The sequence below is a fragment of the Spermophilus citellus genome (assembly GCF_964194105.1).
Source record: "Spermophilus citellus genome assembly, chromosome: 1".
Taxonomy (NCBI): domain Eukaryota; kingdom Metazoa; phylum Chordata; class Mammalia; order Rodentia; family Sciuridae; genus Spermophilus; species Spermophilus citellus.
Window position 1 is genome coordinate 162831103 of NC_138182.1, and position 142444 is coordinate 162973546.

The window sequence follows — 142444 nt, forward strand, 5'->3', positions numbered from 1 at the left end:
TATGAGGCTTAACACAGCATATGGTTTTATAGTAAATTTTTTTATAGGTAGAAGGAATATACTCTAAAATAACAATAAAAAGTATAGTATAAAACCAGAAACCAAAACAGTCATTTATTATCATTACCATTTATTTTACATAATTGTGTGTCTTGTATTTTTGTATTACTGGCAGAGCTACTTGTTTGTTTATACCAGCAGCACCACAAACATCTAAGTACTATGACATCATATGACTATGACACTAAATGATTATGACACCACTATGTGATAGGAATTTTTTGAATTTATTATAGTTAATGGGACCACTGTTGTATATGCAGTCTGTGTTTGATAGAAACATTATTATGCTGCACATGATTATATTTATAGCAAGAATACTTCTGCATGCTAATATTCTCACAGTGAGATTGACACTTGGTTCAGGAGTGATCTAAGAATACAAATGCTAAGATAGAATTTTTCTTTGTTGAGGTCTAATTGACAAACAAAAATGACATGCATATGTCTTTAATTATACATACACACACACATATGACAACAGGATGCTTTGATATATGCTTACATTGTGAACATGGTTGCCACATTCAAGTTAATTAGCCTAATACTCAAGCTAATAATCAAGCTAATTTCCAACCATGTGCCCTGGCAAGAAAGTGCCTGGTACCTCTTGCCTCCAGAATCTTCAATACCAAATGTAGTTCATAAAGTCCAGAAGACATTTGCTTCACCAAATGTGCAGACATCACCATGAGACAGTGAGTCATGAAAGACCAAAGAGACACCATTACCAAGAGAAACAATAATTTCCTAGTAGCTGACCTCCCCAAAATGAAGATGTACAAACTGCCTGGCAAAGAATTCAAAGTACAGTTATGCATTGCTTAGTGTCATTTGTTAAGTGACTCCATCATAGTGTGAACTTCATAGTGTGAACTCAACACAATCACAGATGGCATGCCCTGCTACCCACCTGGGCCATGAGGTACACATATACTTGCCCACTCTCACAATAGCTAACCCATTTCTGTGATAAGAACATTAGTCTTTTTATGAGAGCAAATCCCTCATGATGTAATCATTTTTTATTAGGCCTCACCTCCAATACTGCTATGATAGGGATGAAGTTTCCAACACATGAACATTGGGGGACATATTGGAACCATAGCAATCAGCTTAGAATGCAGCTGAAAAAGAATGCAGGAATTCCCAGTGGCTAATACTGTGCATATCCAGAGTGGCGGTCTCTTTTTTCCCCAGCTTTGGCTGAGGAGATCCTTCTTGGCAGTGGGTCCTGTCTGCAGGCCTCCTTGCGGTGGCAGTGACACCAGTGCCTGAGGGGTGGAACTGGGAGTGGCTATGGTGCTGTGTGACTTGAAGCACAGGCAAAACCAAAGTAGTATGGCTTGGATATCTTGGGCAGTAACAGTCCTGGTGCCTGGCGCACAGACACCCCTTTTGTCATATTGGTAGTAGTACTTGAGGTGCTGGTGGTTGTGAGCCACCTGAAGAACTGAGAACAGAAGTACAGACAAGTAGCTATGGTGACTCTGGGGTGGGGTGATGCCTAGTTCTTATGGAAGCCAAACTTCTATGTCCAGGGCATGCACCTGCTCAGAGTCTCCCTCTCTGACTGTTGTTTATCTTCGTGGGAAAAGAAGCCAGTGTCCTCTGTAGAGCAGGCTCGTAGAGATAACAGTGGTTCCCTCTTGGTTGGCCTTTCTTCTTACTTGCTAGCCATCTTATAGCATCCCACATATTGATCTCATTAGTGATCTTGTCTACCTGTGGATTGTCTGTGTTTTTGCTCTACTGTGATGCCCCAGAGAGATCCTTTAATGCATTCTAGAGCCCTCTTAGGACTTTTTGGTTTGTAAATAGCTGCCTATAATTCTCTCTCTCTCTCTCTCTCTCTCTCTCTCTCTCTCTCTCTCTCTCTGTGTGTGTGTGTGTGTGTGTGTGTGTGGTGTTTTACTGAATGATCTTCCAAATTGTTTTTTTCCCCTTTCATGTAGGCATTTATGTCTATGAATTTCCCTCTTAGAACTTTTGCTACAGTCTTGATATACTGAATCTCTCTTTCTGTTTAAGGTATTCTTTAATTTCTAATATGATTTGTTCTTTGACCTCATTTGTTCAGGAGTGTGGTAATTGCCACATATTTATCAATTTTCCAGGTTTCTTCCTGTTACTGGTTTCTGGTTCCTTAGAAGATACTTGATATGATTTCAATCTTCTTAAATTTGTTGAGACATGCTTTGTTGTCTAACATATGGTCTAAACTGGGAGAATATTCCAGGTGTGCTTGAGAATGAGTTTTCAGCAGCTGTTGGATGGAAAGTTCTATAGATGTCTATTACATACACTTTTCTGTACTTAAATCCAATGTTTTCTTTTAGATTTTCCATCTGGATGATGTATCCATTGTTGAAATTGAGGTGTTAAAGTCCCTATTACTATTGAACTGCTGTCTAATTTTCTTTTCAGATTTGTTAATATTTGCTTTATATATTGAAGGTTCTTGAGGAGTTCACATTTGCAATTGTTACTTCTTCTTGGTGAATTAACTCCTTCATCACTAAATAATGACCTTTTATTTGTCTTTTTAGAGTTTCTGACTTCAAGTATATTTTTTCTAATATAGGTACAGCTACCCTGTTCATTTTTGGTTTTCATTTGGGGAACTATCTTTTCCATTCTTTTGCTTTCATTCTAATGTGAGTCCTCAAAGGTGAAGTGAGTCTCTTGTAGGAAGCATATAGTTAAGTCTTATGTTTTAATTAATTCAACCACTCTGTTTTTGATTAGATAATTGAATCAATTGACATTCAAGGTAATTATTGATAGGTAAAGTTTTCTTATTTCTGTTTTGTTCATTTTTTTCTTCTATTTTATAGCTCCTTTGCTTTTTTCCCTCTCTTGCTACATTCCTTTGCGATTCGATGATTTCATCTAGTAGCATACCTTAATTCTTTTCTCTTTAATTTTTTGTGACTCTTTTATGGTTTTGTTTTGTAGTTACCAGGAGGTTTCAATAAAACATAGTTATAATAGTCTATTTTAAGTTGATAATGACTTAACTTTAATCATAAAATAATACCTCTCTATTTTCATCCTCCCATCCCAAGTTTTGTTTTTGATACCATAATTTACATAGTATATCCATTAAATTATAATAGCTATATTTATTATTAATATTTTTGTTTTTTATACCAGAAATACAAATAACTTACACACCACAGTGTTACAGTGTTTCTCTGATTAACTCTACTTACTTCAACTAGTGAGTCTTATTCTTTCAAATATTTTCCTATTAGTATTTCCTATCGTTTAGTGATGATAAACTCCCTTAGCTTTTGTTTGTATGGGAGAGTCTTTATTTTGCCTTCATTTCTGAAGAACGACTTTTCTATGTAAAGTATTCTTGGTTAGATGTTTGTTTTTCTTTTGGTGCTCTCACTCTCCTCTTGTCTGCACAGTTCCTGCTGAGAAATCTGCTAATAGCCTTATGGTGACTCCCTTGTTTGTTTGTTTTTTGGTACTGAAGATTGAACCCAGGGACACTTAACCACTGAGCCACGTCACCAGCCCTTTTTATATTTTATTAGAGACAGGGTTTTGCTGAGTTGCTCAGGGCCTCACTACATTGCTGATTCTGGGTTTAAACTTATATTCCTCCTGCCTCAGCCTCCCGAGCTGCTAGGATTATAGGCATGTGCCATGGTGCCCAGCATGGCTCCCGTGTTTTTAAAGAGCCCCCTTTATCTTGCTACTTTCGCGATTCTCTGTTTATTTTTTATTTCTGACAGTTTGATTACAGTATGCCTTGATGAAGGTGTCTTTGGGTTGAACTTAATTAGACTTTTAAATTTTTAAATGACAGTGGTCATCCTTTAGCTATGGCTTCACTTTTCATAGTTTTAGTTACCTGCTGTCCTTTGTGGTCCATAGGCTTGTAGACAATCTTTATATAGAAAATTGCAGAAATAAGTAATTCATAAATTTTAAATTTTTGTACACTATTATGAGAACACCATTCACTTCATCTTCATTATGTAGGCATTATGTCAACTCACATCATCACAAGAAGGGCAAGTACAGAAAAAAAAAATGTTATGAGGGAGAGATCACATTTATAAAACTTCTATTATAGTATATTATTATAACTATATTTTGCTATTACTTTTTGTTAATCACTTATCATGCTCAATTTGTAAATTAAACTTTACATAGGTATTCTCATATAGGAAAAAACATAGTATATATAGGGTTCAGTATATATGGGAAAACATAGAGATAAATAGGTATTCCATAGTTTCGGGTGTCCACTGGGGATATTTGAACTTGTGCCCTGTGGATATGGGAGGACCTACTTATCTGGATGTCTATATCTCTCCCCAGATTCTGGAAGTGTTATGAGTTGATTCTGAAATTTCCTCCAAAAGATCATGTGTTTAAAGGATGGTTCCCAATGCAGCAAGGTTCAGAGGTGGGGTTTTCAGGTAGTGATTCATGGGGGCTCTGACCTCCTCAGGGAATTAATCAATTTGAAGGACTAATCGACTGGTAGCTGAATGGACCACTGGGAGGTAGGACCTACTTGGAGAAAGTAGGCCACTGGGGAGCATGCTATAAAAGGATTTATCTTCTCCCCAGCCCCTTCATCTCTATTTCCCAGTTGCCATGAACTGATAGCTTTCCTCTGCCAAGCCCTTCTGCCATGATGTCAGCTGACCATGGACTGGATTCTCTGAAACCATACGCCAAAATAAATCTTTCCTTCTCTAAGTTGTTCTTATCAAGGTATTTTAATCACAACAATGATAAGCTAACCAGTAGGGAGTTTTCAGCATATATATTTGTGGTACTGGGAATTAAAAGCATTTGAAATGGACTGAAAAATGGATTAAATTGAAAGGGAGAAGTGAAGGTAAAGGGACTTTATTTATTTATTTATTTTGGTACAGGGATTGAGCTCAGAAGTACTTAACCATTGAGCCTCATCTCAGCCCTTTTAAAATATTTTATTTAGAGATAGGGTCTCACTGAGTTGCATAGGGCCTCTCTAAGTTTCTGAGGCTGGCTTTGGACTTGTGATCATCCTGCCTCAGCCTCCCCAGCTGCTGGGATTGGAGGTGTGCACCATCACACCCAGCAGGGAAAGAACTTTTATAAGATGTATAGAAAAGTATGTAGTACATTGTGATGAGAGTTACGAAGTATTTTGTTGACCCAGGGCAAGCTATCTTGGAGTTGGCAAATATTGTGGCCCAGGTTCAGTTAGTATCCAGCCATGGAATTCATGCTCTGAATAGATAACACTGCTACTCTTTAAGCTATTCTTTACTGGGTGATGTTGAAACCACTTATTTGTGGTTCCTACTCATTGTTTGAACTCATTAGCTCACCTACTCACCACACTAGCTAGCTGATACTTACCTATACTATGTGAAGTTTAAATGGTTACCCACTTTGTTTTCTCTGTGTAGTATCCTAGGGTAATGTGGAGAAGACCAAGATTCTTATTAAGACAGAGGATAATAAAAAAGTGAGTAATATGGTTTCTTAAGCCTATGTCAAAGGATCATATTTTGAACAAAGCTTGGATAACTGCTCTTAACAATGAATGTCAGAAGAGATTTTAGATGTTTATACTTTAGTATCTTATTTTTGACATTAAATTGTATACTATATATAATATAATAGTATCCCACCTATGAAAACATCCAATATTTAATTGATATTTTGTTAAATACTTAATATTTAACAAATATTAGTCAAAATTTAAATATTCAAATTAGAGACATTTCTGGAAAGATGATAGAATGATAGTAATTTTGTCTTATTCCTTTTTTCAAAACCTGTAGAAATGAACAAAAAGAATGAAATATAGACGAAAATAATATAAATCTACAATGAAACTAGTGAACAACTAAATTCCATATCACAGATAAAGAAAATCTGCTAGAAGCAATATCATTTGAACCAAATTACTCAAAGAAGGATATTCACTTAGCATTATCTTCTCCAACACCATCAATTTACCTGCAAATTTTATGATTTTATTCTCTTTTAATGCTAAGTAATATTCCATTGTGTATATATGCCACACTTTTTTTTTTACCCATTCATCCACTGAAGGGCATGTAGGTTGGCTACACAGTTTAGTTATTGTGAACTGTGCTGCTACAAACATTGATGTAGCCGTGTCCCTGTGGTATGCTGTTTGTAAGTCCTTTGGGTATAGTTCAAGGAGAGGGATTGCTGGGTCAAATGGTGGTTCCATTCCCAGATTTCCAAGGAATCTCCATATTGCTTTCCATATTGGCTGTACCAATTTGCAGTTTCACCAGCAGTGTATGAGTGTACCATTTTCCCCACATCCTTGCCAACACTTATTGTTGTTTGTCTACATAATAGTTGTCATTTTGACTGGAGTGAGAGTGTTTTCTCTGATATAAGGAGGCTGACTCATAGTGGGGTAAGGAGAAGGAGCATAGGAGGATTAGATGTATTCTAGATAGGGAAGAGGGGTGGGAGGGAAAGAGTGGGGCCAGGTGATTAGCAAGGACAGTGGAATGTGATGGACATCATTATCCAAAGTACTTGTATGAAGGCTCAAATTGGTTGTCAACATACTTTATATAAAAACAGATATGAAAAATTGTGGTATATATGTGTAATAAGAATTGTGGGGGCTGGGGATGTGGCTCAAGCGATAGTGCGCTCGCCTGGCATGTGCGCATTGCTGGGTTTGATCCTCAGCACCACATACAAATAAAGATGTTATGTCCACCAAAAACTAAAAAATAAATATTAAAAAATTTCTCTCTCTCCTCTCTCTCTTTCTCTCTCTCTCTCAAAAAAGAATTGTAATGCAAAAAAGTACATACTCTGTATACAAAGATATAAAAAATTTTACTCTTTATGTGTAATAAGAATTGTAATGCATTCCACTGTTGTGTATTTAAAAAAATAAAATCAATAAAACTAAAAAAAAGAAGGATATTCAGAGTTGACTCTTTTTATGGGAAAGGGAGAGAACAAAATGTTAAGTTAGTAGATTAAAAAGTAACCTTTAACTTAATGCAGGAAAGAGCAAGCGTATGGATGGATCAAGAAGAATTAGGGAAAAACCTCGATCGGGGCACCTTCTATTTCAAGGAATGGCAAGGAACATCATGTTGAAAGGAGACCAGATGCCTCTATAGTCTTTAAAATTTATGACCTGATCCCAGACAAGAATAACTTTCAAAATGTCCAGGGTCCTAAGGATACCCTCACAGAAACCGATCTTTTCACAACAGAGAATCAGCTTTGTAGGAAAATAATTTGTATTAACCTGTTAAGTCCTATATATTCAATTCTGTGGATAGTTCAACAAAATTGATACAGGTGCATGAAATGAGTTTGGAAATCATAATCTAAAGCATATATAGTCAGAATATATATTTATATTTTCAAATGGTATAATAATTCACCTATTACTTTTCTCAAAATTATAGAACTCTAAGAACATAATATTTATTTCAAAAGTTACCATAAGTGATATATATGTTTCTAAATTTAAGTTTTTATAGGTGTCTCACATTTAGAATAATGGGACTTAGTGAGTCTTAACTCATTGACTGTATCCTGGAATACTGTACATCTCTATGCCCGAAAGATCAACTAGAGACTTAGGGATAAATATTGATATACAAGCTCTAAATAAGATATTATAAAACAAAATCCCTGAAGGACATTAAAAATGATACCACATGTACAAATGGAATCTATCCAGAAATGTAAGTATGATTCAATATTAGGAAATAAAGGAGTAACAGAATAAGTTAAAAGATACTATGATAACTCAGTGGACATCAACTGGTCGTGCTTCTTCAAGACTCAGCGGCATAGGGAGAAAAGTGGGAGACTGCTCTCGATAAGAGATTTAAGACACTAACACCAAAGGAAACATCTGACACAATTAGGTTCTGGTTTGAGAAAAACAAGTGTGAAAAGATTTTGTTTTAGATGAATGCAAAAAAGATGAACAAAATATTATGGGAAACACCTGATTTAGAGCCAGGGGCAGAGAAGGCACTCCAATAATAATGCTATTGTTTTTTATTCAAGGATAGTAATTATATAGAGTCTTATTAAAAATAACATTATGCTAAGATAAGTTGATGGTAAGGTGTTCATGTAAGTGAATATCCTCACTCTTAGAAGCTGTATTCTGAAGTTCTTAGGAGTGAAGTGTTATCTGCTTTTAATTTTCAAATGGCTCATATAGAAAGATAGGTAAAGCAATTATTACAAATGTTAATAATTTTTGAAACTAGGTAGTAGGTATGGATGTTCATTCTACTATTCTTTTAAATTGTTTAAATATTTGAGCTATAGCCACAATAAAACAGAAACTATGGGAAAAGAGTGAATTTAAAGATACAAAACACCTAAAGAAGAAGATGTAAGAAATTGAAAGAGAGATGCTCAGACAATAGAAAGAAATGAAAAGGGAGCAGAAATAATGCAAGAAAATGAAGAATAATTGAATAAAGACTGTATTAGCAGCAACACTGTGGTGAGCTATTTTGCTGTGCTGCCTTGTGTGGGCGTGAGCCTAATTCTTGGGCTGAGACCCAGTTCTTTGTTTTCAGCCACTCCCTAGAATGGAATGTATCAATTGTCCAGCTCCTGGAACAAACTGTTTTCAAGAAGTGCTTGTTGTTTTGCACAAGCTGGAACTGGGTGTCTCTTGCCTTGTGTGCAAGTGCTGGGTCTATCATTCTATTGGCTGCTGCTGTGTTGCTATGCGCTCTTTGTCCAATGGTGTACGAGCAGGGCTGCAGTTGAAGTATATAAGGGATGGTTTTCTCGGGCTCGGGGTCTTTCCTCTCATCTATACCTAATGGATGCTCCCAATAAAGCGTGTTAAAGAAGAATCCTGTTGTTGTCGTCATTCCTGCTGGCGGGTAGACGCGACACAACACAAAAAATTAAAAGTAACACATCTGAAAACAGAGACCATAACATCAGATACACTTGGGGGAAAAAAAAGAGGATGAAGTAAAAAGAGAGACCAATAGAAATATGCTAGGGTTGGCTACCAAGAAGACCAACTACAAAGATCCAATAAAGACGTAATTGGTATTCCCGAAGAGGGTCAAATATATCCTGGAGCTTTTTACCTAATTGAATTTTTTAGGGCTCACCACCTTTAAATCTACACTTAATCTCTTAAGTTATTCAAATTTATACAATAGGCAGGGAGCCTAGGTTTCTCTGGAAAAGACCCCCAAAACTTTAAAAGCCAAAAACTCGAAGAAAAAAATGAAGGTTGTAGTGGAGAAAAAGTAATTAGTTTTGACAATAAAATGTGCAAACAGAAAGCAGTTATAAAAATGTGGTTCTATTTAGTGCTATTTTGCCCTGAAGAAATATCTGATTCTTTATTGAACATAAAGAGAAATAAGGGAAAAATTCTAGGCCATTTGCCTATATGTATAGTTTACACCAATGCTGCTTATTATTATCCTATAGTTACTGTTAGATTTTGTGGAATTAGTTCTCTGCCACCTAAATGCTTTTTCACACCAAATAAGAAAACAAACTGGTGAAATAATGTGGAGCCTCTCCCAAGATTTCATGATGTAAGTAATTTCTGTTTTCTGTATCCTGTGAGGATCAAGAATTGACTGGAAGTGCAAATCCTGATGGGAAATCTTTGTCAATGTGTGATTTCTTTTTCTAGGATTCATAATGTACATAGGTTACTAACTGTTCCTTATTATTATTTCTGTAGTCCAAATACAAGGAACTAGTTTATGCCTTTATTACTTATTTATCTATGTGACTTGGGGAATGTTTTTGAAATATGTTCAGCTCTTGCTTTTGTAAAAGGCAGATAAGATGCACCTCATAAGTTTGCTGTATTAAACAAGATATTGTGGAAAATACCTGATTTAGAATTTGGGGCAGAGAAGGCACTCCAATAATATACCATTGTTTCTTACTTAGTGATAATAGTTCATAAATAATGAAATATGACAGTGCCAAAAGAAATACCTCCTTCAATGAAGGACTTGTGCCTCCTAGTTAGAAGACCAGCAGTGACATCTGTTATGTTACTCTATGTTTTTAAAATTAGCATAGCATAGCATTCTGTTGGACATGTTACGGGTGGAAATAATGAGAAATTTTACTTTTTACTCAAGTAATAGCCTATGAGCATATGTAAGACTCCTAAATCATTGGCAATTAGCTCATAAACGCTGTTGGATGTACAGCTGTGAACCCACAGAACACATCCTCTGGGCATTTTTAGCAGATTTTAACTTGGTGATAATTAATAAATTAATAACAGGTGCTCAGAGAAAGGAGAAACAGAAACTCTAAGAAATCTATGCTTCTATAAGGGACATGTTATTAGATAACAAAGGAAAAGTTTGAAGGGTGACTTGGTCTTGGTCAGCACACTCACACATTAGGGGCCTTACCTTCTACCCTGTTGTCAGTGCCCTTCCTTTAAACACCCATCACTAATGCTATGGAGGTTATAGCTTGCTTTATGAGTATAATGATATCATGGGAACTCTTAAATTAATAATTAGCATTTAACCATTAAATTCACACAGAATTACACGTGTAGCCTTTTAAGGAAAAGGGATGCACATATTGTCTTTGTAAAATTGTAGAAAGTCATTCTTCCACTAATTATTTTTTGGTAAGAAAGATCTCTGTGCATAGTGTCTTCATTATTCTCAATAAGGTCCTAGTATTCAATATAATTTTTAGGCATCCAATAAGAAGAGTTAAGTAAGATAGGGCCATGGTTTGAAAATGAGGCTATCCTAGTAAGCATAGTGTCTATTGCATCATTAATTTCCTTGAGAAATGGAAAAAGGAGCAAGGAGTAAGAAAGGTGTATATGAAGAGAATATTGTTTTTTGTGTCTTCTCGCCTTTTTTTTTTTATAGTGAGCTACAATGATTAGAAACTGTATGAAAGGTTTGAGGTCCACCCTGATTACTCAACATCTTGATTGGATATCTCAAAGAAACTAAAATCATTGTGTCTAAAACAGAATCAGGTGCATCATTGATCCTCCGGACACCATGTGTCCTCTTGGGTTTCCCTACTCAGTAAATGACACCACCCTTCACACAGATGAGTAAGTCAGGAACTGAGGGGTTATTCTTTATCTGTATGAATTCTACTTCAACTCCCACAACCACAAATGACTATTCCACTCTTTAGTAGTTTTCAAATAGATCTCTCTCTTCACTGACACTGCCTTAGGCAGGCCATCCTTTAAATCCAAATCAGATCACATCAACTGATCTCAAAGTCATTTCTGTTGGGATAAAGTCTGTTGGCTCCTGCTCACCGATCCACGCTTTGCTGGCACCTCTTACTGTGCTGCATATTGTCTTAGAATTCTTTTGTATTCTGAACAATAAAAATTCAAAAAAAAAAAAAAAAGAATTCTTTAGTGGTGGTGTGCTATCCCAGGTTCATTGCGGGTAACTCCTATTCATTTTAGAGCTGAGAGCAAAATGTACGCCTGGGAAACTTTCTCTGACACTCTGGGATTGACCAGATCCCTTTCCTCTGTTTCAATGTCTTTGCAGGAATTCTATTAGGTGCACCATTGCAGCCGGGTGCCTAGCATATTGAAGCCTTTTCTTCCCTTTCCTTTCACATTAAGGCCCTAGCTCCACTTATGTCTCTTTTCTGTGTGCCATCTTCAGGGTTGGGTTGCAGGGAGAAGTCATAACTTATGATAATCAGCCATCTTGTCAGCAACGAAGAATTACAATTTTCATAATTAGAATTTTAATGGTTTTAGTGTAGTATTTTTATTAGGGTGTCACAATGTAAGACATTCCTGAAGGCAGGGAAAATAAAACTAAGTTTTAGGATCATCCCTTGGTATTAAAATTATAAGAAAAATAATGAGGTAATTACCATAAAAGGACAGATCTTCTTTCAGGGAGGGAAGAAATTGTAATTGGTAAGAGACATGTTGGGGGCTTTTGAAGTGTGACGAATTTCCTGTTTCTTGGCATAGATAGTAGCTACATGATTAGTTAGGCTATCTAATTTGTGGAGTTAGTGCCAAATGAATATGTGAGGCATCTGGCTTAAAAGTTATTGAAAATTCCCTATACAGAGACAGCAGAGTATTAAACCAAGCATGGCTGTCTAAATGCAGGTTCCTCTGTAAGTGCGCAGATTGCATGCCTGGATGAAGTAGTATATGAAGGGAAGCCAGCCCTAATGTGTATTGCAGGAGGATTCACCTTTTAATAATTTGTTTGAATATATATATATATATATATATATATATATATATATATATATATAGAAATATATATATATATATGTAATATATATATATGTATTATGTATTCTTCTTTGTTCTGTTTCACAATAAAAATATTAGAAATTAATTAATAAAAAGAGAACTTAAAAAAATGATCGAGAATCTGGGTGGAGGGGTGTGCACCTGTAATCCTAGCTACTTGAAGCTGAGACAGGAGGACTGTGAGTTCAAGAGTAGCCTGGGCCACACAGTAAAATCTTGTTTTAAAGAAAAAATGACAAAGAATGAAATAGAACTTTATATGATTACCTTGAAAAATGCCTATTAATCAGGAAGACATAAGTATTGAGGGGTCGACAGCCAGTGTCTCACTGGGGGCTCTTCTTTCCCAGGGGAATCCAAGCCACCTAAAACTTAAAATCTCAAATAATTAGTGAATAACAAAACTCAAATACTCAGAAATATATTTACAAAAGGTGAAACCCTGATAGATCTAGTCCACATGGATTCTGAAACTAGACAAAGACAAAATGGCTCCAGTGGTTTATTTAAGGGGGTACATCAAAGGCAGGTATAAGGTTTCAGGGGTGAGGTCTTGCTTCCTGATGTCTTGTAGTCAGCAGGTTGATTTACATCTTGGCAGGTCACAGCCATCTCAGGTGCTGTGTGGGCCATGGCAGAGCGGGATAGAGATTCACATTATCCCTAGGCAATTGACCAGAGGAAATGTCCACTGGTCATTCCCAGACACCAGATGTCTATCCATGAGGCTTCCATGCACGGTGATCCCCATGCAACCCATGGACAGCGCCTGAGACATAAATGCATGGAAAATATTAAAAAGTCAAAAAATGTGTAGAGTAGAAGGAATAGTATTAACATCTCTATGATAAACAGGAGGCTTGAAACACAAGGGAAAAAATCAGTAGATAAGAATAAATATTTTAAGAAATAGTGATGGAAAATTTCCCCAAAAGTGAGGAAGTAAGAAATAATTCATAGATTATAAAAAAAGATAGAAGAAATATATAGACATACTATAATAAAATTAAAGAACTACAGAGAAGCAGAAGAAATCTTAAAGGATTCTGGAGACAAAGAACAAATCAGCTGTGAAGGAACAAGAACAAACTTAATGTGTTAAATAAAAAAATCTTTTGAATTCAAAATTTATGTTTGGCTAAGTCACTAGTACTCAAACTTTCACTCTCAAAACTCCTTTATACTCTTAAAAATCTTTGAGGGTCCTAAAGAGATTTTATTTATGTGTATTATATCTATCAATATTTAATATTAGGTATTAAAACTGAGAAAACTTAATTTTATTCCTTTTGAATTACTGATTACATTTTAATACACATAAATATTTTAATGAATACTAACTATATTTTTACAAAACAAAATTCAATTAGTGAAAGCGATGGTATTGCTCTTATTTGACTGAATTCAGAGTTTGATCATTGGGAAAGCTTTAACCCAAAAGGCATTTGTCAAGAACAATCAGGGGAAATTGTTCTAACGTCTCACTACCTGGAGCTTCAATACCACTTAGGGCAAACAAGCCTGACTCAAAATGTATAAGGGAATCTGGGAAATGAGATGTATAATGTGGGGAATTTGAAAAACGCTGACATATTCTTTGGAATCCAGAAAGTCATATGCATATTCAGGGTTTTGTGAAGACTCAAGAAAGACTTGAGAGAGCCTTGATACTTCATTGCTTCTTTCTCTGAGTTCTTATGCAAACAGGAAGTGAAGGCTGAGGAAGGCTTGTAACTTCCTGAGTATTGAAGGCATGCCTCAGAGCCTTGGCCAAATCTTCTAATCTTTTCTTACAGTGGTTCTGAAAAAGATTCACTTCATAATAATTTGTTTAGCTAGATATTTATGTTTTATAACTGAAGGATAACTAAAGAAGACTTATACCTAGAAAATGAGAGTTGTTTTGGTGAGTAAGAGAGAGGTCTGAACATGTCCTGATGTTTGTCTTTGCTCTAAAACCCACACAGCTGATGACTTCATTTTGGTTATTCTCTTTACTTGCACAATATCTAAGGTAATTATCAAGGCTTCTAAAATTAAATGAAAATGGTTACCAGGTTATCTCATAAGGCATATACCCTAACATGAGGTTTTATTTTTACTAACCATATAATCAAGAAACAAAAGCAAACAAATAAAATAAATCACCTAACCAGTTTTAAAGTATAAATATGTGCTCCAAGGTGAAGTAAAATTTAGTGAAAAATGGTTTAGGAAATAAGAACAAGCGAAATAAATAATGCTGAAAGCATATGGTAAATGAAGTCTTGTTAAAGTCAAAATGGCTAAATAAATTTAAAAAAAAAAGCTTTCAGGCAGTTCAGAGAACACAAGAAGTATGCCATTAAATGGAGTGAGTTGTAAATAAAGAGGAATAGGACATCTGCTTGGGAAGTTTTTCTATTTAAGACTAATAAAACAGTCCTGACATTTAAGGGTTAATCCTTTGAAACAAAGGTTGCTAATACAGATGTCTTGCTCTGCCCATTCTCTTTCACAGGGTGGCACTGAGAGCACAAGGATATGAAAAGAGGTCACAGATCTCTCCCTAAAGTAGTAATGTAGGTTGATCCTGTTTCCACTGGGCCTAGGATGCTTGTTAGCACCCTTAATCTTATGATGGATAGGTTTGAGGAACAGGGAGAGTAGATACCTATTATTATTTTTATCTGTTGGCCAATCTTAGACTTGACTTGTCTCTAGGCAAACTCTGGAGTTTAAGAGAGAGTGCAGCAGAATCTCCTAAGTTTGCTTGCTGCTTGTTGGGTGTGGGAGTCCTGGTGTGTGCTATCTTTTCCCAAACAAGGAGTTAGGTCTATTTGGGATGAATCTACTCTTCTGGGCTGGTTGCCTATACACAGATGAAGCATCACACAAACTAACACTCCAAGTAATACTGCTATTGAGTATAGAAAAACACTTTAAAGCTTGCTTAATAAAAGAATTGTCATTATTTTTCAAACTCAAAAAAGCACTAAAATTAGTACAGGCACTGAGTTAGGTGCTAGTACAGAGTTATCTCACTTCTTTCTTAGGATTGTTATCTCCCTAAAATTCCCATGGGAAGTTGACATGGTAAACTTTTTGTGGGTGAAATTGCTGCCAAATGCTTAGAGAAAATGCAGTACTCTAATGAATGATTTTATTTCAAGATTGAGCCAAACCAATCCCAAGAGCTTTCTTATTCCAGTTCAAATTTTGTTGTTTTGTTCCCCACAAAAGGCCTTAGGTCTGGGAACTGTCACTTTGTGCACTGGACTAATGCAGACACATTTGAAATATAAAAACTCTGCAAAGACACCAGGGCCAATTTACCACTGTAAAAAGTCCATTTATTACATTGATCCAGATAAAAAGTTTGTATTTGATAACTCATTTTTAGAAAAGTATTTAATGTTTTTCTTAAATAACTTTATTTTGTTTACTCTTTTTTTGTGTGTGTGTGTGGTGCAGAGGATTGAACCCAATGCCTCACATGTGCTAGGTAAGTGCTCTACCACTGAGCCACAACCCCAGGCTCTGATGATTCCTTTTTAAAATTTAAAATCTGTTTTCAAATCACCAAGAAGAACAGACAAGCATGTGTACATATGGGTTGGGGGGAGAAATGCATCCCCAAAACTTAACTGAGTCTGCCATCCAAATGAGACGTTAATGGGCTAACATGAAGATCAGATGCGTGGGACTGCCTAGGGGACTGTGTTTCTAATCTCGTTCCCATTCCTGATAGAAAGCATTCTAAGGGCACAGATAAGACTGCTTACTGCCTTAGTTTTAAACTCTCATGGAAAGACATTTGCACTGTAAGAGAGCATATGATACGTGAAGGACTGAAAGAAGCAGTCAGGGTCAAAGTCAGAGGGCATTCGGGTAGTCTAGTACAAGGACAGAGGAACCCAGAGGACAAGAGGATCCTTCACTTCCTCTTCAGCCTCCAGTGAGGGGGAGGAATGGGAAGTCCTGACTCACTTCTCTCCTTGTTTCACATGGTGAAGTTTCACCTAGCTCTGTCTTTGACGAATGCTGAAGTGATATTCTCTGACTATCAGGATGCTTTCTAAGAAGGGAACAAGGAACCCTGAAAATTCAGCTGACACAAATAGTGGGGGTAAATAGGGAGCATTCCCTGTAGGGATAGATAGGTGACAGCGCAGGTGCAGAGAAGTGCTTTAGCAGAACCCGACGAGGGCCTCAGGTTCATTGCTGTCACTTCTCCAGGACCAGGCTGCTGCTGCGCAGAAGGTGCATCCAGGAAGCACTAACCACTGGTGGAGGCAGGGAGATTAGAACTTGTCACAATATTTCTCATATTGCTGGTACCTTAAGACAAAATCAAATCCTCAGTATTACATTTGCAAGTTCAAAACTGAGAAACTTTTCATATTCAGACCAAGGACGCAGCTCTCTCTCTCCCTCTGTGTGTGTGTGTGTGTGTGTGTGTGTGTGATGTTATATCTATATGTAACATAAATGTTTCTTTTAAATAATTTTAAGTGTATGGTTTTGTGGAATTGAGTATATCCCCATTCTTGTGTAATCATCACTACTATCCTTCTCTAAAATGTTCACCCAATCCCAAACTGAAACTCCATGCCAACTAAACAAGAACTCCATATTCTTCCTCCCCCAGTCTCTGGTAACACTATTTTTTCTGTTCCTATGAATTTTTGTATTACAGATACCTCATATGAATGAAGTCATAGGACATTTGTCATTTTGAGAGAGAAAGGGAAAAAGAGGAGGATGCTATCAAAACAGAAGAGAGATCAGTGGAGTACATGAAGGGGATTGACGAGGAGAGAGGAGGATCAGGGAAGAATGTGGAATGAATCTGACCTAAATTTCTTGTGTATATATATGAATATACCATACTGAATTGCACCATCATGTCCATCCATAAGATGCTAATTTTTTTGAAAGTAAATAACTGAAAGATTATTAAGAGTAGAGGGAAGGGAATCAGCTTGGAAGGAGAGGAAGGAAGGGGAAGTACTAGGGACTGAATAGACCAAATTATATTCCATGCTTTTATAATTATGTCAAATGAATCCTAATGTTATGTGTAACTAAAAAGAACAAATACAAAGAAAAATAAATACATAAAAGTGACAAAAAATTTGTCTTTTTGGAACCTATTTATTTTACTTAATATACCATCTTCAGTAATATCCGTATTGTTGCATATATCAGAATTTCACTTCATTTTTTTAAAGAAAAGGGTGGAATTTAATCTTTATTTACAGGACACTGTAAGATATGAAATTCCACATAGCAATAAGAAAACCATTTAGAGGACAAATTTCATACAGTGCGTACAGTTTGGAAGTGTTCAAGTATTGTTTTGTTGTAAAAAAAAAATGGTACAATTATAAGCCACAATTAAAAAGAATACAACAAACTTTATGCCTCAGTTGTACAGCCTAGAAGTTAAAGGTCTCAGGAGTCCCATCGTGAACTTGAAGGTATAGCGTTCAGAGGTAGTTTCTGGCCCAACATTTTGATCTTCCTTTTCCTCTACTGAAAAATACTCCTTAATCAAACTTAATGAGACCTTTTACATAGACTCATTTTCCTGGTTCTGTAGAGCTTCAATTTTGTCCAAGCCTCCAAGTTCTTCAGTCATTATACTCAGTTTCTCGGTTTCACCTAGTTTCTCAGCAGCCTGAAAGATACTTGAAATGATATCCAGAATAACCAGAATAATTTTGGCATCTTTGGCATCATTGCATACACAATGAATGAGGTATATGATCTGTTCAACTGTCCCATCACTTGTATAATTGGTCACAGCCCATACAGCTTCCTTTTGTGTCTACAAGTCTGCCTTAGAACACTGACAAGGAATGGGACTAATCCATGACTGACAACTTGCTATATCTGGTCCTATAGGCCAGCAGTGATGTTTCACATTGTCTGTGAAGCTTCCTTCTGAATATTAGTTTTGGGGTTAGTTAGCAGGCTGGGAGAGATAGCAAGTGCACCTGCATCTATTACAACCTGCGTGTTCATCTGTTCCAGTCACAATATTCCCTATAGCTGGTAGAGTGGGAGTGACAATTGGCAATTCAGAAGCTCCTAGAAGCTTCACAAGTTGCTTTCACAACCATTTCAATGCATCCATCTGTACCATCAGTAAGGTAAGAAATAGCCCAGAAGGTATCCACTAATACTTCTGGTTCATCATGATACAAGAGACTAAATCTCCCACGAAAGTGGGAAGAATTTGCTCAACAGCATTTAATGGGAGTACAGGATTCTTGTTGTGACAAAGTTTTGAAAGTGTTCAGGTAAGATTACATAAGTAATTCCATGCTAAAGTTGACATATTAGGAACTCCAAGGAGAGCCAACAGTGGGCCCACTGCACCATATTTGATAACCAAGTCTCAGAAAACTGAACCATCACCTGCAACATTTCCTAGAGCCCATAATGTCTTGTTCACTGATGGAAACATGGGAAGATGCCGAGAGAGAAATGAATACTGGGATAGCACCTCCATCCACCACAGCCTTTGTCTGTTGTGATGTCCCAGAAGCAACATTATGTCATATATAATATGATATCATATATCATTCTGTGCTTTGCAGATCATTTTAATTATATACGTTCTGAACTCCTTCTCTGACATTTCATCTACTGTACTGTCAATGGATTCTACTATTGTAGTATCTTGGTTTGTTTGGGGACACTTTCTTCCTTCGTTTTTTTCATGTAGTTCATGTGTCTTTCTCTCTAGCTGTGTGGATCTGAGGTTTTATAGTTTCTATTCTATAATCTTGTAGTGTCCCTGCAGGTTACCAATACCTCACCTTTAAGGGGGAGATCAATATTTATAGCCACCAATGTGAACAATATGCAGCCTTAAACCAAATAACTCCTATTTTGACAATTACAGTTTTGTTGCAATAAACAGAAATGATGTGTTTAATTAGTATCTACAATATAAATAGTAGGTTTGAATAAGGGTCTACAGTTTCTAATGGTGGACAAAGGGAGTGGGGTAGAGTGTAGGATGTGGGGTTTATGAGGTGGGAGGTGAGAATATAGAGGTATTGTATCATAGGAAGAGTAAAAGAGGAATCAAGAGAAGTAGGCTAGCAGGGATACTTCTGGTGTAACCAGGCCTGCAGGGACCTTGGTGATGGTCTTCCAGGTTCTGGATGTTGTCTCTGGATGAAAGCGAGCCGGGAGAGCCACACGTTGGTACATGGAAGGACCTCAGCACTGTCGCTCTCCTCCATGTGTGCCTGGTTGCTCTCCTCCTCTGAGCACTAGGCTGGGGTCACTATGCTCCTCCTCGTCCACCCAGAGCAATGTTAGTGAGAGCCCAAGCAGACTCAAACTGGATGAGACTACTATTAGTTCTGCCCAAGAAGAACATAAATTTTGTAACCAAACCAATCTGGATGATGATGTCTATGGGGGCTGTTTTTCCTGAGAAAGCAATTTCCTAGCAGCTTGGAGTTGGTTTTCCAAATTGTTGCTGTTTATGCCTTTGATAATGTCATCACCAGACCAATTCACAGTGCCCTGGTTGTTGAGGTTTTCCTGGAGTGGAAAAGTAGCAGTATAAGGAAAGGAGCTTACATTTCACCTTTTCAGCATCTGATCAATCTTCTTAGCTTTCCTCAGCTCCACATTAAACTCTGTTCGGTGCTGCCTCATTTCTGTACTGTCTTTTCCCTTGTTCTTGAATCTGTTAGGCTGGGCAGCTAGTGAATTAGCATTCTCATGGTGGACATGGTTATGATACAAAGGGAGAAAGCTGCACAGTGGGTTCAGGCTTCCCTAGTACAGCTGCCCCTGAAACATCCACTTCGGCCCATCCCAAAAGCAGTGTGTCAATTTTATTTCTTTTTAAAGCTGAATGATATTCTGTTTTTGTATATACCACATTTTGTTTATTCGTCGAACCAATGCATATTTGTGTTGTTTCTACCTGATGTCTCTTGTAAATACTGCTCCTCTGAACAGGGGCATACAAATGTCTGAGAGCTTTCTGTTTTTATTTTGAATAATCACACAATAACTACAAATTGTTTATGTTTGGAGCATTGTTTATTCCTGGTTGTGTTCATGTTTTCATCTTTGAACAGTGTCGCAGCAGGAAAAGCAGGAACTTCTCCAATATTTCATTAAGAAAACTGGACACAGCCTGATAGCCTGAAGCTAGCACCAGCAAATTAATGTGAGTGTAAAAAAATCTTCTGTTGAAAAAACATTCTTTCTTAGATTAGTCTTCTGTCAATCAAGTTGTGGCTGGTTTGACATTCCAAATCCTGACTGATCTCCTTGGCCTTGGTTTCCAGTGTCAGGAGGCAGCCAGGTGGGGTTTCTATGCCTAGGTTTAAGTGTTGGGCAGCTCCTGACTTGGGCTGTTTCCAGCTTTGTGAGCAGGTGAGATCTTCAGTTGTTTTACTCACCTACACTGTGCTGAGAGAACTGAGGCCAAAGTGATGAGAGGAAATAATTAAGGTGACTTTTGAATGTGGTTAGAAGAGAAAGCCAATGCTCAGGAAAGTGTCGATTCTGAGTGAAAGTTCTGCAGAGAAGAGCAGGCCACATAATCAGTCTATCTCCCTCCAGAATATTTTCTTTGGACTTATAAAGCTAATGTATGATAGGGACCACCTTTGAATTAAGGTATTTCTGTACATTTTATAACTATAGTTAGAGCAACCAAGTCTTCTTATCTTTAATGTGCACCTCACTATCTTCAGAGGAGTTAAGGTTTCAGGCATTTGCTTCTGATTTGCTATTGTTGATCCTGGGGGAAAATGAATATAGTTTCTTCCCACCCCCAGGTAAATCTACATGAACTGGGAGCACTGTAAAATAGGCCATCAGAATCACAGTAGCCACGGTACAAATGTCTTAGAAATAAAGAACTATCTAAAGCCAACTGTTTCTAAATGATAAAATTAAGGTGGAGTATGCTACTTTCTGGTATTAATATAATTATTATTTGTAATTTTATCTAAATAGAAAAGACCTAATATTAATCAAAAGAAAGTTTAGTTTAATAGGTCATAAGTGGCTTAAGTGATCAAAGAATGTCTCCAGGGTTGAACAGAGGAAAATTCAAGAGAAAAAAAAAAGTAGAAACAATAATTGAATACAATATTGAGGAAACAAAACAATAGAGTGAGGAGACAACACACAGAAGAGAGAAAATATTTACAAACAATATACCTGACATGGGGTTAATATCCAGAATATATAAGGAACTCAAAACACTACATAACAGCTGGGTGTGGTGGCATATGCCTGCAATTCCAGCAGCTTGGGAGGCTGAGGCAGGAAGATTGTGAATTCAAAGGCAGCCTCAGCAACTTAGTGAGGCCCTAAGCAACTTAAGAAGACCCTATCTCAAAACTAAAAACAGGGCCTGGGCTATGGCTCAGTGATTAAGTGCCCCTAGGTTCAATCCCTGATACCAAAACAAAACATAAAAACACTCAATATCAAAAAATAAATAGCCTAATTAAAAGGTGGGCAATAGACGTACATAGACATTTCTCAGAAGACACACAAATGGTCAACAAGTATTTGAAAAAATGCCCGACATTACTAATCACCAGGGAAATGCAAACTGAAACCTTAATGAAACATCACCTCATTCCAGTAAGAATGGCTATTATCAAAAAGACTAAAGATGACAAACAAGAGTGTGCAGAAAAAGGAACCCTTGTACACTGTTGATGGGAATGTGACATAGTACAATCATATGGAAAAAAAATTAAAACTAGGGGCTGGGGATATAGCTCAGTTGGTAGAGTGCTTGCCTCACATGCACAAGGCCCTGGATTCAACTCCCAGCACCACAAAAATGAAATAAAATAAATTAAAACTAGAATTACCATATGATCAAGCAATCCCATACTGTGTGTATATCAGTATGTCAAAGGGATCTTGGCAAGCCCTTGCTCATTGCAGCACCATTCACAAGAGCCAAAAAATAGAAACAAACTAAGTGTCCAGCAGCTAATGAGTGGATAAAACAAGTGTGGTAATACACACAAGGGAGTACTATTCAGCCATAAATTGATGAAATCCTGTCATTCCAGACAACATAAGTTGACTTGGAGGTCATTATGCTAGTGAAATAGGCTAAGCCCAGAAAGGCAAGCACTATCTCACTTGTCATGGTTTGGATATGAGGTGTCCCCTGAAAACGTTGCACGTTACCAGTGTAGCAATGTTCAGGGGTGAAATGCTTAGATTATGAGAGCTGTCACCTAATCAGTGAATTAATCCATTTGATGGGTTAATAATTTGAATGGATTGGATGGAAGATGGAGGAGTAGAGAAGAGCTGCATCTCAAGCTGTGAGGGACCAAATAGGCAGGTGTACAGCTTCTCAGTGAGGTGGGTGGAAGAGGATTGTATTAAAATTTAATATTGGGCACTCAAAGTGACTTAGGGATTAAAAAATTGGGGTACAATAAACAAAAAATTAAACATACATTGAAACCAACCTGTTGTCCCTACTACTTATGCAGATTCACCCCAGATAGAGGAAGGGGAAACACAGTCTTGGTACAGAGAAACTTAAGATAAAAAAATGCTTAAGACTATTAGTGGATCCAGAGGATGCACTGTGTGCTGATGTTGAAAAATGTGCTCTGTAACTCATCTGGCTGTGGAGGGCTGAGGCAGGAGATGTCCTGGGATGAGCATGCTGCTGAGGTGTCTGTGGGACCTGGGAGATCAGAACACACGCGCGCGTGCACACACACACACACACACACACACACACAGTCACAATGTCCTGGCAGGCACCTGTCAAGAGACTCAGGCTGAGCTTGACAGAAAGTGAGGAAATGTGAGTGAAACAGGTGTGTAGTAGACTGTACCCAGGGGGATTTTAGTTTTAAGGGTGGAGGGGAGCCCAATTCCCCCCCCCCCCCGTCTGATAGCTCACATGGCCAGCTGAAGCTGAGCTTGTGTGTGTGTGTGTGGGGGGGGGGTGGGTGGTGAGAGTGAATACACTCAAGAACTAAGCTGGGAAGGCTGTGCTCCTAGGCAGCAGTGAGTGTCGGATTGGCCTCCCTGCCTCGTGATTGGATTTCTTGGGAGAATTCTGAGAACCAGAGCCACATCAAAGATCAGCTACTGTGTACCCCTAGGGGCAGGTCTATCTCATCTCTCTAAAGCAGACACCACCCAACAAAGCCCATGAGCCTGATTTGACCTCAGCTCCACCTGCTGGAACTCCTCTCATCAGAATAATGCAGTAGAAGTACCCTGGGAGTGTACCAAACTGACCCAAATGGGTAACACACCAACTGACAGTAAGTCCTAACCCATCCCACCTCACACTGTTGAGAAGGGAAGCTGAGTCTTATATCAAATGGCTTCAGTCTTAGGCCAGTCCAACTGGCAGCTCAAAGAGCAACACAAAAACAGGAAGGGCTTAACAAGTCTCATTCCTTGCTCTCTCTATCAGTACATAACTCAAGAAGAATTGGAAAAAACAACTGTTGAACATAGACAGTGACCACCCATTTGGTCAACTATTTTGACCACCTAAATGGAGAAGGTTCACTATGATTTTGGATTTTTTAAAAAATGTTTAAATTTTTTATTTATTTTATTTTTAAAAAATTCTTTGTGTGTGTGTGTGTGTGTGTGTGTGTGTGTGTATTTGCATGTAAATTCTGACTATGCTGATTGGTTCAGGGACATATATGCATACACTTATTTATTTCTTTTTCTCTCATTTTTAGCATTTTTAAAATGTAATTATTTTTTCCTAGCATTGCCATTTGAGGGTTCTGTTTTTTTGGATTGTATTATTTTCAGTTATTTATTTCTCTTTCTCTCTTAGCTTTTCCTGCTACCACTCAAATTGTATTGTTCTGGCTCCCTCTCTCCAATATCTTGCTTCCATTTTTTCTCTTCCATCCATATAAACATCACTTACTGCATCTCTTCTGCTTTCTTTCTGCCCACTTTTTGAAATTATAAAGTCTTTTCTAGGTTTCTAACACATTTTTCTTTCCCCCTACTTAACTATATCTTATAATCTTTCAGAACTAATTGGTTTTTATAATTCCTGCTGCCACCATTAATACGAATATAATCATTACTGCTGTGGATGATATAATTGACACTTGATGTTTGCTTTAAAGCCACATCTAATTCATGGTTATTGTTTTTACTGTTGACAAATGCTGATTCCACCATTCCTCTTTATTGGTGGCAATTAATGTTGAAGACATCATAGTAGGAAGGGAGTCTTTAACACTGTGTATTGTTTGTTGTTTGCAATGGTTGTTACTATTGTTTATTTTTCTCCATTCTGTGAAATGCTTGAAACCTACAGGGACACTGAAAGTTCATAAGCTAGAGACTCTGATGCTAGACAAAACATTCCTCTCGAACATGACTCCAACCCAAAGAACTGGGGAAACAAAAGCCTCACACCAACAACAAGGACCCAAGGAGGAACAATGAGAAAGGGACCTCGGGTCCCACTCCTTGGCACCTACTCATATATCAAAAACAAGAGAGAAGACCCAGAACAAATAAGATGATCACACACAAAAGGACATGTGGAAAAAAAAAGAAAAGAAAAAAGAAAGAAAAAAATAGGTATGGGAATCAACCTCAATTGATGCACAAGTCCAAGACATAATGAAAACATGAGGAAACAGGGAAACAAATCTCCCTGCAAAATTTACAGTCTCCCAGCAAAGGATCCCACTGATAGTAAGGTGGATAAAAGCCTAGAGAAAGATTATAAAAAAGCTGATTATTAAAGTGTTCAATGAATAAAGGATCTAAGAAAGAAATTAAGAAAGCAATTACAGGAGATGAAAGACTATTTTAATACAGAAATAGAAGTAGTGAAAAGAAATCAAGCAGAACTCCTAAAATTGAAAGACACAATCAGTCAAATTAAAAACTTGATTGAAGGCATCACTAATAGATTAGATTGTGTAAAAAATAGAACCTAAGCCCTTGAAGATAGAACTTCAGGCCTTGAAGACTGACTATATGATCTTCAGTATGCAGAAGGCAATAAAGGAAAAAAAATGCAGAACATGACCAGAATATATAAGAACTCTAGGACAACTTTAAAAGATCAAACCTGAGAATCATCAGGCTGGGAGAGAAAATGGAGACACAAACTACATTGTATAAAGAATATTTGCAATGAGATAGTTACAGAAAACTTTTCCCATATCAGAAATGAGATAGACATCCACATACAGGAAGCTTACAGGACACCAAATAGACTTAGTCAAATAAGAAGCTTGCCAAGATGTATCATAATAAAATGCCTAACATAGAAAATAAGGAAAAATATAATCATATGATTCTTATCTTTGAGTCTACTGATGTGGTGAATTACATTTATTGACCCCTATATGTTGAAACAACCTTGCATCCTGGGATGAACCCAAATTGATCATAGTGCACTATCGGTTAAATATGTTTTTGTAGTAATTTGCCAAAGTTTTATTGAGAATCTTTGCATCTGTGTTCTTCAGGGATATTGGTCTGAAGTTTATTTTCCTTGATGAGTCTTTGTCTGGCTTTGGTATTAGGGTGAGACGAGCTTCATAGAAAGAGTTTAAAAGGGTTCCCTCCTTCTCTATTTCATGGAATAATTGAGGAGTATTGGTATTAATTCTTCTTTGAAGATCTTGTAAAACTCAGCTGAGAATTCGTCTGGTCCAGGGTTTTTCTTTTGATGGCATCTTCTGTTTCCTAGCTTGAAATTGATCTGTTTAAATTGTGTATGTCCTTCTGATTCAGTTTGGGCAGATCATATGCCTCTAGAAGTTTGTTGATGTCTTTGGGATTTTCTATTTTACTGGAGTATAAATTTGCAAAATAGGTGCTAATTATCTTCTATAATTCAGTAGTGTGTGTCATGGTGTTTCCTTTTTCATCACAAATTTTAGTAATTTGAGGTTGGTTTTTTTTCTCTCCTTCTTTTCATTAGGGTGGCTAAGGATTTATCAATTTTATTTACTTTTTCAAAGAACCAGCTTTTTGTTTTGTCAATTTTTTCAATTGTTCCTTTTGTTTCAATTTCATTGATTTTAACCCTGAATTAATTACTTCCTGTCTTCTACTGCTTTGGGTATTGATTTATTCTTCTTTTTCTAGGGCTTTGAGATGCAATGTCAGGTCATTTATTTGTTGACTTTTTCTTCTTTTAATGAAAGAGCTCTTATAATTATATCAATAAATGCAAAGAAAGCATTTGACAAAATTTAGCACTCTTTCATGTTTAAAACACTAGAAAAACTAGGGGTAGTAGGAACATACCTCAACATTGTAAAAGCTATCTATGCTAAACCCAAGGCCAATATCATTCTAAATGGAGAAAAATTAGAAGGATTCCCTCTAAAACCTGAAACAAGACAGGGATACCCTCTTTCACCACTTCTATTTAACATAGTCCTAGAAACTTTAACCAGAGCAATTAGAGAAATGAATGAAATTAAAGGGATATGAATAGGAAAAGAAAAACTCAAACTATCACTATTTGCTAATGACATAATTCTATACTTAGAGAATCCAAAAAATTCCACCAGAAAACATCTAACTTTATTAAATGAATTCAGCAAAGTAGCAAGATATAAAATCAGTACCCATAAATCAAATGCATTTCTATACATCATGATGAATCCTCTGTAAGAGAAATTAGGAAAACTACCCCACTCACAATAGCTACAAACAAACAAACAAACAAACAAAACCCAAATACAAACAAGCAAACAAAAACCTTTGGGAATCAATTTAACAAAAGAGGTGAAAGACCTCTACAAGGAAAACAATAGAACACTGAATAAAGAAATTGAGGAAGACCTTAGAAGATGGAAAGATCTCTGTGCTCTTGGATAGGCAGAATTAATGCTTTCAAAATGGCCATACTATCAAAAGCACTATACAGATTCAATGCAATATTAATTGAAATCCCAATGTCATGCCTCATAGACATAGAAAAATCAATTGTGAAATTCATTTGGAAAAATAAGAGACCCAGAATAGCCAAAACAATCCTTAGCAAGAGAAGTGAAGCAGGAGGCATCATAATACAATAACTTAAACTCTACTACAGAGTCATAGTAACAAAAATGGCATGGTATTGGCACCAAAATAGATATGTAGACCAATGGTACAGAACAGAAGACACAGAGACAAACCCACAAAAATACAGTTATCTCATACTAGGCAAAGGCACCCGAAACACACATTGGAGAAAAGATAGCCTCTTCAACTAGCAAAACTGGAAATCCATATGTAACAATGTAAACTCTCATCTCTCACCATGCACAAAACTCAAAGTGGATCAAGGACCTAGGAATTAGACTACAGAAGAAAAAGTAGGTCCAAATTTTCATCATGTCAGATTAGGACCTGACTTCTTTAACAAGACTTCTAAAGTGCTAGAAATAAAATTAAGAATCAATAAATGGGAGGGATTCAAACTAAAAAGCTTCTTCTCAGCAAAACAAAACAAAACAAACAAAAAACAAGATTTAAAAAAAATCAATGAGGTGAAGAGAGCAAATTTTTACCACACATACATCAGATAGAGCATTAATCTCCAGGATATATTAAAAAAAACTCAAAAAATTTAGCACCAAACAAAAACAAAAACAAACAAAAAACCCCCAAAACAACCCAATCAATAAATGGGCTTAGGAACTGAACAGACACTTCTCAGAAGAAGATATACAATCAATCAACAAATATATGAAAATTTGTTCAACATCTCTAGTAATTAGAGAAATACAAATAAAAACTACTCCAAAATTTCATCTCATGCCAGTCAGAATTATAGTTATCAAGAATACAAACAACAATAAGTGTTGGCAGGGATGTGGGGAAAAAGGCACACTTTTACATTGCTGGTGGAACTGCAAATTGGTGCAACCAATCTGTAAAGTAGTATGGAGATTCCTTAAAATACTTTGAATAGAAACACCTTTTGACCCAGCTATCCCAGTCCTTGATCTATACACAAAGGACTTAAAAACAGCATACTACACTGATGCAGCCACATCAACATTTATAGCAGCACAATTCACAATAGCCAAACTATGGAACCAACATAGATGCCATTCAATAGATGAACTGATAAGGAAACTGTGGCATATATACACAATGAAATATTACTCAGCAATAAAAGAGAATAAAATCATGGCATTTGCAGATAAATGAATGGAGTTGTAGAATATCTTGCAAAGTGAAATAAGTCAATTCCAAAAAACCAAAGGCCAAATGTTTTCTGTGATAAGTAGGTTCTAATCTATAATAGGAGGGGGGCATGGGATGTGTGGAGGAACTTTGGATTGGGCAAAGAGCAGGTAGGAGAGGGGGCATGGGGGTAGGAAAGATGGTGGAATGAGATGGACATCATCACCCTAGGTACGTGTTTGATTGCACGAAAGGTGGGACCTCACTTTGTGCACAACCAGAGAAGTGAAAAAATGTGCTCCATTTGTGTACAATTAATCGAAGAGCATTCTGTTGTCATGTATAACTGATTAGAACAAATAAATAGAAAAAATTAAAAAGAAGAAAGGAAAGAACATTAAAAGCTGCAGGAGAGAAACTTCAGATCACATTTGTAGGCAAACCAAAAAAGCTCACTTCTGATCTCTCAGTTCAGATCCTATAAGCAAGGAGGACCTGGAATGAGATATTCCAAGGCCTAAAACAAAACAACTGCCAGCCAAGGTTATTATACCCAGAAAAGCTCAGTTTCAAATTTAAGGGGGAAATAAAAACTTTCCATGACAAGAATAAACTAAAAGAATTCATGAGTATCAACACAGCACTAAAAAGAATACTCCAAGATAAATTGCACACAGAAGAACTAAAAAACAATTCCTAAAGCTCCCAAACAGAGCAAATTCAATAGAAGAATAATCTGTTAAGTCATATTCAAGACAGGATAAAATACAGCAAAAACCCAAAATGGGGGCTGTGGCTGTGGATCAGGGGTAGAGCACTTGCCTAGCACAAGTGAGGCACTGGGTTCAATCCTCAGCACCACATAAAAACAAACAAACAAACAAATAAATATATTTTTAAAAAATGGCAGGAAACCACAAACATATCCATATTAATGCTGAATATTAATGATTTCAACTCCCCAATTACAAGATACAGATGAGCAGAATGGATCCAAAAATATGCTGTTACAAGAGATGCATCTTATAGACGAAGACATGCAGGTAAAGCATGACAAAAAAATTCCGTATATATAAACTACAAAAAAAAAATAGGAATAGCTATTCTCATATCTGACAAAACAGATTTCAAACAAAAATTAATCAGAAGAGACAAAGAAGGCTTTTACATCTTAGTAAAAGGAAAACTCCAACAAAAAGATATAACATTAGTACATTTATGCCCCATATGACTACATACCCAATTATATGGAAAAAAGTACTCCACAACATTAAATTGTAGACCCCAACACAATAATATTGGGTGATTGCAATACACCCTTATCACCAATAGACAGGTCATCAAAACATAAAATCAATAAAGATATCTCTAACCTAAACAACACAATAAATCTAATGGACCTAACAGATATCTACAGAATATTCTATCCCCAACAGGTGAATTTACCTTCCTCTCAGCTGCACATAGAACATTTGACAAAATAGATAATGTTTTGGGCCACAAAGCAAATCTTAGCAAATACAAAAAAAATGGACATAATACCATGTATTCTATTAGATCACAATGGAATAAAACTAGAAATTAACAACAAGAAACATAATGGAAACCACATTAACACATGGAGATTAAACATTTCTCTCCTAAATGAAGAATGGATCAAAGAATAAATGAGAATAGAAATCAAGAAATTCTTAGAAACAAATGAGAACACAGTTACCATATATCAAAATCTCTGGGACAATATGAAAGCAGTTCTAAGAGGCAAATTTATAGCACTGAGAGCCTACATTAAAAAATTAGAGCAATCCCAAATAAATAAGTTTATGCTCCAACTCAAGGCCTCAGAAAAGGAAGAACAAACTAACCCCCAAACCAGAAGAGAGGAAATAATTAAGATCACGGATGAAATCTATGAAATTAAGAATAAGAAAACAATATACAGGATCAATGCAACAGAGTTGGTTCTTTGAAAAGATAAGTAAAATTGACAAACCCTTAGCAAAATAACCAAAAGAGTGAGAAGACCCAAATCAACAAGATCAGAGATGAAAAAGGAGGTATCACCACAGACCTTCTGATATACAGAAGTTTATCAAAGCCTATTTTGAAAATTTATACTCCAATAAACTGGAAAATCTGGAAGACACTGAAAAATTTCTAGACACATATGACCTACTGCCCAAATTGAATCAGGAAGCTAGAGTAAACTTAAACAGACCAATATTAAGGAATGAAATTGAACCAACAATTAAAAGCCTTGCAACAAACACAACCAAAAACGAAAAATTGCCAAGGATCTAATGGATTCTCAGTTGAGTTCTACCAGACTTTTAAAGAAAAACTAACACCAGTGTTTCTCTAACAATTCCATGACATTGAAAGGGAGGGAATACTTCCAAATACATTTTATAAAGCCAGTGTAACTCTGATGCTAAAACCAGACAAACACAAGAAAAAAGAGAAAACTACAGACCAATATTCCACATAGATGTGAAAATCTTTAATAAAATATTAATAAACCACATTCCAAAGCACATCAAGATAATGTGGGTAATACACCACAATCAAGTGGGTTTTATTCCAGGGATGCAAGTTTGGTTCAACACATACAAATCAATAAATGTAATTCACCACTTAAACAGAATTAAGGACAAAAATCACATGATCATCTTGATAGATGCAAAAAGGCCTTTGATAAAACCCATTCATCTTTAAAATGCTGGAGAAGAAAGAAACTGGAGTTATGGCTCAGCAGTAGCTCACTTGCCTGCCTTGTGTGAGGCACTGGGTTTGATTCTCAGCACCAAATATAAATAAATAAAATAAAGGTCTACCAACAACTTAAAAAAATTAAAAAGAAATGCTGGAGAAGCTAGGTTAAAATGAACTTACCTTAACGTGATAAAGGCTGTTTATGGGACAAACCCAAAGCCATCATACTAAATGGAGGAAAACCTAAAAGCATTTTCTCTAGGAATAAGACAAGGCTGTTGACTCTCACCACTCTTATTCAATATAGCCCTCAAAACATGGGCCAGAGTGATCAGGCAAAAAAAGAAAGTCAAAAGTTTTCAAATAGGAAAAGTAGAAGTCAAACTATCTCTGTTTGCTGATGATATGATCCTATATCTATAAGACCCCCCTACCCCAAAATCTACCAGAAAACTTCTGGAGCTTATAAATGAGTTTAGTGAAGTAGTAGATTACAAGATCAATACTCATTAATCAATATTCCAACAGTGATGCAGCCAAGGAAGAAATCATGAAAACCATCCCATGAACAAAAACTTCAAAAGAAAAAATAGTTGGGAATTAATCCAACCAAGGAGGCAAAAGAGCTCTACAACAGAAATTATAGAACACTGAAGAAAGAAATTGAAGATGACATTAGAAGATGGAAAGACAGCCCATGTTCTTGGACAGGCAGAATCAATATTTTCAAAATGGCCATACTACCAAAAGCAATATACAGATTCAATGATATCCCTATCAAAATACCAATACACTCTTCACAGAAGTATAAAAAAGCTATCCTTACATTCATTTGGAAGAATAAGAGACCCAGAATAACCAAAGCAATACTAAGCAAGAAAAGTGAAGCAGGAGGCATCACAATACCTGACCTGAAATTACACTGCAGAGCTGTAGTAACAAAAACAGCATGGTATTGACACTAAAATAGACATGAAGACCAATGGAAAAGAATAGAAGACACAGAGACAAATTTGCATATTTATAGCCATCTGATATTTGACAAAGTTGTCAAAAATAGACCTTAGAGAAAAGACAGCCTTTTAACAAATGGTGCTGGGAAAACTGGATAGTTGTAATAGAAAAACGAAATTAGACTCCTCTCTCTCACCATGCACAAAACTCAAGTCAAAATGGATTAAAGACTTAGGAATTAGACCAGAAATTTAATAACTGATAGAAGAAAACTGGATCAACACCCCATCATATAGATCCTGGCACCAACTTCCTTAACAAGATCTTCAAAGTGCAAGAAATGGAACCAATAATCAATAAGTGGGATGCCATCTAACTAAATGTCTTTTTTCAGGACAAAAGAAACAATTAAGAGCTAGGAGAGAGAAAGCCTACAGAATGGGAGAAAATCTTGGCTAGCTACTCCTTCAATAAGGGGTTAATATACAGAATATACAAAGAACTAAAACAAACATACAAAACCCCCACAAATAACCCAATCATTAAATGGGCAAAAGAACTAAACAGAAACTTCTCAAAAGAAGAAATACAAATGTCCCCAAAATTTATTAAAACAAAAAATTCAACATCTCTAGACTTCAGGGAAATGCAAATCAAAACTACACTAAGATTTCATCTCACTTCAGTCAGAATGGCAATGATCAAGAATACAAACAACAATAAGTGCTGGCAAGGTTTTGGGGAGAAAGGCACACTTTTACATTGTTGGTGAGACCGAAGACTAGTACAATCACGCTGGAAAGGAATATGGAGATTCCACACACACATACAAGTATGTTCTACTCAGCCATTCAAAAGGATGAAATTATGGCATTTGCCAGTAAATGGATAGAAATGGAGAATAAGTGAAATTAGCTAAGTTCAGAAACTCAAAAGTTGAATGTTTTCTCTCATATGCAGAAGCTAGAGTAAAATAAAGGAAAGGGGGGGGGGGAGAAATGATAAGATTACATAGAGAACCAATCAAATACAAATTAATAGATGAATGAAAGGAAGTCTAGTAGAGGAAAGAGAATGGGAGAAGGGAGAGAGGATGGGAGGGAAAATGAGGAGGGCCAAGGGCAGACTCATGAACTGAAATGGACTTCCATCCCTGTATAAGTTTGTTGGGAGGAACTCAACTGCTATGTATAATCCTAAAGCTCTAATAAAAAAAATTTTTTTGAATGGATCACTGGGTGGTAACTCTAGGTATGTGGGGCAGGTTTCAGACAAGCCAGGGATCAAACTACAAATTATATGTAAATGAAAATGTAAATTCCAGGAGAGGGAGAAGGGGCCAGTCCGACTAGGGAGGTTGATTAGAGGTCAGAGAAGCAGGAGGACACTAGCCAGGTCCCAGATTTCAGATCCCTTTCTCCACTGCACACCCCCCTCCCACACCGACATGCCATCTGAGGGAAGGGGTGGTGGGTGGACAGAGCTTGGAAACCCTGGGCAGTGGTCCCAACCTGGAAGTCCTGGTAGAAATATGGCTATACCTCTCTCCTACATGATCCTTGCCAGGGACTCTACCTTCTCAGTCTCCAAAAGAGACATGTCCCCTTAAGAGACAATATGATCTCAGTTTACTTGATGGAATTAAAATGTCAATGTTTTCTCTTGTAACTAGCTAGCTGCTAGGTACTTGCTCACATAATCACAAGAGTTGTTGGTAAGATTTAAGAAAATTACATATTTTCTGGCTGTCTGAATGAAGAAAAATTTACAGCGATGTGAGGACACAACAAAAAGGCAGCCAGTTACAAGCCAGAAAGAGAGTGCTTACTGGAACCTGACCATGGGGCATCCTGATCTCAGATTTCCAGCCCCCAGAAATGGGAGAGATAAATTTTCGTTGGTGAAGGCTTCCAGCCTATGCTATAGTGTTATAGCAGCCCAAGCTGATTCACATACATTTGCCATTCATAAATTTGTCCACATCTTTTAAAAAAATTCACTGGAATAATTTATCTCCTAAAGGTAATGGGTTCTCTCAGTTTGTTGCCCACATGGTTAAGTAGAAATTTCTTTCATTTGTAATAAATTTACCTCTGTCAAATACAAGTGTTTCTCTGCTATTTCATCAAAGAAAAGAAATGAGGAAAAATATGTTTTTATTTTCATGATGCACACTCATCTTTCAAATGAGATAATTTGAAAGTGATCTGGCAAATGAAAAAAATGATTTACAAGAAGGTAAAAAGAGCTGTTTTTCTGTCCCAGTAAAGGACAGATTATTTCTGAAAATGGCTACAAATTCACCCTGACTGTGAAATCCAAAGTTCTTTCTCAAGAGTTGAAGTTTGGGACTATTATCTAGGACAGAATTTTCTCAGCAAAAAGTTTCCATGCTTTCCCGAGTCCTCCTTAAGTACAGCACCTAATGAAGATATTCTGTTCCTTCCTTTGTAGGATCTTTGTCATTCAATTATGCTAGATTACTAATAGCTTTAACCATGTGGTTACATGTTCAGTGTGTTGTACTTCCAGGGCAGCCGTACTTCCTGTTGGTTGTAAAATCTTGGGTTCCTATAACACAATGCACTGTCCGTGAGAGTATCACTTGGCTCTCTTGGCACTGCTCTTTGTGAACTGAGACTCAGAACTGGCACAAGAAAATACGAATCCTCTGGCATCTGCTATTGTTGTGAGTAACCAGGTGCTTTGACTCTGACCCAGGAGTTGAATGTCTTTTTCTTTTTTTCAGGATCTGTAAGCTGTGGTAAGCTGAGAGTAAAAGAGTAATAAGGAAAAGGAAAGAATGGCTGCACAGCTAAGCACTGCCAGAATCTGCTACCATGACATACTTTCATATCTGCTCTCCTTTCTTCCAGCAATCTGTCTAGTCCATGAATGGCAATGAACCTCTTGCTAGAAATATACATTGCATAAAAGGGGCACTCAACAAATATTTGTTTTTGATGATTTGCTCTGTATGAGGGCTCCTGTGTCCTGTGTCTATAAGCTCTTAGGGAGACATCAGCTGGCCGGAGTAACAACACGAACTGGGTTCAAAGGAGCTGGCTATATCAATAACTAAGAAAATGGTAAAGAAACCATCCAGCACACAAACATAAGTTTTTAAGGCAGTACGGCTTGTTGACCCCAAGGGTTAGCTCCGGTTCTGGAAGGTACAAGAGAGCCAGTACACCCGAAACTTTCTATTTATTGGGGAAAAGACACTAGAGAAAGTTCCATCCAACTAAGGCAAGGGATTGAGTTTCAAAGGGTGGAGTCTTGCTTGGTGATGTGTTGTGGTCAGGAGCTTGACTGACATCTTGGAAAGCCTCACCCATCTCAGGTGCTGTGTGGGATCACAGGCAGAGTGAGAGGAAAGGCACACATATGTCACACAGCCCAATCAGGCAATAATGTCAGGCCAGTCCCCTCATACACTCAAATGTGCACAGCTCACACACACAGCCCATGGCTGACTCACGACAAAGTACAATACATGGAGTTTATCAAGTGTTAGCAAATATTAAAGTATGATGTAAAAAATCATGTTAGCTTAGTATAATAGATTTAAAAATTTCTTTTTAATTGTCAATGGACCTTTATTTAATTAATTTACTTTTATGTGGTGTTGAGAATCAAACTCAGGCATCACACATGCCAGGCAAGCATTCTACCACTGAGCCACAACTCCAGCCCAAGTAAAATATATTAATATGAACTATGTTTATAAATAGCTCATTACTTGTGGAAAAATTAATCTCAGTAATATAAAATATGTATAAAATTCTTCTTTAGGCAAATATGTGCTATGTTCCAATATATCTGAACTCTTGGATGATGTAATAATTTTTGGCTGTGGCTGAGAACTTAGAGAGTCAGTGTGATCAACAAGGGGAATGCAGAGAATAGAAGTTCAGTGGATTAGACAACAGGGAATAAAGGGAAGGGAAGGGAATGGCATCAGGAAAGACAATGCAATCAATCTGACTTAGCTTTCCCATGTTCATATATGAATACACAAGAGTGAATCTCAACATCATGTACCTCCACAACACAGGGATCCTAATTAGAATAAGATATATACCAGGTTTGTATAAATATGCCAAAAAGACTCTACATTCATGTGTAACTAAAAAGAACAAATAAAAACAAAAAAGAAAAAAAAAACGTCAGTGTGATGAGAGATGCACATTGGAAAATCTTTATAACTAAAATATTTGACTGGAATAATGGAGATTTTGATAAAAAAATTAATACAGAGAATGGTAAGTCAGTCATGTTTCAGTATGCAGAACTAGTTTATCTGTATGTATAGTGGAACCTGAACTTCTATTTGCATGAAGGGAAACCAGCATCTTTCTGAATGTACATGTCACAGGACCAAAGCCTAAGATTCTCCTAAGGTCATGCACCTCATAGGAAAACATCTTGAACCATCTCTATTGAAATACAGGAAATATAAGCATCTCCTTTTCCTGTCTTTATTGACATTTTTCAAAACTCCATCTCTTCCCTTTTTCCCTGGGGTTAATTTTTATAGACCTTAAATCTTTAAATGTTTAATCATTTCTTTTAGAGTAGTTCTTTGAAAGTGACATGAAATCCAATATACCCAAAGGTTTACTCAAAGGAATTAAATCTAGGGCATCTGGCCTTTGCATTTGACCAAGATGTGTATACTGGGAAGGAATGGCAAGTTTGTGTGTCTCTGGGGTGAGAATAGTTTCCGAATGCTCGTAAGCAGGATCAAAAGGAAAACATCAGCAAACATTCAGGAAGATATTATTTTTTTATAAAGGGATTTCATTTTAATAAAGAAGCCATATGGGAAAGGTTTAAGAGCTTTAATAAACAGAAAAGGTAAACCAAAGAGTTTTGAACTCAAAGGTAAGTGAAAAGGTACAGAAATAAATGGATTGAAACCGGTGATCCCAAGCTTTGTTGGAATTATCCGGGAAACTACGGCTGGCTGATTCTCATGCCCAAACATTGTAATTTAGTTGGCATGGGGTGCTACCTGGGTATTAGGAGTTTTCCAATTAATTCTAGCATGTTGGGAAAAAAAAAAAGAGTTTGGACACCACCATGTCAAACAGAATTTCCTCAAGAAGATGCTTCACTCTCAGATGGGTTTTTAAGGACACGAATTACCTGTTGTGGATTGAATAGGTACCCCACCCACAAAAGATAGATTCATAATCTGTGTACCTTATTTGCAAAAAAGCCTTTGCAGATGAAATTAAGTTAAGGATCTTGAGATGAGATCATCCTGGATTAACGGTGGGTCTTAAATACAATGCAAGTGTCTTTATAACGGAGAGACAGAGAAGAGGGGAGGGATGTTTTAATTAGCTTTTTTTTTTTTTTTTGGCTGCTGTGACCAGAAGACCTGAGAAGAACAAGAGATAGAGAGAGAGAAAGAGAGACAGAGAGAGAGAGAGAGAGAGAGAGAGAGAGAGAGAGAGAGAGAGAGAGAGAGAGAGAGCGCTGTGCTCAACAAGGACAAAATATATACCCCAAAGGCATGCCCCCATGGACCATCTACTCCAGCCATATCTTACCTACCCACACTTACTACCCAGTTAATCCCTATCAGTAAATTAATTCACTAATTGGGTTAATGCTCTCATAACCTAATCATTTCACCTCTAAACCTTCCTGCATTCTCTCTCAGATGAGTTTTTGGGGGACACTACCTATCTAAACCATAACAAGGGCCATATGACTTTGGAGGCAGAGATTGGAATAATGCCCAGAAATGCCAGTAGCCACAAGAAAATGGAAGAGGTAAGGAGGGAGCCTTCTGACACTGATTTTGCACTTGTGGCCTCCACAACTATAAGAGAATGAATTTCTGTTGTTTTAAGCCATCTAGTTTGTGATGATCTGTTATGGCAATCCTAGAAAATGAATATGTGACCAAATGCTGCTGTAATAGCAGATGCTAATATGAAGGATAAAATTGATAAATGCTAGTCTGTTGCTAGAAATGCATCATGGCCACAAGATAGGTACACACATCTCCACTGTGGGCAGCTGGGCTGGGGTAACAGCTTGGCAGGCCATTGTCTGTTAAAGCAAAACCTCTTCAGTCATATACCCTTTACCTTTATATTATTTAGGGAGATTTTTCCAGTTGTGCCCCTCGAAGTGGGACTGGCTTTCCTCAAACTGGTAAACAAACAGTTGTCAGGGAGGTCATAACGGAATGCTCATTATCTTAATTAGGGCAATAAACAATGTAAATGGGATAGAGTTTCTTTGCAGTTGTGAGATCTGCTCCTCTTCACTTGGGCTCCATTCTGAAGCAAGCTCTGGTCTTTGGGGATGAGTTAGCAATAGTTCCAGATCTTAGGTCCTCACAACTGCAATTGCTTCTGTCTCAGAAGTATCATCCAATCTCTTTCCACTGGCAGTAACAGAGTCAGATTCTAATTCCTGAGCTGAGTTCCACGTATTGATTGGCATAGGTTGGTGGAAAGGGCGTATGTATCTGGATATGTGCAGATGCCCCTGAATGTTTGATTCTGTCTAAAAGTCAAATTTTAATGATTAGGGATTCTGATCCATTATAATTTATTCTTATGGGTAGAATAATTTTATTTAATTTTGCTAATCTTAATCAATTAGTATTTAAAATTTGTCTTTAGGGCATTTTTCCCTTTTGTTGTGGAATTTCCCTTGGTTGCCAGCCCTGCATAGAATGAAACCTGTCCCTGTGTGGTGATGACAGGTACCACTAGTGCCCGCACAAGACAGAATGGGCGCATCCCAACAACCATACTGGGGACCTCATGGTTTGACTTTTAGGTACATATATATGGGCATTTTCCTACAGAAGTTACTCTTCCTGAATAATGAACTATTTGAAACTAAAATATGCTAACCTCTTGTCATCACAGAGCTATTAACATAAGGGCATCTTTGTTTCTGGGAAGTTATACACTGAAATAAATCCTCCTTTTTTGGTTATTTTATTTTAACTGGGAGCCCAGTTAAATAGCTCATTGCTAGAGATTTAGGGACATATAAACATTTTTTTAAGTTGCTTTTTTCCCTCCTCCAGTTCTCCCATCTATTCTTTTCAGTTAAAGAATCTGGATTGCTTTGCTCTGTAGTTTTACACACTCTGGATTTTTGCTGATTATAATTCCTATGATGTCATTTAAAATACTCTGTATTTTCTGTAGATTGGTAATGGCTGGGATCAAATGCAGATTGGATTTGGGACAGGACTATCTCCCAAGGTGACATTGTGCTCTTCACCAGGAAACATCCATGGCCTGTTTGTCTCTTTTTAGAACACTAGCAGACTTTAATAATTGATGTCTACATTCATTAGAGGTTGTAAAATGAAAATATTTCAATTTTATCATAACCTCAGATTTTTAATTTATTAACCGATGCATATAGTCTAAAAGGCTAAATAATACAATAATATAAAACAAAAAGCAGCTCTCTTTTGACCCCATCCAAATGTTTTCCAAAATAAACAAAAATAAACAATTTCATGAAAAGAGTAGTCTTGTTTTACATTTTTGCAAATATTTTTAATGTCCAGCTTAATAAAAGACAGCTGGATTTTTGTATCTTTTGTTGCATATGTCCTCTGGAAAGTTCACCTATATACACCAATGAGACTACACAAAGCAAATAATATTCTGTCATTATTATAAAGACAGCTTTGACTTTGTAGACCACCTAAAAGTGTCTTGGGGACTCTGTACTTTAGAACTGCTGCTCCAAAGAGCAAACTTCCTTCCTTTTCTAGGGGCGAGAATGGGAGGGTTGTCTCTGTTAATTGGGGAAAGGATCTGAAGTCAACATGCTGCTGATATAGAGATTCACCCAGTTCTCCTGTCCCCACCTTACCTCTCACCCATGGATTGAGGTGTATTTAGTTCCTGAGGTGTACTGGAATTTGCAAAAGGGACTGCCTCATTTTCATCTGCATCCTCCTTTATGAACTCCAAAATTCCAGCTCTTTCTGCTCTGCTAAGTCAATAGAGTGATTTTAGAACATGTCTGCAAAGACTTTGACACCCCTCCCCAAGAAAGGTGGGAGTCTGTGTTCTCTTCTGTTAAATATAGACTAAACCCTGTGACAGATTGACTAATAAAGTGTCCCAAGACTAGATCAGAAAAGATGGTACATTTTCTGTTTTGTTCTCTTGGGGCACTCTTGTTTGGACTTTGGCTCTTCAAGTTGCTGTGTGAGAAGTCCTAGGCTGCCAGGTTCTGAGGAAGTCTGGACCATATAGGGTCAGAGGAGGCTCTCCAGCCAACAGCCCAAGCTGAGATTCCAGCCAAGAGGCAGAATCAACCTCCAGACCCGAGAGTGAAAAGGCCTACACATTGTTTTAGTCCTCAGTTGTGGAATCACCTGAGTTTTTGAGTCTTCCCAGCTGAGTCCCCCAACATTGTGAAGTGACAAGCTGACCCTGCCATGTCCTTTCCAAATTCTTGGAGTTTGAAATTTATGAGGAAAAAGACAATAATTGTTTTCAGTTGTTTTGGAGTAGTTTGTTATACAGCCAGTGATAGCAAGTCAGTGACCACTCATTCTTCTGTTTCCCATCTTCTAGAATGTTCCTGTCTTCATCTATTGCTTTATTCTGGTTGGTCATTTTTTAAAAATTTATTTAACTTTTTTATACCTTTAGCATTGTTTTGGTGATTTTGCTAAGTAATAGATATATATCTATACTCTGCAGTGTTTCAAAAAATGGCTTTTTAGTGTCTTTTATCCCATTGAAGTCCATTCCAAGATTGTCTTCATTTTCAATGTGGTTTGACTACAAAATGCCATCTCTGTGGGTGTGTATGCCTGTGCATACATGAACATGTTTATTTGAACTTTTCGAGGAAAAGTTAGAAGAATGATTATTCCATGAAAAGAGTGTTCTCATTTTTAACTATGCCAGTGGTTTCCTCCAAAGTTGAGATGCTCTAGATAAAACCACGTTTTCCCACATCCTTGGAATTTGAAAATGGTATGTTCTTGAGGTATTTTGTGAAGTTCAAAAGTGTTCAATGTCGACAGAAGAAAGTGATACTCAGTAATGGTAAGTATTTCTGCTTTTTCTGCAAGTCCCCACAACTGTCAGAAAACAAAGGATCCAATCAGATCCAATCTAATCCAATAGGATTTGTAGAGCTCTTAGGAAGGGTAATGTACAGAATATCTCTAAAATAGTGACCAAATGAAATTAGTTTGGAACTGCCTGCTGCCCATCCAGATAAAATGGAGCTGATGTGGCTAATGTATTCCATTTGATTACGTTTCTTTTTCCAAGCTTCAGGAGAGGTAGCAGTAACCCAAATGGCTTCTAATTAAGAGAAGTATTTCATTTATTTTAGCCAGTATCAAAGTCACTTTAATTTTTTATTCCACCAAGATTTTGCTTTTCTCTAGAACACTGAGTATACTACTAAGGAACTAGCACTTCTATGTTAAAATAGTAACAACACAAACTCATCCAAAGTGTGAATAGAGAAAACCCATGGAAAGAGAAGAGTGGCAATTTTCTAAGCACACCAGAGTTTTTTTTTCTCTCTCTCTCTCAAGGGGTTCTTTTTCACCTTCAAGTGCTACCACTTCTATGGGGTCCATCTTCCAAGAGTGTCTTTCTGCGACCTCTCACTTGTCAGAAGAGTAAATTCTTAATTCTCATAACTCAGATTGAACATACCTTGTGAAATCAATGCAGCCACATCATCATATTATTATCCCTTTCTTGAAAAAGTTGGTTAGTTACTAATGATATTGGCATGACATGCAAAAATTTAACTTAATTTTTTAAAAACAAATTTAATACTTAAGTTAGGCTGCATTTATCTAGTTGTACCTAAGTTGTCTCACTTCTTTTTACAGGGAAGTTGTGTATAAATTCTGGGAAATTTATCAGTACCAATGACATCTTACCTTGATTGTCATTGGTCCCCAGTGTTATTTACTTTTCTCATATTGGCTCATTCCTGCCCATTTCAAGTTGTCCTTGAGGATGTAAATTAGATTCTAATTTGGATGGCAGGGCAGGAAAATATGGGGAGCCTGACAACTTCATGGAGCAGAAATCCCTGCCCTGGTTTGCCTTGCTCCGAATAAACAAACCCTACACTAGGACTTTTCTTTCATTAGAGAGTGTGCCCTTGTGTGTTTAAGCTATTATTACTTTTTCTTTTTATATATCAAAACCCACTTCTTTTTTTTTAAGAAGAGAGAGAGAGAGAATTTTTTTAATATTTATTTTTTAGTTTTCGGTGGACACAACATCTTTCTTTTATTTTTATGTGGTGCTGAGGATGGAACCAGCACCCTGCACATGCCAGGCAAGTGCCCTACCGCTTGAGCCATATCCCCAGGCCCTAAACCCACTTCTAATTGACACTTCTACTCTAATCATTTAATACTTGAGTCTCTGACTGTCGAGTAGACACAAAGGTAAATAGGATATCACTCCTATTCTCAAGGAGCTCATGAGTCAGTAGGAGGAGTAAAAATCTACATAACTCACTCTGGCCAAGGTTCAGAGCTGGGAGGCCTGGTGGGAGCCCCTAATGGACCCAATTGAAGCGAGCATCAGTATTTCATTGGTAAAATTCAAAATAATATTGAGCAGCAAGACAAGAGATGTGCAAATGCTGTAGGAATTCGGGAAGAAAGAGCTACATCAAGTTTAGTGCAGAGTAAATATGATGAGTGAGTCAGCAGAAGATAGATTTTTGAGGAAAGGAAATGGATAGTTGTGTTTTTTAAAAAATGGATGGAGGCAGGAAAGGCTCTCTAAGAAGAATTTTTTTTTTTTTTAAAGAGAGAGTGAGAGAGGAGAGAGAGAAGAGAATTTTTAATATTTATTTTTTAGTTCTCGGCGGACACAACATCTTTGTTGGTATGTGGTGCTGAGGATCGAACCCGGGCTGCACGCATGCCAGGTGAGTGCGCTACCGCTTGAGCCACATCCCCAGCCCAGAAGAACTTTTTAAAATTTAAAAAAAGAATAAGTAGTACAAAACTATCAAGTATAACATGAGCTGTATGGCATCTGCTCAAAGAATGCTGACTTGTCTAGATTGGCTACATTCCTGTGTAGGGCCCAGTAGGGCGAGATGAGGTTGAGAGATAGGTTGAGGCTACTTCTTAGAGGATGCTCAATGTTCCAGGATGACATTCGATGTATAAAAAATAGTAATGAGCTTTTCTCTTCTCATCTTCTATGTAGTTAATCTCCATGGTCAAGATGTACAACTTCCTTTGCAGCACAGACATTAGCATTTTTTTTTTTTTTAGGTGTCAGGGATCCAACCTTGGGCTTCATGCACGCCCAGTAGTAGGCAAGTGCTACTGAGCTACACTCCATCCCTAGAATTCTTAAAGTTAGAATGCAAATGAAAAGCAAGCAAAAGTATTTCACTGGTAAGATTCAAAATAGTATCAAGCAGTAAGACAGTAGGCTTATAAGCCATCTTTTCTCAAAAGGAAGAAAACTTCCTGAATTCCTTTAAAAGGCTGAGAACAGAGCACAGAGGCCTCAGGTCATAGAATTCTACTACACTATGTAACAGATTTTCCATTCTCTTTTGTGGTCTAGGTGTGAAGACTTGAAGCCCAAATAGGAATCAAGAATAAGTAGTACAGGACTGGGGCAGTGGCTCGGTGGTAGTGCACTTGCCTGGCATGTGTGAGGCACTGGGTTCAATTCTCAGTACCCCATATAAATAAATAAAATAAAGGTCTATCAAAAACTAAAAAAAAAGAATAAGTAGTACAAAATTATCAAGCTGTGTGCACTAGTTGGTTAGAGGCATCTTGGGATCCTCTTTCTTCAGAAAAGCCCAGAAGTACCTGAGATGCCTGAGCTGGTAGCTGTGGCCCCTGGCTAGGAGCCTCTGGAAATAAATACTTTTGCCTAGAATTTGAGCAGAATGGAATCAGGCTCTCTTCTTGTGCCTAGCTTAGGTGATGTTCTACACTTGTGGTGTAGTGGGCCTCACGGGTTCATCTTCCTGGTGCTCAGAAACAGAGGTGCAGGCTGAACCTGTGGTCAGGGTTCAGAGCTGGGAGGCCTGGTGGGAGCCCCTAAAGAACCCAGTTGAAGTGGTTTCCCCATGCATCAGATACTTTTGTCCATGCAGAGCAGATGGGCCTTTTCTGGTACTGAAGCTAGTGGCAGAGTGACTGCTCTCACAATGCACATGGTTCTGCAAATTAACTTCACCATTTGTTTGAATACTTGACATGGGAAAGGTTTAATTGGATGAGAAAAGCCTTTGCATTAACACTCAATATTTCAACATCCCATTAGTCAGGGAAGGAAGAAAAAGAGCTGATAGATTCTTTAAATATAATTTTAATTACTATAAATTTTGGAATTTTACAAACATTTTAAGTGGTTGTAAAATATTTGGTGTAAAATATTTTACATTGATTACCCACTTGTGACAATAAAGTTTCTCATTAATGGGGACTACCTAGACTTTGAAGAGCTTATCATTAAAAACTTGATTAGGAATTACTTGGACCTGTTTTAGGAATAAAATCTGACATAATTTATGCACATAGAATCAAGCTCTAGTTTCTTTTAAACGATTGAAAAATACTTATGTATTTTAAACAAATTCAAAATATACTTTCCCGATACTTGTTTTTTAATTTACTATAATTGTGTGCTACAAAAACAATATAATGAATTTTTTTCAGCAAGTTGTGTATAGATATCCTCAAATCCCCTCCAGTTTACTCCAATGGTGCATTATAAATATTATCAAATTTTATGTTTATCATGAAAAAGGATGGGAAGCACTGACAAAGGAGGGAAAGTCCACCCCTTTACAGGGATTAGGGAAGAAAACAGAACAAGTAAATCAGGAATCAAGGAACTACAGAACTATCCAGATACACCTGTGGGAGCCTGAGATGACTAGGACTGGCACTTAACTTTCTCAGTTATGCTACAGGACACTGCAAGATCTTGCCTTTCAAGTGACCACAAATAACAGGGAAACTACAGGCTGTGGCCCAGAAACAGTGGGGGAAGAGCTTCACAGACAAGCCTGCAGCCGTCCCTCTGATTCCCCATGGATTTGGAGTGCTTTACAAGAGATGTAGGAAGTTTCATTTGCCCGGGGAGGAGACTTGGAGTTGCTGACTGGGATGGGCTGATGGGAGCCTGGAGTGAGAATTTAGAGATTACCACAGGTGGGACTCTTTAGGTTGGGGACAAATGAGTGGGAACACAGGCCCAGGGGTGAGTATTCTCACACCATCCCCGAACACCTGGACATGGCCAGTTGCACTTCAGGAGTCAATCAACCCAGCCATTCTGCAGCAAGGATTGGTGACCTGACAATGGTGTGATAATTTGAGAATCTCTTAATAATTTGTGTCCTCTTGCTGCTGCAAGGAGGACAGAAGAAATCCCTTTTACATATAATACACTGTGGCTGTCTAGGTGAAAGCAGGAAGAGAGAGAGCAAAATCTGAAAAAAAAAAAAAAATGAACCCTTGGCAAAAAAGGTCTGAGTCATCCCAAAGAGATCACAGAAACTAGACATAATATAAGGCTAACTTTGAATGGACCAAGTGTTTAAACTGCATTATTTATAGCTGTCTAAAATAGAAGAGATTAAAACATTGCTAATCACAAACCTAAATTATCCATGCTACTTAGCTAGATGGGAACTTGATGAAAATGATCAAAGGAAACTAAGGTTTCTGGCCACCTCTGAATATATTGGGAGGAAGTAAATATCTCCCTACAGCAGCCAAGGGGTTTCAACTTCATTGTGTATGCAGGGGGTTACCTTTAAATGTTCATTGTTATCAATGGCTCTCTCTGAATCACAGATTTCCTTGCTCACCTGAAATTCCCAACTTTTCCCAGATGGACATACACTGCTCTTGGAAAAGAATCCTACCTCCACTCTCCCAACAACCCCAAATAAAATCTCTTTTTGATGGAAATTATAAAGTTTCCTGTTAAGGAATCATCAGGAGATTTTTCTTAAGCTCTAAAATGATCCGGCCTAATGAATATGCTCATTAGAATTTTTATTTCAGTTCACACTAGCTTCTTTTCCTAGATCCTAAAATATATGAAAATACTTTAGGTAACAGAATGGTGATGAATTCCCTTACATAAAGTGGCTATAACTAGAGATTGTTTTTAAAAAGCTGGCATTGAAACATCACTAAAAAATCCTCGTAGGTCTGCAGAAAAGATTTTGGAAATGGCGTGTGATACATTAATTCTAACTCTGCTTCCCACATGCCATGGAATAATCTAATTTAAAATTGAAAATATTGGATGATTGTTTCTAATGTGAAATATTTTTCAGTCACAAAATGTGCATTGTGAAATGTCTGTCATATGTGTCTCTTGGTAATCCCTGGGATGAAGATAAATAAATATAAAGCAGAAAAAGGAGTGATGGTGAAGGAGCCAGGTCCCTTGCTGACTGTGTTGGCACGTCTTGGCCTCCAACACTCACCAACAACATTACACTGTGCTTAGGATCCTGCTTCTGAACTTCTCTGCCTTGCTCTGTGCGATGCATCTCCCTGGGATGCATCTTAATGTGGGTCCTTTCTCTTGAAATCCTCATATTTTATCTCATGGTATATGAGAGTCACATAGTAAATATGCTTTATAACAAATGCCTTTGAAAAAAGTTTTCTTTAAAAAAAGAGAACCACAATTACAATCATCAAACTTGAATTATATATGGAAAAATGTAGATATTGCTCATTAAAATGACAACTTCTCTACTATTTTTCTCCTAAATCACCAAATAATGTAATAAATAGCTGATCTGTGGAAAGTGATTCAATTAGGAGTGATGGGTGCTTAGCTTTTAAAAATCAAGAACATCAGTTCCTTAACATATTGCAGAGTCCTGACTTGCAAAATCCCCTCTTCCAGCATTTTCCCCATGTTCCTCTTCTCTTGGGCCACCTTTACTTCCAGGATACACAGTACTTGACCTCAAGGGAGAGTCCTTTTGTGTGGCAGCACTGGCCAAAGAATAGGGGAAGGTCTATACCAATGACACAATGCTTTCTTCTGTTCTGACACTCTTTATCTTTGAATTGGAAAAGATAATAATACGCTCACCATTTAAATTAATGATAAACGTATTTTTTCTCTGTAGAAAGGAGAAATAGTAAGGTTTTAGATGGTAATTATTCTTCGACTTTGGACATGAGTCTTTGGAGACATTCTCTTTGGTAAATGCAATCCACTCACACACACAGTGCAAACAGCCATCAAAAGCTTTCTTAAGGAAGCGCGTCGTATAGAGTAATAACCACTCTTCGAGGGCGTGGGGGAATTAGTCTGAGAGGTTCTGTAAAGTGGTTTGGAGACGAAAAGTGCAATATAAATGCTAAATAGCTCCATATTTTTCTGGGAAGAGGTGCAGTAAATGTAATCAGGGTTCTGTTCAAGCTGAGCGGCCTGATGGCTACCTCCACACTCATATTTAATGTTGATGGAATCACTGGCAAAACTTCCAACCAAGCTCCTCTTTCTTCCCTCCTACGACAATGAAGATAATTTCCACAAAAGTCAGAGCAATTCGTGCTTGCAAAAGCTTTTTGAAATTCTTAGGACTGTGAAGAGAAAAGCTAGACAAATGGTATTCAGACAGTAGGTACTCAATAAATATTTGTTGACTTTATTTTTCCATTCCTTTTTGGGGACACCCTTTACTCAATAGCTTTTGAATTCTTCTCAGACAATGTCAGCACTAGATGGTGCTCTGTCACCGTGACGACAGCAGGATGTTGGAGGCCAGAGTGAGAATCTCTAATTTTTGTAATTAGCCGACAATGTAGATAAGCAGAGGTTTAATTCAAGTAATTTCCTTCTCATTATACTCTACAAGAAATCATGACCTTTTAAAATAATGGAGGAGGATCAGGGACCTACTGTATTATTTTATCCTTGCATAAAGCAAGTTCAATTTGATTTAATTCTCACCTGGAGGGACAGAGTACCAGGCTGCTGCCAGCTCTGTTTCACAGTGTGTGGGTTAGTAATGGGCTCTGATATCTTTCTCCCACTGCTAACTCAGTGTCACATGAGCAGTCGGAAGGTGGCTTGAGATTTGGAGAAATGGAGGAGCATGATTGATTGTCACAATGAGAACATGCTGTCTAGTCTTTCCTTCTCTGAAAGCTAATGACTATTTAGCTTTCATTAGAATACAAGTATCGCTTTACTCATAGTCCTTTGAAATTCCCATAATGGGCTAAAATGTTCCTTTGCCCTTTAAAAAACAATTTGTAATGATTCAAACTGTTAATAATTTTGAAAATAATTGAATACTGAAAGCTGATAATAATGTGGAAGAGCAAATTGTGGCAGAAGATAGCCCTGGCTTCCACTATAAATCAAATTATACTTGTGGGGACAGGGAATATTCCCTGCAAGCCTCCCTTAGTTAATGGTGTGAGGTAATATGGTGTCCTAATTTGTTCATCTATGCTTCAATCCATTTGGTGTTTAAAACATTCAGAATGGGTTAACAAGAACCCAGAGGGAAGGAAATGAGTCCTTCACCAAGACAGATACTTCAGAATGATTGCATTACTATAATGAGATGCATGGTTATATATTTCTCTGTCTTTATCTCTATATACTTGTGCTTTATTAAGACACTCTGTGACTACTCAAGACAAATTTGGGGAGAAGAAATTTCAGAAAGGATGCCAGAGAAGCTGCTCAAGAGAGTAGAAGAAACTTGATCTGGGAGAAGGACCAAGTCTATAGTAGATGTCAACTCTGCAGTTTTTAAACTTTGTGCTGGGACAGCCAAGGGTGCTGCAGGAAACTCAAAGGAATATCCTGGGATATTTTGTTTCTGTGGAAAACAAAGCAACATCTGTCAGAGACCAAGCAAATAACTTGAGTTTCAATGTTACATTGCACTACCTTCTTTTGGATAACATTACATATTTGCAAGTTGGGGGGGGGTGGAGGTTGCTGGAATAAGAGGCAAGTTCTGTGTAAAAATCAATTTGGAATAGTAAGGATGGACATTGTCCCATCTGATTCCAGTGTCTGAGGAATTGTGCAATGCCCAAGAGCCATTTCTCCCCATTTGTAAGTAATTGTGGTTATTTAAGAACTAAATTAAAATTTTCATCCTTCCATAGACTTGTTTCAGTTTCAAATGGTTACTAGATGGCTTGACATAAATACTTCTTAGATTTTTTTTAGACCTAATTACTAAATAAAATGAATGGTTAGGTATTTATTTGGCCTAGGAGTGCCAGGAAAAAAATCACAGAGACAGTAAGGGTGCCATGATCTTACAAGGTTTGGGGACTTCTGAGCTGATACTCTAAATGGTTCCTTGATGTTCCTGGGAAGTGGCAGAAATGTTCTGAACTCAGTGTTCCTCCGTGTGGATGTCACATGTCTCATAGAAGTGAGTGGCTGACTTTATCACTTACAGTGAGTCTTTGCTCCAATCCTGCCTCCTCAACCTCTTTCATCCTGCACCCTGACCTCCCTCCCCACCACTTGGCCACCCCTTACTCCATTTTCCTCTTGCCTATCATGTATACCACCATTTAATGTGCCATATAATTTAGTTGTTTTTAATTTTGGTCATTTATTTTTTTGTTCCTCTTGTTAAACTATTAAGTGTCACATGGGCAAGGTTGTTTTAGTTTTTTCTTTAACTAGTTAATATAAATAAGCTTAGAACAGTGCCTGACATATCCATTTCTTAATAAATATATATTAAATGAGTGAAAAGTGGCCATGGCATCTCAAGCCTGGTAAATCTATGTTTTGTTACAAAAAAAATAGAAAAATTATATAGAAACACCTCATGAATTCTTTCTTGCTTTGAAGTGCAAGAAATATATCATCTATTCTAAAAATAGTTAACTGAGCCTTTTTGTGGTTGCTATTGTTACTTAAATAAGTTCTTATGTTTTTGCTTAAGTAAATGCATCAAAGATTGTATTCTTGCCTTTTCTAGTTCCCCATTCTGTAAGGGAAGCCTCACATGTACCTAGAGATGAACTTACTAAATTTTAAAAATTATTTTCCATCAGAGGCCAGCTTTAGTTCTGAGAAAGAATTAAAAGACAGCAGTAGGCATTAACTTTTAACTAGTTTTCTCTGAGGTGATGAAAATCCCACACAAATAAGATACATGCATCTGATAGAGTTGCAACCATTACGAATAAATGAGGGAGGAAGGTTACTAAAACATGATTGATTCAAAGTAAAAAGGATTCCATGTCAACTCAGTGAATTGGTTTTCTATGCTGCAAGAAATAACCACAATTTAGTGGTTTGAGACAACACTCACTAATTACCTCATATTATGGTGGGTGAGAAGAGTGGGCACAAGTTAGCTGATTAGGCCCTCACAAGGCTGCCATTAAAGCGCCAGGCAGGTTGCATCTCAACTGGAGAATCTATGCCCAAGCCATTTCAAGTTGTCAGCAGAATTTATTTCCTTGTGGCTGAATGACTGATGACCCCTGCCCTACTGGAGACCACCTACATGTTACTGCCATGTTGCTCCTGCCATAACCAGTTCCCAGCATGACTGCTTCCTGAGAACCCCCTCCGTATGCTGGGACAGAGTCTTGTGTAGCATAATCATGGGAGTCGTGTTCCATTGTAAAAGGAAGAGATTTCACAAAACCAGCTGGAGTTACTGGGATCACCCTATAGCCCGTCTGCTATACCCAGATGCCTTTATTTTCTATCAGAATCATAGAACCCTGCATCCGTGCTCTAGTTTAGAGAGCCTGTATCTCTTTTCCAGCCTTTCTTCTCTACCAAGAGCTACACTGTTTACTGAAAACCAATCACATGCTCCCTGGTCAACTTCAAAGTGACAAAGTCCTGCAGAGCTGATCTCTGCAGCTTGCTGAGGCTTCCTGACACCATGAAACCTCAGTACCACGGGGCACTCTGCTTCAGCCACCGGCCTCCTAGTATGACAGAAGTTGCTCTGCTTTGGTTCTTTGCTGTTGAAACTATGTTTGTTAAATATAAGTTTGAGAGTACATTATCTGTTGGTTCTTCTTGTGAGAATAAGTCTAAATTCTTTATTTTTTTTTGAAGTTTAGTTGTTATGTTTGTTATATAATGAATTATTATCTTTGAATCAATAATAGCATACTATGTCTAGCAAAGCATGTTTAGATATATCTAGATTATGGGACTTGACATAATTGCATACATTTTCTTATCACAAATATATAAAAATACCTCTCAGAAACTCCATACCTTACTCTGTTCATGTTTGATTAGACTTGCTAGTCTACTTATTGTTCCCCTAAGGAGTGGGCTGATGCTATCTTAGTCTGAAAGACAAATTACAGAAGTAGAGGACGTTGGTGAAGAGCAAGGTGGGCTGTCATGTAGTGACCTAGGATCACTAATAAATAAACACTAAATGTTCCACCCTTTCTTCTCACTCTTTAGATTTTTCTCATGGGTAACAACTGTGAAACACATGGTTAGTTATATTGAGTCCCTGGAAAAGTGGGAGGAAGTTTTGCACTCACTGATTTAAAAATCTGGGAAAAATGTGACTCTATTTATTATGTAGGGAGAAATCAAACACATATTAAATAACTATATTTTATTTAATTTGATCATAAACTTTCACTGTATTCTAGTTCAGTAAACAGATACATATTTACTGAAAGGCCAATCACTTGCTCCTGGGAAAACTTCAGAGTGACAAAATCCTATTGAGCTGATCTCTGCATCTTGCTGAGACTGCCTGGCACCATAAAGCCTTAGTACCACAAAGCATGGTATTAAATATTGGTGACCAATATCTTTTAAAAACAAGAATAAATACCAGCAATCTGGCATTGGAGAAGGATTCTGAAATTGCATTCCTGCATCTATTTCTACAAAACAGTTTCATTCTCTTGACAAATACTACTAATTATAAAGTTGAATTGCAAACATTGAAGAAAAATGCCACATACTAATTTAAGGAGATTAATTTATCATTTTGCAGCAAATATATAGTTTCTATAAGAAGAAAAATGGAATGTTATTGATAAAAAGAAATTAACCTCACAAAAACATGAGGGAGCTATTTAAAGTGAAGAAATGGGGAGGGGGAGTGAGATTATCAAGTATCATGAAGTAAAATTTCATTGCTGAAGAACACTAGACTGTTTTTCTCAAGACCCTAGAGAATCATAAATCCATGGAAACTGAGGAGTCTCATTTTGCTTTGGTATAAAAGAACTGTGTGAAGCTTTACCCAGGGGTATGAATTTGCATTTATAAAAAGCTATAAAGATTTCAGTGAAGCTTTGGTTTTAGTTATCTTACCATTCCATGGCTTTAATTGTATTGTGGGTCAATTCTGTACCCATGGAGAACCTGTGATAAGTAGCCACCCAGTCACAAATGGAACTCAGGATTTGACTTCTAATAAGTGGGTAATAATTTTAAAAAAAATTGTTAAGCATGGCCCATGTTGTGTGCATCATATGGAAAATACGTTTTTTCCCCTTTTCCTGTGGCCTTGTAATTCAAGGGATAAATGCCAACCAGAGGTGTCTATCCTTCCTTCAGTTGTCAAAATACAGCACTGTACATATGTACACTGCTCTTATAGGAATACTTGTTTTAATCTCTTAAGGTTTTGTATCATAGGTAAGGACAGATTCTTAAAAAACTTTTGAGGCAGAGATTTCCTGTGCCCAGCCTGGAAAAGCTTCATGAAGGAGGTCAACAGGCTGTTCATGGGAGTTGCGTGGGGTTTGTGGAGAGGCAAGAGCATGGCTATTCCAGGTCTCTGGAAATACATGGACAAGACACAGCATCCAGAACAGTTACATGGCCATGGCAGTGTTTCTCAAACTTAAGCCTCCAACCAAACCACCTGGAAGGGTTCTTAAGACAAACATCACTGCCCTGCTAAGAGCCACAGCCAAGTAATATGATGCATGGCATTTTTGGTTGAAAGGTGATGCCAGCTAGCCATTGAGATGATATGATTATGCTAAGATTTGCATTTATATGGATATTGGACTCCTGCTGTTCACCTCGGCCTGCTACAGGACTCCTGGAGAGTTCCCATTCGTTGGGGAAGTACAGGAGGAGGGAATTCCGGGGGAGGAACTTCCTCTGGGGTGCCGGGAGAACACCGCGTAGATTGATCAGGATTGTTCCCGGGGGCATACGGGGCATTGGTGGCAGTTTCAAATAATAAAGTTTGTTCCTGCTTGAAAAAAATTGATTAATTAATTTAAAAAAAAAAAAAAAACTTCCTCTGGGGTTCTGGGGGAACGCTGCGTGGGTTGATCGGGATTGTTCCCGGGGGCGTTCGGGGCATTGGCAGCAGTTTCAAAAAAATAAAGTTTGTTCCTGCTTGTGTGGCTCGTGATTTTGTGCCTAGCCAGACTGCGGCAATTGGTGGCCTGTGCGGGGGACGCCTGAAGCTTGGAGGTGAGTAAAATTGCTCACCCCTGAGGGAAGGTGACAGAATGGGTGACCATTTCAAAAAACAATGTGTTCTTGTTTTGATTTATTTTGTTTTTGTTTCAAGCTGCCTATCCCTAGAATTTTCTCAGGCAAACTGGGAAAAATGGTTGGCTCAAGGTTTGAAGTTGTTCGGCCCTGAGAAAGAGAAAATTGATACAACTATTCTTTGTTCCGTTTTTGTTTCATTCTGTTTCGGTTTTGTTTTATGCTATCTTATTGGGTTACGTTACCTTTATAGTAGATTAGAAACTAGTAAAAAACAAACCGAAAGACTGTTAAGTAAATTGTTAGAGGTCCAGACTATGGTAGAAAACATGTTAGGTCAAGCAAAAGAGAAGGTCTCTTGAGCTAGTCAGACAGAGGAAAACTTGAAGAAAGAAAGCTTAGAGGAAAAACAACCATCAGGCAGAGAATTACAACAGGAGGCTGCTACTAACTCCGTTCTATCACCAGAGGGCGTAATTCAACCAACAGCTCCATCTACAGCTGAGCGGCCCTCAACTCCCGTAGTTGATGGAAGGAATCCTGAGGCAGGACCCCAAAATTAGCATGCCCTGTACTTGAACAGGCAGGAGGGCAATGAATTCACCGTGCTTTAGATTTCAAAACAGTGAAACAATTAAAGGAGGCTGTAACAACCTATGGACCACAAGTACCCTTCACTGTGAGCATGGTCGAATCCATTACCAACTTAGACATGACGCCAGCAGAGTGGGCTAACATGTGTCGATCTGTGCTAAATGGAGGACAATATTTGTTATGGAAGGTTGCCAATGAGGAATTTTGCATGGAGACAGCTAGGCGAAATGCAGCAGCTGGTTACCCTCAAAGAAATCTAGATATGTTATTAGGAAAAGGACCTTATGAGGGTCAACGGCAACAAATTGAATATGATCCTGGCATATATGCACAAATTGCTGTAGATGCAGTTAGGGCATGGAAAACTTTACAGGGGCATGGAGATTTACAAGGACAATTATCTAAGGTAATACAAGGAACTAATGAACCTTATGCTGAATTTGTAGATAGGCTTATTCAAACAGCTTCTAGAATATTTGGAGATACAGAACAGGCAATGCCATTTATAAAACAACTGGCTTATGACCAAGCAAATCGTTGCTGCAGAGAGGTCATTAGACCATGGAGACATGAAGATTTAAACACATATATTAAATTATGTAGAGACATTAATGAACAAGGGCAAGTCTTAGCAGCAGTACAACAGGCTTTAGATGCCAGGCCAAAAACATGCTATAATTGTGAACAAACAGGACATTTTAAAAGGAGTTGCCCCATAGGAGGAGGGTTTAACAAAGCTAGGTATCAAAGGAATAGAATACCGGGTATTTGCCCACGATGCCATAGAGGGTGACAATGGGCTAATGAATGCCGTTCTCAAAACACCATAGAGGGTACTCCATTATCAAAAAACGGACAAGGACCAAGTGTTTACCCACGATACTGTGGAGAAAGGCATCAGGCTCCATTGCCAAAAAACGGACTGGAGGGCCCAATGCTCCGGGGCCCCAAACCACAAATATACGGGGCAATGGAGGAACCCAGCAGCACCATCAAGGTAGTGCCCAAGACGCATTATCCATTAAATCCCTCATCAGACAAACTAGAGGGAGTGCAGGGTTGGACATCTGCGCCTCTGCCAGAGCAGTACTAACTCCAGAGATAGGAGTTCATATCATTCCCACAGGAGTAAAAGGACCTCTTCCCCAAGGAACAGTAGGCTTATTATTGGGACGCAGTTCATCTACACTAAAAGGACTTATGATAAGTCCTGGGGTAATTGATCCTGATTATGAGGGTGAAATAAAAATTATAGCTAGTTCTCCAAGAGGTATATCAGTAATTTCACCAGGAGATAGAATAGCACAGTTATTAATAATACCCAGCCTGCATGATAAATTTTCCAGTCCTACTGTAGAAAGAGGTTCCAGGGGATTAGGCTCCACAGGTATAGATTGGGCTATGCTGTCTTTAAATTTAGATTCTCGCCCCATGCTAAAACTAAATATTCAAGGACATGACTTTAATGGGCTACTGGACACAGGTGCTGACCTTAGCATCATATCTCATCCAGAATGGCCAAAACATTGTCCATTACAACAAGCCACTCAAACGCTTCGAGGCCTAGGAGTGGCGACTAATCCCCATAGAAGTGCAATGGTATTAGATTGGAAGGATCCTGAAGGATGTGAAGGAACTATACAGCCCTATGTATTGGATCATCTTCCTATAAATTTATGGGGACGAGATGTCCTAGATCAATTAGGTTTGACATTAACAAATAACATCAGTCCTAATGCGCCCACTACTAGGGCTAGACAAGGCTTTAGGAAAGAAAAAAGATGAAGAGAACAAGAACAAGGTATGACAGCACCAATTCAAATAGATCAAAAAATAAATAGACATGGATTGGGTTTTCAGAAAGGGCCACTGAGACAATCAAAATTACTTGGAAATCAGAAAGACCACTGTGGGTTCCTCAGTGGCCCCTGACTAAAGAAAAGATACAAGTAGCCCATGACTTGGTCAGACAACAATTAGCGGAAGGACATATACAACCTTCCGTATCCCCCCATAATACTCCCATTTTTGTCATTAAAAAGAAATCTGGTAAATGGAGATTATTACAAGATTTAAGAGCCATTAATAATGAGATGGTTATTATGGGACCTGCTCAATCAGGGATTCCCCAATTGTCTGCTTTACCAAAAACCTGGCATGTTTTAGCTATAGATATTAAAGATTGTTTCTTTTCAATTCCAATTCATCCCGAGGATAGTCCACATTTTGCATTTACTATCCCTGCACTGAATCATGAAGGTCCTGATCAGAGATATGAATGGAAAGTACTCCCTCAAGGGATGGCTAACAGCCCAACTATGTGTCAAATTTATGTTAATAAAGCAATCCAGCCACTTAGAAATCAGAATCCTGAACTACAAATATTTCACTATATGGATGATGTGTTATTGGCACATAAAGATAAAAACACATTGCTAGAATGTTATGCCACACTTACGAACTTATTGAAAAATTATAATCTAGAGATAGCAATAGATAAAGTACAATTAAATCTTCCAATTAATTATTTAGGAGTTCTATTATCCTCAACCATGGTCCGTCCACCAAAAATTCAAATACGAGTAGATCAACTCAAATCACTTAATGACTTTCAAAAGTTATTGGGAGACATAAATTGGGTAAGGCCTTATCTAGGCATACCAACAGGAGAGTTGGGACCTTTATTTGATATTCTAAAAGGTCCATCAGATCCAAATTCACCCCGCATGTTAACGCCTGAAGCAAGAAAGGCATTAAAAATCATTGAAACATATATTGAAAATATGCATTTGGATAGAATTGATATAACTTTGCCCTTCTTATTTATTGTACTACAGGAGTATTTTGGCAAGAAGGTCCATTATTGTGGATACATTTATCTTATTCTCCTAACACTATTCTTACTAGATATCCTGAGGCTGTAGGACAATAAATACTCAAAGGAATAAAAGCAGCAAAGGGAGTGTTTGGGATTTCTCCCAATAAAATTATTACTCCATATACTATGGATCAGATTGATGAGTTAGCTAATGAGTTAAATACTTGGGCAATAATCATGTGTAAAACTAGTGTTTCATTTGATAATCACTTACCATCTAATCCTTTGTTGTCTTTTAGGTCTAAGCATCCTGTAGCTTTTCCAAAAATGACAAGAAAAACCCCATATCATAAATGCTCCAAATATATTCACTGATGGGTCTAATAATGGTACAGCACAATAGTTACACCTGATCAAACTTTTAAATTTTTAGTACCCAAACAATCAGCTCAAAAGGTAGAGCTTAATGCAGTATTACAAGCTTTTATGGTGTTTGAAGATTCTGTATTTAATTTATTTTCTGATAGTCAGTATGTAGTTAATGCTATAGTATCCCTTGAAGATGCTGGTAGGATTCCCCTTCTTCTACTGTTTTCTCTTTGTTTTCCACTATACAAAGTCTAATCTGGGACAGAAAAGATCCATTCTTTATAGGACATATCAGGGCACATACAGGATTGCCTGGAGCCCTTTGTTTGGGCAATGAATTAGCAGATAAATCTACACATGACATACATATTTTCTCCACAATAGAAGAAGCTATAAATTTTCATAAAAGGTTCCATGTCAATGCTAATACTTTACAAAAACGTTTTAAAATAACTAAAGAACAAGCCCAACATATAATAAAACAATGTCAAAATTGTGTGACATTTTTACCACAAGTTAATCTTGGAGTCAATCCTAGAGGATTGATACCTAACCATATTTGGCAGATGGATGTCACACACTTGCCAGAATTTGGAAAATTAAAATATTTGCATGTTGCAGTTGATATTTCTTCCAGATTTTTGATGGGCTCCCTTCATGCCGGAGAAAAAACTAAAGATGTTATAGCTCATTGCTTACAAAATTTTGCCACTGTGGGCATTCCAAAACAGTTAAAAACAGATAATGTTCCTGGTTATGCTTCTACCTCTTTTAAACAATTTTGCTCATCATTTGGCATTACTCACATAACAGGAATTCCATACAATCCACAAGGACAAGGCATAGTTGAAAGAGCTCATCAAACTATTAAAATGTACTTATTAAAACAAAAGGAGGGAGTTAGAAAGGGGTATATATCCCCCAAATATAAACTTAAAATAACCCTTTTTACTCCAAACTTTTAAAATTTGGATTCATCACGGCTTAGTGCTGCGGAAAGACATTTGTATCCAAAAAATGTACATAAGCCTAAGGTACTTTGGAAGGATATTCTAACAGGACAATGGAAAGGTCCTGACCCAGTGATTGTTTGGAGTTGGGGCTCTGTTTGTGTTTTTCCACAGGGAGAACAGCAGCCAATTTGGATTCCAGAGAGGTTAACCAAAACAATTTTTACAGACCAAAAAGATGATTTGACTCAAATCCGTAACAGCTGATATCCAGAGCTCCAGCTTGGCTATTCTTACATCTGTGATAGTGATTAACCAGGATGCTTTTTTAAATATCTATTTTATTATTGCTTTTTCCCACATCATAAAGTTCTATTTTATTTTTGAGCTCATACAGACCTAGGTTAATGTTTTTCTGATCAGTTTTATTTTTTGAATATGGAGTTTTTAAACATTGCAATGGAGATTTCACCTAGGTAAAGCTACAAGGCCTTTACTATTGTCTTATGTGTTGTATGTTACGTGTGCACACTTCTGTTTTGTGTTGTATGTCTGTATGTGCGTATGTCCATATATCATATATGAGGAGTGCTCATGAATAAATGGATCCAAATTTTTCTTTTATTATTCATGAGATTTTAATGGTTTAATTTAAATTGGGTAAACAGCTGTTGAGGATTATTTTTATATGTGCACAAATAACCAGGTTAACAGATCTGTTTGTTTACTTTCACCTTTCTTTTTCATTATATTTAATAATTCTGTTCAGGATAATGTAAATCATTCAAAAAATTGTTTTCTTAGTACCTGTTGGAATGTTACATAATTTTTTTTTAGCATCATTGTCAGAATTCCTATCTTCATCCCAGTGCCAGTGAAGACAAGATGAAACCAAACTACAGTTTCTTCGATAGTTGTCACAACAAACTGTATAAACTGATGCATCAATGAATAATAACTCAACAAGTAATGCTCAATCACTAAGTGGATTTATTTTGGGAGGAAAAGGACATATTTATAGATTCCTCCACTTTGAACTGCTTACAAAACTTGCCTGGACTATGTATCACTTGTATGCATTGTGCTCTATTTGTTGATGCAGGGAATTATGGTGGTGCTGGCATACCTTTGCTGATGTGTCACCAGTGTTGCAATTTTTCCTAAAGAGCCATCAATTGACTTGATGTCGTGGCATTTCTGTATCCTCCTCCCTTCTACTAGTGATGGTCTAATTTTGGGGACCAACAGAGGTGAGGCAAAGAACCTCACCCCCCCCCCCACTGGTGCATAGGCCTATCCACAGGTATGGCTATATGCTGGACTGGTAGTCAGTGACGGGTATGATTCAGTTGCAGTGGTATCAACCTAAGACAGGAGGCTGACGCCTAGAGGTCAGTTTTCCGATGACGGGTAAGAACCATATGTTGAATTGGACATACCTAACAGGCACGTTCCCTAGCCACATTGCTTGTTGCTTAATTAAACAGAAGGGGGAAATGCTAAGAGCCACAGCCAAGTAATATGATGCATGGCATTTTTGGTTGAAAGGTGACGCCAGCTAGCCATTGAGATGATATGATTATCTTAAGATTTGCATTCATATGGATATTGGACTCCTGCTGTTCACCTGGTCTGCTAAGGGACTCCTGGAGAGTTCCCATTGGTTGGGGAAGTACAGTAGGAGGGAATTCCGGGGGAGGAACTTCCTCTGGGGTTGGGGGGGGGGCGCCGCATGGGTTGATCGGGATTCTTCCTGGGGCGCACGGGGCATTGGCGGCAGTTTCAAAAAAATAAAGTTTGTTCCTGCTTGAGTGGCTCGTGATTTTGTGCCTAGCCAGACTGCGGCACTGCCCAACCCCCAATTTTTGATTTGGTGGATCATGATGTGGGGTTTGAGGTTTTGCATTTCTTTTCTTTTCTCTCTCTCTCTCTCTCTTTGAGGTTTTGCATTTTTAATGCGCTACTGAGTGATGGTGACAGCTATTCATAGACCACATTTTGAGAAACACTTACCTATAGGGCAAAACCACCCACCTGACTTGATTAGGAATTGGCTGCTTGCCAGTGAGAACCTGAAATGGGGGAAGCTGGAAGGAACACCTAAAATGAGAGTGAAGATCATGAGCCTTGTGAAACACTTTTAAGGGAGCCTATGGTTGACACTGACCTTGGGGACAATCATAACCACCCACCCCATACAGGCCAGCAAGAAAATAAGTAATTGTTCATTAGGGGAAACAGCTTTCTTGTGACTTTGGAGTCAGCTGAGGCTCATATCCAAGTTTGTTCCTGTTTCACTTTGTATTGCCCTATTAAGCCATTTAGCCTCTTAAAAGTAACAGTTATTTGGCTGAATGCCACAGAGCAAGTTCTTATCTATATAGAATTCCCTCTCCCCATCCCTACTTTAGGTTCTCTTTAAGCATATTTACTATGTCTACTACAGTAGATATGATTATTTGATTTTGGCCTACTCTTTCATTAGATGCTGAGCCTCATGAAGGAAAAGAGTTTGGCTGTTGTTCACTGTTGTATTCCAATGCCCAGAACAATACCTGACACATTAAAGCACTTGACAAGTGTTTATTGAATGAACGAGCATTGTGAGCCTGTTATAGTCTCCAGTAAATTCACTATTTGCCTACAAGAGCTAAAACTATTTGCGCTTACAATTATTGACCCTGGAGAGAGCCATGGATCTTCTTGAGCAGTTTTAGTTACTTTTGAAGTGTTTCCATCCACACAGTAGAATTATTTTTGTAATTTGATGTTGAAAAATTATCATCTGAGGATATTTGTTAGTCAAGACTGGGTGACATGCAAATATAAAACAGCGCTATGTCTTTTCTCCCTTTTTTTGGCCATCAATCATGTGCTGTCAAATATTTTGTATCTTAGTAATATCTTGGACAGATCCCTGTTTTGTGGACACTTCTGGACATAAAATTCCAGTCTAGCTTAATTTAATAATTTAACATATCAGTCTCATATCCAATAAGAAAGAGATCTTCTCACCAGTCTTGGCCTGAGACCCACAGGACCTGCACTGGGGGACATGTCTCCTATGGAAGAAGAGTGTGTTTTCTTCCTTGGCTGGCCACACCCTCTGTGTGGCAGGCAGGTAACAACAATTCTCTCACCACCTGGTGGGCAATCCTCTGGCCACACAGCTTCAGCCAGGGTAATTTCCAGGCAGTCCACTTGATCTGGAGGAATTCATTGCAAGGTGGGAGGTAGATGGCTGCATTGCTGCCCCATTTTTCAGCCAGCCTCCTCCCCTCAATGTATTCTCTTATTCTCTGCCCAAAGGGATAGAGAGGCAGATTCATGGAGAGCCCAATTAGAAAACTGGTGCCAGTCTTCTTGCAACCACTACCAATTTCTTCCAGCATATATGACTTGGCTTTGGTTTAGGAATAACCTTGTCCCTGTGTAACAATGGTCCCTTAAACTTCTGAATATAGCCCTCATTGCTGTGAGATTTATTATTTTTTAAGAATGTTTATTTCTCTCTTCTCCCCTTTCCCCCTCCCTAACAAGATTAGGGAGGTAGTGCTATCTTTTCTTCCCCCAGTTAATTGCCCTTGAACACACCCACTACAAGAAGGAGATGTCTGTTGAGGATCTGGGAAGTGAATAACTCCCAAATTAACAAGTGAATCCTAATACACTCTGGGGCCCCCTGGGACCCCCTACAAGAGCAAACTGGAATGTAACCCTTGAAGTTCCTTTAAAACCCCCTGTCCCTCCTGATGGAGAGAGTCACAGCCTTTGGGATAGGCGTTCTCCTGTGTTTCTCCTTTTCTAGCAAAGCAAAAACCCTCCTTTTTCCTGTTTCTCACAACTGTGTCCTTATTATCAAATTGGCATTGATTGGCATTGGGGACAGGGACCAAACTTTCGGTTATACCTGGAGGGGAGAAGAAAAACCATAGGACTTTCACTTTATGCCATTGTTTCCCAGTGGGAGCGCTACTGACAACTTGGATCAGACAATGCTTTCCTGCACAGGGCTCTTCCTTACATTGCAGTATATTTAGCATCCCTGATCCTGCCCATTAAATGCCAATAGCACCCCCAGAAAACACCTCCTCACATTTCCAACCTCCACTCAGTTTTTGAACCAACAACTTGGTAACACATAGGAATTCTAGAACTTCTAATCTGTTACTTATACAGGCTGGTGGGAGTAGTGGGTGATAGCTGCATAACTGATAAGTTCTGCAGAGATATGTCTGGCAGTTCTCTTCAGAATGTGGGGGTTCTTAGCACCTATTATCCTCAGCTTTGGGCTGTAGTTGAAATTCTGAGATAAGAGAAAAATAATCTTTCAATATCCTATTATGGGCTGGAAGCAACATGTCTCCAAATCACAGCGTAAGATTCTTTTTTTTTTTTTTTTTAATTAGTATCAGGGATTGAATTCAGGGGCTACTGGACCACTGAGCCACATCCCCAACCCTATTTTGTATTTTATTTAGAAATTGGGTCTCACTGAGTTGATTAGCACCTTGCTGGTGCTGAGGCTGGCTTTGAAATCACAATTCTTCTGTCTCAGCCTCCTGAGCCTCTGGGATTACAAGAGTGCACCACCACCCAGCTGGCCAAGGGTTCTTTTACTCAGCTAGTCCCCTTGGAGTGAGTAGGTTCCGTCACCCTCAGTCAGAAAACCTACCCTTTTGCTACCTCCTTCCATGTTCTTATGGAGGGTCCCCATTCTGTGGGCAGCATAGCTCTTCCTTATTTAGTGCAAATATTATCAGAATCATAACAGCTAATTTTTATGTTCATAAATTTGCAGAATCATAAAAGCAAACATAATGCTTTATTTTGGGTTGAACCATCAACTAAATATCTCTACAAGTTAAAATAGTTGAATCTCATAGGGCTGGGGTTGTGGCTCAATGGTAGAGCAAGCACTGGGTTCAATCCTCAGCACCACATAAAAAAATAAACAAAATAAAGGTATTGTGTTCATCTACAACTAAAAAAGAAATCTCTAAGGAAAAAAAAATAGTTGAATCTTGGCAACTTTGTATAATCCAATCTATGTCAGTGGACTTCATGCCTAACTTAAATGTGTTATGCTCGAATTCGGGACCCCCAAAAGACCACCAGAGACCAAGATCAATGTAAGCAGAAAGAGGTGTTTATTGTGAGCTAGCTTGGTCCTCCGCACACACACAGCAACTGGTGACACTGAGAGGCCCCAGCCCAGGGTTTGCAGCAGTTTTATACACTCTTTGGGGAAGGCAGGGACTTCACATGCATCATAGCCTCTCTTAACAAATCATCACACACCACGGGGAAATCATAAAACAACTCTAAAACATGATTAGCACATTCACTGGCGGGAATGAGTTGGGTAGGGGTGATTGGTTAGTACAAGAGGGGGATTCGTTTGAACTGATTGGTTTAAGCCAAGAGGGGAGTACTGCTGAACTACATGGTTTCCCAACATATTATCAACCACCATAAACTACTGGGAGGGTCAGTTGGCATCCCAGGTATTTTCCTGGTCTCATGCTGATTGGTGGTTACTAGGGAACTGCTATGAGTCCCCACCTAGACTGACTGAGTCAGAAACACCTGGCACAGCAGATCTCTCCTGTTATTTGTAGCTAAACAACTCAGCAGGGTGGTTTGGGCCTAGAGTGCTCTGTGTGTCTTTCCAAGGACAAAGGTCACGCCCCCTTCTTTGGACAGGCTTTGCTCTGAGATAGAGGCTGGCTTTTCAAATGCAGGCATAAATCTTTAGTATAAAGCAATATTAGTGAATGTGACAGTACTTGAAACATTATATTATTTATGATAAATAGACTCAAATTTTATCTCTGTTCACTGTGAGTCAGTCTAATCTGAATAACACGGGGCGTGGGAAGGGAGTTGGGTTTGCCTTGTGTTCTGTCCTTTACAGAACAGTTCACAGACATGATCCTATTTGCTCTTCAGGCTACCTTAAAACCCATTTCATAGAAATGTATTTGTTTTTTGGTGGGGACACAATGATAAATGGTCAAGGTTTTCAACATATAAACATCTAAGCTCTTAATGGGATCTTCAGTTTTAAGAAAAGCCATTTTGCTAATATGATAGTTCTTCAAATTTATTCTCTAGGCTTAAAAATGTTCAAATAGGGGCTGGGGTTGTGGCTCAGTGGTAGATGGTTACCTAGCATGGGTGAGGCACTGGGTTCAATTCTTAGCACCACATAAAAATAAATAAATAAAAATAAAGGCATTGTGTCCACTACAACTAAAAAAAATATTTTAAAAAATGTTCAAATAATGAAATAGTAGTATTGCTATGTTACCATTATTAGACTACTACTTGCTATTATAGCTGCATTAAATGAGCTTGTAAGGTCAGGTACTGGTGACCAAAAGGAAGCAGATTAAAAGCAGCTGAGCAAGGCTTTTTGAGATTCACTCCCAGGCAAGACCCTCCAGTCCAACAGAACAGATCTGGGGAAATGGTGCCCAGCCTGAGCTGATTTGGAATTTTATTGGGCTGAGGGCAGGAAGGGAGGGCTTGGGACAGGAAATGGGGGGTTTTTAGAGTCCCTTATCCTCCTGAGGTTGGTTGGGGGAATCTTGCTGAGATCCATATCCTTCCAGAATTGGTCAGGAGACCCTGCTGATTGACAGGTGGTTATGGGGCACCTGATTGGTTGCTCTTTCATGCACGGGGTTGCCTAGTGCTTTGTTCCCTTAGCCACCTCAAACCAACCTAACAGAGCTCAGTAATCATATTTCAGGTTTGATTAAGGATTTCTACTACTCCTTGAATCCACGCTTTAAATGGAATGGCTTTTCTAACTCAAAGACAAGTAAAAATTTAATGTCAGCTTTCCTATGAAAGCTTGCCTGAAATAGTGAGAGTCGAAAAGGATTTTGATTTTGGGAAGAGTGTAGTTCAGCCATATTATTCTTCATTTCTTGGACTTTGTGACTTTTGGGGGAAGTTATGGTGGAGTTGAGATTTTAACATTGGCTTGAAGAAAGTCTTTTGTGGGTACTTGTTTCAGTCAATTTTTCACTGCTGTGACCAAATGATCTGACAAGAATAATTTCAGAGGAGGAAAAGTTTATTTGTCACTAATGGTTTTGGAGGTCTCAGTCAAAGGCTGACTCCATTGCTCAGGGCCCAAGGTGAAGCAGGACATCATGGAGAAAGGATATGGTGGAGGGATACAGCTCAGGAAGCAAAGGGAGACATAAACTCAGATCACAAATTATAAACCCAAAGGCAATGACCCACATCTTTCAGCCACACCATACCTGCCCCACAGTTACCATCCAATTAATCCCTATCAGAAGATTAATGCACTGAATAGGTTATAACCCAATCATAACCTCTCATAACCCAATCATTTCAACTCTAAACTTACTTGCATTGTCATGCATATGAGCTTTCGGGGTCACCTCATATCTAAACCATAATAGTGCTGTAATTTTGGATGTTAAGTGTCCCACAAAGGTTTGTGTGTTAAGGCTTGGTTTTCAGCCTGTGGGATAGTGCTGGAAACCTCAGGAGATGGAGCCTAGTGATAAGTTTTTAGGTGTTGGGGACATGCTCTTGAAGGGGATCCTGGGACTATAGTTGGCTCTTTTTCCTTTTTCTCCTGCACCTGCTCACGAAGTGAACCAATTTCTTCTGCCACATACTCCTTCCATGATGTACTGCCTACCCATGGGCCAAAAGCCACAGTGCCAACTGATCATGGACTAAAACCTCTGAAACTGGGAGCAAAATAAACCTTATCCATTCATGAGTTGATTATCTCATATATTTACTATAATAATGAAAAGCTAATACAATGGCTAAAATAAAAAAGAAAAAACAGTTGAAAAAAAATCTTTAGACCTTCAATTTTTAGAATCTATGACAAGGAGATCTACCTCCATACTCTAGCACATGCCTGTGGAATTCCACAGATGTGGATTCACCAAGAAGGAAACCTATCTCATAAAGTAAATTTGAATTTTGTGTTCATCCATATGAATTTGGAAAATATACTTTATTGAGTGGTAGGCCTTTTGATTTGCATGTTATTTAATGTGTTCATTGCAATTGTTTTAGCTACCTCTAAAAGGTAGGATAAAAGGAAAGGTATCTTCTCCCAGAGAAAAAAGGGTGAGAAGCATGATACTGAGTAATTTTTTCTCCTCGTCTTAAATGAAGCCATGATGTCATGTTGATTGATTTGTTACAAATCTCTTCTGACCTGAAAAAATCAGAAATGAATTTTGCTGACCCTCCTTATTGATTCTCGAAGAGGAGCAGCCTTAAATCTCTGCAACTCTTTCTTATCCGTATTTCTGCCCTCTCTAAACAGATGACTCCTAAAAGTTCTAGAAAATGCAGCGGGTGGGGTCAAGAGGTCAAGGAATTTTAGGCTATTTCTGTTGTAGGGGACAGACAAGGCAGGACACCTAAGACAGCAAGAAATAGTTTTATTTGGCTGCAACCAGATTCAGAGGGTAAAGCTTTCGCTGTAATCAATTAATCCCCCTAAGAGTTCAGGCAGTTTCAGAACTTTATACCCAGTGTGTAAGGGGAGGGGCTCAGAAGTTCAGAAAAGTAGCTTTTTCTTTCACTGTTCTGGGCAAGTTAACCTTTAAGGACAGTGCCTGAGAATGGGGACAGCATATTCTCCCCTTTCTTCCTTCCCCCTGCCAGCTGTTACCCTGGAGCCCAAGTAACATCTTCTCTTCTCTTTGAAATGTAAACATCTCTGTGAAGCTCAGGCCAAAGGCCAGAGGCCCACTTAAAGGAATCTGTTCATCTGTTTTTCTTATCACACTCTGCATTTGCAGACACACTTTCCTTGAAAACCTTTACAAATTGATACACACACACACACACACACACACACACACACACAGACATACAAACACACTAGATAGTTCATAAATGTTTGTGAAAAACTAGTAAACTAGTGTTTAGTACCTAGAGTGCTGATCTCTTTCAGGCCTGTGGCCAAATTTAAATATTGTAAGATAGAGTAACAGGAAATAGGAGGCTTAATTACATTGAACTCTTTTGTTGTTGTTGCTGTTGTTGTTTTTTTTTTTTTTTTTGGGGGGGGGGGAGGTACTGGGGATTGAACTCAGGGGCACGACCACTGAGCCACATCCCTAGCTCTGTTTTGTTTTCACAGTATAGACCACATGATCCCAATTTTAGTGGCTAGGATATATCTGGATGAAACTCTTCAGGAACTATTAGAGACAGGGTCTCACTGAGTTCCTTAGCGCCTCACTAAATTGCTGAGATTGGCTTTGAACTTGTGATCCTCCTGCCTCTCCTTCCTGAGCTGCTGGGATTATAGGTGTGTGCTACCACACCTGACTACACTGAATTCTTTTGTACAGATTCTTTTGCTGATAGTCCTGAGATCAATTATGGTGAAGATTTCTGGAGAAGCTTAATTAAGATTTTCTGTGCAGGAGAAGGTGACACTACAGTTCTAGCCAGAAACAAAATCATTGGATTTATCATATACCCTTTCAGATACACGTGTTTTGGATGTGACACGATATAATTAACACGTAAATGACAATTAGAGTGCTTGACACAAAGTGAACAGTTAATAACTATTGGTTTGTCTTTCTTTAGTAAGCTTTTGACCATCAAAGATAGTTTAGTAAATTAGGTAATCCATTTTCAGCAATTATTACCATCTAATGAGTTTCATTGTCTGATGTTCTTGCTTCATATGATGACTCAGGATGGCCAAAATATGAGTATGAGATGGCTGCAACTCAAAGATGATATCTCACATGACTCACACTGTCCTGCAAAGGACCCTTTGCAGCTGTGCCTCAACTTGTATTACTTTTTCACAGTATAGACCACATGATCCCAATTTTAGTGGCTAGGATATATCTGGATGAAACTCTCCAGGAACTAGTAAGTGCGTTCAGCTTCTCAGAGCCATCAGCTGTTTTGCTGCTCTTTTTTTTAAAATTGATTTTATTATTTTTTAAATGCACGACAATAGTGGAATGCATTACAATCATTATTACACATATAGAGCACAATTTTTTGTATCTCTATATAAAGTATGTTTACATCAATGTATGCCATTATACATGTACTTTTTTGTATTACAATTCTTAATACACATATATACCACAATTTTTCATATCTCTGTTTATGTATAAGGCATGTTGACACCCAATTCAAGTCTTCATACACGGACTTTGTATTTTGCTGCTCTTGTGATTGCCACTTGCTTACTGGAACTGACTGGTGCCCAACACAGTCCCCAGCTCTCTCCTGAATCCTAAGAAATAATTCACCATAGCCTTCTGACTTGGCTTAACCACCTTAGGTATCCTATTGTGCATGATGGGACCATTGTCAGAGAGGAATAAGGGAGGCACTGCTCAGCAAAGACTGACTTTCGTGGTGAAATGAGCCAATATTGCTTAGTCCTTAGCAGTTACAGATTGCTTCTCATCTATTGTCTTGAAAATTTCATCTGTACATCAATGCTATGAAATATATCCAGCAAGTATTTTTATTTCTCTTTATCCAAAGTTTAATAATACTGTGGGAGAATGTTCTTACACTCTTTCATATTTTCCTTCTTATGAAATGTATATGTCCAGTGTTTTGTTTGTGTGCAGGTAGCAGGGATTGAACCCAGGGGTACTTGACCACTGAACCACATCCCCAGCCCTATTTTGTAGTTTATTTAGAGATAGGGTCTCACTGAATTGCTTAGTACCTTACTTTTTGCGGAGGCTGGCTTTGAACTCATGATCCTCTTGCCTCAGCCTCCTGAGCTCTGAGATTACAGGCGTGCACTACCTGCCTGGCTTTATATGTCCAGTTTTTAAATGAAATAGTTTGGTAACTAGTTCCAAACAAAATGGCAAAGCTTCACCTCTTAAACCCCAGTTCCTCAGGGGATACTTTGGGAGGTCCATTGCATGTATTTGGGGTATTCTTTACCCCAATTGCATTCAAATTGCATGTATTTGGCTTGAATGCTTTGTGTTTTGAACCAGTTTCTTACAATAAGCTTTTGTGTTGCCCACTTGGGATAAAGAAACTACTTCATGAGTAAACCATATTAAATGTGCACAGCATTTTTTAAAAAGTCAACATTAACAGTGATCTTATTATAATCTTGAATCAAGCAAGGTGATTTCTGATCACCTTGCTCTGGCAAAGGGTCTTGAAAAAAATTGTTGCAGAATCACTTGTTTTATGATTTTTCTTTTATATCTTCTTAAGCTTCTACCTCAAAGAGTAGGCACTTTGTAAATATTTGTTGAATGAATATGTGAGTGAATTGCGGAAGGTATCATTGTGATGATCTTGTCTTGGGTGTTGAAGATTAAACACCTGAGAAACACCTTGACAAGCATAGAAAGCAAGTTTTATTTAAGAAAGGAACAGAGATGGAGAAGTGGGGCCCAGAGCTAGATGCCTACAGGAGTGGGTGTGTCTTGCTCTTTTATAGACCTCAGAACCTCCCACCTTCCCTTTCTTCTCTAGTATGTGCCTGAGGGCAGTAAGGAGGGGAGGTGGATAATCAATTGTGTTAGGAAAGGAGGTCTTAGCAACCTGTTGAGCTGGGAAATGTGATCTCTGAGGTTAGCTGTTAGTAACCCAGTGATAAACAACCATCCTCATTCCTCATTCATTCCTTAACTTCACTGACTGCCAGACCTTCGAACTCCCGCCTCAGTTTGTTGAGCAATGTGACATTTCCAGTCCCCTTGGGCTAGGCAGGGCTGCAGGCAGAATGTTTTGGGGCAAAGAAAACCTGTGGGGAGTTTGTAAGGTGGGTTCGTTTTATAGAATTATTCTCTTAACCTTGTGTTCCCACCATCCTCATCTATTTATCCCCTTACAGTTACAGATTGATTGATAGGCCACATTTGAAACTGAAAACCATGTATCCTGTATATTAACCAAACTGTCCACAAACCAATTCCTAGATATCTTTCTCTTCAGGATTTAAGTTTTCTAAGAACATGGACTGTGTTGTTCATCTCTGTACCTCACACTCATTTTTAAAAAGCGAAGTATCACATATATTGGTTTCTCAATCTTTTTTGTTGAAAGAATTTTAAGTTTATAGGGAATTAACTCATCTTTCTATATTGTGATACTTAGAGTTAAAATTCTCACCCTTCATAAAAAGTTTTCAATAAAGATACTGACAAATAGGAAAAACTTTGAGATTTGGTTTTCACTGAAATTTTAAAATCCCTGATGGAAATATCAATAAATAGTAATGGGACAAGACCTTGGGAGAACTAAATTTTTTAAGACATAGAGCAGACAAATCTGTCTCCCTTAAATGGGGACCAACAGAATCACTATAAGGACCATGGATATTTAGTCTAAAAACTTGGGAAGATATAGCAGTATTTTTCTTCCAAAAGGAGAAAAATGTTAATTTTTAAAAGCTTTCTAGTTTGCTGCTTAGCACATGGCTCTTGTATCCTTTCCAATTTATTTCTTTAAGTGACAAATTCAACACAGCAATAACAAAAACAACCCTAAAATATTATTTATAGTCTTGTAATAGAAAGAACTAAAAATAAGTGGTTAGTCTGGGGCTGGGTGGGGTTGGAATCTCAAGAAGCTGTAGCAAAGGTGTAGAGTGCATTATTTCTCTGTCACTGTTATTCCAGACGGTAGCCAATTTGGGTGGATTATTTATAGACCAATCTGCAGCGTGACAGGCAATTCCCTGAGTGAAGCCTCAGACAGCAAGGTGCCTATGAAATTGGCTTGACAGTGCAGATTTCCTCCAGCCACAGGGAAGGGACAGCAGGGCCGCCATGAGCAATACTCCCCCATCACCCTTCTGTTGTCTCCTTTTAACACAGAATTTCCCAGGGGTTTTGCAAAAACACTGATGCATTTTAAAAGGTGTGATAGTAAATTCCCCAGTGCAGGCTTCCTTCCCGCAGAGACAAGCCTTAGAGCAGGCAGAAATCTGGGTTCCTGACTTGGAAAACAAACAACTGGGGATGAATGAAGTGCAGAAGAGTGAAGAAGCTCCACATAATGAAAACCTTTCTGAGTACATCTTTCCTGCTGGGGGAAATTAGCATCCGAACAGAGGCAGCCCTTGGGCTTGGGTTGCCAGGTAACCAGGGTACCCGCAGTTTTCCATTTTTACTTTATTTTTGATTCAGGAAAGCCCGTTTTTTTTTTTTTTTTTTTTTTTTTTTTTTTTTTTTTTAGAGATATAAAAGAACACACCCCCTCATTCCTTCTCCTTTAGGTTTAACAAATCACAGTCACCTGTTGGTGGGCAAAATGTTTTAAAGGACACAATTGTTTTTAAAGATTTAAACTGTTAGAAAATTCACAGGGGACATTAGGATGGAATCAGAGTGTGATAACTGAAGGGCAAGCAATGTCCCTGCTTCCTATTCAGGCAGCCAGCAGGAAAGCCCTGTTCCTCCCTGGGGGGATTCTCCTTTGTCTGAGCCCATTGATCTTTTGGCTGCAAAAATTATGGCTCTTCAGCCCCCTGCTATCAATTCTCCTCCCCCCCCCCCCAGGAAACACCCAGGACTTAATAGTGAGGTGTCTGCTCCCCTTGGCTCCATTTCAAGTTTTTAAACACTTAAAGGTAACTCATACTTTTCTAAAAACAGAAATTGTCAATACAATAATTAACCAAGCAGGACAGCCCTCCCTTCTCTCTTAAGGAAGGAATGTGGATATTTAAAGCTTCAAGTTTAAGGTTAAACGGTGGTTTTTTCCTAACTGACATAAAAGCCAACAAACTGGATGGCTTTTGTAGTCCTATGAAGCAACAGTTAAATTAAGTCTGCAGACCAAATCTCTTGTGGGATTTATGCCTTTAGAAGGTACCCAGCTGGGCTTGTAAGTGTGCTTGTGTGGACAGCCAAGATTTTGCTAGGTGTGCATATAATTAGTCATCTCTCAGGATACCTCACAAGAAGCTTGCCATGATGATGTGCCCATGGTGTGGCAGACAGCATGAGGCTGAACTGTTTAAGGCTTATCAACCATACTCCAATGTTCTTCCTCTCAGCCAGGCGATGCTCCAGGAAACCTCACAGGGAAGTTTCTACAGTTCTGATTTTTGAATATTAGTGAAGCTGAGAAGTCAGAGCCTCTATCTCATCACACTGCCTACCTAGGAAATTTGTGTCTTTAATATCTTTGTCATTTTGCAAAGCTATGGACAGAATGAAGGCCAAAGCAAAGTGAGACTTAGTCTGGTTGACAACTGTTGTTAACACTTTGGATAGGTAACACTTGATGAATCAATGAGATGATTTCTATCAGAAAAATTAGGACATTTAAAGGATTCCATTGAAATGAACAGAGTAAAACACTTTGGGGTTTAGTGGAATTCTTAAAGTCACTAATAACTTGCAGTAAAAGTAATCTTGGTTGAATTCTCAGAGCCCACAAGCAGACAACAAGCAACAACAATGGCCAGATGTTTGTAGATGCCCTTAACCCTTTGTCCTCTGATGTTAGAGACAATTCTTGGGTTAGTTATAAATTACTCATGCAAATTCACAGTCCAAAAGTGGGACAAATTAAAGAACATTGCAAAATGTTATTTCTTTCACAACATTTCTATTCAAATAAAATCTGAGTAAGATGAACATCAAAGGTAACATGTAGAAGATGTAGAAGGGAAAAGATTTTATGAAAAGCAAAAAAAAAAAAATAAAGTTTGGAAATGGTACTTGGGCAGATCTGGTTTCATTCCATAGTTTTCTAGGCAAAGAAGATGATAAGCAATATATAACTGGTTATTTCTATATGTTTGTGTGAATTCGTGCACATATATATTTGTTTATAAAGAACAAATATGAATAAATAAACATATGTACAAAATGTATAAGTCTCTCTCTCTCTCTCTCTCTCTCTCTCTCTCTCTCTCTCTCTCTCTCTCTATTGAACCCACAGCCTGGTGCATGTTCAACACACATTACTACAGATTTACACTGCCCAGCCTCAAACCTCATTTTAAGCATGAATGAATACTACTACATTCTCCTCTAATTCTCTTTTAGAGGTTAGATTCTTTCAAATCTGGGGAAATGAAGTCACCCCCCGTTGGTCCAACTGTAGGACAGTTGGTGTGTGCAGTAGTCAGGATGGCTAGGATAAATATTTTCAGCATACAGTCTGTCCTCAAATAAAGGTATGATTTATTGAATTGCGAAGGGAAGGCAGACTGGGGTGAGAGCTTCAGGGGAGCTAAAGGATGAGCTACAGGGGATATGCCCACATGGAGTTAAAATGCCAGAACCAGGATTTGCAGATTCAGAGACTAAGAAGAACTGCACTTGCCCTCTGATGGAGAGGACTCCTCGGGAAAGACTTTTTAGACTGATGAAGAGACACTGTTCTGCTTAGGCACATTGCCCTAGCATCCCAAGGTCATCATTCATAGCCACACCCCACTTTTCTCTTCTGCCTGCCACTCTTTTTCCTCTCTAAGAAGAAAAAAAAAGAAAAAGAAAGGAGGAGTTATTTTCATCCCAATGTGAGTGGATTGTCTGTACAATGCAAAACCCCCTCTCCTCCTTTTTATCCTTAAATTACAGGCAAATGGCTTTAGAGTTTATTCACAATTTCTCAGAAAGCTGAACGTGTCTCTTAATGTTGAGTGAAAGGCTGGACATGTTGAGTGCAGGCTGTCTGGTCCAGTTATGCTGTGGCTCCCATGGATGATTTCCAGCTTGTGTCTGTTTTGCCAGTAATTGGATTTAAATTGCAGAATGTTTTTGTCTTATTTATGTGCATTATATTGTTTATGCTGCTCAGTTGCAAAATGGTATTGCAGTGATTTGTGGGAACTTGCCCTCTTTTAAAGCAATCTGGTTTTGTCTAACGTGAGACTTTTGTTTAGGATTAAAATTGTGTCACCAGAAAGTAATTGTGTCACCATTATTATTTATATTTGGTTTTGCTTTTATACTGGGTTTCCTCAGCAGGCTCTTGATCAAAGTATGCATGAGGTGGAGGACAGAAGCTGAAGAAAAATGACAATGGGATTCACTTTATCCTTGTTCCCCAAAGACTGGGATGGATGTCAAGGAGCTCTCTCCTCATGGAAAAAAAAGGTGGCTGACCCAAAGCATACAGCTTTTAGGAGGATTTTCATCCTGAGATGTTATGACCCACAGCTGCCTTAGAAATGGGGAAGAAACTGGGGCAAATTAAGTGCATTATATATATATATATATATATATATATATATATATATATATATATATATAGTGTAGTTTTGGGGTGGAAGGAAATGGAGGTCAGGGTTATAGTATTTGCTTGTTCAATCCCAGTGCTGCAAAACCTAAATAAATACAATGAATTAATTAATTTAAAAATCCATTAGGTTCTACTTGTGCTCTTCCACAGATGTGATGAAGTCCTTTCTCAGAAATGTTTAGGAGGAGATCAAGGAAGGGGTTTGAGAACCTATATCCTAGGGAACCTAACACTTTTCAAAAATTAAAAAATTTTTGCCTCAGAATTTACTACCTGAAAACCCTATGTGAGGTAGGGGAGAATAATATTTTGAGTTTCCCTGTTTAGAGGCAAACAAAACAAAACAAAACAAAAACAAAACCCAGACTGTGGAAATGAATATACATAGATGACTTCTGAACATCAAAGAAATTAGCTGTTGCCAAGGGCCATGTGCCTTAGTTATGAAATCAAAAAACTTGGGAAATAGAAGGTACCTTTAGAATTATTTAACGTGGCTCTTCCAGTCTACAGTTGAGGAGACAGAAGTCTCATGGCAATTAATGTAGAGAATTTTCCCAGATCTTTTAAATGTGGTTAGTTACAAGAAAGAAGAGCACATATTTTAGGGGGCTTCTCAGGTTATTGAAAGTAGAAAAAAAACCAAAAAACAAAAAACAGGTACATCTCTTCCTTAAGACTCAATGCACAAAAAGTTTTTAAAATTTATTTTTATTTCCTCATTTTTTTGGTGCATTATAGTTGTACATATTGATAGCATTTGTTGTTACATATAAAATATTTTTTTTCAAGAGCAATTGGTCAGGGTTAAGCTCATTAATTAGCTTTCCCCATGGATCCTTAATATTTCTTCCTTGGCTTTTTTTCAAAAGAAACGAAATTAGGGGGTAGGAAGGAAGGTGTCTGAGAAGGGTCTTCATTATTATTATTTTTTATGCTTAGAGAAGGAAGCCATTGCTTTTAAATAAAAATCACGGTGTTTTTAACCAAAAATTATTTTGCAGTCTCATGACTGCTATCTAGAGAGATTTTTAACGTCTTGACTTGAGCACACATAGCAATTAGGAGGTATTACTAGGTTAATTAGAAGCTGTGTCTCTTAATGATTTAAAATTGTTCAGGGGAGAAAATTGCAAGAGAAGAGAGAGTTCAGGGAGAGAACTCATTTCTATATGCTGCTCTCCTGTGAAGGTCATGTTATTGTTAGAGCAACATACACCTGTGTTTTTATTAGAACTGCTCAGTAGGCTTTCTTTGTATCAGCTGTATTAATTGAACATTAATGTATTTATCAAAATGATTTCTGCTCATTGACTAAAACTAAAATACTAAACCAGTGTTGACCCTGACCTATTAGTCTCCTTGAAATCTTGGCCTCCTGGATTTTATACTCTTTTGGACTGATGTCTTCTGGTCAGCTTTGCTGGACCCTCTTCTCCTGCCTGCTGTTGCAAGATGTGGGTACTCTCTTGGGGCTTAACCCCACCTATGTCCTAATGACTAGCAGCCATTTAGTCTCTCAGTCTAAACTATTCTAGGAACTCCTGATACTTTGTCATCCTCAGCCTCAATATATCCAAATTGAATTGATACCTGTCTCCACCAGATTTTACTTATTTAGAAATAAGTAAATATAAGTGCCTTCCAAAGGGCCGCTACCAAAAGTTAAAATATATGGAAAGTGAAAGGAAGAAAAAAAGGAAAAGAAAGCATAATGAAGGAAGAGAGGGAGGGAGAAAGAAGGAAAAGGAAAGGAAAGAGAGTCACAGCCAACTTAGATATAAGAAAGGACCATCTACTTCTTACAGAAGTGGACTTCACATTTTCTATGGAACAGACTTAAATATGCCCTGAAAGGAGATGAAGCAAGAAAAGTCTGCATTACAGCTCATTAAGACTGATGACAGTGTCTGAAATGATGTGACTTACCCTGATGATTTTATGACATCAGCAGCAGTGACAAGATTAGAGATGATTTCTGCCTGATCTGTACACCAGGGATCACTTTGGTATTCATCGCAGTACACCCGCGAAAGTCCAGTATAAATCGTGCAAAGAAGTACTGTTTCTGATTTCACCAGAAGCCTCCAAGCTAGAAAATCCTCTAAGTTAGAAATAGTGGCACCAACTTTAACTCTTCCTCGTTCCTTTTACTGAAAATCTGTTCTGTCTTCAGATCCCTATAGACTCTGCCTCCACAACTCTTCAATCTCTCTTTTCAGCTCTGTCAAGGCTGTTCTCCTTCTGACTCAGGCTGTTTAAATGACTTTACTCCTTCCCCAGCCTATGCCAGTCAATGGAAAACTTATTAATCAGCTTTTTTCATGGATCCTTAATATTTTTTCCTTCCTCTTTCCATAAGAGAAATGAAATGAGGTGATGGGAAGGAGTATGTTTCTCTAAGTACTCTGAAAATAACTATTATTTCCTTATGCTTAGAGAAGGAAGGTATCCATTTTTAATAAAAATCACATGGTAGGGGCTAAGGTTGTAGCTCAGAGGTTAGAGCGCTCACCTAGTGTGCATGAGACACTGGGTTTGATCCTCTACACCGCATACAAAAAATAAAATAAAGGTATTGTGTCCACCTACAACTAAAAAATAAATATAAAAAAAGTCATATTGTATTTAAGAACAGGAACATTGTTTTCCTCATCTTTGGTTTCTTCATGCAGTGGAACCAACTGGTAAAGCAATCCTGGTCTTGTGGGTGTGATTTGTTATCTACACTGACTGGATTGGAATCAGCAGAGCTGCTCTGCCTCAGGACTTCTCAGACACTCTGGGCACTTCCCATGTGGGACTCTCTCTGGGCAGTCTTAAAGAGTTACCTTCCCATATAAAAGATTCTATTTCTAATTCCTTATATATTTATATTAAATAAAGAGCCACAAAACTTTATTTGGTACCTACTTGGCTCTTCCTTACAAAGGCCAAGTTTTTTTTTTTTTTTAAATATTTTGTTTAGTTGTTGATGGATCTTATTGTCTTAATTTTTATGTGGTGCTGAGGATGGAACCCAGTGCCTCACTCGTGCTAGGTGAGCGCTCTACCACTGAGCCACAACCCCAGCTCCAAGACCAAGTTTTGTAAGAAGTAGATTGTCCTTTCTTATATCTAAGTCGGCTGTAACTGCTGACCCTCCCTTTCTCTCTTTCCTTTCCTTTTCCTTCTTTCTCCCTCTCTCTCTTCCTTCGTTATACTTTCTTTTCCTTTTTTTCTTCCTTTCACTCTCCATATATTTTTACTTTTGGCAGAAACCCTTTGGAAGGAGCTTATATTTACTTATTTCTAAGCATTTTCCCCCTTTTATATGTTATTTCACTGCTCATCATTCTTTCACTTGTTTCCCCCTGTTTAACATATCACACTCCTGATTTTTCTCTTTGTTTCCATTTTTATTAAGACAGCTACTTCATGGTTTAGATCTTCTATTATGGTAATAATTGGTTCTCCTGCCTCCAAGGATGTACCCTCCATGTTAGAGTCCATGATTCCACCATGCGGCCTGCGAAATGGTTTCATTTTTATTTTATTTTATTTTATTTTATTTTATTGTTGGTTGTTCAAAACATTACATAGTTCTTAATATACCATATTTCACAGATTGATTCAAGTGGGTTATGAACTCCCATTTTTACCCCGTATACAGATTGCTGTGTCACATCAGTTACATTTCCATTGATTTACAAATTGCCTTTCTAGTGACTGATATATTCTGCTGTCTATCCCATTCTCCACTATGCCCCCTCCCCTCCCCTCCCCTCCCCTCCCCTCCACTTCTCTCTCTCCACCCCCTCTACTATAAATCGTTTCTTCCACTTATATAATTTTTCTCCTACTCCTCCTTTCCTCTTATATGTAATTGTGTATAACCCTGATGCTCACCTTCCAATTCCATGCAATTTCCCTTCTCTCTCCCTTTCCCTCCCGCCTATCATCCCTGTTTAATGTTAATCTTCTTCTCAAGCTCTTCTTCTCTACCCTGTCCTTGGTTACTCCCCTTATATCAAAGAAGACATTTGGCATTTGTTTTTTAAGGATTGGCTAGCTTCGCTTAGCATAATCTGCTCTACTGCCATCCATTTCCCTCTAAATTCTATGATTTTGTCATTTCTTATTGCAGAGTAATACTCCATTGTGTATAAATGCCACATTTTTTTAATCCATTCATCTATTGAAGGGCTTCTAGGTTGGTTCCACAATCTTGCTATCGTGAATTGTGCTGCTATGAACACCGATGTAGCAGTGTCCCTGTAGCATGCTCTTATTAGGTCTTTAGGGAATAGACCAAGAAGGGGAATAGCTGGGTCAAATGGTGGTTCCATTCCCAGCTTTCCAAGAAATCTCCACACTGCTTTCCAAATTGGCTGCACCAATTTGCAGTCCCACCAACAATGAACAAGTGTACCCATTTCCCCGCATCCTCGCCAGCACTTGTTGTTGTTGGACTTCATAATGGCTGCCAATCTTACTGGAGTGAGATGGTATCTTAGGGTGGTTTTGATTTGCATTTCTCTGACTGTTAGCGATGTTGAGCATTTTTTCATGTACTTGTTAATTGATTGTATGTCCTCCTCTGAGAAGTGTCTGTTCAGGTCCTTGGCCCCTTTGTTGATTGGGTTATTTGTTATCTTATTATCTAATTTTTTGAGTGAAAGACCTATACAATGAAAACTACAGAACCCTAAAGAGAGATATAGAAGAAGACCTCAGAAGATGGAAAAATATACCCTGTTCATGGATAGGCAGAACTAACATCATCAAAATGGCGATATTACCAAAAGTTCTCTATAAGTTCAATGCTATCCCAACAAAATCCCAACAGCATTTCTTGTAGAAATAGATAAAACAATCAGGAAATTCATATGGAATAATAAAAGACCCAGAATAGCAAAAACAATGCTAAGCAGGAAGTGTGAATCAGGCGGTATAGCGATACCAGACTTCAAACTATACTACAGAGCAATAGTAACAAAAACAGCATGGTACTGGTACCAAAACAGGCGAGTGGACCAATGGTACAGAATAGAAGACACAGTAACCAATCCACAAAACTACAAGTATCTTATATTTGATAAAGGGGCTAAAAGCATGCAATGGAGGAAGGATAGCATCTTCAACAAATGGTGCTGGGAAAACTGGAAATCCATTTACATCAAAATGAAACTGAATCCCTTTCTCTCGCCATGCACAAAAGTTAACTCAAAATGGATCAAGGAGCTCGATATTAAATCAGAGACACGGCGTCTGATAGAAGAAAAAGTCGGCTATGATCTACATACTGTGGGGTCGGGCTCCAAATTCCTCAATAGGACACCCATAGCGCAAGAGTTAACAACTAGAATCAACAAATGGGACTTACTCAAACTAAAAAGTTTTCTCTCAACAAAAGAAACAATAAGAGAGATAAACAGGGAGCCTACATCCTGGGAACAAATCTTTACTCCACACACTTCAGATAGAGCCCTAATATCCAGAGTATACAAAGAACTCAAGAAATGGTTTCATTAATGAGGTTCTAGGCATAAAGTTAGCTAGATGAGATCGAAATAAAACACTGAGTCTGTACTCAGTTACCTTATTTCTATTGCCAGGTCCGAGACGGCTCCCCTTTCTGGTTCCCTCCTCTAACCGCCCAGCAGGGCAGCAAGGATTACTCAGGGCTAGCAGGAGAGAGAGAGAGTGAACACGCCTTTTATTGGGGAACAAGAGATTCAGGGGAGAATTCCATCCAATGAATGTTGAGGGGGGACCGCACTCCAAGGTCAGGGTCAGTGATTGGGCCCCCGGGGTCAGTGGTCAGGCACACCCCCACACGGATGGGCTCTCTCATCAGGAAAGGGCCGGGAAAGCTCCGACACAGCCAGAGCACCTCAGACCCTTAACGGGAGCCACCCAATCACGTGTCAGAATGGCTTCCCATACATGATCTTTGTGAAATGCAAATACCACCAGGGGCCCTTTAGCACTGGGCTCTGCCTATCTCCAGCCCTCTCTCTAGAATCTTTCCTAGGTCTTCAAGTTGAATTGCTGGCTTGATCCTTCTGAGCCCCCATGCTCTTGCTTCCCTCTTTCGAATGCTCTGCGCCATTCCCCACCTCATCCAATTGACTTAGCTACCCCTGCTCATTTTTCAGAAGGCTCCCTGGTGTTAGGTGAGAGTCCTTTGTCCCATGGGAGTCTCTGAGAATGCTGGTTCCCGCATCTCCCACAGTAGAATTGACCACTTTCTCTACTTGCCCACTATGTTCTGTACGTCATCTCAGTAGCATTGGGTAACACCACAAGAAGGTGACTAACACAGCTGCTATGCTCCAGGCTCCATTCTAAGCCCTTTACATGAACCACTTGCTTAGTTACATATCTATCTCCCCTATGAAGCCCTGGAAGGATAGGGAAAATCTTAATATTTTTAATTTATTTTCTTTTATTTATGCAAGTCGTAGATAGAATCAGAAAAGAAATCCCTAGTCTTATAACAAATTCTAACTACCTGTGTCTATGTCCATTCACTGTTTTCCATCTGCTTTTGTTTCCCAGACCAGCTCCTCTGTCTATGTCCTGAAGCCTGTTCTCTGGTACCTTTCCAGGAATTACTTTTCTGTTATTGTTTCTTTCTTTCATCTTTTAGTGCAAGAAACACTCATATTTCTGGTTTTCAAATCATGGCTCTGTAACTTACTAAGTGTAACCTTGGGCAAATTAGTGGGCTTCTCTGGGCCTCAGTAACTTCATCTCTGAAATGGTGATACTTTAGGTAATTAAATGAGCAACATGATAAAGTATATGGGCCAATGCCTGGCACAGTGTAAATCCTGAATTAATGTTAATTGGCACATTATTAAAAATCGTTTGCAGCAGCATATACAATGCCTTATTACCATGTAATACAATGCCATATTACCAAGTGACCTTTGGGCTATTGTCCCCCTCTCACTGCCACCCGATTTACATCTCTGCTTTCATTACTTGAAAGAGTTGCCTATACTTGTTCTCATTTTATTTTTGTGACAAACTCACTGGAATGGAGATTTCATCCAAATCTGTCTACGAAAGCAGCTCTTACCACATTTACGAAGGCCACTAATGATTTATATTAAATCAGAGTCGATTGTTGATTCTCTTTCCTTGTCCCTCTTGACTCTCAACAGCAGCTGACTTGACTGATGACATGCTCTCTCTAGGTACCAAGGACACATAGGCATATTCCCTCCACCTCTTGGGCTCTGCTTCTCTGACTTATTGCTGCTTCTGTCCTCTCCTCTACCAGACCTCTGAAAGTTGGAATCCCCCAGGGATCAGTCTTTGGTTCTATTCTTTTTTTATTTTTTTATCTGCATTCTCATCCTACAAGAGCTGATCTAGTCCTATTGCTTCTGATAATATTGATAGGCTGCTCAATCTTCAAATTTATATTTGTGGCTCAAATCAGTGGGCTCCTCAGTGCTAATATTGTACTGATTTCTGGGCATTAGTACAGAGATGTCTAATATGCATTGTGAAGATAATATGCCCAAAATAGAACTATTAACACCTCCTAGCAATTGTCCTTCCCCCCCAAGTAAATGGCACCATTATTCATATTAGACTCAACTTAGGAATCATTCTGGTCTCCTCTCTTAACTTGGCGCTCTGTTAGTGTCTCCACCAGCCCTCTTTGCCTTACGGTCCCTGACTCTACTTGGGTACTCCTGTTTCAAATCTTCCTGAGCAATCTTTCTAAAACATACATCAGATCATGTCATCCCTTTCTCTAAACTTCGAAATACTCTAAACTTCTGTTATGAGTAAAATACAACCCAGGGCTAGGGTTGTGGCTCAATGGTAGAGTGCTCGATAGTATGTGTGAGGCACTGGGTTTGATCCTTTGCACCACATAAAAATAAATAAATAACATAAAGGCATTGTGTCCAACTACAACTAAAAACAAAACAAAACAAAAAAACCCACAAAAAACTCCTTGACAAAATGTAAAAAGTTTCACATGATTTTATTCTTGCTCTCTTTAAAATAGCCCTATTAGATTTCTTTGATCTTGAACATGTCAAACCCATTCCAGTATCAGTGCCGTTGCACAAAAAGCTCCTTCTAGAGATGTTCTTTCTCTAAGATTTTTACATGGATGCTTCCTTCTCATCATACAAGTATCAAGCAAAATGTAGCAACAGGTATCAACAGAATTACCTCTATTTAGAATTCTTAATCTTTAAAAATTTAACTCTTTTATTGATGTATATTTTATTTTTATACTGTTACAAGAAGTCTAACTTAATTTTATTTCCAATTTTAGCTATTTGTTCCAACACCATTTTTTCAATAGGCAACTATTTTCACCACTGATTTGAAGTGCCAAGAAATGACACCTTGACTGCTTCTACTGGCATTGTACGTGAAAGAATAGGTGAATACACTTAATAGTCCAGATCTGGATTTAACATTATAGCCAGAAATTCCTGTGGATTGGGTCAAGGTTTGTATTTGTTGGAAATTACTCTACCTACAAAGATTTTTATTTTTCACTGAAATCTGCAATCCAAAGAAATGTATTAACAAATGACTGTGACTATCTTGTGAATGTTATCTGTTTTATCATTCTTTTTTCTTTTTTGTTTCTTGTTTTTGCTGTGCTGGGGATAGAACCACAGACTTGCACATGCTAGCCAAGTGCTCTATCCTTGAGATACACCCTAAACCTTTTGATTTTTATTTTGAGACAGGTTCACTAAGTTGGCCAAGCTTACCCCAAATTTCTTTTACTTCACTCTTCCAAGTAGCTGGGATTATAGGTGTGTGCCACTACATCTGTCTTCAAAGTTAATTTTTATAAGAAATGTCTAGGTTAAGTTTCTTTGAGTTTAAAGTTGTTACTCAATTTTCCTTAATTTTGAGCTTTTTCATCTACAAGGTAAAGTTCTGGCCTCATTAGCTTTAAATCCTGTGACTGTAGACTCAGGCTTTTTAATGGCTTTCCCCTTACTTTTTAAAATGAATTCTATTCATGAACATTGACATACAAGATGTTCTGTAGTTTCTACACTATTCTGCGTTGGGGATTATATAAATTGAACCATTTTTAGGTATTTCTCTTTTCTGGATAAGCATTTGTCAACATCAAGGACTTCGTGTTTGTTGTTAGCACTTTGAGGTTCTAAACTCTCCCTTGCATCCATTTTTGTTCCCCTTTTATCTCAATTGCTACATTTCTGCTTAAATATAGGACCAGATAAACTGTTGATTATGGCAGATACCCTGAAAGTAGGCTGGAGTTCTGCAAACTTTACTATTTTTTCTCCCTATTATTGCTGGATATTTCTGATCTTCAGAACTGAAATGCAGAAATATCAATGTTTGCTCAAGGTCATCTTTTTTTTTTTTCCTAATAGCTGTGCTGAATTTGTACTTTATTTGGGCAATTTCCATATCCAAAGGCTCAGAATGCTCTCCTATGTGACTCCCCTTTTGCCCTCTAAGAAGAAAGTCTAAACATTTTAAATGGAAATAGCAAGCCTATTATGTAGGAAGTGGGAACTTAGCTGAATGTCATTTTGATAACAGAAAGCAAGAAAACTCCTGAACATATTGCCCAACTTTCCTATTCTCAGTGCTCAATAAATAATGCATTCTTCAAAGCCTGCATCTTTAGATGCAAACCTAGTTTTGGGTAAAGAAGAAAGGCATTTCAACTCTATTATTGGCCTTTGGACTGTTTCTGTTTTCTACCAATTCTGAAATTGCAGTCAATTAGGTACTTCTTACAACAGATTGGAAACCAGAAGGGAGCTTTATGAATTCAAACAGAGAAATTTGAGCTAAAAATGTCTTTACAATACTGCTTTTCACATCTTCTCTTTAGAATTTATAAAGAACATTAATTTTCTGATGCACTTAATTATGGCATGTTTTAGACTTAGTCTTACATAAAGTTAATAGTAGGAATGCTTTATTCTGAATTCCCATTTTTAAAATTTATATACTTATTTTAATCATTTGCATTATACAATTGGTAGAATGCCTGGAATGAATTCCCACACCTTCTCCTTGATTATCTGTTCTGGTTTTTAGACTTGATTCCTTGTTGATCTGTGATAGTTAAACTTTTTTGAGTTTGAAGCACCATCTGTACTCATTCTAAGTCCATGGCATCATACCTTTTTTAAAAAATTGTTGGGCATAATTGTTTTTTGTTTTGTTTGTAGTGGGCAAAGCTTCATTTTAATATCTTCATTTGTCAAAGATATTTTAAACCCACGAAGTATCAGTCCAGGGCAGGAGCCACAGGGCCACCAACCCGTAGCTCCAGCAGCCCGGCTCCAACAGCCCTGGCGGTGCCGCTCACCTGATGGCTGGAGGGTGGCAGTGGGAACGGGCTGCAGCCCTATCCTCCACCGCGGGTCGCCTGGTCTTGCCCCGTCACGCGCCGGCAGGGAGTGCCAGGAGCACGCGCGGGTCCCAATGCGACAGCAGCGCAGCGCGACTTAAGTCCCCGCGTGCACTGCCGCCTCCTGCTCCCAGGCTGTTCACCGGTTGCATTGTGGGAGTTTGACCTTAGCCATTTCAGCTTGCGCCCTGGCTGAGGACGAAGTAATACTGAAGTGTCTCCTCCTCGATGGAGATGATCTGGAGATGATTGAAAAATTAATTTTCTAGTGAAAAGTTTCTTTGAGTGGTGCAACTCTGGATCCGAAGAAGAAGCATATAGCCAGTAACAACGCACGCTGAGTACACTGTCTCAGTGTGAATTTTCAATGGGCAAAACTTTGCTGGTATATGACATGAATCTCAGAGAAATGGAAAATTAGAAAAAAATTACAAACGAACAGAATGTAGCATTGCTGGAGCTCATGAAAAAATTGCTGAGTGCAAAAAGCAGGTTCTTCAAGCAAAAAAAAAAAAAAAAAAAAAAAAGCCAAGAATACGATGCTTTGGCAAAAGCCATCCAGCATCATCCAGACAGGAGAGACATGAAAAGAATTAGACTGTTATTTTCCTGAAGGTACTTCTTTCACATATTACAGAAGTACCTTCAGGAAAATAACAACCTTTTCAGAATATTCCTCCCCCCCCCCTCTTGTTTTTTTATTAGAGCATAATAATTATATGTAGTATTTGGGTAAAATTTGACAAAATCAATCATGCAAGAAATTTGATTTTAATCCCCATTGCTCCCTTTCCTTCCCTTTTCTCTCTCCCCCATACTCTACTTATCTTCCTTTCACTCCTTTATTTTTGATAGGTACTTTCTACAACTAGATATAGATATGCAGAATAATGAAATTAGATCCCTATCTTTCACCCTGTACAAAACAAATCATAATAGATCAAAGACTTAGGAACTTTGAACATTTGCAACTGCTAGAAGAGCCCATCATATAGATACAAGCATTGACTTCCTCAGCAAGACCCCTAAAGCTCAAGAAATAAAACCAAGAATAAGTGTGATGCCATCAAATTAAAAAGCTTCTGCACAGCAAAGGAAACAATTAAGAGAGTAAAGAGTAAAGAGTGAATCCTCTGACAAGGGATTAATATCCAGAATATATAAAGAACTAAAAAAACTCAATGCCAAAAAAAAAAACAAAGAAAGAAACAAATAAACCAAATCAATAAATAGGCAAAAGAACTAAACAGAAATTTTTCAAAAGAAAAAATATAAATGATCAATAAATACAAGAAATAAATATTTAACACCTCTAGCAATTAGGGATATGCAAATCAAAACTACACTAAGATTCTATCTTTCTCAGGTCAGAACAACAATTAACAAGAACATAAATATAATAAATGCTGAAGAGGGTGTGGGGGAAAAGGTACACTCACATATTGTTGATGGAACTGCATATTATCGCATACTCTGGAAAGCAGTTTAGAGATTCTTCAAAAGACTAGAAATGGAACCACAAATGAGCCAGCTATCCCACTCCTTGGTATTTATCAAAAAGATCTAAAATCAACATACTATAGCAATACAACCACTTAAATGTTTACAGCAGCACAATTCACCAAGAAGATGTGGGATATATACACAATGGAGTTTTACTCAGCCAGAAAGAAGAATGAGGATATTTGCTGGTAAATGGATGAAAATAAAGAACATCATGCTAAGTGAAATTAGGCAGACTCAGAAAATCAAGGTTGAAATATTTTCTGTCATCCGTGGAAGCTAGAGCAAAATAAGGGAAAGAAGGCAATTGGGGAGGGGATCAGATATCAAAGATAAAGGAAAGATTAGTGAACTAGAATGAACTAAGAACTAGAATGAACTAAGAAGGAGAATGAGAGGGAAGGAAAATGGGAAAGGGGAAAAAATATGGAGTGAATTTAATGAAATCATGTTATATGCATACCTGAGGGTTCCTATCTCTTCCTAGCCACCAAACTAATAATTAAGGTCAATTCACAGCATGACTCAATTGGAAAAAGACTAAGTTTATTGACAGACTGGAGGAATTAGTTGCAAATGGAGCTGTAGGACTAGTCAAAAATTAGGAGAGTGTGCCTGGGAGTGAATCCAAAGAGTGCTGGGTTAAGGAGGATGGAATTTAAAGTTGAAAAAAAGATTTATTTTATTTTTTTAAATAAGGTATTCTTCTTTGATCCATGATTTAACACCCTGGCAGAGACCCTGGAAAGACAATTCTAATAGTTTACTGGGAATGGGTCTTGGAAACTTGGAAAAAAAAATGATGGCCCCTATTAAATTCATTAGAGGTACTGAATTGCTATGACCTACTCTGGAGGAGTTGCAAGGCTCACACTGTTACTTTGCAGGAGGTTCCCTACAATCAGCTAGTAAATGTGAGAAAACTTAAGCTTGGTATATGGATGCGTAGCCTGGTTATTGGTGCAATTAAAATTAATTGGTGTTGGACCTCATTCTCGATCACAGATGGTTTTAAAAGACAATGGTGAAAAGAAATTCTACTCGTGGGCAGAGATTTGAGTAGTGTATGTGGTCACCTACTGTGTAAAAGGAGAATTGGCCCAAGGTAAGGACATGTGTGATCCATGAATCTAAAATTTCATAGCAAATGGCTTAGCTGGCAAATGACTTAGAGGATTGGTTGGGACTCAGAATAAGTAGTACTGAAAGGTAACAGATAAGGAGTTTCTGCTTAGGTAGGTAGAGGTAGGCAGATAGACATATGGGAATAGATATGAAGTGTGAATATTTTTTGTATCACAGGCTGGTATACAATAGAAAACATCTACTAGGGAAGAGACATTAAGCAGCAAGTAGAGTTAGTCCAACACCTGATGTCAGACAAAATCTGTCGTTGGCTACTCCAATTCCTGTGAAATTGGCTTATGAATAGCGTAAGTATGGTGGGGGAATGAAGGCTATGTATGGACCCATTGGCATAGGTCTATCCTACGAAGGCTGACCCAGCTGCTGCTGAATGATTAACCTGTCAACAGAATCTGATGCTGAGTTCTTGAGATGACAATATTCTTCAAGATGAGTGAGGCATTTGGTGGCAATTGGACTAGTTTGAACCACTTCTGCTGTGGAAGGGATAACAATTCATCTTGACTGGATATAGTCTGTTATGGGTTTTTCCCTTATGTCTGCAGGGTCTCAGTCAGATCTTTAAAATCTTTAAAACCAAGATCTTTAAAAATGTTTGACTCACCAGTGTGGGATCCTATATAACATCGCATGTTAAAAGAAAAAAAAAAGTGTAACAGGTAGCATACAGGTAGCATGTGACTATAGGATCCATTGATCATACTCCATTCTACATCATTCAGAAGGTGCTGGACTGAAAGTGCCCACTGAGTTCTCCAGGAGATGTGTTGAGATGGCACAGGGGTACAAGAGGGTTTTGGGCTGTTGGAAGAGCACAATGCCTTTGGAAGATCAGAGGGATGAAGTAGATAGGCAGGAAAGTTGTCAAACTGTATTGCTATCTGATATCTATGAAAAATGAGGGAGAGAAAGAGGACTGGGGAGGGTAAAACCCACCTTACAACTGAACAAATTATTTCTCCAAGAAATTTGAGCTGCGTGTTTCCATGATGGCCACAGTGTACGTTGAACCTTGCAGGATCCACATGTTCAAGAAGCAGTTCTTTAGCATTCCAGTGGCCTCTGTTCATCAGGGAAAGCTCAGAAGCGGGTAGTTAGTGAGATGAACTATTGCTGCCAATGACCCGCAGGCAACTGAACTTAAGGTTGCTCCTGTGAATTCCCAGGGACACCAAATAAAACACAGACACACGCTTCACCTTTAAACAAGCTTCAGGACGGCTTCTCCGCTCTCGGCCTCAGGCTCCCCAAATGGGAGAGCAAGAGAAAGTCATGAGAGGCTGGCGAGAGAGAGAGAGTGAGCACATTCAGAAGTGGGCTTTTATTGGGGGGGACCCTTTTTCTTAGAAAGTTCCATACAAAACAAAAACAAAAACCCAGAAGGGGCAGGGTTACAAGGGACACGTGAGTGTAATTCAACCCAAGAGGCGTCCCCTACATCTAAAGACACACTCTCAACTTTCTGAACCAAGACAACGCCCAGATCACTAGGAAATGTAGTGATGGTCAAAGCCCCTTGCTTCAGGATGGAAGGCGGGAGTCATTCAGAGTGGCTCCCCACAAACTATCACTTTCATTGCTACAGTCATTTGTTTTCCTCTTACGCCATTCATTTCTAAATTCCTTTGCTCACAGATATCACCTCTGCTGGTCTTAATGACTTACCTAGGGATATGACCCAAATTCTCATTCCTATGGAGTCTGAGGCTTGTACTGTAGTTGAGAGGACTTGTACTAGCAGGACAGGAATGAAGTTCATGATTAAATACAGTAGAATATACTACATACTGAGAACAGAGCTCCCAGATTTTCATGTTATCTATAGTTAGGGAAGAGATGGGAAGTTTTTTGGGTAAAAAGGTTTATATGCCAACATTTGGGAATATCTCAAAGTGATAGCTCTCTGAAGGTGGGACAAATCTCTTCTAAAACCAAATTATCTGATATGCTTGGCATTTAACAAATAATACCAGTAGGCATTTGACAGATATAATGGAACATGTGGGGGAAATTAAGCTTAGTACATGTAAAACTGAGAAAATAAATTTTTATACTACTTACTGCCATCTAAATTTAATTATTTATTACATTTATTGTCTCCTGCTAGAATGTCGGAGCTATTGGAATCAGAGCTATCAATCAGTGCCATATCTTTTTTGTTTGTTGTTCACAACTGAATCTCAATTGCTTAGAATAGAGCTTGGTATGAAAGAGAGTTCAAGAAATAATAGTCAACATGGCAGGACCAAGCAAACAAACATAAAACAAGAATATAACAAAAGTAGAAGCAATTCTTAATTCTGGGAAATTTTATATAATAAAGGAAATCAAACTATATTATAGTATGATTTAGTACTCATAAAATATAAACACTATAAAAAGTAAAATGAAGTAATAATAGAATTAAATGTGTATTACAATTATATAATAAATTATTAATTAGATTTATTACATGGATTTTATTATGGATATACAATTAACATAATATATTATACATGTTGATATATATTATGACAATACAATTGTGATTATAATTATACAAAATTTTATAACAAGAAAATGAAACAATAGTATAATGTTTAAACCTGTCGCAAGATATTTTACATAATTCTAGTAACATAAATATACACTTTAGATTTAAACATAAATTGTTATATTACTATGTGTGGAGGTTTGTGGAACGGTGATAGGAATTTAAGAAAGCTAAATCATTGCTTACAAAATTTAGAAGTCAATAGATAATATGAAAAATTTTAAGTCAGTAAGTGGCAGAATGAACTTCTTTTTCAGAAATATGGAGGCAAATGTCAGAGGGAAACACTTGAAGCCATTAAGTCCCAAGGACATTGGGGAGGCATGAAAGAAGTGAGTGGTGTTTTTCATCATGAGCCTTTTATAATGCATCTCTGATTCTTGACTATATGTTTGTATTACTTGGATGGAAATACCAATTCATTCGATCAGTCCTCTGAATAACTCACTTGAGGAAGGCATGGAGTAGTTTTTGTGATCATCTGAGTCTTATTCCTAGAGTTAATGAATCCAGTCCTTGGAATGGTTTATGCCCTAGGTGCTTTGCAGAATGAGGGGACCTTCTTTCTGGGTGTTGAGTGCCTAAGGTAGCAGGTGCTGAAGTGGCAGTTCTGGAAGTTGTCAGTGGAGGGCAAACACTGCCATTGCCTGAGGGCTATGAAGGGCATTTCTGGCAATCTTCCCCCAAGTGCTGATATATCTTCATAGAATGCCTATCCACAGCACTGTCTACAACATAGTTTCATAAAATGCATATCCACAACACTAGTGTAGTATGTTTTCTTAACCCTCAGGGCTTTGGAACACAGGAAGCATCAACAGATTTTTGTCAAATAGGGTTATTATTTGATAAAGGCTGAGGAATAAAATCTACCTTGAGCATCCATTTTATCTTTCCAGTGTCACTTTGACTTTTAAAAAATTAGTTTAGTTTCTATAATATAATTAGGTAAAATATTTAGTTAATGTGATATAAACCAATAATAGGACATTAATGGAAAAGAAAAAAAGTCATTTCAACAAAGAGCACAGAAGATACTCAGGTCAATAAGAACACTTATATTAAAAAGCATCTGTGTATGGGTTGTTTGCTAGCAGGTAATTATGATTCTGCTGCTTTGAAATTACGTGTTCTTCAACAAATTCAAAGTACTGGCCACACTTAAAATCTCACAACAGGGTGAAAAAGGTACTAAGTCCTGGGAACTCTTAAACATATTTTATAGATGGGAAAAATGGAAAGTCAGAGCAATACCACCACCTAAGTGAGGGTGATATGAAATGGTAGTGGAATTTAGAGCCAAGGCAGCCTTCCTTCTCCAGGTCCTTGCTCTTCCCCCTGCAGGATTTACCTGACAATGTCTTCTTTCAGTTTTTAGGTAAATCATCAATTTCACTACTTTCCATAGTATTATTTTGTTCTCTTTTCAGTTTCCCGCTTATTCTGTGTCCTCTCAAATAGTTTTCTCTGTGCATTTTCCAGGGCTTCCCCCCCCTCTTACCCCCCTCTCCTCTTACCCTCCCCTCCTCCTCTTACCCCCCTCCTCCTCCTTTTACTTTTCCTTATCTTCTGGCTCATTGGAACATTGATTTTTACCTTGTTCTTTTCTCATAATCCAAAAGATTTGCTTTATTCAGATCTTTGATGAACTAAGAACTCCCATTTAGGTCCAGAGTAATGAAATTGTAATTGAATTGTCAACAGAGTTCTAAGATGTTATTGTTTTGAGAAAGGACAAAAGACACTGGATAGGTGGCTCTTGAGTCAGAGATGGGGCACTGAGATGGGGCACCGAGATGGGAAAACAATGTGAGGTATGGACAGCCTAGTGAGGACAGAAGAAGGATGATAAAACTTCAATACTAAATACCCTTGTAGTGAAGTATACCTGAAACCCAATGGGAGACTCATGAAAAAGACCAAACAATTCTTTCGTTGAAGAGAAGTCAAAGTTAGCCATCAAGGAATGACAGACCCAATCAGAGTTTGTTTTTGAGAGTTCCCTGAATTGTAGGGTGCACATGGTAGAGTGCACAATTCAAATACTTGATCCTTTATGCATTATTGCTAGAGAACATAGTGAAAATGAATGGGGGATAATACTGACTTACAGGAAAGCATTCATGGGAATTCTCACTTCACTCTCTGTTTTATAGCAGTTGAAAAATACCAAAGTTACAAATTCCTTGGAGAATCAAAGATGAATTATACTAGGAAGAAGCCTAAACATCCCATGACTGTGTTGTCCCAAGAAGCTGTTGATTCTGCACTACAGCTGGCAGTAGATGATTTTGAGTAAAACCTAATATGATTATCTTTTTTTTTTTTTGCTGCAGCAGATCAATTTTCAAGTTGGCTAGTAGAACAAAAGTCAGGTGGTAGTGCAGGATGCATACGGCCAACTTTATGTCCCTGATGACCACTGTTTTGTGGAAATCCTCCTATTTCAGTGTCATGCTGCATTGTATGTTCAATAAACATTTATCAGAGAGGACTGACATCATAAAAAAGCCTCACAATCTTCTCGAGAGATTACTATTCTTGAATATAGCATGAGAAGTTCCAAAACAACACTGGAATGGCATCACTTTTAAAGATCCGTGTATGTGACAGTAACAGAGAAGTATGTAGAATCTCTTCTAATACCCAGAGTTAAGACAAGTTACCATTTTACAACTGAATTTATCATATGAATATATTGATTAATTTGTGTTCATCTGTGGAAACAAGATCTGTGCTATTTAGAAATGTCAGTGTATATGTTATGTTTCTTTTAAAATGACTTAGCTGTAAAGGTCCTGGAGACAGGCCCCCAACCCCCCACCTGGACATGTGTTAAGGGTAGAGATCAATGAAGGTACAAATATTTGCTTTATGCAGTGTGAGTGCTTTGCCCATCCCATTTCCCTCATGCTGCCTACTCACTGCTTCTCCTGGAAGGGCTGCCCTCAGGCTGCTGGGAATGGCTTGGTCTCAATGCAAGGGAAGCAGGGAATGCTTGGGCATTTGGTCCTTGACAACCAGTCCTTAGCTAACTACTGAGAGGTGCAAGGCAATAAATATCAAATTTTTGTTCCTTATGGGACAGTGACCTACACTATTTCCAGAAGTCTGCTGCAGGATTGAGCAAAAGCTTCATTCTCCAAGGAGATTCTATCACATCTCCTTTCCCACTTCCCTATAGTTTGCTCCTCAGGATAATTCTTCATCAGTTTCACAGGAATCCACAGCTCATGGTCTGCCTCCAGAAAACCCCAACCCCAAATGTGTACCATATGGAATTGAAATTGTGTTGTAGTTCTGAATTAAATCTCCATTCTCTGACCTTTCTTTTATCAACATTTATGCTTATTTTTCTTACCAAAAAAATGCTGAATGGTCTTCGAGAGTGTTTTAAGGTAGGAACACATTTTTAACAATTCTTGGCATGTTTAAGAAAAACCCCAATGTTATCTATTAGTAGGTTATTTGCTAGTAAATAAAAGACCTGAGTTATTTTTATACTTGGAAAGGGAATTATTTTTCCCCTTAGCATTCAGATTCATGAATCTACTTTGTATTTTGTAAACAAATTACTTCCTATAGCACAATTTATTTTAGTGGGCTTGGAAGTGGCACTGAAAATATATCTGGCATTTGCATAAATGTATAAATAAAAAAAGAAAAGGGGAAGTGAGAGTTGGGGAAGGCTGTAAATATTTATTGAGAATTTACCCTGTACTAGACTAATGGAGTGACTGCCAGAGTCTTGTTGGCAGGGGGGTCTTCTTCCTGCCAAGGAGGGATAAAGCGACCTGAAAACTTAAAGTTTAAAATAATTAGTGAAGAACAAAATACAAAGAGCCAGAAATATATTTACAAAAGCAGGGCCCCTGATACATCCAGTCCACACAAGAGCTGGAACTAGACAAAAGAATGATGGCTCTGGTGGTTTATTTAAGGGGGTACATCAAAGGCAGGAATAAGGTTTCAAGGGTGGAGTCTTGCTTTGTGATGTCTTAAAGTCAGCAGGTTGATTAGCATCTTGACAGGTCACACCCATTTCAGGTGCTGTGTGGGATCTATTGGCAGAACTTGAGGGGAAAGTTCACCTGCATCAGGTGGTCTGGTCTGTCCTTGTGGGGGTGCCATGGGAAGTTCCCAATGCCAGACTTGTCCCCTTTCTAGGCTACAGTGTGCAACACAGTCCACACATAGCCTACGGATGGTTCTCAACACTAAACATTATATATATGTAATCTGAAGAAGAAAGGGCTGAGGAACTTGCCCCAAGATCCTACAATTAGTGAGTAGTAAGCTAGGAATTTAAGCCAGAACCAGAGTGAAATGAAGCTAATTTTTAGTTTAGGGGAAACTTGTACACTTACATGATGTGATAATACTGGTGTAAGTATCTTCATGTAGCACATTGATCTTCTTGGTTTAATTGCTAGTGGCCTGTTTTCTTTAGTAGTCATATAGAATTTCTTCAGCTTGTCTAGTTTTCTCCATTCTAAGCCAAATAGCTATGTTGGGTTTCAGTGGACTGCTGCCATCCCTCTACTCATTCCCTTTTGTACAAGAGGATGACCCCTGATTCCCTTAGAGAGATATGGTATGTCCGTGTCACCAGAACAGAGCAATGGTTTCCCAATGACTTTTTATTGTCTTATAGATTCTCCATCAGTTGATGGAATGTCCACCTATGCCAGTTCTTATAATCATTTGCATCAGCCTGTGCTTTTGGCTTAGAAGTTTAGACCAATTGCCTTTGATTCATGCACAAAACAGACTTAGGCCTTGGGTGCCCTCTTGATTCTTCCTTACCTTCTGACATTGCTGGATAAAGATGGGTTGCTCAATGAGACCTTTCCATGTGATGCCCCTCCGGGCCACAGTGTGTGAATCCTTACCAAGACAGAGAAGACCATCTATCTAGGCCCCACTCAGACACTCAGCTGGGTGTCTCTGAATTTCTGTAGATGGCTATAATCTATATGTTTTCTTGTGAATATTTATATGGGTTATTCTTTCTCCTCAAATGATCTCTTGGGCAGTTTCCTTGTAGCTTTCTGCTATTTGATAATTTTGTGTTTATGGAAGGGAAGCTTCAGAGTTCAAAACTTAGAATGGGAAGCAGCCTTAAAGATTATCTAATCTCTAATTTATCCACAGCATGATGTAAATAATTTTATAATTACAAATTTTATGTATTTTCAATTCAGGAAGGTTTGAGAACAGAGAAAACAAAAACAAAGATCATGTTTGAATGCATTTTGCATGTGAAATGACATGATCTTGGGGAGATGGGTGGTATTCTCTAATGTCCCTTCCAAAACTGAGATGTTGAGAGTTAGTGGTCAATATATATAGTATTAAGAGGTGATTAGACTATGAGCATTCCTCCCCCAGGAATCAGATTAAAGTCTTTATAAAAGAGGATTCATGGAATGCTGAATGTCTTGCCCTTGTAATCTTACTTTCTGGTGGGTAACTGCTATGAATATTTTGATGTATATTTTTAAAAAAATATGTCTACAACTTAAAAATATGTTATGAACATTTAGTTTTCTATATTTTAAAAAGATATCTTAATTAAGCATCTTATTCAGAAATGTATTCTCATTGTTAAAAATTCTATCAAGGGCTGGGGTTGTGGCTCAGCAGTAGAGTGCTCGTCTAGCACGTGCAAGGCCCTGGGTTCGATCCTCAGCACCATATAAAAATAAATAAATAAAATAAAGGTATTGTGTCCAACTACAAGTAAAGAATAAATATTTAAAAAAAATTCTATCAATACGGATACATTGAAATTTCTTCCTAATCTCTCTTCCTTGCTTACCTTCTCAGTCTAATTTCTCCTGGGCATAATCACTGTGATCAATCTATGTGCTTTCTTTCATATTGATTTCTCTATGTTTACATACACATAATGCATATAGAAATATTTAGTCCTGTTTTATATATAATTATGTTGATCATGGAATTATATGTGTGTTCATCTGAAACTTGCATTTTTCACTTAATTAATGCTTTAGACATTTTTCTTTATCAAGCTGCTATGTCAGTTAGGGTCCTGACAGAAAACAAGTGAACCAATTTGAAGAGGTTTCTTTTTTTAATAGGAGATTTTAAAATATATTTTTAGCTGTTGATGGATCTTTATTTTATTCATTTATTTATATGTGGCACTGAGAAGCAAACACAGTACCTCACACATGCAAGGCAAGGGCTTTACCACTGAGCCACAACCCTAACCCTTGAGAGGATTTTGATAAACTCAACTTTATGACCAGAGTATAGGGAAACTATAGGAGACAATGGAGTACCTTCAAATTAGTGATAATGAGGGTACTGTTACCACCTCTATACCAGTTACAGGTAATGGTGGGAAGGAGTTACTGGGCAGGAGAGGTTGGGAGAGAGATAGCAGATACATAGATAATGAAAGACTGAGTCAGAGTCAGAGAGAGCTACATGGAATGGGCTGCTTGGCAGGCCAAGACCTTCCATGGAAGGAGGAGGCAGTTGGTCTGAACCAATCCCACAGGGATAGATCCAAGAAAGAAAAAGCTTCCCTCTCTATTATGGACTGAATATTTGTGTCCCCCTCCAAATTCATACAGCGAAGCTCTAACCCACAGTGGTGCTATTTGGAGATGGGGTTGAAGATGAGAGAGTGTGGCCCCATGATGGGAGCAGTACCTTTGGAAGAAGCACCAGAGAGCTTGCTCTTTTTGCCTCCATGTGCGAACACTGAAATAAGGCCATGGAAGCACACAGCAAGAAGGGGCCCAGTACAAGACAGGAAGAGAACTCTCACCAGAAACCAAACCCTGTTGAATCTTGATCTCGGACTTCTATCCTCCAGAACCATGAGAAAATAACATTTCTGTTGTTTGTCACTCAGTTGATCATATTTTGTTATAGCAGCTTGAACAGACTAGGACATTCTTTTTGATCTTGGAGAGAGGTCCTCATTGGCTGAACCCAACAAGAACGTGGAGAGCAAGGGAGCATGTTGAGGCTATCATATATGTCAGCCTCCCAAGTACAGCATGCACATATTCAGGTGGATTTGCTAAATGCTTTCAATACATTCTCTATGATTCCCTATGACAGATATTGTTCTAGCGGCAGGGGAATGAGATAAAATAAAGTTACTGTCAGAAGTTCACATTCTATTGGAGTTAGTGCTTCATAGATGCCAACTATTTCCTTGCTTGCCTATACCAGTTTGTTAATTGGTTACTGATGGAAATTTAGCCTACATAAATTTTTTCTTATTTAAATAGTGCTGCATAAACCAATTAAAAGAATAGAAGGAAGACCAAGAGAGTAGAGGAAAGGGAATAGGGGGAGGGAGGAAGGGGGAGAGAACAAACACTGGGGACTGACATGGAGCAAATTATATTTCATGCATATGATTATGTCAAAATGAACTCCACTATTATATATAATTATAGTACATTAATAAAAACAGTAAAAAACAAGAAATAGTTGCACAAATAGTTTGTGCATCTGTAAAAATATTCTTTTATGTATACACCAAGAAGTAGAATTGTTGGATTGAAGAGACAATGCATATTTTATGCTAACTAGGCTGCTTTAATTTTACTTCTACTAACAGGGTATAAGAACAATATTCTCCCCTTAAAAATAGTTATCTTCATTCTCCCCAAATTTCACAATCTGATGGAGGATAGGAGGAAGAAGGACAGGGATATTAGGTAACTGAATTTGACTATTCTTGTGAGAATTAGAAGTTCTACTGTATTCCTGGACATTTATATTTCTTTTATTCTTTGGCTATATTTTTTTTTGTGGGGGGAACTCGTTGTCTTTTTAATTTATTTCTGAGAATTTTTTATGTGCTTTACATTATTCTAAGTCTTGTTCTGTTTGCTTTAGTAACACTGCCTACTCAGGCATTAGGTTGTTCTCAGAGTCTCTCAGGCACAGTGCTGATTTTCCTGTTTGGTTAAGCTCATGTTATAATTACAATTTCCCCTTCATTCCCTGTGAGTACTTCATCTCTTGATGACACCCTATCTCCAACGACTAGGGGGTCAATGTTGGTGGGTGGAATACATTAGTAACTGTTCGACTGGGAATGTAATCTCTATATTTTTCCTGAGTATTGACAGTCACCAGGAACTCATTCCTCTTCTGATACCCTGGTTCACATGCCACTATCATTGCTTCTGTCTGGTGGCAGATGCCTTTGCTTAGGCAAGGAAAGATTATTGAGGGGCAGTGTGTTAGTCAGTTTTTCATCACCGTGATCAAAATACCTGACAAGAACAATCCAGAGGAGAAGAAGTTTATTTGGGGCTGACAGTTTCAGAGGTTCAGTCCATGGTTGGCCAACTCATTTGTGCTCAGCCCCAGGGGAGGCAGAACATCATGGCAGCAGGAAGTGGAAGAAAGCTGCTCACTTCATGGTAGCTAGGAGAAAGAAGAAGGAGGAGGAGAAGGAAGAGGAGGAGGAGAAGAAGGGAAAGAGGTGGAGGAGGAGGAGGAGGAAGAAGAAATAATAAAAAGAGAGAGAGAACACATGTGTGTTAGGGGCCAGGGACAGATGGCGTACAAGAGCATGTCCAGAGTGACCTCCTTTCTCCACATCTCTGTAGCTGCCACCAGTAGTTCATTCAAGTTATTAATCAATCAAGTGGATTAACTCACCAATGAGATCATAGCTGTAATAATCTAATCATTTACCTCTGAACATTCTTATATTGTCTGACACATGAGTTTTTTGGGGGGTATTACAGATCCAAACCATAACTGGCAAGCTACCTGGTTGATCCTGCTAGAAGGTCCTAACCACACTGCCAGCTGTCCAGGGACCCTTCTTCTCTCTGCACTTGCCTTCCTGAGCCAAGAGTTCACTGGAAAAATTCCCCTTCTCCACGACTGCCCTTTTCCTGGATGTATTATGAATAGTATTTTCCCATTTCCTGCTAATCCCATTTTCTTTGAGTGTTTAGCTATTCCTTATAAATTTCTTTGACTATGAACATCTCTTCTGTTTTTTTTAGGTCTTTTACATAATTCAAACAAATTTTATATTGTGTCATTTGCAGTCAGAGGGAGAAGGCTGGAACATGATCCAGGCCAGGAGTCGCCAAATTTTCTTTATAAAGGGCCAAATAATAAATGCTTTGCAGGCCAGATAGATTATGCCACACCTCCTCAACTCTGATTTTGTAGTGCCAAAGCACCCAGGGATAATAAATAGGGATGAGTGGACCTGGCTATGCTCCAAATCAACCTGATTTACAAAACAGAACAGGATTTGAACAGCAGGACTACTTTGCAGACACCTGACCTAGACCTCTTTTTCTTTATGCAACAGATGAAGCATCTGAGCCTAGAGGAGGTTGAGAGATCCATCCAAAGCTACTCAGCCAGTGAGTGGAAGAACTAGATAGAGCACTCTTCTGCTTGTTCACTTGTGATCTTCCCTCTACTTTGTTCTTTGTACAGCATCAAAGAGATTCCCAAATGTACCTCAGTTCTCCCAGGGCCTTGGAAACAGGGAACTTACTTTCAACTTCTCTTCTTTTTTGTTCTGTGATGTGAAGGCACATAAAGTCCAGGCCGAGTCACTAACTGTGGAGCTTACTAGGAAATCACAGAGGTGATGGAGGTTGGCTGGACTGTTGGCCTAAGAAATGAGGGGAGGACTGTTGTTCAGATTTCAGCTTTTCCTTTTGTGAGTTATAGAGAAATTTGGCAAGATTAATGGAGCATAACCTATTTGAGCTCTTCAGAGACATGGTTATAGCTCAGGCACAACTGTTATTACTCAATTTTAGTCAATATGGCCCACAAGGGAAAGAATTTGATCATAGTGAAAACCATTTCTCTCTTGGTCTAGCTTTGGAACAATAGGAAGGGGATTAAGCTTTCCATTTGGCTTGAGTTTTGAGTCTGTATTCAGCTACATACAAACTGTGTGACTTTGAAAAAATTACTCAAACTCATTTAAAAAAATTTTTAGTTGTTAATAGACCTTTGTTTTACTTATTTATATGCAGTGCTAAGAATCAAACCCAGTGCCTCACACATGCTAGCAAGTGCTCTACCACTGAGCTACAACCCCAGATCTCTCTGTCATTTAATTTATCCTAAAATGGAAAGAGTAATGTTGATTTCACAGGATTGTTCCGAAGATTAAATGAGATCATGTATAAAAGGCATAAATAGTGAAAAGCATTATAAAAATATTAGTTATTAGTATATGGATTGCATATGGAAACCCTGATGCAAATAACAAATCAGTGCTAATTGCTGGGATTTGCTATTTGAAATGCAGGGAAAGGAGGAATATAACTGAAACAGTATACACTGAACATGTTAACCAGCAAGCCTGTGTTACATTTAGTTGGAAACTAAATGTTAATTTATTTCTGTTTAAATTTCATTGTTCCCAGGGGATTTATTTCAAGTTAGTACATCTACTTTTAATCTTCTTACAATTATCTACGAGAATAAATTAAACTTTCTTTCCATTGGGGTATTTAAAGGAAGTATCTCATTTAAAAATGCACCTCTATCACACAGCTTTAGAGCTGAGGAATGAGATAGTGAAGTGAATTCCACCTGTTTGTTTAGTAAAGCATTCATAATCTTTCATTCATTCAAAGGGAGGGAACAGAACATTGAGGTCAGTGTATGGTCTCTTGAATCTAGATAACCTGGGTTTGAATTCCAGCTCTGCCAGTACCAGCTGTACCACTTTGAATGAGTTTTTTTTTTTAACCTCTCTGTATCTCATTTTCCCCATTCTTAGTCCTGGGCTAATAATCATCTATTCTTTTGAAGTTGCTTTAAGAATTAAGAATTAAAGATTCGGTACCTATGAGGAGCAGTATCTGGTGCACAGCAAGGATTCACTAAATATGAGTTATTATTATTTCTTGACAATATATGCCAAGCATGGCACTAAGGACTAGAGTACAAAATTGGCAGATCTGGCATTTTCAAAAAGTATTGTACTCAGTGATGTGGAGAGAAAGAGTTGGAGGCATCACAAGTCTGAAGATGCAGGAAAAAGCAAACTTTCTTCTGCTTCCTATATTCTCATGAGATGAGAATATAACATTACACTTCTGTGACCCAATGTGTGGGAGTTTTCTCCCACACAATAAACAAGCAATCAATTCTGTAGCAGATTCTTTAGAAGACACCAGCTGGGTATCTTCTAATTCAGTTCTGACACCATCTACCTGGAGCTAACGTCAGATGGTACAGATTGGGACTGGGTCCCATAGACTGCCCTCTGGCTTCAAATGCTGTGAATGCAATTCCAGCTATGAATTGGGATGACTATGATCTCCTCCTTGAGTTGATGAATTTGCTAATGTAGCTCACACAACTCAGGAAGACACATTTTCCCATTTATTATAAAAGATATTACAAAGAGTACAGATGAATAGCCAGATGGAAAACATGCCCGGGGCAAGACATGTGGGAAGGGTGTGGAGCTTCCTTGTCCTTTCCAGGAAGCTCCATGTGCTCAGCAATCCAGAAGTCCTCCGACTCCATTTTCAGTCCTTTGGGATTTTTTTTTTTTTTTAAATGGAAGATTCATTATGCAGGCATGACTGATTATGCCATTGGCCAGTGGTGATCAACTCAACCATCAACTGCTCTCCCCTCCTGGAGGATGAAGGGCAGGACTGAAAGTCCCAATCTTCTAATAATATCTTGTTCTTTTTGATGAACAGCCTCCATCCTGAAACCTCCATCCCCCACTTATCTCATTAGCAAACCAAGTGATATTCTTATCACTTTGAAAACTCCAAGAGGTTTAGGAGTTTTTTTCTAGGAGTGGGGAAGAGGACATATTTCACAATATCACAGTGGTGAAATACTTAAGGAACAAAGTTGCTGTTTAATTTTAAGAAAATCTCTTCAACAAAGCCTTCAGGGTTTGCATGATGCTTTCCCTTTCCTTTCTTTCTTTCTCCCCCCCCCTTTTGATGTCTTTCTTTATGGCTAAGAAAAATCAAAGCTGCACAAGTGATGAATCTCAGCAATCCAGAAGTGTTCCCATTCCAGCTTGTGGAGTGAAGCCAAGTTTGACTTCAGATCTGTCTCCCTCTGTGGTAGGCCATCACAAGACCTGTTCCATGGAATACGTAGCAGCCTAGTGGCAGAGTAAGGATTGCAAAATGGCAATAGCTGGGTTCTAATAAAGTACTTGCTAATAGCTATGTTATTTTGCTGTCATGCATTGATATATTTTGAAGAGGTTAAGGACGTGCCATCTCAAAATGCGCTGAATTAGGATACTATTATTTCAAGTTGAAATCATTTGAGGAATTATAACTTCAGAAAGGGTCTTTTGATTATCTTTTGCTACATGCAACTAGCTATAAAGATGAGTTTAGGAGGGGTGGCCTCCCATACCAAGGCAGGAAATAGTTGTAATCACAGATATAGGTAATTGGGGCTGTAATGAACCTGAATAAATAAACTTGTTCAAGTGACCCTTATATTTTGCTAGCTTTTACCATCCTCCCTCATATATCTCTTAGCCATATCCCTAAATTTACTACTCTAGTCCAGAGATTCATTTGTCCTATCATTTTTATTGTTCTTTGTCCAAAATGAATAAAGTATCTTACTTTGGTCATTTCTTTGGACTTCACTCCCTTGTGGAGATTTACATGTACAAAATAAACTTCATAAAACTTATTTTAGTCTTTAGATCCAGCTGAAGAACTCATATAAGAGCTGAAGAGTAGTAGAGATTCTTTCTTTCCCTACAACTTGGATATTAGCTCACTTGACATGTGGTAGTTAAAAATTGAGTACTGATTCTTGATGTGTCTTGCCTGCCTCCAGTGTGAGTTTCCAGGGAGAAAATGAGACAAACTACTGGTAAGGATGTGGGGGAAGAGGTACACTCATACATTGTTGATGAGACTGTAAATTAGTATAATCACTTTAGAAAGCAGTATGGAGATTCCTAAAAAACAAAAACAAAAACTAGAAATGGAACCACCGTATGACCCAGCTATACCTCTCCTTGTTATTTATCCAAAAGAACTAAAATCAGCACACTATAGTGACAGAGTCACATCAATGTTTACAGTAGCCCAGTTCATAATAGTCAAATTATGGAACCAGTTCAGATGCATGTCAATAGATGAATAGACTAAGAAAATGTGAGATATATACACAATGGAGTTTTACTCAGCTATGAAGAAGAATGAAATAATGCATTTATAGGTAAATGGATAAAAGTGGAGAACATCATGCTAAGTGTCATGCATAAGCCAGACTCAGAAAATCAAGGGTCAAATCTTTTCTCTCATATGTGAAAACTAGAACAAAATAAGTGGGGAAAAGGAGAGGATCAGATATCATAAAGATAAAGGAAATATCAGTGGAGTAAGAGCAAGAGATAGAGAGGAAAGGAAGAAGGACCACAACGGGGGTGGAAATGCAGAATGAATCCAACAAAATATACTTACATGTATGTACAAATATGCCACAGTAAATACTACCTTTGTGTATATCTATAAAGCACCAATCAAAAATAAATAAATAAATGAGTGAAAGGAAAATAGGGGGAGGGAGGAAGGAAGGGAAAGTGAGGATACTGGGGATGGAATGAAGTAAATCAAATTCCCTGCATGTATGATTTTGTCAATATGAACCTGACTATTATGTATAAATAAATGCTCCAAGAAAATATAATATAAAATAAGACAAAATGGTGACCATCTAGTTCTTGGCCTCTCTTGATTCCAGGAGAGGATCTTTTTTTTTCCATGCAGGCTAACAAGAACATCAAAACTCAGTTGTACCTTCTTTAGGAACAAGGGAGCTGCAGCCATATTCAGTATCATGAATTCTTGATTTTGTGTGTATTATTGAATCATTTGTTTGTTCAGTAGTAAAACAAAATGAATATAATGAAGGTCAAGCCAAAGTCATTGTTCTCACTAATCTTGTACCCTGAACCATCTTTGTGCTGGCTTCTCTGACTTTAGTGCCTACTACAGTAGTACTACTCTCAAGACTCTCTATGATCGTGAGAAATTCTTCCAAAGTCAGTCGTGATTTTTACCACTAGCAAAGAGTTCAGAGGAACCACCTTACTTTGAGAAAGTGGAATTGACTATATAATTTATGATAGAAAGTCTCAATTTGTTCTCTGAAGCTTTCTCTGGGGACCATTTCCAGTGATTTGAAACCTAGGTTGAATCATGAAGTGTGGGAGGCTGCCCACCCATAAGCTAAGCATCCTCTCTCAGCCTTGAGTTAGGGAGTTGATCTGGCATTGCATGTCTTATGCTGCAATGCAAATGGCCTCCACCTTCCCTTGGCAAAGAAGTTTGCTCTAGCTCTGGACTTGGGCATTACACAATCAGATTGGACAACCCCTCTTGAAACCTTATTTCCTGCCTTATTTGGTGAAGAACATTCTATTGAAACTCCTTTGTGTGTCCCCCTATAAAAATAAAGAGATTCCTGGTGCACGCTCTCTTTTCCAGCTGACCCTTAAGGTCGCACAGCCGTCCTACCCTCCATATGAAAATTACTTCTGTGTCCTGTGCTTTCTTGAAGTTTTCTTAGCTTAATGTAGCAGCTAGCTCTTTTGAACCCAGTTCATCTCACCTGCACAGGTCCCTTATTTTAGTGCAGTTGAGATCAACTCAATTTTTCTAAAAATGTTTATATTTAAAAATTAAGAAAGGTCAGTTTCCCAATATAGCAGAATGAAGATGATGGTGATCCCTCTCTGAAAAGCAATACTAAACTCAATAAAATTGTCAAAAACAGTCATTTAAGAACAATGGAAACAATTTTTTAAAAATTAATTATTAAAAAAAGAACAACAGACATTAACCAAAAGCAGACAACAAGTGAGTTTATTTTGAAAAATGAAAGACTTTCGGGTAAGAACAACAGGATTCTGTGGTCTGAAGTATTCTCACGCCCCTAGGACAACCAGATAAAAATACCAGATATTCAGTTGTTTGAATTTTAGATAAATGACTTATTTTTAAGCATAAATATGTTTAAAGCATCACACAGGACATACTTATGCTAAAAAATTACTCATTGTTCATCTGAATTTAAAAATTAACTGAACATTATATATTATTATTTGCTAAATCAGGCAGCCTCTATTCCCCCCTGTCCCCACCTATCCCCAACAGCTGGATCAGCAAGATGATGGTATGCCACAGAACTTGGCCTTGAATTGGAGGTAGGGATGAGGAATCTGTGGTTTTGCCAGTTGAATGTGATGAACTTGGTTGGAAATAGGTAAAACCATTTGGTTTGCTTATCTAATACTGCAGTTCTTGTTGGGGTATTAGATAAATCAGAAACATAATGGAGAGATCCAGGAAATAAGATCCACTCTCCAAACATCCTTGCTGAATGGAAAACTACACAGATGCATAGGGAGACCTGAGAGGACTGGGAGAACAAAAGAGATTCCAAGAGAGATTTAACTAATTGCAAATTTGAATACATTCCCAAACCACAGACACATCAGCACAGAGTGGAAGCTTTATGGTTGAGATGCTTGTGTTCAACCTCTACTAAAATCATTGATCCAGGAGAAACCACTAAGAAGCCAGGGTAAAAACTTAAAATTAAAATTAAAAAATATCAGACATCAGTATCTGAAAATCACAGTGGAGATATATTTTATAGTTTAAGTTCAGGAAAGTTATAAGTTCAGGAAAGTTATAAAGGAAAAGGAAAAACAAAATTTAAAACAAAAGCAACCCTCAGAAAAAGTAAACAATTAAAAATTTTATAACGCCTAAAACATCTAGTTTTTAACTGAAAATTTTGAGATATGCAAAGAAACAGAGATATATAGTCTAATTAATATTCTGGGAAAACTGCAGTCAACAGCAACTGACTCTACATGGGACCAATGACTGAAAAGAAGCTATTGTAAATATGTTCAAAGAATGAAAAAAGTTATGTACCATTATTGAAAAATGTTGGCAATGACAACAAACAGGAAATATCAAGAGATAAATAGACACTAAAAATATAAAAACAAAGGCAAGCTAGAATTGAAAAGTAATCAAAATGAAAAATTCTCTGGATGGTCTCAAGAACATATTGAGATTCTGAAGATACAAATTATTTAATTCAAAGAACAGTAGGGAGAAGTGAGTTGTGGAATAGAGCTTCAGAGACCCAAAGGACAATGTTAAATGTCCCAACATGTCTGAGATGAGAGTTATAGAAGGAGAGAAGAAAATGAAACAGAAAATAATTGGAAGATAAAGTGCTCCAAACTCTCCAAATTTGATCAAAACCTGTAATCTACACATTAAAGATTATCAATAAACTCCAAGTATGATAAACACAAAGAGAAACACACCTCTGTGTATTATAATTGATCTACTGAGAGACAAAGAACAGGTTTTGAAAGCAGCAAGAGAAAATTACCCATTATTTATAGAGAAACAGCAATTGAAGAAAGTCTGACTTCTTAACAAAATACAATGGAGTCCAGAGGTAGTGACTAATGCAGAAAGCAGGGGTTTGTGGGGGGTGTCATTCAAGATTGACCATATCCAGCAAAAGTATTCTTTAAAAAGTGAGCATGAAATAAAGAACTTTCCAGATGAATAAAAAGCGAGAGTGACATGACTTATAAGAAATACAAAAGGAAGTCCTTCAAACAAACAAACAAACAAACAAACAAAAATAGTAACTTTGAACTACCAGGAGGAATAAAGAACTCAAGAAATGATAAAGATAGACTGGGCACGGTGGCACTGGTAATCCCAGCAGCTCAGGAGGCTGAGACAGGAGGATCATGAGTTAAAAACCAGCCTCAGCAAAGCTGAGGTGCTAAGCAATGCAGTGAGACCTTGTCTCTAAATAAATACAAAATAGGACTGGAGATGTGGCTAAGTAGGTGAGTGCTTCTGAGTTCAATTCCTGGTACCCCCTCCCCTAAAATAATAATATTAATATAAGATGTAGGTCAATATGTGTATATATGATTTTTCTCTTCTAATTTCTTTTTAAAACATAAGATTCATTTAAATTGATAAAATACTATCTCTGGTTTAAGATATATGTAAGTTTAATATGTATATAGACAATAGTATAAAGAATGGGGGAGGAGAGGCTGGGGTTGTAGCTCAGTGGTAAAGCACTTGCCTTGCACATGTGAGGCACTATGTTTGATTCTCAGCACCACATAAAAATAAACAAATAGAATAAAGATATTTTTTAAAAAAGAATGGGGGGGAGGAAATTGAGCTTTAGTAGAACAAATTTGCTACATATCATCAAAATTAACTCAGTATTAAAAACTGAGGTAGATTGTGATGTTAATGATGCATAGTAATTTCTAGAAAAAAAACTAAGATAACCCAAGAAAAGCTTAAAAATCAACAAAATAATTAAGTATTAATCTCTAGGATATATAAGGAATTCAAAAAACACCAAAGAAAATAAAACAACTCAAAAAACAATAAAAAGAATAAGCCAATCCATAAATGGACAAAGGAACTGAACAGGCACTTCACAGAAGAAGCAATACCATTGGAACAAATATATAAAAAAATGTTCATTATCTCTATCAATTAGAGAAATGCCAATTAAAAATACACTGAGATTTCATCTCATTCCAGTCAGAATGGCAACAATCAAGACTACAAGCAACAATAAATGTTGGGGAGGATGTGGGAAAAATAGTACACTCACACATTGTTCATGGGGCTGCAAGCTGGTATAACCACTCTGGAAGGCAACGAGATTCCTTAAAAAACTAGGAATGGAACCACCATTTGACCTAGTTATATGACTCCTAGGTATATATCCAAAGCAGTTAAAATCAACATACTGTAGTGACACGCCACATCAATGTTCATAGCAGTTCAATTCACAATAGCTAATCTAGAGAACCAACCCAGGAGCCCTTCAAAAGAGGAATGGATAAAAAAGCAAATCTTATTTTGCTTTTTAAAAAAGAAATTAGAAGAGAAAAAAAAACATATATACACATATTGACCTACATCTTTATTAATATTATCTATCTATCTATTTATATCTTAGCCATAAGAATGAAATTACGGAATTTTCTGGTAAGTGGATGGATCTGGAGACTATCTAGTGAAATGAGCCAATCCTCCAAAACCAAAGGTCAAATACTATCTCTGATACTTGGATGCTAACACACAACAAAGGCAGGAAGGGAAGAATATTAATTCATTGGATTAGACAATGGGGAATGAAGGGAGGGAAGGGGGATAGGAATAGGTAACAGTGGAATGAATTGGACATAACTTTCCTATGTTCATGTAGGAATACACCACATTAAATCTCCAAATCATGTACAATCACATTAAAGGGATCCTAACTAGAATGTTATACTCCATGTATATATATAAAATATATTCTACTTTATGTATATCTAAAAAGAAATACCCCAAACCCCAAAAAGGTACACCAGAAAATAAATATTTAACACAAAGAAAGGGAATAAAAAGGAAGGGGAAATCTAATAGAATATGAAACATAAAGAAAACAAATAGCAATATAGCAGGAGTAAGTTCAACTTTATTAATAATTGCATTAAAAGGTCAAGTTTGTCAGACTGGGTAAAAAAAAGCAAGATGCAAATATACACTGTCTATAAGAGATGCACAAAGATACAAAATTTGTTGGAAATATATGGCAAAAATTGTACCCTGCAAACAGTAAGTAACCATAGAGAACTGGAGTGGCTATATTAATTTCAGACAAAATAGATTTTATGGCAAAGAATATTACTACAGGAAAAGAGAAATATTTTCTAATAAGAAAAGGTCGATACATTTGGAAGATATCACATCGGTAAATTATTATATATACAACAACATACTAGCAAATACATGAAGCAACGATAAAATTGAAAGGAAAATTCAGCAATGATAGTTGGAGATTTTAGTAATTCTCTAAAAATAAAAGAACTACTAGATAGGAAATCAGCAAGAATATAGAAGATACAAAACTCACTGTTAAATGACTTCATCTAAATGAAATATATGGAGTATTTCACTTGATAACAATAAAACATACATGGAACCATCATGGTGAAGATTTAAAAAGAATAGAAAAGAACAACCCAGGGACTCTGCCAGTTGGCACATTGACATTGTGGGCGTTGGTATCTGGTTTGCTTAGTCCAAAGCCTTCAATTCAGACAAAGGTAGAGGAAGGAGAAGACATATTGATTCAAGTAAAAGAGAAGGTCTCTCAAGTTAGTCAGAAAGAGGAAAAGATTCAAGTAAAAGAGAAGGTCTTTCGAGCTAGTGAGACAGAGGAAGGAAGTTTAGAGCAGAAAAAGCCATCAGGGGAAAAGTTACAACAGGAGACTGCTAATAACACCTTTCTATCAGAGAGTGTAAGTGTCCAACCATCAGCACCACCTCTACAGGAGACTGCTACTAACAGCATTCTATCACCAGAGGACATAAGTGTCCAATCAACAGCACCACCTCCATATGCTAGGAGACTCCCAACCCCCGCAGTTGATAGTTGGGATCCTGAGACAGGATCTCAAGTATGCCCTGTATTTGAGGTAGGAGGGCAGCGAATTTACCAGGGTTTAAATTTCAAAACAGTGAAGGAGCTAAAAGAGGCTGTAACAACCTATGGTCCTCAAGCACCCTTCACTGTAAGCTTGGTCGAATCCATTAACAACTTGAACATGACGCCAGCAGATTGGGCTAATATGTGTAAAGCTGTGCTAAATGGAGGACAACACCTCTTATGGAAGGTTGCCAATGAGGAATTTTGCAAGGAGACGGCTAGGCGAAATGCAGCAGCTGGTTATTCTCAGAGAAATCTAGATATGTTGTTAGGAAAGGGACCTTATGAGGATCCGCAGCAACAAATTGCATATGATCCTGGCGTATACTCACAAATTGCTGTAGATGCAGTTAAGGCATGGAAGACTTTACAAGGACATGGAGGTTTACAAGGTCAATTATCTAAGATAATACAAGGAGCTAATGAACCTTACGCTGAATTTGTAGATAGGCTTATTCAAACAGCTACCAGAATTTTTGGGAATACAGAACAAGCAATGCCATTAATAAAACAACTGGCTTATGACCAAGCAAATTGTTGGTGCAGAGATATCATTAGACCATGGAAACAGGAAGATTTAAACACATATATTAAATTATGTAGAGACATTAATGAACAAGAGCAAGTCATGGCAGCTGCAGTAAAACAGGCTTTAGATGCCAGAGACATTAATGAACAAGGGCAAATTGTGGCAGCTGCAGTAAAACAGGCTTTATATACCAGGCCAAAAACATGCTACAATTGTGAACAAACAGGACATTTTAAAAGGAATTGCCCCATAGGAGGAGGGTTTAACAAAACTAGGTATCAAAGAAGTAGAATACCGGGTATTTGCCCACGATGCCGTAGAGGGAGACATTGGGCTAATGAATGCTGTTCTCAAACCACCATAGAGGGTACTCCATTAAAAAACGAACAAGGACAAGGTGTTTATCCACAATATCGTGGACAAAGGCATCGGGCTCCGTTGCCAAAAAATGGACAGGGGGCCCCAATGCTCCGGGGCCCCAAACCACAAATATACGGAGCACTGGAGGAACCCAGCAACCCCATCAGGGTAATGAGCAGGACACATTGTCCATCAGATCCCTCATCAGACAAACCAGAGGGAGCGCAGGGTTGGACATCTGCGCCTCCGCCAGATCAGTACTAACTCCAGAGATGGGAGTTCAAATCATTCCCACAGGGGTAAAAGGACCTCTTCCCAAAGGAACAGTAGGCTTATTATTGGGACGCAGCTCTTCTACTCTAAAAGGACTTTTGATAAGTCCTGGGGTAATTGATCCCGATTATGAAGGTGAAATAAAAATTATAGCCAGTTCTCCAAAGGGTATATCAGTAATTTCACCAGGAGATAGAATAGCACAGTTACTAATAATACCAAGCCTACATGATAAATTTTCCAGTCATGCTGTAGAAAGAGGTTCCAAGGGATTAGGCTCCACAGGTGTAGATCGGGCTATGCTTTCTTTAAATTTAGATTCTCGCCCCATGCTAAAACTAAATATTCAAGGACATGAATTTAATGGGCTACTGGATACAGGTGCAGACCTTAGCATCATCTCTCGTCAAGAATGGCCAAAACATTGGCCATTACAACAAGCCACTCAAACGCTTCGTGGCCTAGGAGTGGCGACTAATCCCGATAGAAGCGCGATCGTATTAGATTGGAAGGATCCTGAAGGACGTGAAGGAACTATACAGCCATATGTATTGGATCATCTTCCCGTAAATTTATAGGGACGAGATGTCTTAGATCAATTAGGTTTGACATTAACAAATAACATCAATCAAAATGCACCCACTAATGTGGCTAGACAAGGTTTTAGGAAAGGAAAAAGATTAGAAAAACAAGAACAAGGTATAGCAGCACCAATACAAATAGATCAAGGAACAGACAGACATGGGTTGGATTTTCACAAAGGGCCACTGAGACAATAAAAATTACATGGAAATCAGAAAGACCAGTATGGGTTCCTCAGTGGCCCTTGACTAAAGAAAAGATACAAGTAGCCCATGATCTGGTCAAACAACAATTAGCGGAAGGACATATACAACCTTCTGTATCTCCCCATAATACTCCCATTTTTGTCATCAAAAAGAAATCTGGTAAATGGAGATTATTGCAAGACTTAAGAGCCATTAATAATGAAATGGTCATTATGGGACCTGCTCAATCGGGGATTCCTCAATTGTCTGCTTTGCCAAAAACTTGGTATGTTTTAGTTATAGATATTAAAGATTGTTTTTTTTTCAATTCCAATTCATCCTGAGGATAGTCCACGTTTTGCATTTACTATCCCTGCACTAAATCATGAAGGTCCTGATCAGAGATATGAATGGAAAGTACTCCCTCAAGGGATGGCTAACAGCCCAACTATGTGTCAAATTTATGTTAACAAAGTAATCCAGCCACTTAGAAATCAAAATCCTGAACTACAAATATTTCACTATATGGATGATGTGTTATTGGCACATAAAGATAAAAACACATTGCTAGAATGTTATGCCACACTTACGAACTTATTGAAAAATTATAATCTAGAGATAGCAATAGATAAAGTACAATTAAATTTTCCAATTAATTATTTAGGAGTTCTATTATCCTCAACCATGGTCCGTCCACCAAAAATTCAAATACGAGTAGATCAACTCAAATCACTTAATGACTTTCAAAAGTTATTAGGAGACATAACCTGGATAAGGCCTTATCTAGGTATTCCAACAGGAGAATTGGGACCTTTATTTGATATCTTAAAAGGTCCATCAGATCCAAATTCACCCCGAATGTTAATGCCTGAAGCAAGAAAGGCATTAAAAATCATTGAAACATATATGGAAAATATGCATTTGGATAGAATTGATATAAGTTTGCCTTTATTATTTATTGTACTACCAACAAAAAATATTCCTACAGGAGTATTTTGGCAAGAAGGTCCATTATTATGGATACATTTATCTTATTCTCCTAACACTATTCTTACTAGATATCCTGAGGCTGTAGGACAATTAATACTCAAAGGAATAAAAACAACAAAGGGAGTATTTGGAATTTCTCCCAATAAAATTATTACTCCATATACTATGAATCAAATTGATGAATTAGCTAATGAGTTAAATACTTGGGCAATAATCATGTGCAAATCTAATGTTTCATTTGATAACCACTTACCATCTAATCCTTTATTGTCTTTTTGGCCATTGCACCCTGTAATTTTTCCAAAAATGACAAGAAAAACACCTATAATGAATGCTCCAAATATATTCACTGATGGGTCAAATAATGGTACAGCACAATAGTTACACCTGATCAAACTTTTACATTTTTAGTACCCAAACAATCAGCTCAAAAGGTAGAGCTTAATGCAGTATTACAAGCTTTTGTGATGTTTAAAGTTTCTGTATTTAATTTATTTTCTGATAGTCAGTATATAGTTAATGCTATAATATCCCTTGAAGATGCTGGTAGGATTTCCCCTTCTTCTAATGTTTTCTCTTTGTTTTCCACTATACAAAGTTTAATCTGGGACAGAAAAGATCCATTCTTTATAGGACATATCAGGGCACATACGGAATGCCTGGAGCCCTTAGTTTGGGCAATGATTTAGCAGATAAAACTACACATGACATACATATTTTCTCTACACTAGAAGAAGCTATAAATTTTCATAAAAGGTTCCATGTCAATGCTAATACTTTACAAAAGCATTTTAAAATAACTAAGGAACAAGCTAGACATATAATAAAACAATGTCAAAATTGTGTGACCTTTTTACCACAAGTTAATCTTGGAGTCAATCCTAGAGGATTGATACCTAACCATATTTGGCAGATGGACGTCACACATTTGCCAGAATTTGGAAAATTAAAATATTTGCATGTTACAGTTGATACTTCTTCTGGATTTTTGATGGGCTCCCTTCATGCCGGAGAAAAAACTAAAGATGTTATAGCTCATTGCTTACAAAATTTTGCCACTGTGGGCATTTCAAAACAGTTAAAAACAGATAATGCCCCTGGTTATACTTCTAGCTCTTTTAAACAATTTTGCTCATCATTTGGCGTTACTCATATAACAGGAATCCCATACAATCCACAGGGACAAGGCATAGTTGAAAGATCTCATCAAACTATTAAAATGTACTTATTAAAGCAAAAAGACGGAATTGGGAAGGGGTATATATTCCCCAAAGATAAACTTAAAATAACCCTTTTTACTCTAAACTTTTTAAATTTGGATTCATCAGGACTTAGTGCTGCAGAAAGGCATATATGTCCAAAAAATGTACATAAGCCCAAGGTACTTTGGAAAGATATTCTAACAGGACAATGGAAAGGTCCTGACCCAGTAATTGTCTGGAGTCGGGGGTCTGTTTGTGTGTTTCCACGGGAAGAACAGCAGCCGATTTGGATTCCGGAGAGATTAACTAAAGTCCTGACCCAGTAATTGTCTGGAGTCGGGGGGTCTGTTTGTGTGTTTCCACAGGAAGAACAGCAGCAGATTTGGGTTCTGGAAAGATTAACTAAAATCCTGACCCAGTGATTGTCTGGAGTCGGGGGCCTGTTTGTGTGTTTCCACAGGGAGAACAGCACCCAATTTGGATTCCAGAGAGATTAACTAAAGCGATTTCTACAGACCAAAAAGAAGATGATTTGGCTCAAATCCATAACAGCTGATATCCAAAACACCAATTTGGCTATCCTTACATCTGCGACAGAACCAGGATGCTTTTTTCAATATCTATTTTATTATTGCCCTTTCCCATATCATGAAGTTCTATTTTGGTTTTTGAGCTCATACAGACCTAAGTTAATGTTTTGCTGATCAGTTCTATTTTTTTTTGACTATAGAGTTTTTAAACATTGCAATGGAGATTTCACCTGTAAAAAGTTATAAGGCCTTTACTATTATGTTATGTGTTATATGTATTATATTATGTGTGCACACTTGTGTTTTGTGTTATATGTTTGAATGTACGTATGTCCATCCATATATCATATATGATGAGCGCTCATGAAAAAATGGATCCAAATATTTTTTTTTTATTCACGTGATTTAAATGGTTTAATTTAAATTGGGTAAATAACTATTAAGAATTGTTTTAATATGTAAACAAAAAAGAAGGTTAACAGATCTGTTTGTTTACTTTCACCTTTCCTTTTCATTATATTTAATAATTCTCTTCAAGATAATGTAAATTGTTAAGAAAATTGTTTTCTATTCTCTTCAAGATAATGTAAATCGTTAAGAAAATTGTTTTCTTTTCTCTTCAAGATAATGTAAATTGTTAAGAAAATTGTTTTCTTTTAGTGCCTTCTGGAATGTTACATAATTTTTTCTTTAGCCATTATTGCCAGAATTCCTATCTTCATCCCAGTGCCGGTGAAGACAAAGATAAAACTAATCTACAGCTTCTGCAATCGCCATCACTGAACTGCTTGCAGAACTTGCCTAAACTATGTGCAGAACTTGCAGAACTTGCCTAGACTTGCCTAGACTATGCATTGTGAACTATCTGTTGGTGCAGCGACTTGTGGTAGTGTTGGGGTATTTTTGCTGATGATGTCATCGATGGTACAATTTTTCCAACAAGAGCCATCAATTGGCTTGGTGTATCTTCCTCCCTTCTGCTTGTCATGACAAAGACCTCTCCACAGGTGTGACTGTATACTGGACCGGTAGTCAATGACGGGTAAGATCCAATTACAATGGTACCAACCTAAGACAGGAGGCTGACGCCCTGAGGTCAGCTCATCCGAAGACGGGTAAGGACCATATGTAGTATTGGACAACCTAAGGCAGGCACGGTCCCCAAGCCACATGCTTGTTGTTTAAACAGAGAGGGGGAGATGTTGAGAGCCACAGCCAAAGGGGCCCCAGCAAACTTCCAGCTGCCAGCAACCAGCTGCCGGCTGATGATTGGCTCACAGCGGCCCCAGCAACATCTAGCTGATTGGCTCCTCTGCGGTGATGTTCATTGGGCTGTTTCCCTGCCCTTCAGACTGCCAGCTGATGATTGGCTCACAGCGGCCCCAGCAACATCTAGCTGATTGGCTCCTCTGCGGTGATGTTCATTGGGCTGTTTTCCTGCCCTTCAGACTGCCAGCTGATGATTGGCTCACAGAGGCCCTAGCAACATCTAGCTGATTGGCTCCTCCACGGAGCTGCTGATTGGGGGACTTCTTTGGCTTCACCCACGCAACCCAGCCAATCGGCCTCAAGAACAGGAGGATTGTGGGAGGTGGTGAGGGTTGTGTGGGAGTGAGAGGCTTGTGGGAAGCCGGTGGTGGCAGTTGGGCTCTGAGGGGTTTTCCCTGAGGAGCTGTTTTGTTTGGCGTTTGTAGTTCTAAAAATAAAGTTAGTTTCTTTTGACAAGTGGCTCCTGAATTGTGCCCAGCCAGACTGCGGCACTTGTTACAATGTAGTGTAATAATTTTTTATTGAATATTGGATATTTTGCATAAAAGAACAGTTGAACCTGAAGTCAATAGAATTTATGTCTGGAAATGGCATATCTTTTCTTCTATAGTCTGAACTTGAACCAGACCAGCTTTTTTTAAATGTGAATAAATCTGTTATTTATTTACTTTTTATTCTAATTTGTTATTACGACAGCAGAATGCATTGCAATTAATATTACACATATAGAGCACAATTTTTCATATCTCTGGCTGTATACAAAGTATATTCACACCATTTGTATCTTCATACATGTACTTAGGGTAATGATGTCCATCTCATTCCACCATCTTTTCTACTCCCTCCCTTCCCTTCTCACCCCTTTTGTCGTATCTAGAGTTTGTCTAATCCTCACATGATCCCCCTTCCAACCCCACTATGAATCAGCCTCCTTATATCAGAGAAAACATTTGGCATTTGTTTTTTTTTTGGGATTGGCTAACTTCACTTAGCATTATATTCTCCAACTCCATCCATTTACCTGCAAATGCCATAATTTTAGTCTCTTTTATTGCTGAATAATATTTCATTGTGTATATATATCACATTTTCTTTATCGAGTCATCTACTGAAGGACATCTAGGTTGGTTCCACAGTTTAGCTATTGTGAATTGTGCTGCTATAAACACTGATGTGGCTGTGTCCCTGTAGTATGTTGTTTTTAAGTCCTTTGGGTATAGACCGAGGAGAGGAATAGCTGGGTCAAATGGTGGTTCCATTCTCAGTTTTCCAATGAATTTACATACTTCTTTCCATATTGAATGCATCAATTTGCAGTCCCACCAGCAATGTATGAGTGTGCCTTTTCCCCCACATCCTTGGCAACACTTATTGTTTTTTGTATTCTTGAGAGCTGCCATTCTGACTGGAGTCAGGTGAAATCTTAGAGTAGTTTTGATTTGCATTTCTCTAATTGTTGGAGATGTTGAATATTTTTTCATATATTTATTGGTTTATTATATATCATCTTCTGAGAAGTGTCTGTTCAGTTCGTTGGCCCATTTATTGATTGGGTTATTTGTTATTTTTTGGTGTTTGTCTTTTTGAGTTCTTTATATAACCTAGAGATTAGTGCTCTATCTAATGTGCTTGGGGTAAAGATTTGCTCCCATTCTGTAGACTCTCTCTCTACTCACCTCACTGATTGTTTCTTTTACTGAGAAGAAGCTTTTTAATTTGAGACCATCCTATTTATTGATTTTTGATTTTAATTCTTGTGCTATAGGAGTCTTATTCAGGAAGTTGGGGCCTAATCTGACATGACGGAGATTCGGGCCTAATTTTTCTTCTATTAGATGCAGGGTCTCTGGTTTAATTCCTAGGTACTTAATCCACTTTGAGTTGAAGTTTGTGCATGGTGAGAGACAGGGGCTTAATTTCATTTTGTTGTTTATGGTTTTTGCATTGGAGAAAATGGAATTTGCTTACATTGGAGATAATGTAAGATAACTATAATTATGTGGGTTAGTCTCTGTGTCCTGTATTCTGTACCATTGGTCTACCAGTCTATTTCAGACCCAATATCATGCTGTTTTGTTACTATTGCTCTGTAGTATAGTTTAAGGCCTGGCATAGTGATGCCACCTGCTTCATTCTTCTTGCTAAGGGTTGCTTTAGCTATTCTGGGTCTCTTATTTTTCCAGATAAATTTCATGATTGCTTTTTCTATTTCTATGAGGAATGTCATTGGGATTTTGATAGGAATTTTATTAAATCTGTATATAGTATTTTTGGTACTGTGGTCATTTTGACAAAATTAATTTTGCCTATCTTATGAACAAGGGAGATCTTTCCATCTTCTGAGGTCTTCTTGAATTTCTTTCTTTAGCATTCTGTAGTTTTCATTATAGAGGTATTTCACCTCTTTTGTTAGGTTGATTCCCAAGTATTTTATTTTATTTTATTTTATTTGAGGCTATTGTAAATGGGGTAGTTTCCCTCATTTCCCTTTCAGAGGATTTGTCACTGATATTCAGAAATGCCTTTTATTTATTGTTGATTTTGTGTTCTGCTACTTTGCTGAATTTATTTACTAGTTCTAGAAGTTTTCTGGTAGAATTTTTTTGGCAGACCAGTTTTTATTTAAGTTGACATAAGTTTTTTTTTGTTGTTGTTGCAACTGCCATTGTACCCAGTATTCAAATCCTCCCAATGGTTGCCACCTTTTATTTTGTGTAAACTCTAGGGTTCTGGAGGATTTTTCTCTATGATCCCAATTCACCCTCAGCTTTAAGTAGTCTCAAATGTTTATACCATAAAAGGACTTTCATATACTATTATCCTTTCCACATTGTATACTGCCACGTTTGGTTATTTGGAGGGAGGCTAGAGATGGGGTGGGGTTGAGGGATCTTAATTCTTTTGATTCAGACTTGCTTATCCTAGCTCAAAAATAAAACATTTTCAGCATCACATCCTGTATATTGCAGCCAAACTTTTCCTAACATCCATGGAATATTTGTGGCAGGAGAGAATTTTGTCCCCCACCCCCGTGGTTGATAACCTCTGCTTTCTGTCTGTAGAGATGCCTGGATTGTCAGGGATGGTGGTGGTGAAGGTTTACCACTCCTTCTCCACTATCAGCAGCCACTTCTTTACTCTTCCTTGAAAAGCAGCGCCTCTTTTCTTAAGATCAGTGACATGTAGGTTTCCCCATACCTCCCCACCCCAGCTCCACTGGTAGGATGTAAGTACTTGTTATTCAATTCAAAATCCATTTTTGGACTAAGGTGTGTTTCCCAACTCTGTCTCAGAGTTTTCCTTTGCCTGGGACTAGGGGAGGATGGGAGGGCTTTCTGTATCTCCCCAGATGATATTTAGTTCTACTTTTGACCAGCACAATGAATCTTTGCCTGGGTTTTGAGAGGTAGAGCCCTTCTTTCCCTTCTCTTGGGAACCCACTTCCAGAGGCTCTATCTTCAAGAAGGGGAAATGGGCAGGGCTTTGTGTGTCTGCATGCTACTGGGCATGAGTGGAAAGAGCTTGGGACGGGGTGCAGACTTCCTTGTATTGGAAGGAACCAGGGATCTAAACCTTCCTTCTAGCATACACATGACCTTTAAGAATTTGTTAAAATTTTATGTTTTCTTCTTGTCCCCTTTTCATGATGGGCTTTGACAAAGGTGAAGCAGTTCATGCATTTGATCTCTCCTCAGAGGGCCTGTCATCTGAGTTTAGTTCACTTGTTCACTTTGCTGCCTTAGCTCCCTGTTGGGCTCAAAGCAAGTCATTGTTTTTTGATTGTTCAACTTTTTTCTTGTTGTTAATATGATGGCTCTTTCTTATGTGGTTCTCTACATTTAAGCAGAGTGGCATTAGAGTTAATTAGTCTCTTCCAATTCCAACTTTCTTTTCCAAGCTTCCTATTCCATAAATAGTCCCTATCCAGCTACTCCTTTCTGGAAGAAGGCACCATTTGTTCTCTCTGGACCTGAACGGAAACTGAAGCCATTGAGATACTTTGTAGATTACCTCCCACTTTAGAGTCAAGTGAAAAACTAAACATTATAAAAATTCAAGTTCTCAGTCTAAAATTTTAGTGTTTCCATACTACAAATTAAGTAATAGCCTTTAAAAGGAAGGTCATGAGAAAATAGAGAATGTAGTTGTAGACTTTGACTTGCTTTTGCTTGAAATAATTTTAGATTATTGATAATTGGTTAAATTTTGTCACTTGTTTTTTATAGAATGCATGTTTTATAGTATTCACTACTATAGTATTAGACAGTGGATGAAAAGCATTTGGAAAAATAATGGCTTTTACAAGAAATTTTATTTGATCTTAAATCAAATGACTTCAAAATGAAAAGTTTTTGACTTTTCAACTTTTAATTCTTTTGGCATGACACTATTAAAAGAAATCCAAGAAGAGTGCATTGAGTGGGATGATGTAATGTGAAATGTCAGCAAAACCGATGAGTTGAAAAATTTGAAAAATAAGAGACTGTTTTAAGGTAGAGTGACTCAAATGTTGAGGAAAATAGCTCATTCAAGTTGATGAGAAATCCTGGTGATTTTATTTCTCAATAAAAAGTGTGTTCACTTCATCTAGAGTATAGGTCTGGTTAGTAGATAAAGCAAGCAATTCACATGAACCTCTAACCCTTTTCTACAGCTTTAAATGTTTAAAGAAGTAATGATGAAGCAACAAGCAAACAAAGGATCACAAAAATTAATTCTAGTAAGAAAACATATGGTTTAAATATCTATAACAATTTGTAGATATTCAAAGCACCATAGCATTGAAAATGAACTGTCTTTGCAAAAAGAGGGGTTTATTTCATATTTATTTGCAAAAGCTCCAGCTCTTCAGTTTTCTGGGTAAGACTACCATGTGTGTATGTGGTGGGGTGGGGATGGGAATAGGAAAGACAGTAGAATGACTCAGACATAACTTTCCTATGTTCATATATGAATACACGACCCGTGTAAGTCCATATCTTGTACAACCATAAGAATGGGAGGTATGTATGAATGTCAAAATACATTCTACTGTCATGTATAACTGTAAGGAATAATATTAAAGAGGAGACAGAGACAAGGTATGGAGGCAGGGAAGGTGACAGAGTGGCTCTTTGGCCAAGTGGCCATGTTTATTTATACCAATAGGTTACATTATGTCATTAGTAACATAACTACGTTATTGTCCAGAGTATTTATTGCTTATTCTGCAGTTACATTTTACAGTTACCACATGTAATGCTAGGAGCTTTGTTCAGCTCTCAAGAAAGTCTCAAGAAATTGTCTGAAGTTACTGTTAGGCAGGCAGATCCAGGAGCACTGGAGCTTGGTGAAACATTGTAGTTATCAAGCAAGCAAGTTTCTTTATTCCTAGGAACTATATGCCTGCAATCAAGGTCGAGGCTTGATGAGGCTCTAACACAGAGGCTTCTCAGGGCATTGCCATACCAGCTAGACATTGCACATATATTAGCTATATTATTAGATCCTAAGAGAGATTGCAGGGCATTCTAAGGTTGGGAAACACGGTGCCTATTACCCCCCAGGAGTTTGCTCACCAGGGGAAAGCTTCCCTGTACATTTCCATGGTCAGAATCCTTCCATATAACTAAAAAGAACAAATAAAAAATTTTTAAAATACCATGTCAAAATCATGGTGGTTAGGAAGGGGAAGAATATGTAGATAATTTGCTCTAAGTTTGGGGGCCATATAATTAATGCCCAAACTAGTATATATAAGATTGAAAGGGGGCTGTTAAGAAAAATTATCTAAATTTGGAAACAAAGTAAGAGCATAACTACATGTCCTTTTAGCATTGTGAACCTAAACAACAACCAGAGATTCTCCAAAGAAAAATGACATTTACTTGGGAATAATAGGGCACTGCAGTACATGTGCCATAGTTAGTGAATTCAAGGAGGTTGAGGCAAGAGGAAGATTTCAAAGGTGAAATGAGGAGGTCAACGTAAGATATTTTGAACCAATAATCCTTGACTTCAGGGATCAATATAAAAAATGGTATCAATCCAGAATTAAGCAGACAGTTGTTGGGCAGATGTCCATGTGGAAGTATTTTTTTATGTAAGGTTATGATGCCTTTGTGCAAGGCTGTGGTGTTGCCAGTCTTTCATAAATACTTATTATCATCGGGCATGCAAGTATGAAACCTGCTCCTTCATAAACATCCCAGCTTTTTTTTCATTCATTTATTTATTTTGATTAGAGATTGACAAATGTGGCTCCATTTTGATTCTGACAGCTTTTACATTGTCATATTGGGCATTATTGATCAGCTTCCCCCCAAATTATTTGATTACCTAGAGGGATATACCTTTCTTTAACTTTGTACTTTGTTATGTGATTAGAATTAAGACATGGTGAAGTATATCCTGGAGACTTCTGTGTACTAGAAAAGGTAATCTCAAAGATTATTGCTCAGTTTCTCTAATTAATTGTTATATAAACTAGCTTAGATAAACCTAACATTATTTTTCTCCAAAATACCTATAAATAGCCAGTCCTTTCACCATTTTGTTTCTTCATTAAGTAATAAATAAAATAAAATATTTAACATATATTCATTCTATATTTGTATGGATCTCTTAATTCTTGAACTTTATATTTGACAAGGTGTTATTAGTTATTCTTCTAGAAAACAAGGACCAGAAAATTGTCTGATAGGACAATTCCCAGAATACTATACTGTATGCTCAAGTAAGTATAACAAATGCTTGAAAGAACTTAGATTATCTATCCTGGAGAAGATAGGATGACTGATGTTTGACAGAGGATTTGAGTGGAAAATGTCATGTTTTTTTTTTTCTGTATTTTGAAAACCTTGAGAGATAAGGATGCAGTCTGTAAGTATGTACCTGAAGAGACAGGAAGACAGTTAAAGCAGTGTTCTTCGACTGTTGAAGCAGCGGGAGTGAGGCTCTGTGCAATGATTTGGTGAATGGGTCTCTGGTAGCCCTGTCCCATAGTGATTTAGCCACCTGTTGCTAGTAGAAGTTGGGACCTGGAGGATGTGGCTGAGGAAACCAAATCTGCCAAAGAGGCTCAAGGTCTTGAGTGTCTTACCCTAGTTACACAGGTGGAAATTCAGACCTTCATTTCTGGCTGAAGCTAGTCCCACCACATTCAGAAGGAACTCTTCCCACCTTAAAGTTACATGATTGGGTTTTAAGTATTGCTATAGTTTGGATCTTAGATGTTCCCCAAAGGCCCACATATTAAAGATTTGGTCCCCAGGATGTACTACTTGGAGGACATGGAACCTCCGGTAGGTGAGGCCTTATTGGAGGTCTTTAGGTCATTATGTGAGTGCCCTTGAATGGGATTGAAGGACCCCAGCACCTTCCTATTCTCTTGTTGCTTCCTGGCAATGAGGTTAGGGGTTTTGTTCCATACATTTCTACCACACATTTCTGCCATGATGTGCTGCCTCATTGAACAATGGGGCCACAAATTATGGACTGGATCTCTAAGACTATGAGCAAAATAAACTTTTCATGAATTGATTATCCCAGGTATTTTGTGACTATAATGATGGAAAGCTGACTAATACAAGAATATGGTTACTGTTAAACTAAATTATGGTAGTCTGATGTTTCAGATTGACTACCTGCACTAGGCCCCAGCAGACCAGACCAAACCAAAATGGAGTCACTCTTGTTAAGTGACACATAATCAAACTTAAGTTTTAAGGAAGGAAGCATATAGATTCCCCAAACTGACAGTTTTTCCTGAAAAAGTAGATTCTACTCTGCCTGAGTGAGTGTAATATGGAAGTCTTCTTTACTTTAAATCTGACAAGAAAATAATCTAATGTTAACCAATCATTTTTTCTGTTTGTCCCATTTTCTATAAAATCCACAATTCTACTATATTGCTCTGTGGCACTTCTTATTCTATTTTGTGGGATGGAGGTTGCTCCAATTCATAAATCAGAAATAAAAGTCAATTAAATCTTTAAGTTTGTTTTAATTTTGTCTTTTGACAGAACTATATGATGTATTACATTTTTTTTAAATTTAAATTTTTATTTTTTAGTTGTTGATAGACCTTTTTTAAAAAAAAAATTATATGTGGTTCTGAGAATCAAACCCAGTGCTTCACACATGCCAGGCAGGTGTGCTATACTGCTGAGACCCAGCCCCAGCCCCATGTATTGCTTTTTATACTCTCCAAATTTTGTAAACATATATCCAAGCATTGACATAATTTAAATAGTTGATATTCCTAAGGGCTTATTTCAATCAATCATGTTGAGGCATCATAATTCCACAGTAATAACATAGGGAAATATTTTTATCTTTTTTTTTGAAAAATTATTCAGAAGAATATGAAATAGTATCATCACTATGATATCAAAATATCTTCCAGACTATTCATACATTTATACACTTGTTTAGGTATATCCTTATATATGTATAGTTGTATATGTAGATATATTTTGTTATAGAATATTTAGAACTATAAGCACAGTTTTTAAATAAATGAGAGGCCAAATAGAGTCCTTTGGCTGTAAATGTGTTGTATGAGTTCAACCATTTATACATGTGCAGGGAGATAGATCATTTTTTCTTCTTGAAACAGTCTTCAGTTTGACTTTAAGGGAAAACAATTAAAAAATGGCTCAGTAAACTCTGAAAGGACTCCATTTTATGGGTTATTGCACCACTAAATAAGAAACTGTTACTGCGAAATAGTCTAATTGAATTCCTGATGGCATGGGTCAGCTTTATTGTTTCTCAAAATAAAACCACATTTAAGATAGATGCAGCTTCAAAAGGCTTATTAAGCTCCCAAATATTTTTGCTTTTTTGTACAGTGAATGTAAAACATTTGGTAAACTAATAGAAGATTTTGAACTCAAACTAATAGCAAAATGCATTAAAACCCTTTAAAATGATAGATTAGCATAGTCTTAATTCACTTGCTCTATGATCAACTAGAAATTGTATCCTTAACCCTTTCCAATATGCTTAAAATCATCCCACTTTTGTTCGATTTTAATAGTGTTAGTGCTTCAGATTATATCCTGGGTAACAATGAGATGTAAAAGCTAAGAATTACTTAAGGCATCAGTTCTCAAACTTTTTAAAAACTATACTATACTGTTATTGTCTTCCAGTGGAAAGTAGACCCATTGATATTAAAGAATTAGTTAGGGGCTGGGGATGTGGCTCAAGCGGTATCGCGCTCGCCTGGCATGCGTGTGGCCCGGGTTCGATCCTCAGCACCACATACAAACAAAAATGTTGTATCCTCCAAAATTAAAAAATAAATATTAAAAAAATCTCTCTCACTCTTTCTTTAAAAAAAAAGAATTAATTTCAAGATCATGAGCTTGGTACAATTCATGGTATAAAATAGAAACTACCCAGGACTGCAGATAATTGTGTAAAGATAAAATAGAGACTTGCACTTTGGGGATCAGTTTTCAGTACATAAGGAAGACTTACTTATTACTAGTGGGTTGAATACTAGGGTTTTTGCATTGTTTGTTTAAAATTATCTGCATGTTAGGTTGTTCAGTGCAGGGGAGAAATGGCTAAAGTGAGACAGAAAGGGCATATGATATCCCAGAGAAAGAGAGTGTGGCAATTTTGGGGACACTGATGAAAAGTCAATGATAAGATACTACAAATGAAAATGGCATTAATGATTTGCCTTTTAAATACTGAAGGGCCAATAGCTTTTTTTCTGGGTGTGGGTACTGGTGGTGGTGCTGCTGTTGGGGGGCCCAGGCACTGATAGAAGAGAGACAGAGGAGATGTTGAGGATAGTCTAAATGTTGAGAATAGGGACAAGCAGCCCATGTGCCATTTACAGTCATTGTCTTCTCTTTCTAAATAGGTATTTATGCCTTTTGTTTTTTCCCCTTATCTAATTTCAGAGTTACATAACTAGAGTGAGACATTTATATCTAATTCCTGATAAAGAAATGCTTCTGAGATTAGACTATTAAGTGAAAAAAAATGCTCTGGGTGTAGGGTAAATATCCCTAATCAAATGAAAGAAGTCCTATTTATTCAATCATTTGATACATATTGAATGTTTCTGACAGTGTGGTATTTCACTAGGTTTTCTTTTGTGATCTACTTCACTAATAGGCTTACATTTTTTCTCTCTTATATTTTTATTTGTTCTTTTTAGTTATATGTGACAGCAGGATCTATTTTGATATATTTATACAAGCATGGGATATATCTTATTATAATTAGAATCCCAGTCTTGTGGACATACACGATGTTGAGAGATTCATTGTGGTGTAGTCATATATGTACATAGAAAAGTTATATCAGATTTATTCTACTGACTTTCCTATTCCTATCCCCCACATTTTTTAAAAGCAAGGACCGAATGTTGAATTTTACCAAATATCTTTTCTATACTTGTTTAAAAGGACATAGTTTTTCTTTGTTAAGTTTTAATATGTGATAAATTACATTAATTTATCTCCTCATGTTAAATCACTCTTATATTCTTTGAATAAAACCAATTTAGTCATTTTTAAAGCATTGCCCTGAGTTTGACTTGACATATTTTTATTTGGACTAAATGAATCATTGAATTCACTATGCTCACTTTATTTAAAATTATTTAAAATATATACTTATTAGAGAGATTGGCATAACTTTCACATTCATATAGTTTGTCAGATTTTATATCAGGAATTTGCGACTTTTTTCTTAAAAATTTTAATTGAAACAATAATTGTGCATATTTGTGGGGTACCACATGACATTTCAATGCATGTGTACAAATGTATAATGATCAGATCAAGTTAATTGGTATATTCATCACATCAAACATTTATCATTTCTTTTTTTGGTGAACATTTAAAATCCTCTTTTCTGGCTGTTTTAAAATAGTCAATTAAATGTTGTCAATCATAGTTGTTATGGTTTGGATATGAAGTGTCCCTCAAAAGCTCATGTGTGAGACAACACAAGAAGGATCAGAGGAGAAATGATGGGTTGTGAGAGTCCTAACCTAATCAGTGAATTAATCCCTGATGGTATTAACTGAGTGATAACTGGAGGCTTGTGGGGTGTGGCTGGAAGAAATGGTTAATTGTGGCTATGGGTTACATATATTTTGTATCTGGAGAGTGGAGTCTCTCTCAACTTTCTGATCACCATGATGTGAGCTGTTTCCTTCTGCAACACTCTCCTGCCATGATGTTCAGCCTCACCTCCAGTGGGACTTCTGTGGACTAAGATCTCTGAAACCATGAGCCCTCAAATAAAACTTTCCTTTTCTACAATAGTTCTGGTCACATCTTTTAGTCACAGTAACGAAACAGTGACTAAAACATTGGTTATCCTATTTTGCTATAGGATTTTAGAAATTATTCTTCCTATCCAAATGCACTTCCATACCTGTTAGCCCTGCGGTCACCATCCTCTCCTCCCAATCTGTCACTGCCTTCTTGATCTCTGGTATTCTACCACTATTCTGCTGTCAACTTCTAGAAATCAACAGTTTCAGTTTGCACATATGAGTGAAAACATGTGGCATTTGCTTTTCTATGGCTGGCTTATTTCAATTTGCATAATGTCCTCCAGTTCCATCTACACTGCCACAAGTGCAGGTTCATTTTTTTTTTTAATAGCTGAACAGTATTGTATCGAGTGCATTCATTCTTTATCCATTCACCTGTTGATCAACATGTATATTGATTCCACATCTTGGCTGTTGGTAATGGTGCTGCAATAAACACAGTAGTGCACCTGTTTCAACATATTGATTTTCTTGTCTTTAGATAAGACTCAGTAGAGCAATTTCTAGATAATATGGTAATTCCATTTTTAATGTTTTTGAGGAAACCTCACCATTTTCCATAATGACTATACTAACCCACATTCCAGTGGAGTGTACATGAGAATTCTCCTTTCTCTGCATTCCTGCCAGCATTTTTTTTTTTTGTCTTTTTGATGATAGTCGTTCTAACTGGGTTGAGATAATATTTTACTGTGGTTTTGATTTGCATTTCCCTGATGATTAGTTGTGTTGAACATTTTTTTTTCATAGACTTATTTGCTCTTTGTATATTTTCTTTTGAGAAATGTCTGTTCAGATCATTTGAACATTTTAAAATCTGTTTTGTTTTCTTTTGAATTGATACTCTTATATATTCTGGATATTAATTCCTTGTCCAATTAAGAGTTTGTAAATATTTATTTCCATTCTGTAGGTTAATTAACTCTGTTGTTGCCTTTGCTATGTGGAAACTTTATTTTTTTCTTCAAATTTGGGTTCTCATCTCATTTTTCAAATTTTGCTTTTGTTACTTGTTTTTTTTGGGGGGTAGTCACATGAAAAATCTTTGCCAGCACTAACTCAGAAAGTCAAGGGTTTTATGTTTTCTTTCATATGTGGAAGCTAGATAGGAAAAAGGAAAAATAAGTGGGGGTGATTTCATGAAAATTGAAGGGAGAGCAGGAGAGTAGATGAAAGGACGAGGGGGAAGGAGGAGGGAAAGAAAGAGGAAATACTGAGGGAATGATTTGGATGAAATTATGATTGTTAGACTGTATGCATGTGTAAATCCAACTCTTATATAAAATGCACCAACAGAAATATGGGAAAAAACAAACAAAAAAAAAAGAAAAAGACAAAAAATGTTTCCAGCACTAATGTCCTGAAGCACTTCCCATTTTCTTTTTTTAGAAGATTTTTTTATTAGTGTCTTATAGTTATAGATAGTAGTGGGGTTCATTTTGAATCCCATATATTGTTGTTTTTTAAAAAGTATTTCATAGTTTTGGGTCTATAATCCATTTTGAATTGAATTAACTTTTGAACAGGCTGGGAGTGATCTAGATTTATTCTTCTGCTTATGGATATCCAGTTTTCTTAGTACCATTTTATTGAAGAAACTTTCCTTTTTCCAACATGTGTTTCTGAAGTCTTTGTAGAAAATCAGTTGGCTGTAATTATGTGGATTTATTTCTGGGTTCTCTATTCTGTTCCATTGATCTATGAGTCAGATTTTATGCCAGCGCCATGCTGTTTTACTTATTATGACTTTGTAGTTGATTTTGAAGTTAGGTATTAGATGTCTCCAGCTTTATTCTTTTGCTTAGGATTGCTTTGACTATTCAGGATCTTTTGTGATATCCTATGTGTTTAAAAATTTTTTTTTCTATTTCTGTGAAGAAATAGCACCTTATAAACATACTAATTTTTGAAAGAGGTTGTATTGACTCTACAGATCACTTTGGGTAATATAAATCTTTTAAAAAGGTTAATACTTTCAATCTATGGATATGGATCTCTTTTCATTTTTTTCGTGTCCTCTCTAACTTCTTATATTAGTGTTTTATACTTTTCATTATAAATATTTGCTACTTTTGGATGATTTATTATTTTCACTTTTTTATCAGTTTTTAATTTTCATCTTACCTTCTGCATCTATCTGGTCAGGAGCCCGAAGATAGAAAGAGATTCAGAATCTAATTGCAGGCAAGACATGGAGCATATTTCTTTTACCAGATGGGTTATATATTCTTTTAGACCTTCTTTTGAGCTTAATATTCAATGCATTAATTATTATTACTGCTGAGATAGAATATTTACAAATATTTGGACCATAGTAAATTTACTGTTCATGAATTTGGCTCATTTCCTGTCATACATCATAGGCATCTTTCTTTGTTCACATAGAACACATTTTCTTTTTTTTTTTTTTAAAGAGAGAGTGAGAGAGGAGAGAGAGAGAGAGAGAGAGAGAGAGAGAGAGAGAGAGAGAGAGAGAGAATTTTTAATATTTATTTCTTAGTTCTCGGCGGATACAACATCTTTGTTGGTATGTGGTGCTGAGGATCGAACCCGGGCCGCACGCATGACAGACGAGCGCGCTACCGCCTAAGCCACATTCCCAGCCCTAGAACACATTTTCTTAAACTTGGCACTACTGACTTTAAGAGTCTGACAATCTTCTGTGGAGCTGTCCAGGATTGGAAGGTATTTATTAGCATCTTTGGCACCTACTCACCAAATTTGTATGTTAGCAGCACAGATTATCCCAACCAAAAATGTCTCCAGGTATTGTTGAAGGATTCCTAGAATGGGGGTGAAACTGGCCCTAGTTGAGAACTACAAATACATAACTATTGCATTCTTTTTAGAGAAGCTACATAGCACCTTATAAACATACTAATTTTTGAGTAACCTACTGATGAATCTTTATTTTTTGCCAATTTTCCACTATTATAAAACATTGCAATCAATACACTTTTATTCCTGTTGTGTTTTAATGGTATAAACTCAATATTGGATTTTCTGGATAAAATATATATACAATTTTCACTTTTACATTGCCTTTAGCCAAGAAAATAGGTTATTAGGTGCATTCCCATCAGCCAGTTTTACTGTGGTTGTTTCCTCATACTTTCTCCAAAATAGATTATCAACCTTGTCAATTTTAGGCAATTGTTTTAATTTGCATTTTCTTGTTAGACATACATTGGTGAAACTTTTGTATCTCTTTCTGTGATACATTTGTTATATTCTTTGATCTTTTAAATACTGGGTTATTAATTCTTTTATTTTTGATTTGTAGAATTATTTTTTAACTTTTTAAAATTTATTTTTAAATTTTAATTTGTTATATATGACAGCAGAATGCATTAAAATTCATATTACACAAATAGAGCACAATTTTTCATATCTCTGGTTGTACACAAAGTAGAGTCATACCACTTATGTCAGCATATATGTACTTAGCGTAAGGATGTAGAAATCTTTATGTGAGAGTTAATACTTTGTTCTTATGTTGAAGTTTTTTTCTCAGCTTGATATTTGTCTTTTATCCTTAGTTACTGAATTTGCTTCTGCATAGATGATTCAAATATTTATGTGTCAAAATGATGTTATCCCACTGTCCCCATTACTTTTTATAGTTTGTCCTTTTCCCTCTATTTGAAGTGTCAACTTGCCTTGTACTAAATTGCCAACTACCTATTTTCTTTTATTTGCTTAGCCATTTATGACAAATACACTGTTTCAATAATTAAATCCTTATAGTGAATTTTGATGGTTGGTATGAATGTTCTGTTCTTTTTCAAAACTGACTAAGGTATTTTTGTACATCATCTTTTAATGAATGTTAGAATCAAATTCTTTGTTTCATGAAAGTTTTGCTTGCAATTTTCCTTGGATTGCACTGTTTTTATGTATTTTAAAATATTATTTGGGGGATAATTTAAAGGTCTGCAATATTGAATCTTTCTTTTAACTAATATGGTTTATGTCTTCATTTATTCAGTTCTAAGTCTCTAGTAACATATTTCTTCAGTTGTGTTCAGTTGGTTGTATCTCACTTAGACTACATATTTAAAATTTTTTTTAGTTGTATATGGATACAACACCTTTATTTTGTTTATTTACTTTTTTTAAATGTGGTGCTGAGAATCGAACACAGTGTGTCACACATGCTAGACAAACACTCTACCACTGAGCTACAACCCCAGCCCCTACATGTTTTCTTTTTATGACTATTTTTCCCTAGTTATACATTTATTTCTATAAAGGAAAGATTTGTTAATTGGGATAAAGCTGATTTGGGTACATTTAACCCATATTCCTATCAGTGCATGGACTGGTAGGTGGTGAGGCTGTGGTAGTGGTGGATCATTTTACACTGGTGGACTTCCCTTTGGTGTGTGTGGAAGTCCCCTCTGATTGCTAAGGGAAGATGACTTTATAGGCCGGGTGTGGTGGGGAGATGTGCACTTGGCTGTTTCATTCTCTGGAAGAACTGGCTCAGACTCCAATACTCTTAATAAACTCTAATCAAGCACATTTTTCTATTGATTAGATTTAGGGAAGCTTTCTCAGACTTCTGGCTGAGGGCAGGTGCAACAGCCAGCTGTTGTGTATACACTGGGCGAAGAACAGACTACCTGGCTCAGCTGTCATAGGCCATCCTTTAGGTAATCACCCCAAATGCTGCGCTGAAACCCCTCTGTCTTCCATTCTTACCTGTTTTAAGCCTGAAGCTTTCCTGGTAGAATTGACTTCCACTTCTGCTAAAGTCTTCTCCTGTGCTCCAGGTCCCCCCCGCCCACTCTGTTTTATCTGTCATTATAGTCTATGTTGCTTCTCATCTTTCAAAAAAGCCATTAACTTTTCTGATCAAAACATTTATTATTACTTTTACTACTACCATGATTTACTTTATTACTATGGATTTACTGTCATTTTAATGATTTTTTATGTGTATTTGAGCGTGTATTGTCAGGGAGCATCTATTCTTTTTTTATAAATAAAGTTTTATTCGAACAAATCCATGGCCACTCATTTATACATTGTTTTTTTTTTAATTCTAATATACACTATTTCTATATAAGAAAGTAACTGAGTTTTGCATATGTAGCTAGACACCTGTTTTATTCCTAGGCATTTATTTCTAATGACTTTATCTCTCCTTCCTTTCTTTTCCCTTTTATTTTTGTGGGTTAGAACTTATTTTCCATTAGTTTATTCATACTCAAGAGTTTTTTTCTCTTCAGGAACATATTATTCCATAATTTTTTCTGCCTCATTTATTCTGTTGCCCCTTTCTGGAAAAAAATGCACATATAAATATACTCCTATGTTTTGTACCTTTATTATCTCTTTATTTTAACTCTTGTCATAATTCTGAGTCCTGGGTCTATGGCAGACATTTAATTAAAAACCTGTATGTACAGCAAATTCTACTGCAACTCTTCTAAAAGCTGAAATTCGTGCAAAGTCATGACTCTTTTTCATAAAAGATAAAATCCTACACATGTAGGTAATTAATTGCTAGGTAATTTGAACATGCCAAAAGAGTGCTGTTTTTATCTTTTCTCCTCTCCATCATATTCATTTAAAAATAATTTATTGGTTCCATTATTCAATCTTAGTTTTCTCAAAAGGAAGCCAAGCAGACATTTCCTGATTAAGTGGTTGCTCATGAGGTTCTTCCAAAGAGGGACACTGAGGCAGAATAGACCATTTCTCCTCCAGTCCTACAATCATGAAAGTTTCTGCCAGACCAAAGTCCACATGTATGAAGTCATTTACTGAAGGGTTAGGTGGTCCCCAAAGGGTGGGAGGGACAGTGGTAGACATGTTAAGTGGTTTATGTGTTTCTTTTTATTGACCGGGGAGGATGTTTCTAGGCTTTTGGTTTTCATATGCTCAGTGCTCCCTCACATTTCCTCCACAGACTCATATATCTCAGTTTAACAACTCCAACATCCCTCAGGAACCTCTTCCTTTTCCAAAGACTCCTTTGTGCTTTGATGTTTTTTGGTGTTGTGCTCAAAGGATGCACAAAGGATGCACATGGGTGACCATCTCTGGGCAGAATCCAGAGGGTCATGGGGTCCAGGTCCAGGTCCAGGGAGTGAGTGGAGAGTGCTCTCCAAGTCTACTCAATTCCATTTCAGCTCCTTTCTTAGTAAGTTCCGTAGTCAGGGTCCAGCTAGGAAAACAGCATGAAAACAAATATTTTATCAGAAATATGGGAAATTGGTATTGGAGGAGTGAAAGGCAACCAGAGATTACCAAGATAACACAGAGATAGGGACTGTCCACAGGGCCAGGGATGAAAAGGAAGCAGGTACGTTAATAGAGCCTGGCATTTGAGGCCCTGAAAGCTAGAAAAGGCCTGAAAAGGTGGCTGGTTGGCAGTCATATCTCTGAGGGATGCATTGAGGCTGGCTTTGGGAGTGGGGCAGCCAGGCGGAAGCTGGAACCAACTGCTAGTAAAAGCAACTGCAGTTGCTGTAGAGAGCATTGTTTTGGTAACAAAAAGAGTACTAAGTATACAGGAAGAAGAAGGTCCTTTGTCCCTGCTCCAGCTTTACAGTCTTCTTTAGTGACCCCTTTTGTCAGAACCTAACAGAGAACCTCTGGCAAAGAAGTATTAGCAGAGACTAGGCCTCCTTGTATCACAAAGCTGAGCAATTTAGATAGAGAGGCTTTGGAGAGGAGAAGCAACAGTTAACATCCTACACAGTGAAAATCGGTTAGGGTCTGATGTGTCCTTGTTGTGCAGAGGTAACTATTTCCATTAATCAGAGACACAAGCCAGTCTCACCTCAGGGAAATAGTATTTTGGTACAAGGATGAACAAGTAGACCAATGGCACAGAATCCGGAAATCGATGTGTACAAATGCAGTTACTTGATTTACAATAAAGGTGCCATTGTGATTCAGTGAAGAACAGATCACTTTCCAGTAAATGGTGCCGGAGAAATTGGTATCTATTTGGGGGAAAAAAAAGAATCTTGAGCTTGACCATATATAACACATGGAATTTAATTCAAGATGGATCCTAGATCTGAATGTGAAAGGCAAAACAGCAAAGCTTATAGAGTATAACAAAGGAGAATGAGCATGGAGTGAGATTTCTTCAAGACACAAAAAGCACTAAGCCATAAAAGAAAAAGAAAAATTAGTACTCATTAAAATTAAGAACCTCTGTTTATCAAAAGACCTAATTAACAGAGCAGGAAAGCCTCAGGTTGGGGGAAGATCTTCGTAAAATATATACCTAACAAATAATTCATAATCAGCATGGATGCTTATATAGATATTACATAGATACTAAAAACCTATAAATCAACAATTTAATCCAAATTAAAACTACGGGGAGAAAATAGCACAAACCCAGTTGAATGGCTAAAATTAAAAGACTTGATGCGTTGAAGAGACCCTAGAGCTGCTGGAGTCCTAAGACATTGCTGATGGAAGTGTAAATTGGTTTGATTTGTTTGGAAACTGTTGGTATCTATTAAAGCTAAATATACTCCTATCTTCTCCTAACTTGTTACCCAGCAATTCTACTTTTGGTCACATACCCAAGAAAAATGAATTTATTTATCTCCACAAGACATAGAAAAGATTTTTCTTTGCAGCTTTAGTCATAACGAAACTAGAAAACTATAAAGAGGACAAATGTCTGACAATAGAAGGATGCAAAAACCAATTGTGATATATTCATAAAATGAAAAACTATTCAGTCATAAAAGGAAAAGTTGTTATATACAATATGGATAGATCTTGAAAAGAGTTTGTGGAACAAAGGGAACCAAAGACAAACATGAATATACTTTGTGATTTCACATACATGAAGTCAAAGAGAGGCATGTATAGATGTTGATGATTAAAGTCAGAGTAGAGACTTTGTGGAGATGGGTTTTAGAATGGGAGATGCAGGAGAAAATTGTCTGGAGGGAGGGATACTCTATGTCTTGGTTTGGGTGGTAGTTGTGTAGGTTGTATACATAAGTACATTTTAATCTAGCTCTACAGTTAAGGATGTATACTTTGCCATGTACAGATCATATCTCAAAAAAGAAAAATCTGCCTATGAAAGGAAAGGATGTTTCTTTGCTGACATGTTCCTGGCTTAGCCCTGTGGGAACAGTGGGTTCCTGTGATTTCATGAGAGATATTTGGCTATTTTCTGTTCTGCAAAGGGCTAGCATCACTCAAAACAAAGCAAACAAACAAGACAGACTGATGATTATTAAGTTGACCTTTTGGTGTCCCATGAGGAGTGGCATTATTTTCAAATTAAATTCTTTTAATTGAGGGCTAATTCCAAGAGAGGGCAGGGAACTGGAAGTTCGTTCATCACACCTCAGTGTATGCAGAAAGATGAGAAGGACCTAATCTAACGGGTCTCCTGACACAGGTGGATGAGTCCTGGGGAGCTCTGGAAACAGAGGATGGGAATGAAGGCTTACCCAGAGCAGCTGCAGGTGACCTGCGTGTGGAGGGCACTGGATAGGTAGGAGTTGTTCATGCAATTCTTAGGTTTCTGATAAAGTGATAAAGCCAGTAACACCTCTGAACAACTGGTAAAGAGTTACCTGGACTTATTTTAATCTTTAGATGTGTGTGTGTGTGTGTACTACTAGAAGAAGAGGACTATTTTTCTTTTGAGACAGTATTTCTATATGTTGCCCAGATTGGCCTCTAACTCATGAGCTGAAGTGATCCTCCTGTCTCAGCCTCCCAAGGAGCTGGAACTACAGCTGCACACCACTGTGCTCAGCTCAGAGCTCCACATTATCCTGATTGTCCTTTTCTACAGAGATCTCTTCTGCTGGACTCTTAAGTTTGGTATATAGCCAGTTTGCATCTCTAACACTTGTCAGCAAGAGGCCCAGAAGAGAGTCAAGCTCTTTTCTTGGAGAAGTCATAGGTGCTCTAGGAAAAACCTAATTCTAACAAAAGTATCATTAAAGCAGCAACAAGACTGAAGTGGCCATTATTTGGAAGTTAGGGGTAAAGACCAAAGAGAGAGAATGAAGACGGATGTTGTAATGCTGTCCCAAGCTGAGTTTCTAGCATTGCCTGAATAATGCATAAACCTATAATTAAGATTTAAGATGATGCTTGTGGGAAATGTTCTTTTGAGCCAGAAGAATTCAATCTTTTTGTGGTCATTAAAGGCAAGATAATCAATCTTGTCTTCACCCTCTATTGGAAATAGGAGGGTGGTAACTTCAACCACACAGAAAGTGCTGAGGTGTTTAGGAGGAGAGGAAACTGCTGGGGATGGTGTGGAGGGATAGAGATTCCAGACTCCCGAGAGGCTTCATTCCCATCAGCTGAAATTTGTGACAAAACACAAAAAGGCTATGACTTTTTGGTGTGTATAGGGAGAGAACTAACCTAGAGTTTTAAACTTTGAAAAAAAATATTTTTTTTTAAAAAGTTGGCCTAAATAATTTCTGGCCTACTAGCCCACATTTGCTGAGTGCTGATTTTAGGTTTGAGATCTTTGAGACGAAAGGAGAGACTGATCAAGCCATTTGGATTGAGTTCTGTGGAATTACTTTGTGCATGACAATGGATCACAGTTCACAACTGGGAAGAAGGTGCAGGGTTCCAGAGGAGTAGAGAGGGGAATGGAAGAATTAGCTGTTTGACTCTGTGTGTCAGGACTCTCTAGAGGAACAAAACAAAAGAAAAAATGTGTATACTTATAAAAGGGGATTTGTTAGTTTGACTTACAGGATCAGAGGCTGGATAGTACCACCATGGTCATTTGCAAGCTGAAGAGCTGGAGAAACTAGTAGCTTTTCAGTTTAAGAAATTGAAAGAAAGCCTCAGGACAAGGGGGACAAATGATGCAGCCCTCCAGTTTCTGCCAGAAGTCTTGGAAGCTCCCTGGAGAGGTGCTAGGGTGAATCCATGTCCCAAGGCTGGAGAAACCGGAGTCTGATGTCAATGGGTAATGGTAGCAGCAAAAATATCCACCTGCTCAAGAAGAATCATGTACTGGGCTGGGGATGTGGCTCAAGTGGTAGCGCGCTTGCCTAGCATGTGTGAGGCACTGGGTTGGATTCTCAGCACCACATAAAAATAAAATAAAGATATGTGTCCACCTAAAACTAAAAAATAAAAAAAAAGAAGTATCATGTATTGGTGGGCTTTCTCCTTCTGTATTTTGTTCCATCTGGGCTCCCCGTCTATTGGACAGTGCCATCCACACACATTCAGTTTGCTGATCCACATGCCAATTACCTCTGGAATCACCCTCGTAGACACACTCAGAAGTTAGTTTTACTAATTTTCTAAGCATCCCCCAATCCAACCAAGTTGACAACCGAGATTCACCATCATGTCCACCTGCCTCTTTTTATTCCAGAATGTCCAAAGTCATGCAGCTAGTTAAGTTAGAAAGTGAATTCAGGTGTCCTGACCCAGCAGTTTAGTCTATTTGCATAGGATAGAGCAAAGGGATGGTTTCCACCTGAGGTGTATTCAGTGTCAAAGCCTCATCTCTGTTATTGAAAGGTGTGTGCTGGTGCCTTATTGGCTTATAATAATGGTTCATAGATGGAGAGAATCATAGACACATTATTTTTAGGTTATGGGTTTAGAAGATATAATTTCATTGATTGTTATAAGGTATAGTTTATATATTGCCAATGAGGAGGAACATGGAGAACCTTCCTTCTGTTTTGTTTGTCTGAAAATGTCTTTAGATTACCCTCATTTTTATGATGATAAAGTGTATTTACATTTTTAAATGACAGCCCTTTCCTTCAGTACTTTTAAGGTCCTACTGAATTATCTTCTTCTGTTATTATTATTTAGTCTGTTACTGGTTTAATTAGTGTTCCTTTACAAATATTTGATTGTTTTACTCAGGCCTTTTCACTTTTTGTATTTGGTTTTTTGCAATTTAATCATGATAGAGTACATACAGATTTGGCCGTGCAAATTCTGCATGGGACTCAATGTGATTCCTCACGCTAAGTTTGACCTTTGACCAATTGTGAAAGAGTCACAGCTATTACCTCTTCTACTCTTGTGGCTGAGGGTGTAGGTCAGTGGTAGAATGTGTGCTTAGCCTGCTTGAGGCTCTGGGTTCAGGCCTAGAGCACAGGCATGTGCATGCCCATATACACACATACACACACACATACATACACATACACACACACACACACACACACACAAAGGAAAAGAAAAAAAGTTGTGTTTCTACCCTTACTTTACCCATCTCTTATCAGGAACATTAGACATTATTCTCCTCCGTTCTGCTTAGCCTCTCTGTCATGGTTTCAACCTTGATCATTTCTTCTAGTCTATCTTCTACATCACTGATTTTCTCTTCAGATTTCTAATTTGCTGTGCTACTCTACCTGTGCATTGCAATGTTCATTTGCTTATACTACTTTAACAAATACGCTTTTCTTCTTTTTGTATGTCTTGTGATTTCTTTTTGTTTAAAACGGAACATGTGAATCTAAACATGGTAACTCTAAAAATAAGATCCTTTGCTGTCCCAGAGTTACTGATTTTGTTATTGCTTTAGTTTTACTTAAAAAAATTTAAGTTGACTTGTAAAAATTGTACATATTGATGGGTTACCATATATTTCAGTACATATATACATTGTTCACACCGCAGTGAGTATATCATCTCCTCAAACATTTATCATATTTTTGTGGTGAAAACATTCAATCATTCTAGCTTTTGGGAAATAAACAATTCATTACCTTTGTAATGTTACATTCATTATCTATATATCAGTATCTTTATCATTACATTATCACTGGCATTGCCATATCATTATTATCTATAGCAGCTCTATTGTGCAATAGAATACAAGAACTTACTTATCCTAATTGTAACTTAGTACCTGTTGACCAACCTTCCTCCATCTCTCCCTTCCCCTCCTCACGTCACCCTATGTAACTGCTATTCTATTCTCAATGTCTATGAGATCAACTCCTTCAGATTCCACATGTGAGTGGGATCAGGCACTATTTCTGGCTTCTTGCACTTACTACAGTTTCTGGGAGTTGTGTTAGTTTGACTTGCAAATTTTGTCATATGAAAAATGGGAATCTCTTGGAACTCCAGGGCAGGCTTTTCATTTTTTCCCTCTCTGCAAAATAACTGGAAATAGGAATTCAAATTCCAGGAAGTTTGTCTCTTTGCTTTGTGTCTCTGCTTCTTGATGTACATCTGCATTGTTGTGTCTCTTTCTTATCTGCTTCCTGTTACCTGGAGGATGTCAATCACTTTTCTTCCTCCTTTCTATCTTTTTCTCAAGATTGGAGAAGTGGTATATAGACAACTATATGGCTTATTGGGATTGCTTCTCTCCTGTTGTGGGAGAGTTTGCAGTGTCAGGAATCTATCATTTATAGTTTGTCTAACAGAAATCTCTGGGGACTTCTTGCAATTTCCAGGGAATTTGGTTGTATCTGCTTCTTCAGTCACAGAATTAACTTGTTTTGGGATATTAACTAGAGAAAAGCAGTCTTGGGTCTGTTTTCCATCTAATTTAAGTAGTAGAATCTCAACAACATGGGCTGAAATTGACCCAAATGCCATTCATTCCTGACTTGTTCTTATTCCAATCTAATTTTATATTTTCTGAGGTTTTGGTTTGAGCCTGTTCAAAGCATTTGCATCCTGGGCTCCTTCTGCTTCAGCATTCTTTGGGTAGAACTCCTCACAATCAGGATCAGGGCACTGGGCCTTGACCAACCTGGCTTTTGTGTAACAATATTGAAACTGAAAATCCCACTAACTCCCCAAGTTAATATAAATGTGAAAAATCCAAAGTTTAGCGCCCAATCACCTTAGAGTGGGTTTTCAAAGGAAACGTCAAGAAAGGGCTTCACCAACCTAGACCTCCTTACTCACTTCAAGTACTGAGCAAATAGTAGAGGGAGCGTCTGTAGAGAGGTTCTTTGGAAAGAGGTGTTGTTGTGAAGGTTTCTTTTTATATTAATCTACATTTTAATCTAATTTTACATTAATTTACATTAATTAGGTGCACTCAAAGAAAAGATGATGTATTGGGACTGACTTTAGGCACCTTTGCAGATTGGGGTGTGAGTCCAGCCTGGAAAATCCAGAAAGGAAAAGACAGGTCAGCTCCTTGCTGCCTGGGATCAACCTGCCCTCAGAGTTGTAGGGAAAAGGATGGCTAAGTGTGGACCAGATGTGAGCCATGTAGCAGGGAGAGCTGGTTGGCAGGTTTTAATAAGCCTGCCTAGAAAAGCAAGCCAAAGAATGGGGCTAAAGAGAGAAGTCGCAGGGTATGTGAAGGCTAGAATGGTGTGATTTGCAGGAGTGAGTTCCCATGATGCAGTTTTCATAAAACTGTATTTGCATATTGCACATTTTTTTTTTGTGGCAAAAACACTCAAACATTCTAGCTTTTTGGAAATAAACAATTTTATTATATGAATGTGTTCTATGAATGTGAGAAAAATTTGTTTTAAATATCTGCCAGGTCCAGAAAGTACAAGACCCATTTAGACAGAACCAGTCCCAGTGACAGTTCTCTGTGACCTTCAACTCAGGCTGTTGGAAGCATCTCTGCCTCCCTGCTCTGTCTTCATAGCTTCCTCTTGGTGGCTGCCAGTCTGGAGCCAGCCTAGGTTAGGGAGAGGAGGAAGGTGTGATAAATCCAGTTCAGACATTGATTCATGTGGTAGGCTGGATGATCTGGCTTGTCAATGGTGACAGTGTGCCTGACTAAAATGACCTGACGACTGTCATGTAAAATACATGAGGAAAAAAGTCGTGGGTTTGCCCAAATCTTTATCTGGGAGCCAGAGAATTATTTTCCCCATTAAATTTTCAAGGGACAAAATAAGGTTGTGTTTTGATCACTTCCAAGTGGTGGTGTGTGTGTGGATTACTGGTCACCTCTGTTGTGCTTCTTTCAAGGGCAACACTAGGGAGAAGTTCCTTAGAGATTTTTGGAGTTTGAGGAGGAAGTGAGAAGGGCCTTCAAGACCTTAAAAAATGAGGGATACTGAGTATGCCCCTGGGTTACATATTTCTGTTAGTACCCTCTGCTTCCTAACAAAAATTTTTTTAAAACCAGGAAGTGATCATTAGGCCCTGGATTTCTTGAGGTCACAGCACAGTGTACTTGATGCCATGCAACACTGCAGAAGAGGGTGGTTCTCAAACTAGTCTACAGACCAATGATATCAGCAAAACTTTGAATGTGGAAAAATGTAAATTATCAAGCCCCACTCCAGACCAACGGACTCAGAAACTCAAGGTCAGGACCAGGTAATCTGTTCTACCAGGTTCTCATCAGGATTCTTTTAGACCCTAAAGGTGAAGAACCATTGTCAGAGAGGATGAGTGTATATATCAGGATTCAGTGTCTAAGAGCTCAGTCTTGAACATGGGCTGTGCCATCACATCTGTTTAAATGTAGACAAATTCCTGAATTTCAGTCTTTCTGGCTAATCTGGAAAATGAAGATAACTTCCCACTGTCCATTGGACTAGAATCAATATTAAATGAAATAAAAAAAATTGAATAGATCTTTAGTATAGTCTCTAGAAAACAGACTTATTGAATCTTTACCTAAATGCTATGAATAAGGACCATGTGTATTTCCTGTGGAGCCATTCTTATATGCTCCTAAAATTCCTAAGGAAACTTTTTTTCCCCCCAAATTATTCAAATGAAGCAAGCATTGATTTGTTGGTGGATCAAAAACATTCATAAATGAAAAATCTTTTCCTATTTTCATGTAAACGGATGACTTGCATTTAATGTGATCTATCTTGCTTAGTAACAGAAGTCAAATGGTTTTATTTTGATTTTAAAACACACTTAGATCTTTTTCTGTATCTCACAATTTAAAAACCAAAAAACTTGCTGAGTCTCTCTATTGAATATATTCTTTCCTCCCTTTGGCCTTCTTTTAACAAAATTACTTGGGAGGGTGAATATTTGAAACAAATGAAATATGTTCAGATAAATGTGAGATGAGTGGGAAAGAGGATAATAAGGCTAATAAAAACATGTGCCACTTTGGCATTTTTAAATTAGTTGGCAATCAATCTGAGTACCTATTTGAAAATTCATTCATTATCCAGAATGGCTAAGTCTTCATAGGCTGCAAGGTTTTATCCTCCTGGGTAAAACCTGGCTCTTGCCCACGTGTTCACAATCATTTGATGAGGTAGGACTTGGCAATCTGAAGTGAAGCAGGGGCCGATGGTGCAGTACAGTGGACAGTCAGTGCTGGGATGGGTGGCTCAGGGTGTCAAAGCCTCTCCTAGCTTCTCCTTTTCCAGGAGAATTTAAATGGATGCTAGCATGCTTTAGTACATATTGCTGCTACCTAATTCAATTTGTTAGAAATCTCTGTAGTCTCTTTCACCTATTTTATAAACTGTACAATGACAAATTCAAGGTAATAGTTACCTTTTTTATGAGAAGCATTTTATGGAGAGCTTCAATTTATGAATC

At 37.7% G+C, this 142444-nt stretch overlaps 1 pseudogene across 1 annotated transcript; it reads right to left on the minus strand.

Annotated features, from left to right (window-relative positions):
* Positions 1 to 17775: 17775 nt before the first annotated feature.
* LOC308652858 (importin subunit alpha-1-like) lies at positions 17776 to 85170 on the minus strand (annotated as a pseudogene). Its single transcript has 6 exons — positions 85059 to 85170; positions 76567 to 76741; positions 60406 to 60492; positions 47701 to 47795; positions 19661 to 20120; positions 17776 to 18884 (listed from the first exon to the last, which is right to left on the minus strand). The product of its transcript is annotated as an importin subunit alpha-1-like (transcript).
* Positions 85171 to 142444: the final 57274 nt, after the last annotated feature.